Consider the following 126,168-nt stretch of genomic DNA (forward strand, 5'->3'; position numbering starts at 1 on the left):
CACACTGGACTGGACAGTGGACAGTGTTAAGGTAGGACCCGAGACAAAACTAGTGAAAATAGCTGATCTACAAGCTCTCAACACGTTGTGCTGCGAGAGCTTGTAGATCAGCTATTTTCGGAGTTGCGCAACCCAGCACTCTTTAGCTAGTGGAGATGTGGTGTAATGTAATGATTCCTAATTACATTTGTTCAACACAAAATGCTGTGTTCAAGTTCAGGAGACTTCGGAAAAAAGCAATTTACCTGAATGCTGAGTTCTGTTTCCACTAATTGGTGTTAATAAAATGTTGCCTTGGCTCCAAGTGTGGCTATGCGCCTTATTGTCTCTTTAGGATCCTTCTGCCGTGGGCCGGCAGAAGACTTAGGTGTGCGTAGCATTCCTGTGCACATCCTCATCATCCATCTACTACTACAATTCTTTCTTATCCCATGTTAAAGCCCTACAATAATATCCTGTTCAGAAATATTAAGGCCATGTTATCCTGGGTAATTGTTTAATCAATCAGTAAAGTTCAGTACTCACTAATAGGTAGGTTAAAACACAGTTTGCTTTGACACATGAAGATATGATCATACGGTGTGACACTAAATCATTTGGTGTGACATTCCAAATAGTGAAAAATCATACCTTTATTAATGATTAAACCAAAAAAATGTTTATGGATTACATAGAGAATATTATCAGGAAGAGTCACAAATATTTGTGTAATTTTAGAGAAAGTTTTGACAGAATACATTTAAAATATGTTGTAAGATCATGAACATGGGCCTCACACAGAGTGTCGATTATGAAAAAAATATACAGATATAATTAATTTTCAAAAAACTATAGTGGATCACTGGTTAGTTATGATAAAGGACTTTGATAAAGTGAGTAACTTAAGAAAGATGTACTCCATTTTCATTTTATGAACAATTATTTTCATGTCACACCATATGACGATTTTAGGCACAAGTACAACAAACTGCTGAATAAAGTCTGATTCCAATAAAATATCTAAAAATCAAACCTCGGTTCGAAGTGGAGCGGTGAATCTGAGTAGCTATACCCTGTGTGTGTGTGTGTGTGTGTGTGTGTGTGTGTGTGTGTGTGTGTGTGTGTGTGAGAGTGAGTGGTGAGTGTGCCTGGCCTGCACAAAACAGCGCCCCTCCTTTAACTAGTGTGTTGTGTGTGGCCACTCAAGGTATTGCCAGACTACGGACGGACGGACACGGCCAGCCAGCCAGCCACCCACATACCCACGGACATACCTGTCTATTGGGAGTGCTTTCACCGCTCCAAAAACAAAATGTATTTCCATAAGGTTGAGAGTGAGTAGAACAAAAGTAAATAACTTTTATGCCTGCAATTTAAAGTTTTTTTAAAAACACATTTTTTGGGGCGTCACGTCACTGACCCATAAATGCCCAGTGTTTTCAACCAACCTCTCCACGTAACGCTCAGAGTAAAAACAACAACAACGTGTTACAATGGACCCGGTATCCCAGCCAATCACAGAGAGGGATACGTCAAATAGTAGTCATTGATTGGCTGAGAGACGTTCCGGGTGGAAATGGTGTCAGCAGACCTACAAATTCACAATGCGTCGCGGTTAGACACGTTGTGAGCTTGTATATCTGCTATTTTCGATGCGCACCACCGTCTTACGACTGAACATAGCATAACATGCTGCTGTTCCCTGAAGCGATGCTGTGACAATGTGTACTGGTATTTCTACTTGAGTATTTTATTGTTTGGTGTTTTTATAACGTATTTTGTAAAATTCATGAGGGGAGGGGGAGAATGGAATCCACCATGTAACCCCCGTCATTCACCTCCGTTACTGTAATCCAGATTACACATTTTAAAATGTAACCTAGGACTTTACAAGTTACACGTTTTTTGTAATCTGATTACGTAACGGCGTTACATGTAATCCGTTACTTAACAACCCATACCCCGCTTCATCCTGATTAGCCAAATTGTCAAAGTTAAGAATCTATACTATTACATTTTTCTACTTTTACTCAAGTAAAAATAAAAATAAATCTGAGTACTTCTTCCACCAAGACAAAATGTCCAGCCTCAATGTACAGAACTGGGCCCATTATTGGCCTCATCACCACACATCCTGCACATACCCTCAATTCAAGATTTAACCTTAACCACATGAACCCTATAGTGTCCCAATTCTGGGATTATGTCATAACAGGCAACACTTTTTATAATTTGGAAGAAAATTTAAATAAAATGTAATTAAATATTTAAAAAGTAGTTGAAAAACACACGCCAGCGACGCCAGCCTCACATATTAAAAGGACAACAATATCAGTCACCGGATCCAAGGACAATTGTGTTTTCAGTGAATGAAACATGATAGTGGAACATGATATTGGTTCGACCTCATCTAACCTGATTAAAATGGAGTTACAATGGTTTTGTATAGGACAAGGGTAACCTCGCCCACCAGTCTTTCTGAGAGAAAGACAGGGGCCTGTCTGATAAAATTCATATATCTAAATACTGAATCAAGCAACTTAACATTTGTCCGGGGATGCTCACAAAATCCCGAGTAGACGTTGAAATGTTTAAAATGTTTAGACTCGTTTTGCTGGGGACCCCCTGGAACCCCCTCAAGGACCCCCTGTCTGTCTCCAGACCCCACTTTGAGAACAACTATTCCAGGTAACCGTACATACAGTAGGCCTGACAGCCGCAAATTGCAACACTAGATTTTATTTTAATCGGATGAATCTAGGGTTGCAATACCTCCGATTGCAACCCTAGATTCATCCGATTAAAATAAAATCTAGTGTTGCAATTTGCGGCTAGGTCTGACATACCTGTGCTCGGATGGTCTGATTCTCACAGTAGGCTACCTCTGAGGGAGGTGTAGTCCTGGGCAGAGTGCCATGCATATTCCTGTTTTTCTTCATCTGCTTTACTTTACTTTCTCTTTCTCTCCGTATCTGCAGAGAGGTTGAGGATTTTATTCTGTAGGGTTGGTCATCTTGACAGAGGGCCATCTCTAGGCTACTATTTCTGATACAGTCATCAGTTGAGTGAGCTCAACTGGTCCGTCTTTGACATGGGGCCTGGGAAGGCGTTACTGATTATGGGTAAGTCTATCCACGGTGGAACTTTCAGTAACTATACGTACATTTACTCAAGTAATGTACTTCAGAGCTATTTCAAAGTACTTTTGCTTTACTTGAGTATTTATGTGTTTTAATACATTATGCTTTTAATCCATTACATCTCAGAAGCAAATAATCAGTGGTGTAAAATAACTAAGTACATAGAGTATACTTTTGAGGTATTTTTATTTTACTGGATTATTTACAATTTTCAGTACTTTTACTTCTACTGCACTAGATCTCAGAGGCAAATATTGTATTTTTACTCCACTACAATTATTTGAAAACTTTAGTTACTTTGTAGATTATTACAAACACATATTAACCACATTACACCTTATATTTTTTGGCTATTTGAAAATAGCAGATCTAAATCTCATAATGCAACGCTTGTAGATTGTCTATTTTCAAAATGTTTAGACATTTTATACGTTTGAAAAATTGAAATATGACATTCTGCATAACGAATTTTGGTACTTTTTGTTACCATTACGTTTGTATCTTTAATCAAGTCAATTTTGAATTCCAGACTTGTAACAGAGTATTTCTACCGTGCAGTATTGACACAGTATTGTCTTGTGACATCATCGATTGCCAATCCAGTTTATAGAAACTGCAGGCTTTCTAATCCTGAAAAGTTGCAATTTTAAAGTGGAAGCCATTGTTCTCGCGATAATAAAAATCGAAATATTTTTTTCAAAAATATTGATTAAATTTTGGAAAATGAGGATGTCACAAGACGATGGATTCTGAACTTCCCACAGCTCTCCTAGGAGACTTGGACTGAGTAGAATTTTTTTTTGATATTTTATCATGAACATTAGTGAGGACCTATTATATGAAGACAGGTTGAAAAGTGGTGAACTACTCCTTTAAGTAAAAAATATGTTGCACTTTTCCCACCACCGCAAATAATATTGTTGCCTACTTTTTACCCCACTACAATTATTTGAAAACAAAACCCGATCATTATTAAGCCTATTGAGGGATAAAAGGCGGGGTGATAACTATAAAGCTACCAAAGCAAAGACGAGTTGTGACTTGCAACCAGCAACTGCATTATAAAACAGTCCCACATCCAGGCGCAGAGCCATGACTGACTGCCATCTCCATAGTAACGGCATTGCCAGATAACCAGCGGTATTGTCAGATAAACAGCGTGCGTGCCTGCATGTGTGTGTGTCATGACTCATGAGAATCTGCCAACATGACATGTTTTCGCCCCCCGTCTTTCTTTCACACACAGCATTTCATATTTTTGAGCGGTGCTCCTGGAACAGGAGCTATAGCTCCTACATCTGGCTTTGTCCGGTCAAGAACCGAAGGGAAAAACATGTTCAAAAATGGCAGAGGCTTACAAAAATGTCCAGGGCTTAAGTAACCTGAAGCGTGACCTCTACATCTGGCCTAGATATGGCCTACAACTTGGCACAAACAGCTAAATGTTTGTTGTACGCCCTTGGTGCCATTGGCCAAGCTTCGCAGGACGCGCTGTGTTTGCCTAGCAGGACGCTCAGCAGGCGTGTGCGTAAAAAAAACTATTTTTTAATTAATTTTATAATCGGTTTAATTCTGTTTTTTATTAATATAAATAGGCTTAATTGCAGAATCGTCATGCAATGTAGCATATCAAATAGCCTAACATAACATAGGATTGGACAAATACCCCCAAATAAGCATACGCAGATGTTGGCATATTAGCTATGCCAAGGCGATGATTTGAAACATATTATACACATATACAACAGTGGCACACTGGCAAAGCAGCGGCGGGCAGCGGTGGCAAGTCAGAACACAAGAATGCAGCAGAAATAATATTAAGTCCTAAACATAAAACCACAGCTAGGGGATACTCTGCAGCACCTATTCTTCCCACGGCTATGAGGACGCTTGATGAAATTAACTCATAAATAACACAGCTCACTTCACACTATTGCGATTTGTGCGGTGCTCCTCGAACAGGAGCTAAGCTCCAACATCTGGCTTTGTCCGGTTCCCAAAAAATGTCCGGTCCCAAAAGCTGTCCGGGCTCTGAAGCGTGGCCTACATCCAAATGGCTGTACATGTGGCCTTGATGGTTTGTACATCCAGTATGTCCCACATGTGGCTTCGCCTGTTTGTATGTATGCCCTGCCTCATCCTAGATCAGCCACATTGAAAGTGTATACTGTACAATGCCAGTAAGACGCCTCACAGCGAAATGTGACCTCGCCCAGGATGGAATATGCACAGGACGGAATTCATTTGCAAGTGTGATTCGAGCTGTAGTTGGTTGTTTAAGTTGGACAAAATGTGGACAAAATATTTTCAGCTATAGACATATAAGGGGATCAGGGATCTCCATATACAGTATGGGCACACAATGGGCATTGGGCATGCAAGGGACAAAGACATGAGTCTTTACTCACTCGCGGTTGGACGGACAAACGGACGGACGGACGTACGGACAAGATGTGACGGTTTTCATAGTTAACTGCGACCTATGGTCGCAATAATATACAGCATACAATACCAGTAAGACGCCCTAAGGGCGAGAAGCAACCTCGCCTAGGGCGAGGTTGTGCACGCACAGATGGGCGCGTGCACGCATCCGCCTGGGTGACAGCACTTGTGGACTGTCACTGTCTATGCTGTATATATCAGTGGTTCTCAAAGTGGGATCCGGGGACCCCCCAGGGGTCCTTGGAGGGGTTCCACAGGATCCCTAGCTAAATGTGTTACCGTGGCCATTTAAAAACAACAGACAAAAGCTTACACAAAAGCTCACAGCGTGTTACTTTGTGCAGCGCCTCAAGCTTGCACATTTCCTATTTTGGAGAAAAATTCTCTGTTACATCAAAACACAGAGCATAACGAACTCGTTATACATTTTTGAAAACAGCAACACATTAAAATAGAATGAAAAGAAGTAGAAATAAACCAAAAAGAGTAACATTGTGGTGTAGAGGAAAGATAGGGTGGGTTGTAAAATATCTCTTCAGATATTATAAGCCTTGCCGAGCAAGGAGGCCATAGGTCAGGAGCCTATCTCCTGTTTCTGTAGCGTGAGGCAGCTTGATGCACAAGTACACCCCTGGACACGACGCAAGTATGTCGCAGGGACTTATCCTGCTCGGTACTCAGCATCAAGCGTTGGCTTGGGGGGTGTCACGTCCCTGTGACATACAGTAGGTGTACTTGTACATCAAGCTGCCTCACACTAAGGAAACAGGAGGTAGGCTCCTGCCCTATGGGCCTCAGCTTACTTCTTAGCATCACTTTGTGATTATAATGTCTGTGGATTATACTGCACTGACTGCTTGTCATCTGGTGTGGAAAAACATCACAGATTAATAGAGCCTGTCTTATTTCACAGGGTTACTGTGTGTACTGAAAAGAAGTGACTGTACAGGTATGTTTTATCTATTGGGCCTTCCATGCCTTTAATACACATGCAGCTTGTCTTTAGAAACGTGACTGTGGTAATCATTTGTAAATGACTTTACATGATGATGATAACTAGAGAGATGCAATTGGAAATTGCAAGTGTGGTTGCCTATTTATTGCCTAGATAGCCGGGGACGTCATGTGAAGCTCGACCAATACTCAGCCAATTGATTCCCTATTGATTCCCACTCCCTTTGATTCCCTATTGATTCCTGCTCCCATTGGTTCCCTATTGATTCTCTATCCCATTGATTCCCTATTGATTCCATCAATTTCCAATGGCACGGAAAGATTATCTTGTGGAATGTTTAGAAGTAGTTACAAACTTTAGAAGGCAATGGTAGACAATCAGGATGGAATATGGGAAATTGGACAGATCCATGTTGATGACATGACTTTAGAGATACTGTGTACAGCTTTGCGTGATTTCTTCTACTTCTTCTTATCATTATTATTACAGATATCATGTTGTAATATATGTCAACTTTATATTTCTGTCCTCAGGTTCTCCACAGGTAAAACTTGTGAATGGTCCTGATGGATGCTCTGGTAGAGTGGAGGTTTATCATGAAGGCCAGTGGGGGACAATATGTCATGATCTCTGGGATCTCAATGATGCTCAGGTAGTGTGTAGACAGGTGGGCTGTGGAACAGCTCTGGAAGCCAAAAGAGGGCCATTCTTTGGTCAAGGCCTTGGTCGAATCTGGTTGGATCGTGTGATGTGTTTGGGCCATGAGAGGTTCCTTGATGCCTGCTCTCACTTGGGATATGGAGTTTTTTCCTCCAACCATGCTAACGATGCTGGTGTGATCTGTTCAAGTAAGCTCCATGTTTTATTGTCTGCCATGGATTATTTATGTTGTTCACTGTTTATGTTTCATGTAATTCCCTTGGATAACAGTCTGTGTAGAATACACAATTATCTTTGAAAGAAATCAGATCTCATTGGAAGAATTAAACCTTCGTCGAGACTTACAAAGTATTCCCTTTCCAGACCTACTGTATTAACACTTTTAGATACCATTGGCCATGGTGTGGTTTTACAACAATTTAAACAGGATAACATGATATTATTATCATTATAGGCTATATGAACAGGAATCAATTCATGATATTATCCTACTCACAGCAACCAGATTGATGTTCAAGTCTCAGCAATATTCATGTGCACAAGACAAGTGCACTTCAACAGGCAATTAATGATGTGCTGGTAAATTGCACTGCTCAATTCACAATGAAGGACCACACCACTTTAGATTGAAACAAGGTTTATTAACTAAATGAAAAGACAAACGGTTAACAAAATGCATGAGAAAACGATTAACGAAAAGAGATGATCCACGACGGATCACGTGCCATCCAGGCTGGACTTAAGCCGAAGGTGGGGAACTTCAGGACTACCGCTGTCGCTCCCGGGCACGACAAAACCCCCATCAGGAACCTATAAAAGAAGATAGAGGAAGAGAAGAGAAGTAGGGTGACGAAAACGAGAACAGAGGGAGAAGAATGGGTTAGGAGGCATTTATAACAGGCGGAGGTGTCCTGATTGGAGGAGGCTTGATAGGACGAGTAGATAACAGATTGATAGAAGGTGGAGCTAACGGAATTGGAGGTGTGGCCCTGCTCCTGAACTTATTCATGTTTTCTCTTCAGTTTATGTTTCATGTAATTCACCTGATGAATTAACATGCATTATTCCCTTGGATTACAGTTTATATGAGATAAATAGTCAAAGTAATTTTTTCAAAGACATCAGATCTGATTGGATGACTAAGTATTAAACCATCATAGGCTTTTGAAGTACTATACCTTGCAGACATATTCACAACTTTTCGAGACTCGATTGGTAAATTTGAACAGGAATTAATTAATGATCATCAGGAAGTGATGTGCTGTTAAATGATACCGCTATTTGTTTTTCCCGAGCTACTACTGGACCCTGAAAAGTCAAGTAAAACTTTCCATGAACATTTGAATTTCTGACACTTTTAAATGTGTCTCTTCCCTGATTCCCAGACAAAACCAAGCTGGTCAATGGCACCGACCGTTGCTCTGGTGGAGTGGAAGTTTTCCACAACAAGAAGTGGGTGAAACTGTGTAGTAATGACTGGAGCTCGAGCAAGGCTGTGTTGACATGTAGCGAGCTAGAATGTGGAAATCCAGTCAGTCCCCAAGTAAAACCTTACTTTGGTGAAAGCAAAGGGCTGAGAGGGTTTACAAGTAGGTGTTTGGGTCATGAGACCTCTATCGCAGACTGCTCACTTCAGGCCCATCCTGCAGCATGTGACAATGTTGCTCTGACGTGTACAGGTATGTTTTGATATTCACTCTATCGTTTGGCCTTCCATTGCTTTTATGCATGCAGCTTTTCTTTAAAAAGAAATGTAGATCCATAGACACGTTACGTGTCTATGGATCTACATATCTACAGACAAGATGTGACAGTCTTCATAAACTGCGACGTACGGTTGCAATAATATGTTTATTATTATTATTATTATTATTATTATTAAGCCTCAGGGCGACAAGCGACCTCGCCCTAAAGGGCAAGGTCGTGCCATGTATTGGCCGTCTGGATGTATATCGGACCAGTTACCCATATATATGGAGACCCCTGCTACCCATATATGGAGATCCATGTACTGTATATGGAGATACTGTATGCTGTGAGACCCCAAACATGCTTACTCTGTTATTCGTTATGTGAAAATCCTATGACGTCTATCACATCTGACATCATACATACAATCCCTTTTATGCCCATACATGGAGATCCCTGTCTGAACCAGCCACACAGATATGGGTCTAAGTCCTGTTAGATATGGGCTTAATATTGATGACATCAGGGATCTCCATATATGGGCATAAAAGGGATTCTGTTAGAGTGGTTCCCATGACATCACAGTGATGTCAAAGCGTGATGTCAGAGCGGCAAACCCATAAACCACACCTGACACTGTGGTTCCCCTGACACCTGTGATGTCACAGTGATGTGTCAGAGGAACCACAGTGTCAGGCGTTATAGACAGACAGAGATACGGTCAAGCTGTGACCGTTCACATACTAAACTTCGACCTACGGTCGCAATTAGTAGTAGTACTTACTAAATTATATGTTGTAATATATGTTAACTTTCTGTCCTCAGGTTCTCCGCAGATAAAACTTGTGAATGGTCCTGATGGATGCTCTGGTAGAGTGGAGGTTTATCATGAAGGCCAGTGGGGAACCATATGTCATGATGGCTGGGGTCTCATTGATGCTCAAGTAGTGTGTAGACAGGTGGGCTGTGGAACAGCTCTGGAAGCCAAAAGAGGGCCGTTCTTTGGTGAAGGCCTTGGTAAAATCTGGTTGACTCAAGTGATGTGTTTGGGCCATGAGAGGTTCCTTGATGACTGCTCTCACTTGGGATATGGAGTTCATAACTGCTACCATGCTAAAGATGCTGGTGTGATCTGTTCAAGTAAGCTCCATGTTTTATTGTCTGCCATGGATTATTTATGTTGTTCACTGTTTATGTTTCATGTAATTCCCTTGGATAACAGTCTGTGTAGAATACACAATTATTTTTCAAAACATCAGATCTCATTGGAAGAATTAAACCTTGGTCGAGACTTACAAAGTATTCCCTTTCCAGACCTACTGTATTAACACTTTTAGATACCATTGGCCATGGCGTGGTTTTACAACAATTAAACAGGATAACATGATGTTATTATCATTATAGGCTATATGAACAGGAATCATTTCATGATATTATCCTACTCACAGCAACCAGATTGATGTTCAAGTCTCAGCAATATTCATGTGCACAAGACAAGTGCACTTCAACAGGCAATTAATGATGTGCTGGTAAATTGTACTGCTCAATTCACTATCAAGGACCACTCCACTTTAGATTCAAACAAGGTTTATTAACTAAATGAAAAGACAAACGGTTAACGAAATGCATGAGAAAACGATTAATGAAAAGAGATGATCCACGATGGATCACGTGCCATCCAGGCTGGACTTAAGCCGAGGTGGGGAACTTCAGGGGTACCGCCGTAGCTCCCGGGCACGACGAAAGTTCGAAACCCTCATCAGGAACCTATAAAAGAAGATAGAGGAATAGAAGAGAAGTAGGGTGACGAAAACGAGAACAGAGGGAGAAGAATGGGTTAGGAGGCATTTATAACAGGCGGAGGTGTCCTGATTGGAGGAGGCTTGATAGGACGAGTAGATAACAGATTGATAGAAGGTGGAGCTAACGGAATTGGAGGTGTGGCCCTGCTCCTGAACTTGTTTATGTTGTTCTCTTCTGTTTACGTTTAATGTAATTCACCTGATGAATTAACGTGCATTATTCCCTTGGATTACAGTTTATATGAGATAAATAGTCAAAGTAATTTTTCAAAGACATCAGATCTGATTGGATGACTAAGTATTAAACCATCATATACTGTAGGCTTTTGAAGTACTATACCTTGCAGACATATTCATAATTTTTCGAGACTCGATTGGTAAATTTGAACAGGAATTAATTAATGATCATCAGGAAGTGATGCACAGTTAAATTATACCACTTTTTGTTTTTCCCTAGCTACTACTGGACCCTGAAGAGTCAAGTAAAACTTTCCATGAACATTTGAATTTCTGAAACTTTTAAATGTGTCTCTTCCCTGATTCCCAGACAAAACCAAGCTGGTCAATGGCACCGACCGTTGCTCTGGTGGAGTGGAAGTTTTCCACAACAAGAAGTGGGTGAAACTGTGTAGTAATGACTGGAGCTCGAGCAAGGCTGTGTTGACATGTAGCGAGCTAGAATGTGGAAATCCAGTCAGTCCCCAAGTAAAACCTTACTTTGGTGAAAGCAAAGGGCTGAGAGGGTTTACAAGTAGGTGTTTGGGTCATGAGACCTCTATCGCAGACTGCTCACTTCAGGCCCATCCTGCAGCATGTGACAATGTTGCTCTGACGTGTACAGGTATGTTTTGATATTCACTCTACCTTTTGGCCTTCCATTGCTTTTATGCATGCAGCTTTTCTTTAAAAATAAATGTAGATCCATAGACACGTTACGTGTCTATGGATCTACATATGTGATATGTGATACAGATGTGACAGTCTTCATAAACTGCGACCTACGGTTGCAATAATATGTTTATTATTATTATTATTATTATTAAGCCTCAGGGCGACAAGCGACCTCGCCCTAAAGGGCAAGGTCGTGCCATGTATTGGCCGTCTGGATGTATATCGGACCAGTTACCCATATATATGGAGACCCCTGCTACACATATATGGAGATCCATGTACTGTATATGGAGATACTGTATGCTGTGAGACCCCAAACATGCTTACTCTGTTATTCGTTATGTGAAAATCCTATGACGTCTATCACATCTGACATCATACATACAATCTCTTTAATGCCCATACATGGAGATCCCTGTCTGAACCAGCCACACAGATATGGGCTGTCTTCCTCCATATATGGGCATTCCCATATGAAGTCCTGTTAGATATGGGCTTAATATTGATGACATCAGGGATCTCCATATATGGGCATAAAAGGGATTCTGTTAGAGTGGTTCCCATGACATCACAGTGATGTCAAGCGTGATGTCAGAGCTGGCAAACCCATAGACCACACCTGACACTGTGGTTCCCCTGACACCTGTGATGTCACAGTGATGTGTCAAGGGAACCACAGTGTCAGGAGTTATAGACGGACAGAGATACGGTCAAGCTGTGACCGTTCACATACTAAACTGCACTGCGACCTATGGTCGCAATTAGTAGTAGTAGTACTACTTATATATGTTGTAATATGTTAACTTTCTGTCCTCAGGTTCTCCGCAGATAAAACTTGTGAATGGTCATGATGGATGCTCTGGTAGAGTGGAGGTTTATCATGACAGCCAGTGGGGAACAATATGTCATGATCTCTGGGATCTCAATGACGCTCAGGTAGTGTGTAGACAGGTGGGCTGTGGAACAGCTCTGGAAGCCAAAAGAGGGCCGTTCTTTGGTCCAGGCCTTGGTAAAATCTGGTTGACTTTTGTGAAGTGTTTGGGCCATGAGAGGTTCCTTGATGCCTGCTCTCACTGGGGATATGGAGCTCATGGCTGCAACCATGCTAACGATGCTGGTGTGATCTGTTCAAGTAAGCTCCATGTTTTATTGTCTGCCATGGATTATTTATGGTGTTCACTGTTTCTGCTTCATGTAATTATCTTGGATAACAGTCTGTGTAGAATACACAATTATTTTTCAAAACATCAGATCTCATTGGAAGAATTAAACCTTCGTTGAGACTTACAAAGTATTCCCTTTCCAGACCTACTGTATTAACACTTTTAGATACCATTGGCCATGGCATTAGACAGTGGTTTTACAACAATTTAAACAGGAATAACATTATATTAATGTCATTATATATGAACAGGAATCAATTTGTGATATTATCCTAATCACAGCAACAATATTGATGTTCAAGTCTCAGCAATATCCATGTGCACAAGACAAGTGCACCTCAATAGGCAATTAATGATGTGCTGGTAAATTGTACTGCTCAATTCACTATCAAGGACCACACCACTTTAGATCGAAACAAGGTTTATTAACTAAATGAAAAGGCAAACGGTTAACGAAATGCATGAGAAAACTATTAACGAAAAGAGATGATCCACGACGGATCATGTGCCATCCAGACTGGAATTAAGCCGAGGTGGGGAACTTCAGGACTACCACTGTCGCTCCCGGGCACAACAAAACCCCCATCAGGAACCTATAAAAGAATATAGAGGAAGAGAAGAGAAGTAGGGGGGGGGGGGGGGGGGGGGGGGGCGAAAACAAGAACAGAGGGAGAAGAATGGGTTAGAAGGCATTTATATACAGGCGGAGGTGTCCTGATTGGAGGAGGCTTGATAGGACGAGTAGATAACAGATTGGAGGTGGCTTGATAGAAGGTGGAGATAACGGAATTGGAGGTGTGGCCCTGCTCCTGAACTTTAGTTGTTCCAACTCCATTAATAACTAGGGCCCGACTCTGAGCACTGCACAGTAGTGCGAAACCATATTGTAATCGTAAAGATTTTTAAGGCGCTAAAGGTACTCCAAAAGTTTTGCAACTTTGCACACACTTCACAAGTGGCGAAAATGTACATCTTTTTATATTCGCAAAAAGGGATGTGGTCTAATGGCTCGATAGCGCCCCACATCAAGACCAGCCAACTGCCAACATAATGTCAAAGAGACAACTGTTACTTGTACAGTTTTTTTGTAAAAATGTACAGAATGTCTATGAAGAAATAACTGTTCCCATACAGTGCTAGAACACAAATCTCTCTCTCTCTCTCTCTCTCTCTCTCTCTCTTTCTCTCTCTCTCTCTCTCTCTCTCTCAGACTCAGACATTAATGAGTGTTTAAGGGACAAGGACATCTGTGGTCCTAATGCCTACTGTACTGACCTGCCTCATAACTACACCTGCACCTGTGAGTCAGGATACAGCAACCTACTCCCTAATTCCACCCATAATGGTTGCAGAGGTAAGTTACAAACAAACAAACAAACTTTCCCATTTAACAGCTGTGCCGGGGGGACGATACCAAATGCACCTTGCACTCTCTGCTAAGGGTCATTGAATAAGAAGAATATGAGTTACATTATTTCTCCTGCACGCTGACTCTCTCCATCTCCCCACCAACATTTTGATCCTGTCCCATGATACCACAACTTCCTATCCTCCCCTGTAGGGTATAGTTTTGTTAATCTCTCACATAAATCAAATCCCTCATAAATGCAGGAAATTCTTCAAAAGGTTGGGGTGTCTAATTTGTGGTTTGCTATGATAGAACATAACTGCGTTGTTTTTGAATATGGCACCCAAGAGTCATTATCAAGTAATGTTCTCTGTCTCCAACCCCCACCACCCATTACCTCCACCCCCTCCTGCACCTTCCAGATATAGATGAATGTCAGGAAGATGGAGACATTTGTGGCGGGAATGGGACTTATGAAAACCGTGAAGGAAGCGACTGGTGCAATTGTTCAGCTGGGTACAGTAACTACGGCAACGAAAGGACCCCTACAATCAATTTTAGTTTGTTTCACTGGGGGATGTAAACAGACCCGCACTGCATGGCATAACTTCCCAAAAAAGCAGCACTTCCGCCACTTCCGTTAGAACAACTCACAGCGCAGTTCACGCCCAGGGTGCTTAAAACCCAATTGACTGGAGTTCCCCAGGGATCTATACTAGGTGCCCCCCTTCGTGGCCGAGACTATGTTGTGCACCCTGTCTGTCTGTGTGTCCGTCTGTAAACAGATATTCACCGGCACCATTGGCCCGATCGGCATGAAACTTTGCATACGTGTACACTTGTGACCACAACCGCATTTTATAGCACCACTGAGTGACAGCTTATCCACGCTGAATTGAAATTGATTTTGCTATATTTATTAATAATATGGGCATTCCCAGAGGTCGCATGTCGCCCTGAGGTGTCTTACTAGTGATTATGTTTTATTTTTCTGGACACTTTTAGACTAATGGAACTGACCATTGCTCAGGCAGCCTGGAAGACTACTACAGCAGCCATTGGTTATTCTGGTATAAATGTTAACTGGGGATAATAGAAGCTGGAGTTGTGTGCAGAGAGACAGATTGTGGCAGGTGGTGTAAAGTAACAAAGTAACGGTACATTTACTTACTGTACTTAAAGGAATAGTTCACCCCCCAAATTTCGTTTTTTCTATCAATTACTCACCCCGCATGGAGACTTGAATTCATGGATATTTTTTGTTTTTGTCGCATACCTAATATAAGCCAATAATTTGATTATAATAAATGTATCCCATTGATTCTTGATAGAGACACAAATGCATTGTGTCTCCATGCGGAATCAATGGGATTAACTAACTCAAGTCTCAATAGGGTGAGTAATCGATAGAAAAAAAGGGATTTTGGGGGTGAACTATTCCTTTAAGTACAGTTTGTATTATTATTATGTGTAATCTCACATGAATCAAATCCCACATAAATGCAGGAAATGCTTCAAAAGGGGTCTAATTTTGGGCTTTGCCATGATAGAACATTCTGCGTTGTTGTTGAATATGGCACTTACTGTAAGCCATGTCAAATAATGTTCTCTTTCTCCAACCCCCACCACCCATTACCTCCACCTCCTTTTGCACCATCCAGATATAGATGAATGTCAGGAAGATGGAGACATTTGTGGCGTAAAGGGGACTTGTGAAAACCGCAGAGGAAGCTACTGGTGCAATTGTTCAGCTGGGTACACTAACTACGGCAACGAAAGGACCCCATGCTCAGGTGAGATCCATGACATGATTATGATTTTAAACACTTAAACTTAAGCTCACATAGCCAGGCTTTGCACACAGGACAGTTGCGTTTTTTTCGTTTGCTGCGTGAATAAAACGCATTGGATTTGGTGTGCAATGCTGTGCGGAATCGGCGCTGCGGATCCCAAAAGGAGTCTAAAAGGAGTGATGAGTTTTTACCGCATGCGACAAGACGCACAAATCGAACTGGGTTCGATCGAGAAAAAAACGCACGGCCGCAGCCACTCGTCGCACGGCAAATTCGGATCCGGTGAGCATGAGGTTGTAGAGAATCATTGTTTTCTTTTAAAAAAATGAAATTGTCCGTTTTATCTGTGCGAATAAACGCGCCTGTGTGCAAAGGGCTTAAGCTGGTTGCACACTGAGTGAATTTCGGAGAGCGTGAATAAAAAAATCAACCTCACGTTATGTCAGTCACGTTTGCACACTGACGCCCGTTTCGCGCACCACTCGGTCCCTTGCTCTCTCTATCTTTCTCTCTCTCCTTGCCCTGAAAAACGCATTTTGCAACGAAAAACGCAGCAGTGTGCAACCACCTTTAAGCCCTTTGCACACAGGACAGTTGCGTTTTTTTCGTTTGCGGCATGAATAAAACACATTGGATTTGGTGTGCAAGGCTGAGCGGAATCGGCGCTGCGGATCCAAAAAGGAGTCATAAAAGGAGTGATGAGTTTTTTACCGCATGCGACAAGACGCACGAATCGAACTGGGTTCGATCGAGAAAAAAACGCACGGCGGCAGCCACTCGTCGCACGGCTAATTCGGAGCCGGTGTGCATGAGGTCATAGAGAATCATTGTTTTCTTTTCAAAAAATTACATTGTCCGTTTTATCCGTGCGGTTAAACGCGCCTGTGTGCAAAGGGCTTTACTCATCTGCGAAGAGAAAAGCCTGGGCATGATATGAGGCAGAGAGTGTTCTAGGAGGTGGAGCTTCGGCCATGTGACTTTTTCCGGATGTTGTCTTAATTTCACGGTTTCAACATAATAATAATGCAATAATACAATTGATGATCTCTCTTTTTCTTTCTCTCTCTCAGACATTAATGAGTGTTTAAGGGACAAGGACATATGTGGTCCTAATGCCTACTGTACTAACCTACTTGGTAGCTACACCTGCACCTGTGAGTCAGGATACACCAACCAGGACCTCAATTCCACCCATAATGGCTGCAGAGGTGAGTTACAAACAAAAACAGTTTCTGCTTATCTTCCCACACAGTAAAGTGCTTAGGGACCTATCTTCTGCTTAGCACCGAGCACTAAGTGAAATTTAACAGCTGGGACGATACCAAATGCACCTTGCACTCTGTGCTAAGGGGCATTGCGCGGCATTACGCCGGGCAGAAGAATAGGATCCCAGAGTTACATTAAAACTCCTGTACCCTGAATCTCCCCACCAACATTTGACCCTGTCCCATGATACCAAAACTTCCTATCCTTCCCAGGGTATAGTGTTATATATAGGTCATCTCACATAAATTGAATATGACACCTAAGAGTCACGTCAAGTAATGTTCTCTGTCTCCAACCCCCACCAACCATTACCTCCACCTCCTTCTGCACCTTCCAGATATAGATGAATGTCAGGAAGATGGAGACATTTGTGGCGTGAAGGGGACTTGTGAAAACCGTGAAGGAAGCTACTGGTGCAATTGTTCAGCTGGGTACACTAACTACGGAAACGAAAGGACCCCATGCTTAGGTGAGATCTATGACACCATTATTATTTTAAACACGTAACCATGCGTAGCCAGGCTTACTCATCTGCGAAGAGAAAAGCCTGGGCATGATATGAGGCAGAGAGTGTTCTATGAGGTGACACTTACACCTATTAAGAGTGAGTTAAGAGTTACAATCAATTTTTGTTTGTTTCGCTGGGGGATGTAAACAGACCTGCACCGCATGACATAACTTCCCTAAAAAGCAGCATTTTGCCACTTCCGTTAGAACAACATACAGCGCCGTTCGCGCCCAGGGTGCTTAAAACCCAATTGACTGGAGTTCCCCAGGGATCTATACTAGGTGTCCCCCTTCGTGGCCGAGACTATGTTGTGCACCCTGTCTGTCTGTGTGTCCGTCCGTCCGTCTGTCAACAGATATTCACTGGCACCATTGGCCCGATCGGCATGAAACTTTGCATGCACACTTCCTAGTGACCACAACAGCCTCTTATAGCACCACTCAGTGACAGCTTATCCACACTGAATTGAAAATGATTTTGCATTGATAAAGCATTCTAAATAACATACGCGCGCTTTGCGCCCTGGTAAGTCAGCCTCAGAGCTGGTGTATTTCCTGACGTATTTCCGTATTTACGAAATGCCGGTACGATCAAAATATGGGTGTAATATGGCTTGATGAATCAGGCCCAGTGTGTGAAAGAAGACAAGTGTAGCTACATAATGTAAAAAAAACAAGTATCTAAATTGAATATTTTGGCCGTGAGGACAATTTGTTTGGAAGATATCAGGGCTGTCAAAACGATCTCTCTCTCTAGCCATGCAGTACAGTTATGACAGGGGCCAATACTGATACATTCACAAATTGGTACCACCCAAGGTGACCGTACGTTTTTTACATTTTTGTCTTCCTGCATGTCTCTAGTTTAAGTTTTGGTATGATAACCCTTTCTGAGAAGTAGCTTAATTGATGTTATCACCTGCTAGACTTGGTGTCCCATTAACTTTACTATACAGGGAAAAAAAGGTAAAAAATGCGTCATAGCTGGGAGACTCCTTCCCCCAGGGGGAAAACATAATATGCTCCCATTAGACTCTCATTATAAAGAGTAAAAATAATTAAAAATTAATAACAAGCAATAATAACTGTGTAAAATGTATAAATATAAATATAAAAAGTGGACAAATACCGGTAGTGCATGTGTGCTCGCTCACTGGAGCGAGCCCACAAATATAATATAAACAGTGGACAACTAGTGTGTGCTCGCTCATATAGCTCTTATCAGTTTGTTCCCCTTCTCTTCCATGTAGAGTTGCAGTGTGACCAGTTCAAAGCCGACAATACACAGGTGAGTTGTAGCTACAGTATATTTAATGTACAGTATGTTGTGGTGTCAATTTACTATTAGCCGACACTCTTATCCAGAATTACTTGCAACTTGCAAAGTCAGAATAAATGGCATGAACCCTATGAAAAACATCTAAATAACATTTTTAACATTTCTGGACAAATAACCAATATACATCTGTTTCATAGTATAAGTAGCATAGTAGTCTATTATCTAGTGTCCTTACACTATGTCAAAACATGTTTGCTCTGTCTGTCTGTCTGTCTGTCTGTCTGTCTGTCTGTCTGTCTGTCTGTCTGTCTGTCTGTCTACAGTCTTCATCAGGTCTGTCTAATGTCTTGTCCCTGATGTGGAACAGCTGCACTGACCTCTCTGAAGGAAAGCCAAGTCATGGAGATGTACTACAGGAGGTAGCAATCATGGATGAAACACACACACGCACGCACGCACGCACGCACGCACGCGTCCAAGAGTGCCCACTTGGAAGTTCAATCCCAGGTTCCCCCAGAGTTAGTGTTGAAGTGTCCTTGAGCAAGATGCTGAACCCCTAATTGCTCTCGATGGAGCAGGTTGGTGCATTGCATTGCTTCCTCCGCCATCGGTGTATGAATGTGTGAGTGAATGGGTGAATGTAATACACAATCTATGTAAAGTGCCTTGGATAAAGGCGCTATATAAATGCACCATTTACCATTTACAATCTTCTCTTATCTACTGTTTTCTCCTCTGCTGTGTAGATGTTTACAGCAGTGGAAGACCTGCTGGAGTCCTCCGGTCACCTCAACAACAGTGACAACAGTGACAACCGTGACAACAGTGACATGGTGACTGAGTTGCTTCAGGCAGTGGAGGATGCTGTGAGGCTAATCGGACCCCAGCTCCAAGTCAACTACACCCACATAGAGACAAGGCAGACAGGTACACACACACACACACACACACACACACACACACACACACACACACACACACACACACACACACACACACACACACATTATAAGTAAATGTATAATGCATTATAGACATGGATTTCATAAGAAGTGTGACTGAAATGGGTTTTGTTGAATAGAGGCGGAGCTTGCTGTGAGGAAGGGAAAGACTCCACCCACTGGACCAATTCATCTGAGCAGTCACAGTGCTGCTATGGACACTGACTGGGAGACACTAACTGGGAATGGAACATACCCTGGTAAACTCTTCTCTTCTCTTCTTTATGGTACAAGTTAGTGGAACATAACAACACAATATAGCAAGATAATAATAAATGTAATAATAGAAAAATGTAGTACCCCCATTTTGTTTTAATGGGCAAATATTGGATGGCCAGCATCTGCTTATGTCTGCTCTTAACCTTTATTTATACAGGTAAATCTCATTGAGATCTCTTCATGTCAAACATGATGGGCGAGTAGTAAAGTGAATTGACCTGATATTTTGCGAATCTGGTGATTCAGTGAAAGCCTGGTAGCTTTAACAGGCAGAATCTATGAAATGAGAGTGAAACAATTAAACTTTGCCAGTAGCCTCACGATAGATGATTTCTATTGACATGAAACATTATTGATAGGAAAGAGAATGTCACCTGAAGCTGAATGAGAACTCCCGGCGGAGGTTTCCCATGTGATAGTGAACAGTGACTTGACATGGATGTATGAGCATCCATGCAGGAAACAATGTAATTGTGCTGCACCCGGCCACCTGACAAAACTACCAGTAGTAGAGGCTCCAATTCTTAAAGAATGGCTCAAATATCGATCGGGGGGAAGGCCGCATTTAAGAATGAGAGTTTGAAAGTGAAAAGAAAACATGCTTTGAAATAGAGGAAGTCTGTTAGGAAGGACAAACAGGGGAGAGTTACTAGGGGTGCATTACCTAACTGAAAGGAACCGCAGCATTGAGGGGTGAGGGCAAAAGTTACCCAAAACTCTAGCAATTGAAATAATACAACCTTAAATGAAGCCTTTGCCTGCGATTTTAATGAGCCTAGTAGCGTTAGGTAGATGTATTTATGACATTTGAGAAAGACTTTGTGTTGCCAAAATCATTTTTGGCTGGTGACAACATTTTTGCCAATGACACACAGAGAACTTTCTGTTTCTTTCTTGCTATCAATAGATCTTTCTTATGAAGCAAAGTTTATGTAGTGCCCATTGGGTGGGAACGAAACCGAACGATGACAGCCTTGCAATTTAGCCTACTTGGACTATGTGTGTTTTTAAGTGAGGTGAGACACTAGCAAAAGGAGAAATTAATTGTTTACCCGGGAGAGAGACAGGTTGGGCGGAAGATAGGTCAAACCCAGTGCTAGGAAGATCAGGAGACACTGTGTTGTTAGCTGTAGTGTTGTTGTTAGCTGTAGCTTGAAAAGGAGAGGTGGCCGTGAGACTGGGAGAAGAGATAGGCATGGGCCCCTGTTGGTTCAGCTGGGATCCCAGCACCCCCACTGCGTTCATTAGGGTGGTCATAGCTGTCATCAGTAGGACAGAGGTACTGGTTTGCGGTGGAGATCCGCCAGGAATGGGATCTGTGTGAACCAGCGAAGAGGGGACCGAAGTGCCCAAAGTATTACGGATGCGCCCGGCTGAGCGCGGCGGGGTGGGGTGGAGACATTCTTCTTTTTGGCCTTAGCTTTGCCTTTGGTTTGAACCGGTGAGCTAGCAGAGGCTTGATCGCTCTGGGTCTGAGCCGCCTCTAGTGTAGACAGGAGGAGATCCACAAGTTGTGGATGGGTCAGACCTGGTTCGGTGGTGACGGCGACGCTGTGTTGAGACAGAGTCGCAATGATTCGGTCGTCGGGCCATAATGCAAATTCTGCTGCAGCAAGCCGATTGCTGCCGCGAGGGGTAGAGGAGACGCGCAACTCGGCGTCTGACATGACAGCTGCGGTGCTACCTGATCTGCATAGATAGTGAGGCAAGGAAGGAGGAGGCGTCCTTTAAAGCACCCTGGCCACAATATGACTTCCGGTTGGTTCTAGCGGAAGTGACGGAAGTGCTGTGTTTAACGGAAGTTACGTCATCCAGTGAAATTCTCATGGCGGAAGTTGAACAGTCTCTGCCTGATATTGTCACCAGGCTTTTTTCTTCGCAGATGAGTAAGACTGGCTATGCGAGGCTGCCTTTAAAGCGACGCTGTCATGAGATAGGCTAAACTGATTGGATCAGATATGAATGAGTTGATTGGGGAGGTACGATAGAGGTGACAGCTTGTTCAGTCTCTCAGTTGAACCCACGTATAAACGTTTAGTTCTTTTATGAGAGAGCCCTGTTCAGGTTGCCAGAAATACAAAAGTTACAGTTAACAATTTCTGCTGATAACCGTAGGCTACAACATTTTGTGATCTTAATTGAAAGCAATTCATCATTGGCCCAAACTCTCCCTGGATTTCTCACTCGGTGTGTGTGTGTGTGGTGTGTGTGTGTGTGTGTGTGTGTGTGTGTGTGTGTGTGTGTGTGTGTGTGTGTGTGTGTGTGCACGCACGCGCGTGTGTGTGTGCGTGTGTGCGTGCATGCATGCATGCATGCGTGTGTGAATGCATTGCGTGCATGACTGTGTGTTGGTGTGTGTGTGTGTGTGTGTGTGTGTGTGTGTGTGTGCGTGTGTGTGTGTGTGTGTGTGTGTGTGTGTGTGTGTGTGTGTGTGTGTGTGTGTGTGTGTATTGTTGTGTGTCCGGGACTTTCTAATTTCTCACAGGTTTTGCAATTGCTGTATTGGTGAGCTACAAGAATCTGGAGAAGTCTATAAACCACTCCTTTCAGCATCTCAGTGGACACCAGGAGGATGGAGTGGATCCTAACTACCAGGTCTACTCTAAAGTGGTGTCAGTTGTAGTGTCCAACCCTTCCACACAACTCCTGGACACACCTGTCACCATCACAATGAGACACCTGCAGGTGGGCCATTAGCAGTTTAGATTTAGATTGTGTTTGTTACCTTGTCATCATCCTGTCAGCAGTTTACCCCACAAGTTTAAATGCAGTTTAAATTCAGAATCAACTGAATTTCAATGGTAGTGGATGGAGAGAAAGGAGTGTTGTCCCACCAAGACACATGAATCAATGGGTGCGAAGAAGGGCGGGACTTGACAAAGGGTGAATTGACTCCAAAGCAAAGCTAGTACACTGCATGGAGAGCAAAAAAAAAAAAAAAAGAATCTGCCTCCGGTTGCCAGATTCTGAGTGAAACAAGCGACCAGGTCTATGAAAACAAGCCCAAAAGAAGCGATCGGTTTCATTGCTTGAGCTTTATTACATTAGCTATTTTCTAAAAGAATGTTGAAAGCAAGGCCAAATAAGCAAGTCGAGTCGATCGTCGCTCCACATGGATTATTTTCCAATTCCATGCACATGGAGCAAATCGGAGTGACGTTCCCAGATACAGATTTTTTTCGGAATCTGATAGGATTGGAGCGGATGGAGAGAGTAACTTCCAGATTAAATCATTTCCGGTTCTAAGCATCGCATAGCAACAGGGGACGCTTCATATAGTGGCGGATACACGTCATTGGCGGTGAACCGTTGGATAGGAAATGGCATAGGCATATAAATATATATGTGAGTGTGTGTGTTTATTGTGTATTAGGAGGGGAAGAATACTTCTACAGTGAAATTCATCGGTGCATACTGGAAGTCTGGACCACATGGACATGATGGTGGGGGAGGGGCCTGGGCCACAGATGGAATCACTCTACAATCTACCAACTCCACACACACTGTGTGTCGTTCTAAACACCTCAAAAGCTTTGCTGTGCTTATGGCCCTCTACCAATTGGAGGTAAGGCATATGTGTCACACACACACACACACACACACACACACACACACACACACACACACACATGAGCATGGAAATAAAGAAATCAACCTCACGTTATATCAATCACGTTTGCACACTGCTGCACATTTCGTATTTATTTTCGGACCACTGTGTCCCTTGCTCTCTCTATCTCTCTCTCTCCTTGACCTGAAAAACACATTTCACAACTAAAAAAATGCAGCAGTGTGCAACCAGCTTTACAGCTTCTACAGCATGAAACTTGTTGGCGTATCTGTAATGTGTTGTTTTACAGGGTGGGGTTGATCTATCTTTCTTTCTCTTTTATCTATCTTTCTCTCTAATATCTTATCCGTTTATCTATCCATCTACCTAGTCGTAGCATAACATTTCAAATAGTTTCATATTTTTGAAACGTTCGATTTTTGCATGCCTTCATGTTTGGTGGGCAGACAGGGCATTTTGGGGGGCATTGCCTATGCCTAGATCCGGCCCTGCATGCAAACCTGCTGTCTCTTTCCCTGTACAGGAGCTCTTTGAGTTGGGGTTGCTGACCATGCTGGGTCTTGTCACCTCTCTGCTGTGTCTGGCAGTGTGCATCATCACCTTCAAGTTCTGCCCAGCCTTCTACTCAACCCGTCCCGCTCTGGGAGCACCCCGCACCTTCAGTTTCCGTCGCGCCATAAAGGAGCGACAGACCACCCGCACCACCATCCACATCCACCTCTGCATCTGCCTCTTCATTGCTGACTTGATCTTCATCTCTGGAATTTCACAGACTGAACCTGAGGTCTGTAGGGAATGAGGATTCTATCTAGTCAATCTGTATAACGCAGGGCGAATACATTTTGTCAGTGTGTGTGTGTCCAACTCGGATAGTGGTAGTCTAGACAAAAGTTTATTCATAATCATTCAGATTTTTGACAACTTCTCTAAACACTATTTTAATGCACACACCAAAATGACATAGGCACTAGAAATGTACCAGAAATGAATTTATTATATACCGGTACTTATAGGCCTATGTGAATAAATACCGTTTCCAATCCTGTTGAATCATGACCATAAAACCTTTGATTCTGTGAAAAAAGAATACATTTAAAACCGCTAAACACTTCACCCACATTGGTACACCTTCATTCTGTGGTCATGTGATCAAGATGGTTCTGTCATATCTTTCCGATTCCATTCTGATTGAGAGAGTGTTTTTTGCATGTCTTTCAGTCCGAGTCAAATAAGCAAAAAAGCACCTTGGTTAAGGTGTATACGAACTCCCGTTGGTCCAACCAGGTTAGCATTCACCAGCGTCGGCAGGTTAACATTTCACCAGGTTAGCATTCACCAGTGTTAGTTTTATTGAGTGTGAGATTGCAGTAGGCACAAACAGGGGTAAAACAGTCTTCCTCCCAACTTAAGAATACCACACAATGACAGAGGTGATGAGCTTCCCAATCCTTCACTTTCATTAGGCGACAGTTCCCTATCCGCTTTATCTGTTACCATCAATAAAGGTCAGGGCCAAGAGAATGAACAAGTTGGCATCTACTTGCCTCAACCTGTGTTCGCTCATGGCCAACTCTACACAGCCTTCTCCAGGGGAGAGAAACAGCGCCGTAAAGGTTTTCATTGTGGATAATGGCGAGGGCATTAGGCATTACTGACAACATTGTGTATAGTGATCCAAAGACGATCATTCAAACAGCCTTTTTTTGAAGCGGTGAAAGCCGCTTCCAGGGAGTGGCTTTGTGTGTCCCCCATGTCCATATATGGTCATTTCAGTCCAGAATGAACAGGTTTTATCTGTCCGTAAATGTGTGTCCCCCATGTTCATATATGGTCATTTCAGTCCAGATTGAACAGGTCTTATCTGTCCGTAAATGTGTGTCCCATGTGTGTCCCCCATGTCCATATAAGGGCTGTCCTCGACGCAGGATTTATCAAGTCGACTTGAGTCGCGGGGGTTAATCCGACGCGTCGACGAATCGTTTATGTAAAAAAAAAGAAAAAAAAAAAAAAAGTGGTGCTTTAAGCTTTTAAACCACGTCAACGTAATACAATAAAACAGCAATATGTTTTAAGCCTTTAAAGTGAATTAGATCCATGAACTACTGTGCATATTGAGACATGATAGCGGTGGACACTGGACATTAATGACGATAAGATTGCGTCCAGCCGTGCGTAATTGTGAATTGTCGAGCAGAGTAGAACAATGGAGGAGAGAATAATGCATCTCTTTGACAGCATGTTGTGTATTATTTCCACAAGTATTTTCTCAGAGCACAGCGCTGCTGTATCAAAAGAGCTATGTTGCCGATCTGGTGCGAGATAATAAAAAGAAAACAGTTCGCCCGTCGCTATTCCTCAGCCTGAGTCCAACCACCATACACCCACGGCAGTGAAAGTGAAAGCGTGTCGCACTGGCTCTGCTGCTTCTTTGGCCAGCTCTCAAGTAGAATAACAACACGTCAACCCATTTTCTCTCTAAGCGGTTAACTTCAAAATAAGAGCTCCCTGTCATATGATCAAGGCAACTTTCAAGTCACGTGAACTGATTTTATTTTTAAGTCTAGTTTACAAGTAGTAGGAAGTATGGACTCAATAAGAATTACATGACAATCCGGCCCTCCAGATAAAATCATTCAGAATTCAGAATTCTGTAGCTCTAGACAATTTTATACTCAGATTCACCGCTTCACTTCGAACCGAGGTTTGATTTTTTACATAAAAAATGATTAGGGTTAGGGTTAAGGTTAGGTTTAGGTGTATCTCCGTCCCCCCGACTTTCGGCACCTCCGCGCAGCCAATCACAAGCTTCCGCTGCCTTAAGCGAGTTGCCTTTTTGATACACTCGGACTGAAAGACCTGGAAAAAACACTCTTCCATTCCGATTGGCTTGATTGCCTTTCACATTTTGTGGTAGGGCCCCTTTTGGACAAAATGCTGCAAATCATAAACACAGTCAGATTGCTGTGAAATAGTGATGTGCAGATGGTGATCCGCGGATAATTGGCGGATAATTAATCCTATCCGCGCATCACTAGTGTAAAACCTTGCACTCACACTCCCAATAGAACGAGAATTGGGCTCATGGTGGTGCTACAACAGGTCACAACACAGCCCTGGATAGACAACCCAGCCGGGCGGGGATCTCCGCTCAAAAGAGTGCAAGAAATTATCGATTTTTTTGAAACAGAGTAATTAGATATTTATTGTAAAAAATCTGTATTCAGGGTCTCAAAGTAAGTATTCAAATGTTATTTTTATTGTTATTTTTCCTTTTTTTCTTTCAGGTTGGTTGTAGGCTTGTGGCATTCTTGCTCCATTATTTCTTTTTGGCTACATTTTGCTGGATGCTGTTAGTAGGGGTGCAGCTCTACCGTTTGGTGAAGGTCATAATGATCGGTCATGACGACTCAATCCCTTGGTACATGTATGCTGCTGGATATGGAACACCCCTGGTCATAGTGGTGATATCTGCCAGCAGCAGGCCTATGGGATATGGCACTGAACAACAGTAAGCATGTGGAAAGCAGAAGGGGTGTGTGTGTGTGTGTGTGTGTGTGTGTGTGCATTTGTGCGTGTATCTGCTATTTATGAGCAGTGCTACATCTGTCTTTGTCCGTTTGTCCTGAAAAAAGGGTCGCCCAAGATCATATTTGTCAAACTTAGTGGGACGCTTAATGAAATTAACTCATTAACTCATTGATTGAGTTTGACGAGAAATGGAGGTTTGTCAGCACTGCCATTTGTTTTATTTCATTTAATTGAAAGTCGCGATGGTGCGGACCCACTCTAGACTGACCCGAAAGCAGTAAAAATACCCTTGGGAGAGGGGGGGGGGGGGGGGGGGACGACGACGACTCACATGCTACTTACACAAAATGTGTATTTTTTCCCCAAAATTTTGCATAGGCCAACGTTCACATGGCATTTACGAACACGTCCTAAACAGACACACCTGGCAAACATTTGGTCCCAGCGTTGATTTAAATAACACACCCTTAATTATTCTCAAAACGCCCCGATTTTACGACTAGAACAACCCTAATACGACCTAACAACGAAAGGAAAGAGGGTTAGGGTTAGGGTTAGGAGGGTTTACTCCACACGCTTCAAGTTCACTCATGTCCGCGTCCCACACAGACCACGCACACATGCACGCATGCACACACCACCAAGCCCAGCAGCATTTTGGTTCACCATTATTACAATTTATTTTGTATAGTAAGCTTGCAGCCTACATTAGTGACACCACACCAGTCATTGTCACGAATGGAATATTAATTTAACCCAATATCGGTGACGGCGTAGTGCGCGTTTGAGTGGTTACAAAAAAAGAAAGCTAAATCATGTATTGACCGAATTCACGTTACGCAACTTCCTGGTGCTGACATCACGGTTGAAGGGGAAAACTACTAATATCCCATAGAGTTAACACAGAAATCGCAAATTTAATGCAATTTCCGAATAGTAATGTATAAAATATGGCTAGCATGATCAAGAACACAAGATAGTAAAAGGCACAAAGCGTTATAATTTACTTTACCGTTCGAAATAATGATTTGTTGGCTTTAAGTCCAGCAATTTCTATGTTATTTTACCCTCCAAAGCTGACGTCAGCACCAGGAAGTTGCTGAGAAATTCGCTGAGTGAGCCGTGAATAGGGTCTATTCCCCAAACCACGGGATGCCATGCATGCGATGTTACTGAGAGATACTGACAAGGAGGCAGTCATAATCTGAAGGTTTGAAGCATCGGGTGGGTTTTATCCTTAATACTCCACACTTGTATAATAGTTGGATACCTCACGGTCCACGAAAAGAAGCAGAGCCGCGCCGCTCCGCTTCCGACTACTTGATCAAAATGCTCGAGTCTCGCATAAGTGGTTGTACCCTGACCTAAAGCTTCTGAGCCAGATCGGCAATTCTATCTGAATGACTGTTAAAGCACTTGTGTTAGATTGCTTCCATATCGCTAGATTTTATTTCTTGTCATTGTAACTTGGAAATAAAATCGGCGTGCATAGCCTATATATGCTTTTATAAAATGTTATATTTTCACAGGGATTATTAATTAGTGTGTTGTAAAATAGCTACTCAGAAGGAACTGGTTTCTAGGGTTAGGACCCGCCGCAGTGGTGTCCGGTAAGAACTTAACCGAGATGCCTTGAATCGTATGAGAGGCTCTGAAGTCTTGCTGGGAGAACTAGCTGAGTATCTTGAGATGGTTGGAGGTGATGATAAGCTATAAGCTTAGGTGATCCTGGCGATAAGGTCTGAGTCGAAGAATGCTTCTCTCTTCTCCGGTGTCAAAGGCTCCTATTTATAGGGCTTGTTTGTTTATGAAGGTGACATCAGCATGATGTCATCCTGATGAGGTCACTAACTAGACATTTCCATATATGGGCCGCTCCTTTGTGTATGATGTGATATCACCCTGATAAAGTCAGCAGCTAGATATCTCCATATATGGAGATATCGAATGTGAGGTGAGGTGAGATACGTCAGTCATTTCCATATATGGTGATTCAACTTCAAGGCGCAATCATGTCAACTGTTAACTGCCGGTATGACGTGAGAGCAATTGAGAGCCTTCGCAACAGCCGCCCCAGATTTCCCGTGGAAATCGATAAAATATTAAGAAGGCTCGAACTGGTCCTCTTGGTGCTCCTTTACTAGTCCCGTCTCTGCTGTATATGTTGTGGTGGTCTGCCGCGGCCTGTCTGATCTTCGATCGATAGGAATGATGGGTGATGGCCCCAGATAGATCTGACTCATGCTCCAGTGCATGTTAGGATGGTGTTGGTGCTCCTTCGCCTGGTGGTTGTCTTCTTGATGATAAGTGGTCCTCTGCCTATCATGCTCTGATCTTGCTGGGGATCGGGACCGCCCCCTGGATCTCGATGACTGATCATCTCTGGGACAGTCGGTAGGATAGTGATGCCCTGATGGGTTTGGATGAGCTGAGGTCACAGTCTCATGACGCCAGCCCGTTGATAGGTAGTAGTCCTGATGGCCCTGTATGTTCTGACATCCAGGGCCCTTGGGCTCCGGGAATAAGTGCCTTGTGGAAACTTTGGGGGAAAATGTGTAATAATAATGTTGACAATTTATAGCAACACGTACATTTCTTGGACGAAATTCTTCTACTTACCTGGGTGTCTGGATTGTGGATGCCCCTGACCTCCAGAGCCCTCGGGCTCCGGAGGCAAACGATGAACCTTAAGTCCCACATCTTCGGGACCTGGGTGTCTGGGTTGCAGACACCCCTGACCTCCAGAGCCCTCGGGCTCCGGAGGCAAACGACGAACCTTAAGTCCCACATCTTCGGGACCTGGGTGTCTGTGGAGCAGACACCCCTGACCTCCAGAGCCCTCGGGCTCCGGAGGCAAACGATGAACCTTAGGTCCCACATCTTCGGGACCTGGGTGTCTGTGGAGCAGACACCCCTGACCTCCAGAGCCCTCGGGCTCCGGAGGCAAACGACGAACCTTAAGTCCCACATCTTCGGGACCTGGGTGTCTGTGGAGCAGACACCCCTGACCTCCAGAGCCCTCGGGCTCCGGAGGCAAACGATGAACCTTAAGTCCCACATCTTCGGGACCTGGGTGTCTGTGGAGCAGACACCCCTGACCTCCAGAGCCCTCGGGCTCCGGAGGCAAACGACGAACCTTAAGTCCCACATCTTCGGGACCTGGGTGTCTGTGGAGCAGACACCCCTGACCTCCAGAGCCCTCGGGCTCCGGAGGCAAACGATGAACCTTAAGTCCCACATCTTCGGGACCTGGGTGTCTGGGTTGCAGACACCCCTGACCTCCAGAGCCCTCGGGCTCCGGAGGCAAACGATGAACCTTAAGTCCCACATCTTCGGGACCTGGGTGTCTGGGTTGCAGACACCCCTGACCTCCAGAGCCCTCGGGCTCCGGAGGCAAAATACGAACCTGAGAATGGAGATTCATCTGACGAATCGTCTCCACATACTCACCTACCTGATGTTGTAGATCACTGATGATCCGGTCTTTGTCTTGCTTCTGACCATCCTTATCTGGGCAGATTTGTTGCTCGGCCCCTTTTAGGCCCTTTTACCAAGCCAAGGGAAGTATCGCACGAACATCCTCCTACCAAAGCCGGTCCCTGCATGACTCACGCCATCTCTCCGATTTTGGCATCTTGTTACTGCGGTAGGCCCCATTCCCGGGTTTCGGCACCATGTAAAATAGCTACTCAGAAGGAACTGGTTTCTAGGGTTAGGACCCGCCGCAGTGGTGTCCGGTAAGAACTTAACCGAGATGCCTTGAATCGTATGAGAGGCTCTGAAGTCTTGCTGGGAGAACTAGCTGAGTATCTTGAGATGGTTGGAGGTGATGATAAGCTATAAGCTTAGGTGATCCTGGCGATAAGGTCTGAGTCGAAGAATGCTTCTCTCTTCTCCGGTGTCAAAGGCTCCTATTTATAGGGCTTGTTTGTTTATGAAGGTGACATCAGCATGATGTCATCCTGATGAGGTCACTAACTAGACATTTCCATATATGGGCCGCTCCTTTGTGTATGATGTGATATCACCCTGATAAAGTCAGCAGCTAGATATCTCCATATATGGAGATATCGAATGTGAGGTGAGGTGAGATACGTCAGTCATTTCCATATATGGTGATTCAACTTCAAGGCGCAATCATGTCAACTGTTAACTGCCGGTATGACGTGAGAGCAATTGAGAGCCTTCGCAACATGTGTTAAATATACATTTTGGAGTGGATACATGAGTCAGATAGTTAGACATTGCTGCTCCGCATGTCTACAATGGAATAAGAGGTGTAAGATGAATCCTACACCACCTCAGAACCTGAAGTGAGATCGGATCCTACCCTACGCCAACGTCAAAGTCACGTTGAAATGATAAATGTAGAGAATTTCGGTGTACGCCCAAATTTTGATCTGCACCACATTGATAAATGAGGGCCTTGTGTGGCTCATGTGTGCCTCTAGACCAGATCCCGCTATTCTCCCGCAAATGGCTGGCATTTACGGGAGTGGTTGGCATTTTTGGGAGCTTTACTACCACACGTAGGTGTCCTGGAGCAGACGCTAATTTCCAGAAGACTCACGAGTATACAGTATGATAATACACAATCCTCTGTCATTTTAAGTCATTGTATTATTATTATTTTTGTCTTAAATGTGGGCCTGTGTAAACCACTTTGAGACTGTACAAATTGACTTGACTTTGTTCTTTCTTAGCGGTCCTAACATGAACCCTGTGTCATCCCTTTTAGCTGCTGGCTGTCACTGGAACATGGCTTCATCTGGAGTTTCATTGGTCCTGTGATTGGCATCATCATCCTTAACGTGTACTTCTTCATCAAAACCTTCCTGAAGCCGATTCGGAAGCTGTGTGGATGTCCTGCTTCTGACGCAGAGTCCAAACCAACAGCCATGGACAGAATTACACTGAGGTGCCCAGATGTCCATTGTGTCCACCTATCCTGTGATAGGGACTTGTTGGGGCAGCCTGAAAAAGAAATGCCTTATACCGACTTTTTATGCATTATTTTGAGCCAGATGTTTTACAATGTTAATATGGTTGTTTCATCTCCTCTCCCTTGCTTCCCCTCTAGAAAGTTCACATGGTTCGCTATAGCTCAGGTGTGTGTGATGGGTCTGACCTGGCTGTTCCTTACTGAAGACAGCACAGTGGCAATGGTCTACATCTTCACTATCCTCAATAGTCTACAGGGGGCGCTGATATTTGTCTTTCACTGCCTAGGAAATGAGAAGGTAATGGGTTTTGTTTTGTATTAACAAGCACACACGCACACACATGAACACAATAATCACTTGTATGTGTGTATGCATAAACCAGAGTGTACTAAACCAGAGATAGATGTAGGGGACATTCTGCCAGAAACACACATTTCAAAACCTTTATCATAATGGATGACATGTTGAACTATGAGAAATGCATATTATGCAATCTCAGCATGTTTTTAGAATTGAATTAAAGAAATATATACACATTTTACACCTTAAATGTCAGGCCCTTACAAATGTAAGACAAAACAAATGTGTTTTTCTAATCCATCACATGACCGATTGTATCTGTATTGTAATCTGTATTATGGTATTACAGAATAATTCCTAGAAATATAATCAACATGTCAATTGTAGTGGAACCACCAGGCATCATCAGTTATTTACCTTTTTTTATTTTTTTTACAAAAACATAAAACATAATGTATATAAACCACCTTTATCTACACGGTTCAACATAGTTTCTAAAAAAAAAGAAGAAGAAAAGAAATGTCAATATTCTGTGTGACAGTTTTGTGACACTTTTTTAAAAGTTATATTAGATTAATATGCTACAGCCATGGAGCTATGACGACACCCACATTCGTAAAGCATTCCTGATTCCTGGGGGTCAGCTATAGCTGAATGGTTATCCGGTCTGGGGAGCCAGAGGTCCTGGTTGTCCCAGGTACGATGCAGCAATGTGTGGAAGTGTCCCTGAGCAGGACCCCTTGTCTTGCGTAGTCAGGGGATATCTTCCGAAATAGTGTCAAATCCTTACCAAAACATTTCAATGTGTTTAAAGATGTCTAGTAACACATCTCACAAAGACTGAAATTCAGTTTCCCTATAGGAGAATCCGTGACAGCTGCTGAAAGTTGGGGTCCCATTAACTTAACTATACAGGAAAAAAACAAACCAAAATAAATATCCTTTAAGTAGCATGTGAGGGGTCAAACTAGGGTTTTTTCACAATTCTGAATCCATAGCAAGCATTTGTTTTGCACGAAAAAACTATTGTTTAGTGATGAGTCATCACTTTTCAATGTTTTATGGTATCACATGTCACTTCCTCAAACTCACACCTCAACAGTACACTTTTCATGTAGTCTTTTATGTAGGCCTAGATGTGGCCTAGATTTTTTTTAATCAACTTATGTCAATGATAACAACTTAAACATATCCCATTATGGAGTGAAGGTGAGATTGCTCTTCATCAATGATTTTATGCTGCCCTCTACAGGTAAGAAAGTGGTACCTCGAGATACTCTCTATCTGCAGGCCTAGCAGAGAGCAGGAGTACCATCAAGTAAGCAGTATAATACAGTAATACAACTGTTTTTGTATAAATATTCAAAAAACATATGCACCCACATCATTTATTATCTATCTCTGAGTGTGTGTGTGTGTGTGTGTGTGTGTGTGTGTGTGTGTGTGTGTGTGTGTGTGTGTGTGTGTGTGTTTGCATGTTGTGTGCATTTTTAGGGAAGTCGCAGTCCTCAGACAAGGGAGTCAGTCTTGATGGAACCCCTTTCTGCTGACCCAGTGCCAATTGCCTAAACTGTAATCCTGGACAATGCTCTCCCTCTGCCAACCTGGGGAAGGCCCTGAACTGAGCTCATGCTTCCTTCAGTGCATGAGGAGTGATCACACGTTGAACGAAGCACATAGAAGGAACATGTTATCCAACCAGTTCCTTTCCCCTCCATTAGGTGCCCCGACTGGCCAGGGGGAGGCAGTATAAAGACCAGGATTACTGCATGTTTTTGTGAAGGTATCTACCGTACCTTAGTGAGACACGGGGAGAACACATGCAAACTGAACACAGAAAGGCCTGATCAGACACACTCTGATCTGATCTATAGGGTTCAGTTCAGTTCATTTTTATTTTCTGATTTTTTGACATTTTTGGACATAACATGAAATTATAATACATTTGTCCAATGTGAATCACATGTTACTGCAGCATTGTGCAGCAATGTCCAAGTGTCATAGGTCATAGACATAGGCTATGACTAAACTACTTTATTATTAGGGCCCGAGCACTGCACAGTAGTGCGAAGCCCTATTGTAATCACAATGTTTATTATGATTCACATTTTTGAGGCGCTAAATATACTCCAAAAGTTGCGCAACTTTGCACACACATCACAAGTGGTGAAAATTACATAATTTAAAACAGGAAGTCAGCCATTTTTAATTATTTGTGGCATTTTCAGGGGTCGTACACTACATAAGTGTAATAGTGTAAAAGAACAAAATAGTATTGTAACAGTGTGGTGTAATAGTGTAACAAGTGTAATAGTGTAATGTAGTGTAATAGAGTAAAAGTGTAATAGAGTAATAGTTTAATAGAGTAATAGTGTTACACTAAATACACTCTAATTATGTTAACTTCATAGTGGCTGCTGGCCCTTTGAATGTGGGTAGAGTTGCGAGGGCCCGGTCATCGCTGCTTGCAGCTTTAATTGTTATTGTTATTAGATATAATTATTATGGATACAACATAGTGTAGAATAATATGACATACAACAACTGGTGTATATAAATGTATATTGGCCTATATATACGTAGCCTAAACACAGATAGATTGCCCAAATCTGATCACAAACATGACATCCAGATTTGATTGGCCAAGTTTCCTGTGACATAGTGTTGGGATCAATGCTACTGAACAGATATGTTATGACACCTGCATTGTAGATTGTAATTGGGTTTTTGGTTGTTGAACTCAGTAAGTGACATTTCACTAATGGCTCTTACGTTATGTTATATTGATAAGGATTGTTTGGAATATTTTGTGAGGTTTTCTTTCTATTTTACTATACAGTGGGACACTTGTTCAGATGTTCTGTCAGATATATATTTTTGTAGCCACTGTCATATCACTGAATTAAGGACCCCGCCGTTATTCAGGGTGCTGGATAATGGTGGATCAGTAGACGAAGTTGTGAAGCTATAACATTTATGTAGACCTATAATCATTGTTTTCTCACTGGCTCTTCGATGGTTTGTACTGTAGCCTAATGTTTATTCTTTAGTCATTTTCTTTGTTCAACTATCTCTGCCTTAATACCCATTTTAATGTATATGATCTTATTTTTCTGTTGTATTTTATGTTGGTATACTGTAATTTTTTAATTTCATAAAATGTTAAAGCAAATATGAAACAAATATTAAGCCTAGTTAATAAAAATGATAATTGATGAAAAACGCTAATAGGGCAATAGAATGTCTGTATCATGGGTGTGGGTGCAATAAACTGGGCACATTTTGCAAAGTATGGCCTGTGCAGATCGTGTGCATCTTTGTCTTAATTAAATGTGATTATTTTAAACGTTTATACAACTACAGATCTATGACTAAAGGTGATTGTGTGGTTGAAGTATGAATTGAGTAGTGTGGGGTGCTCAATTGAATTTGAATAACTGGCCCTGCCTGGTCCTCCACCTCCATCCATTCACAGGCATTTCATTCTGGGATGTGTGAAAGAACCATCCAACCTGCAGTTGGTGAGGTAATAATTAGGCTACCTATGGACACATACACACCTTTTATTACTTATACACTAAAGGAAAGGCAGAGGCGGTTGCTCTTTATGAGTTTCAAACTAATTGTGGGCTCGCCTTAGCTTCCTCTGAATGTCGTCCTGGTGGCGCTAAAGATGATGAGGGTGGAGGACATTGACATCGATGAGGTGCAGAGCATACTGGCTAAACCTCATCTATATGGGTCACATCAAGGGTTACATCTCCCATCAGCACCACCAGAAGCTGGTCGTCAGCAAACAGAACCCCTTCCCCCCTCTGTCATCCATCTCCTAGAGACCAGTGATTCTCTCAACCTTATTGTGGCTCCATGTGTACTGACTGTACTCTCAGAGTTACAGACCTGGATCCATTTGGACCACTGTTGGTAGCCAGACCTGATGTTGAGAAGTGTCCTAGACTACAATATCCACAAATCTCTGTCAACCTGTCCGCCTCCCCCCTCCCCATTCCCAACCTGAAAGGCATTACATTTTGTATAACACTGTTCTATTGTATAAATAGCAGATCTACAAGCTCACAACGACAATTTGTCATTTTAGAGGTACTAGAAACCAAAAAGTACAGTAGGCCTATATATCAAGTAATTTAAAAATGAACGGCCCGCCATGCATTAGAAGGCTATTAATGTACAGAAAGTGTTTTCAATGAGATTAACATGGTTAACATTGTCTTTGCACTTCTTACAGTATACTGTAGGAGGGGGCGATTCGGATCAAATGTAAATAATTAAATATCTATAGGTTAGCTTTAATTTTAAACCACCACTTTTTGTTTTGTGATATATCTTTAAAATACATTTTAAAAATAATACATCTACAATTCAATTCACAGGGGATTGAGTACACAGTACGTTTAATTTTATAATGAAGTCAATGGGTCACTGTGATTGTGCTGAAACCTTGCCCAATTCTGTAGTCACATGTCGGGATCAGTCTGTGACAGAAACCACACGTATTCATTCTGGCTGCTGGCCACATGGGTGTCTGAACAGCAGACACATTCTAGATGGCAAACTTCATTAGTGGATCTGATTTATTGCCACAAAACAGACACATTTTGTAGGAGTCATCTCAGTGCGGATTACTGTGATGAACGAGCATTAGATTGTGCTGGCAAATTATATCCACTTGGGTGTGGGTCTAATTTTAGCCCCATTAGTGACAGGATGGTCAGTTTTCTGTCCATTGACCACTTGACGTCTACCATCTTGGCGTCTACTGGCTTATAAAATATAAACTTTGTACAATACAATATAATGGAAACAATACATGATGAACCCACCTAATTTGGTGACCACAACACCTTTGTTTTCCTAATTTCCAAATTTTTTGTTTACAATGTGTTAATCCTTAATGTGCAAACTCCTCCTGCAGCGAGTGTGCAGGACTTGGCAACCAGTCAGTTAAAACTGCCCTTTCTGACAGAACATTAACAAAATAGACATTGTTTTTAATTAGATTATAAATTGTAAATGTTGTATTGGGTTTTTATAGTATGGTTCTTTTTTTTCTTAAGATATAGAATCTAGAATCATGTTTTTTTTTTGGTAGCCTACATAGTTGTTTTGGTGGCATATTGTAGCATTGTCATCTTTTTTGATTCACAGCATTTCATTCAGTTTTCCTTTATTTCAGCTAAAGGAGCTCTTGTCAAAGCCAATAGAAGAAAGACCACAAGATGGCGCACTTCATCTAGAAGCTTTATTGGTAATTGTTTATAGTTCACAATGCATTCCACAAACACTACTCCCAGCAGGGAGTTTATATCATCACAATTGAAGTATGAAGTTTCATTCACAATTACTTGCATAACAAACAAATGCTTTAAAGTTTCCCAAGTTACATCTTTTGCAGCTTTTTAGATAGATTGGGTCCACAGACAGTATGGTTACTTTTTTTTTTCTTTCTATCGCTCCTAGCCCCATTTTAGTTTTTTTGTTTTTTATGTTTAGGTTTTTTATATATTTCATTATGTCATATGTTTGTAAACATGGTCATTCCTCTTCAGAATATTTCCAACTAGGCAGCTGCAATGGATGAATGAAATGACAACAGGTGTAATAATAAATGTACTCGTATTGTAATTGTACTGGCAAACGCTGTTTACTAGCTAGATACTCAAAAGCGATGAACTGCTTATGGTAGTCCCCCCCCCCCCCCACCCCATTCCCCTAACGCTTAATTTATTGTCCATCGCATACGGCGTTGTGTGCCGTAAAATAGCTGATCTAGCAGCTCACAACCCGTCCGCGCCGGGAGCTTCTGGATCGGCTATTTCACGGCACGCGACAGCCATGCGCGACGAGGTATAAGTCAGGCTTTAAGAGTCAAAGACGGCTCCCCACAATGGAGTCGTAGAATCGTCAAGGTTGAGGACTGCTGCTGCACACTCTCAAAGAGCCACGTAAGAGAAAAAAAAAACGGCTAGAAAGCTTTTGTGACACTACACAGTCAATCAGTAAAATCACAAATACCACTAACTTAAGAATTATACCGGAGGAAAAAGGGGGGAGAAAAAAAGAACAATCCCCACAAAAGTCCTAATCCCCCACTGACCCCGCTCACAAAAATCAGGTGAAACCAACAAAGGAAAAAAATAATCTCTCTCTCTCAATTGGCTAAACAATGTGTTTGTTGGGGGAGGAAATACCCTTAAAGCCCCGCCACCAACTTCACTTCCCAGAGTGCATCTGGGGCACGGGGAATCAAGCTTTTAAAAAATACTTTGAGACTACTTTGTGAAAGCTCGATATGGGCGAGGTGGGGTGGTGGCAGCGTGTGTGGTGGTGGTGGGGGGTCTTCAAAGATACGTAAAATCTCTGCTGCGTCAAAGTGAAGGACACAATATCAGCTGTGAGCCGGGGTTTTAAAAATAAAAACTTAAGTACTAGAAACTCAAAAAACCCAGGGGTTGTTGTTTTTTTTTAAACTCCAGAGAACACAATCAGGAATTCTGAACTGGAAAAGTGTTTCTTTTTATTTATTGACAAAACGTGATACCATTGAGGGTCTCTCGCACAACGCCAGAGCCCCCTTCTCTTCGCGTCTGTCCTTCCTTCAAAAATGTTGCCGTGATGGCAGCATCGTCTTCATCCCTCTCTCCCTCCCTCCGCTCACCGCTCATCTTCTTCCCAGGACTTCCAGAAAACCTACTCGTAGACGTCGTTTCACTCGGCTTTGCGTTTCAGTCCAGGTACCTTGTCCTGAACCCTTCAGGAGACAACAAACCCAAGGTTACAATTACAATCTAACCTAACCAAAGCTTGGCAGGACATCAACGCTGCAATGCAGAACATATCTTAATAAATACAATGTTATTTGAACCAATAACTCATATTTTCAATTCAATGTTTGGGAATTTGACATAATGTTACACAGTAAGACGTATTGAAACAGAATTATAGTACACACATGAAATATGTAGATCTACTTACTTCCCAACAATATCTTTAATCTGATTGTTGACCATACCCAGGTAGTGGTCGATTTGTACCTGCATGCACACACACAGAGTTATTGGTGAGGTTAAAACAGTCATAATAAAGAACAGTGACATCATAACCGGAACGTATTTTTTTTAAATTTGTTTTATATTAATTTTTATTATGATTTTTTTTGAAAGACAGGACATCACAGACATCAACAAGACATAACAAGACAAACACACCAGACAATCATACACAAGTCAAAACACGGGTAAATCACCTATCATATAAAAAATACAAAAGTACAAAACACGAGTAATTCACCAATCATATAAATAGTACAAAAGTATAAATAGTACAAAAGTTAGCAACCTCTTGGAAAACATGGACATCTACTACTGTAGCCATTATGGACTAAACGTCCAGATGCGCCATAATAGGACCCCAGATGAACTCGAATGCAGTATGACTGTCCTGCTTAAAGCATCGAAGCCTCTCCAAATGAATAATTGACACAAATTCTGTAAGCCACCGGAACGTAAGTTAAATGTAGTATTGACATGTCGCTTGCCGACAAGGTCGGCTCTTTTAGGCAAGCAACATTGCCGTGCGCGGCCCAATATGCTTTACACATTCACCCAGACATACAGCGGTATGTGATACCGCTGATGCATTGTGGGAGTTGCAGTCATACCTGGTGTTTTTCATAGACGACCGGAAGGCTGAACGCTCCAACCAGAACTGTGGAAAACGAGAGATTTGAACAGTTCATTTTCCATTAACATGACTTTCTTTATTAGTTTTTGACGACACACTGATCAATCTGTTATTCAAAACAGTGGAGTGTATATCAACAAATGGATATGAGTCATCTCTTTTAATTCTTCTATAAACCATTTATAATCAAAGCATTAAGACTAATGACTCAATCAAATTAAAAGTATGTGAGCAAACTCAAGTCTCAAGTTCCAACAGATAGTATTTTCATATAGAGAAACAAATCACCAGTCTAAGAAATGTCCTTTAAGTTAGATGGCATTATGCTGCACGTGTCCAACTAACAAAATAAAAAATTATCCAAAGGACATTTCTGTACAGGTGGCTTTTCTGTTAACTAGTCAATCAAGCTTCTTCCTTACCCAGAATAATAAGGGTGAGTCCGTTGAACAAGGCACCAATGTAGGTGAGAATCCACATTAGCACAGCAAACTGTTGAGAGAGAGAGGGAGGGAGGGAGGGAGAGAAAAATGATGGGATTAGCAAAGGAACACACAGCAAACTGGACTACTTATAACAGGGCTATGGCACGCACGCACACGCACACGCACACACACACACACACACACACACACACACACACACACACACACACACACACACACACACACACACACACACACACACAATAACAGGGCTATGGTATCAATCGTTTTGAAAACTACGATATTGACTGGGGGACACCTAGCTTTGAAACAGGACAATTCTGAAGGTGTGGGGCAAACACTTTTCTTTTCCTCGAATCCCAAAGGAAGGCACGTGAAATAACAACCACTGCTACCATGGGAGCCTTTGTCCTGTGGTCACGCTAGCACTCAGCAGCGTGGAACCCTCAGCGCAAAATATTGATTTGCGCTAAACATCAGCCGTAAGCTGTAAAAAGCCCATGCTCTCTCTGCAATGTGGCAGCTTTGCTTAAAGGAGCAACCCCAAGCTGATTTTTTAATTTGTATTCCACTTCAGGTTAATAAATAAAAACATGGCAGGCTGATCGTTTGGTACCGCAATGATGTACGCGACACGAGCGGCAGCCAGTCAAGTCAATAGGTGTGTTAATTTAATGTGTGTCAAAGTGCAAGCATTGACAATACTCTAACTAAAACCTACACTTGCGCAGTGGCACACGTAAATCACACATTATTGATTGTATTAGCTGCCACTGCGTAGCTTTACTGCCATGTTTTTAATCTGCTCAACTGAAATCAGCCTAGTGATGCCTATTAAATATTTATGCAAGTTACAGTAAATAAAGCAACATTCAAATAGCAAGAGAATAGCCAGAGAATGAGGAAGCATACAGGACATGACAGGAGTCGGATTTGAACTCGGTCACAAGGAGCCATGTGGTCACAAGGAGCTTTTTAAATACTCAATTATGATTGGTCAATTACTGCATTGTGCGGTCTGCTGTTCAGAAATAACATAACGTCGGCCTTCAGGCTACAGTGTTTTATCTTGTTATGGAAACCGTTTGCTATGGATACACTTCTAATCTCAGAATTGAATGGTACCGTTTATTTTAACGAAGCATGTAAGCCAATAATAAAACATCACTTTAAAGATCAGTATCATGTGTCAAATTATTGATTCAAAATGTGAGTACCTTTTTTTTAAGCTTTTTTAATAGTACAGTAGAGACAGGAAACGGGGAGAGATAAGGAGAGACATGCCGCAAAGACCGTCTGCGTCGGGAACAGAATTCGAACCCGCAGTGCACTGTCAGGCTACAAATGAGCCTAGTTGCACAGACCACTAGGCCAGTGGACCGGGACACTAAGTATATTTTGATTCCAATACTTTTACTGAGACTAGTTGCACAGACCACTACCGGGACAATAAGTATATTTTGATTCCAATACTTTTACTTTAGTGCATTTTTAATCCAGGACCTTTATTAGTAACATCATTTTTTACTACTTTCTTCCACCACTGAACTATCCTCAAGTGAACTTCTATAAAAACCCCACTATAATCCATACACAGACATGTGCTCCATCTATCTATATATACTGTACATTCTATGAGGAGACTTGATGAGAGCCACCGGTCACACAATCTCTCTCTCCAATACAAACATACACATTAATAGCAGAACAGCTAGGTCACAGTAGCTGTGGGTTATTAATAATGCACTATTTCCTACAGTATGTAACTAAGGATATTAGTCCGTTTGAACCCAGGCCCTCAATGACCCTATAGTGCTGTCCATAAACGTATTGGTTTAGTACAATCAACAGAGCCTTTTACGCTAGCATATTTATCCATCAGGGACATTCAAAAGAAAGCTTTTGACCCCAGTTAGTGCCGTTTTAATCTCCAAGGTTGATCATGTCCAAAATTAGAACCTGCCTGCTGAGACACATGAAATGATGAATAAACAGGCTTGTCTGTCAACAAAGTACACTGCTGGCAGTGTCCAGTATCATAACAAGAATGGTGACCTATCGAAAAAGGCAACCGACAGTCTTTCCCTCTCTGTACCCCGGCTTTCCCGTCACTGTCCTATCCATGAACACATATCAGTAGCTGCGTTTACTTGGACACTTTTAATTGGGTTAAAACAAGATTTAAAATAAATCTGATTAAAATTCTCCATGTATATGTCACGGTTAGATAGAGAAACAGTCAGATCGAGAAACGGAGCACTCGTCGTGCGGCGCGGGGCGGAACAAGCGGTCGATTTGAGCCACAACAACGTAGCGTCGGCAGAAATGATAGCGCCTCACCCCACGGAGGTTAGGGTTAGGGTTAGGCATAGTTTTACTGAGGTTAAGGTTAGGGTTAGGGTTAGAGTAAGGCATAGTAAGCTAATGGCTAAACACTGCCGAGCTAGGCTAGTAAATAAAGAAAGAGAGTCGCAAACGAGTGACGTCAGCGCCTACACTAGTGAATGGCTGTTGTCGCCATCTGGTGGTGATTGGTGTGTGGTGAACGACAAAACAAGCGCTCTTACCACGATCTGACTGAGTTACCCAAACTGACATGTAACATATACACCAAATAAATCAGATCAAAACCAACCAGATCTAAATTCTAATCAGATGCAGATGGGTGGTCTAGACCTTTTTACAACCTGATCAAAAAACGGATCAGATTGATCTCACCACATGTAAACACTTAATCCAAAACCTTCAAATCAGGTTTATTTTAACCAGATTGGAAGAAAGGTGTCCATGTAGACGTGGCTACTGTGGGGCAGAAAACATGCCATGTTTACGTTTTTATTTGATATAAAATAATGCCATATACAATAGGCCTATAGCTTGAGAATCCGTTCAATGGAGTTCAATGGACATGTGACGCTATCTTGGGAGTATCTTGTCACGTTTCCTTTCTATATTGCAGTGGTTATGTCACGGACCCCTGTAACTCTGAAGAGTACAAATGGAGCGAAATGGAACCTTTTGGCTCCATTTGTACAGTCTCCGAGTTACCCTTAACAAGTTACACACTTATTAAGAGACCATCTGGGTCCTCCCCATCTGGAACCCAGTCACTGACTCCACTTTGAGAACCACTGCCCTATCGTATATTTTGTCATATGACAGTGTCACGCAGAAGGAGTATTCTTGAAACATTCTGAAAAAGTAAAAAGAACATGGCGTGGCGAAAACAGGAATGGCAAGATGTTAATTGCAGGGGTTGACACTAAGGTCTCAGAGGCACTTGCCCATCGGGCAAGTACAAGTCATGTTCTACTTGCCCGAAGGTAATGCCCACTTGCCCGAAAAGTAAATCGTCCATTATAAAATGATAGGTACGATTTTAATTACCGCTCAATTTAACACGTAGTTCTTTACTTTCTGGGGCTGTGCGATAAAATGTCATACCTCAATACCTCCAAATCCAAATACCAAATACTTTAGCTATGATTGAATACGTCTATGGTTTCACACTTGTTATTTTATATTTTTAAATGTAGCAACAGTAAAAACAGCACATTATAGGTAAATAGAGCTCTTATTTTACATTCCACAGACCTCACCTTTACTTGTAATTGTGTTGTGACAATAAAGTTGATTGATTGATTGATTGATTGAGAAGACACTGCGCACTGGCCACGTTCAGGTGTTTAGACAGATATCTCGTGTTGTGTTTATAGACATTTGTGTCCCCTCTCAAATGAGCACTTGCCCTGTCGGGCAACCTGAAAGCCAACTTCACCTGCCCTGACGTTTTATTTACCTGCCGAGGGCAGGTGGGCAAGCCTTAGTGTCAATGCCTGAATTGGTGTGAATGAACAGTCTCATGCACGAGCGAGGAATGCATCTGGGCGTGTACGTGGGGTTCAAGCACACATGCACTCGACCAGGCGAGCGCATCGTTCAAGCATGAGCCCGTTTCATCCAGTGTTCTAAAAAAAAAAAGCCACGTTTTTAACCAATAAAAAGTATTAAGAGCTTGTGACTAAATAATAACTACACTGGAACACAGGTTATGTTTTCATTTTTGGAGCTGTGTGGAACACAGGCTCCCTATACGTGGCTGTGTGGGTCTGTCTGTGTGTGTGTGTGTCTGTATGTAGCCTGAACTTCCTAAACTTCGGCACGCTACTAGTCCCACAGTTTTGCCACCACACACTCGCGCCATATGTCAAATCGACCGGCTTACTCGGGAATCGTGGGCTAGTAACTTGCTAAGAGAAAGGTTCAATAGTTTAATTGATATTAATTTATTAGTGAATTAATTTTCCCCATTGACTTATAATGGGAATCGCAAAAACTCACATTCAATTATTTGTCTCTCGCAAACCATAGGGGCTAGAGTTTCAAGACTTGGAGAGGAGGTTCATAATGATTTCAAGGATTAAATAAAAAATAATTGTGTCATTTGGCCGCATGGTGGCGCCATAACACCCCACTTTACGTTTTGGCCTGTAACTCTTGAACCGTAGGTCGGAAAATTAAAAATATTTTTTCCCTGGATTCCTTGGGTCATGACGCATCTCCCCATATAGGCCACGCCCATTTGCGCCATGATAGATTTTCCGCCATCTTGAATTTTCTCCAAAACACCCTTTTTCCTCCTTTTCCTACATATTTTCTTCAAATGTCACAAAAATCGGTACACATGATCCACACACACACACACACACACACACACACACACACACACACACACACACACACACACACACACACACACACACACACACACACACACACACACACACACACACACACACACACACACACACACACACACACACACACACACACACACACACACACAGCTCCACTTCACACGGGTGTGATTTTTTCTTTGACACACAACATTTCCACCTGACGGCAGCGATATACAAGTATATCTCCCTTACTGCTACACAATGTGACTTGAATTCCTGTCTTTTGCCAAGCGATGCACAGCCCAGGATGTTGGGCGGTAGCAGAGTTTGGTGCAGCCAGGGTGTTGACAGGCGCGCAGCGACCTCAACAGCTGCACGCCTCTAAAAGGTTCTTCCTCCGTCACACACACAACCTCAGACCCCACCCACCACCCCCTAACCCCACCTCTACTGGCCTCCTCCCCTCCCATCCCGGCTTCACGAGGGCTGAACAGCATGTCTCCAAAAGTACAGGTCCTTTTCAGAGCACCTTGCATCCTTTTTTGGACTTAGTTAACGTACACCTGTTATTTAATGCAATCCGTCTAAACTTTCTTCAATCCGTCTAAACTTTCCAGCCACGGACAAATCATTTCAAAACATCTGGCTGGCCCTTTGAAATATGAGATCTCATGGACACCTTGTTATGTGTGTGCAAGTCTGCGGGACATTTGAGGGCATTTCCTTGTGGACATCAATGTTTAGTATTATCGTTCTGTTTTCATGTTGCATTTGTCCACGTTCAGTCCTTAGAAACTAAACTACCTGGACCTATTATAATAAGTCTTTTATATTTTTATGTCAGCCCCCCCCCACCCCCATTTGGTTCCTAACGACCCCCTGGAAACTCAAGGACCTAGTATGGTTTAAGAACCACTGAAATAAGTTACAATAAAGACCCCCTCTCAGCCCCTCCTGTTACGTCATAGTGCATGCTTTAGCAGCGCTATGGCAACCACTGGCAGCTCAATTCCCACAGTTCTACTACTGCAACTCCCTGTATTCCTGACTCTCCAATAAGTAGATTCAACGGTTCCAAATAGTTCAGAACACTGCAGCCCAGGTCCATAAGGTATGACCATATTTCAATTCTGTGCATTGGCTACCAATCTCATTTAGAATTGTTATTAATTACATTTAAGGCCATTTCTGGTCTGGCCCCATCCTATATCTCCGTCCTACTCAAGCCATATGTGCCAAAAGGTCCTCAGACAAAGCTCTCCGAGTAATCCCAAATTCCAGACTAAAAACAAATGGAGATTGGGATTTTGCATTCAGAGCTGCGACTCTCTGGAATTGCCTCCCTGTGGAGATCAGGCTTGTGGAGCCAGAGAGCCTGTGCTCCGGTTCAAATGCCTCCTGAAAGCTCATGTTTTATGAAGCTGCCTTTATTCCGCACATGTTTTAATCTGATGTACCCTACTGGGTTTGCCGTGTCATGTTCTTGGCTCCATTCTTTGTTGTGTGATGTGTTTTTATTCTGTGAAGCACACTGTTAACTACTGTATGTTTTGAAAGGTGCTATATAAATAAAGCTTTATTATCATCATCATCATTGTTATTATTAAATCAAAGTGGTTGTGTCAGCAGGGATAATGCAGTGCTGGACACAGTACTCAACGCCAGTACTTGAGTCAAGGTATAGATACTCCTGGTCAAATATTCCTCTGTAAGTGAAAGTCTAGAGCAGGGGTTCCCAAACTTTTTTGTCTCAGGGCACCCCATAAAAATAAAAATAAATATCCGAGGCACCCCTACATTATAATTGTCACACCCAGCACCTTATATTTATAGCATATATCATCGTTGTCGGGTGGGAACCTTGCATGTCCAAAACCGTTCGTTTTGTATTTATCATCTATAAAATGTACTAAATTAGTGAAAACAGCCGATCTACAAGCACACAACGCCTCGCGATGCAGTCTTGTATGATGAAGCAGGGCTTTGCTTTACCAAAAGACGCACACATTTGAAACTTGTAGATACGAGGTTTCTGCCCGACAGTGATGATATTTTAGTGATTATGTTGCGAGGAAAACGTTGAGATAATAGCCATTTTGGTTAGAACTGACTGAAAACAAACTTTGTACTTCAAGTTTAAAAGGATATAAATATTTGTCCAAGTGTCCAAATAAATTCAAAATATTATCAAATGATCTCGCGGCACCCCTGCCTGGACTGCCGTCGCGTCACCCCAGGAGTTCAGCAAGTCTCACCTTAATGGAGTCCACCAGGTCTTCTACCAGGAAGAGACGTCTCAGCTCCAATACCAGCTTGTTGAATTTATCCAGGCCTGCATCTCCGTACTTATGAACCAGATCATCTGAAAGAGCTACGTCCAAGTCCAGGTACTGCCTGCAAGACACAAACATTATACCGCACAATTAGCCATGCATCGACTGGAAAATACCAAACCCTAGCGTTCCTATTTAGACATGAGGAGGCGATCAAAGACCCATGTCAAGCATGTACGAAAACCACGTTCAAACCCACTAGGAATCCACGGCTCCATCGCTGCGCAGTATTATATCGATATCGTGATCAGACTAGAGATCATCTGGGATTTCAGATGGCGTAATAGTGTAATCTTTTCCTCGTTTTAATCACTTAGGCCTTATTTTATACGTTCGACTTAAAGCTCACATTTGTTTTCAATGCACCACATTGTGAGCTTGTAGTTCTGATTTCTTTTTAATAAACGTAAAACCACATCTTAATTATCACCTATAATATGATCACCATGTTGATGAGGTATTTTGAAAAGAATAGTCTCATTTTTATTTTGTCCACATTGCCCAGCTCTCCAGCCCTCGCTTATCCATCCATCCATGTGGTTTATCCGTTTACAGTGCCGACTGCATCAGAGAAACATTTCTCTGACGCATCACTTTTTTAAAGTTCAAACTAGACAGAGACATTAACGTTAGCTTTACAGTCTACAGGTGGCATTTAACACAAACTGTCTCAAGTGCCAACATGTGGCTCGGGAACACATGAAGGGTACGTGAACTCTGCACTTGGCAGAGATGCAAGGCACACACCTTCCAGGATGCCAATAAAGCACATGAAATGTAAAACCTGATGCAGTGAGTGTGTGTACAGAATATGACAGGAGTAACCGCGATGAGTAACGTAGGACAGATGTCATGTGCCTCTGGTACAGGATAGCGACATCGTATACGTTAACATGAGGAAGTGTTTAGGATGGAGGAAATGAGACGGCGCAATTTGACACCGGGGGCGGGGCCTGTACGACCGGAGAACTATGTGCACCCACGATACCGTACCGCTAATTCACTACATATCTACTATGATACGCTATATTCCAAAAAATAACTGCAAGCTCATAATGTGGTTGCTGGTGTTTTTTCATAGCCGTTGAATGTTGCACTTGCACTTTTCACAATTCACTGAATTCTGTCACAGTGAAACATGTCGTTTTAATGCAATTAAAATTGTATTAAAAAAACAACAACAAAGATTTAAAGTGGTCCACATCAACTGCAGAGGTCAGGGCTATCAATGTCAATGAATGCAAATTATGAAATCCCTCAAGTCCTTTTAAGGACTTTAACACTAGAGTGCAAACCCAAATCAGCTTAGAGAGCTATGACTTTCTGATCTCACTTTCCCTGGCTAATCTTAAAATATGACTGAACCTGAACGTGTTGCACATTTCCCTGGCTGAGCGCTAAAACCTCTTAAGGCTCAGTGCCAGCAACAAAAGCCTTTTTTTTTAAACGGAGAGAAGTAAACTGTACACCCCAGCAGCAAGCCCTGCAGCCATACACATGGAAGAAAGCAAAATAAAATCTCATGGCTGAAAATGTTTAGTTATTATCATTATAAACCTTGTGTTACTGCTGTTCTACATATCGGTTGAAGAGATTACAGTTTGTAGCTTTAAGACATACAGACCATTCGTGTTTATGGAAGATGCTTCCAAACTTGGATTCTATTGCTCGTTTGACCACTTTAGACTCTTTAATACAACTAATGACCCAGAATCTTCAAGCTCACAACACGTGCTTCTATGCTACATAGCTGACCAGTGAAACCCACAGTATTCTGCTGTTTAGCTGACCAGTAGAACCACAGTGTATACAACTGTTATAGTACAGTGTTTCTCACTTTCCACTTGTAAGGGGATTGAAACAAGCAACCTTCCAGTCACAAGTTCATGCCTCCAGACACCCGTGATCAGATGCTTTTCTTTTTTTCTCTTCTTTTCTGAAAACCATCCGGATGTTCAGCGGAATATCCAGCATAATTGTGCAACAAAGGCATGAGAAGTACTGTGTGCTTGCCTTCAGTTTTGCACTTCAGGAAACTCAGCACTAAAAAGACAGTGAAAAATGTAATACAATATTTAAGCATAAAACTGCCTTCCGTACATAACGTGTTTTCTGCACATACTGTAGGACAAGTCTACGTTAGGTATGTAGTGTTAGTTCGTTGTTGTGTACAACATGACGTGTGTGTATGTGAGAGAGAGAGAGAGAGAGAGAGAGAGAGAGAGAGAGAGAGAGAGAGAGAGAGGAGAGACAAGACAAGACAGTGAGTGAGATTACATAATTGTGAAAAGGAAAGGCAAAATGTAATATTCTTGTTTGGTTTTCTTTTCATAACATCTCTCATGTTTATTAATCTCACATCGTATGATGGCTTGGTTTTCTTTCAATAACATCCGTCAAGTTATTAATCATGCAGCAAAAGTATGGAATTGAACTACTGAACTATAATGACATGACCAAATTAAGGACACCAGGTTAAAAGTATAAGGATCTAGACTTTAGCATTGAAAAGGAAACTTAAAACAGGATTTGTGACCGTGTTGAAAGGAGCCCTCACATAAGCACTGTTTCCTAAACACAATGATGATGTTTTAGTCATAGTGTTCCTGCTGTTCTACAAACTGCCAACCTTTTTAACCTTTGCTTTTATGAAATTTGAGTTTTATGGAAAATGCTTCTAAACCTATAGCTAGTTTGACAACTTCAAATGCTCTGATCTTTATTTTTTTATATTTTCACTTCCATAGAAGACATGCTACAATAGAATCCAAATGACTGAAATCAGTCGTCGCAACTAAGAACTTTAATACATGATGAGAGATGAGAGTTTGCTGCAGTTTCAGTGGCCATGGGCGCCAGCCAGGTGAACTATTCTCCAAAAGTCCGATTTGAAACAAAGCGATGACATTTTCATTTGTTCATTTAAAGATCTGCCCGCTGCCAATGATCAGGTCGTATCCAGCCACGACTTCTTTTCCAGTGCTTAAGCCCAATTGATACCCCGCAGTATGACGGCACCGCTTGCCAAAAAGAACAGATCTACAAGCCTAGCATCCCTTGGGCGATGGAGCATAAAGTTAAAGCTTTATCCAACCACCAACCGGCAGGACCACGTGCTGCTCAATTCTAGCTGTGATGTGACAAGTGTGGCCTAATTCACCAGCAAACGTTGGCAAATAACCAACAATCTATCGGAGGTAAGAATGACTCACTTTTGGCTGGCAACACGGTGATTGTGGCTGCTAAATGATGAGTCCGCCATGTGTACAGTAGTACACACACACAAAAGGAAAAAAACACTTCATTTCCTCGCTTGTTTAACACAATGTGAAAACACCATATCACATAACAGCGCTTACAATAAACCAACAGTAGAACTGGCTGCGGTTCAAGCCCAGCGAGGACAGTACACAATGTATTGATGTTTGCTCCTGGCAGTCTGTCCTCCACTGCGGCAGATATGGCCAATACAAACCGCAGTAATCACTTTGTCTTGACTTAAAAAGGGCATAATAAGTCATGGCCGCGGTTGGCATTTTTACTATGAACAAACACCCAGATATACAATTCAACAATATAACCGAATAAAATATCTACTTCTTGTACCAACATTACAGGCAAAAATGTTTAGCAAATGTATTTTAAATAGCAGATCTACAAGCTCACAACACCAGCTGCACGTTGTGGGCTTGTGGTTCTGTTTCTTTCTTTTTTATAATACCAGGATATAATGAGATGATGATATATATATTTTTTTTCCTCAGTTCACTCAGTTTTTCCTCCTTGCCTTTGAAGGGCAATACAGAGGTAGAGGGGTGTGTGTGTGTGTGTGTGGTGTCATCGGTCAGTGAAGCCACGGTCACAGATTGCCTGCCGTCATCACTATGTGTTCGACCTTGTTCCACTTATAACTGCTCACGTTCAATGTGGGTGACATAGGAATTTTTAAGCACACCTTTATATTCTGTTATTGGACTTGATGACTACAGCAGCTCTTGTATCATGTGGCCAGACAATCAGAGATCCATTCCCACCACCAATAAGTCTAGTGACTTCCAAATTCAATGAACGGGATAAAACTGTACGGAAACATTTCAGAGATTTAAAAATAAAACTGCATCGTAGAACCAATGCAAAAAAAAACGTTAGAACATATTGAGATGGTATAAGGACAGGACTGGTTTCCAAAGCAGTAGGTTAAGGTTTGTTAGCGCTGGTTTTCTCTGCTGTTCTAGACCCTACATTGAATGGGGCTTTTAAGCCGTGATATCATTTTGTATTCAGACCTCCAAGCAGATTTATTGTCAATATCTGTCCCTCGCTATTTCAACAGATCCGAGACAAAAATAACGACTAAAGTATAATTCTACCACTTTCCTTTCAACAAAAAAAGAGAAGAAAATTTAGTAAATAGTAAAAATAGTAAAAAGATTCGCTTTTTTGGGGGGCAAAAGTTCTCCTCTGCCTACAAAATGATGTCAGACTTAGCCCCATAGAGATTTCCCTAGATGTATTGGTAGTCAGAGACCTCCGTCTCCTACATGAAGACTAAAGCAGCTAAAAGCAGTTCAAACAGAAATGTAAACTAACTGTACATGCTTAGTACACTCTATGGGTTCACACACTGAAGGAGAAAACAAGTTAAGGCTAGAAATGTGAATAAACATAAAAACAAGGTTGCTGCTCTCACAGTTAGTTATCTATGAGGTAAACCCCTGTAATGGAAGAGGAGTGCTTTGTAATCTTTAAAGCCGATGGGTCAAAGTCCCCCCCCCACTCTGGCACTCTGGCAGTGTCATATGAGGACTCACTTGAAGGGGTGGCCGTCGTCGGACTTCTGGATGGCCTGCAGGACGCCCTTGTATATTCTGAAGGTGACGGTGACGGACAGGAGGGCCAGGCCGATGTAAGAGGACACGCTGACGATGCTGCATGCTGTCAGGGATAGCAACAGAAGGAGGGCTGCCCCGAATACCACGCCGGTGGTCTTAAGATCGCGCCAGTACAACAGATCCACCACTGGAGGGAGGGAGGGAGAGGGAGACAGAGGGGGAAGTGATTAATACAAATTAATTGCACTGGTAGGTCTGTGTATCAACCGTTTAAGTGCAATTACTACAACGGGAATGATCTGCAGAAAAGGACTTTATTCTGGAATATGCGTTCTTCTGTTCTGTATATCTTTTAACTTAAACCCCCCTCTAGTAGCCTATTTTTCTATTTTCTATTGCCATTTTTTGATTTTATTTTGATAATTTAGTTAAAAATGTTAAGCTCCTCTTGAAACCTTATTAAGCTAAGTGATGATGAGCAGCCTGATCCCAATTACTACAATCAGAAGGATGATCATGCTGCGATTCTGCGACAACAACTTGTTTGTCAAATCTAGGAATAATCGTTTTGGGTTAGATTTGATCAAGAAATGTGATGACAAATTTGAATCATAGATCTGAAATGATCATGTGTGCCTTGTTAGGGGAGGGGATACTCAAGACAAAATAAAATCATTTAAAACATTGCAATCACAAAACATCAGCATTGAGACAAAACACACACACACACTCTAAAAACTAGTTTTCTTCACCAAATAATCAAAATGAATAATCTCAACAAGCATGTATGCTATATGTACAAAACTATTAGAATTATCAAGTGTAGATATAACTGTGAAGCCCTCATTCTGGTATGTAAGCCTCGCTCTCAGCCAAAGGTTATTTCTGACCTTTTCTCAGCTGTCACTTGTATCCAGAGAGCCAAGGCTCAGCAGGAACGCTACAGTGATTCAGCAGGTAACCAGCCATAAGGGTACACTATGTACACATATCATTCTAAACACTCCTTTATTAAAAGGTTAACAGGTCAGAGTGTGAACTTCGCCCTGCATACTGACAGTGTCAGCTACAACGCCTAAAAATGCCAGGGCAAAGAGTCACCTTTCAGTCTCTCAGAGAACTATGCCTCTTTGACATTATGGAATGACAACGCACAACTCAAAAGGTGAATGAATTGAAAACATAAGATGAAATACCGGTAACCCTCAGTCAGTCTCTCAACATCCCTAATATATAACATTCTCCTGGGCCACCAAGTTAAAGCAATCCAGTAGTGAACAGATCCTCAGTACCTAAGGTAACATGCCATCCTGAAAGACGACAAGTCCGTAAGCTGCAAAAAATGATCATCTAGCTAGCTTAATTAATGTCTGGGGGGTGTTCCTTCTCTCTCTTAGCGGGATAGACAGGGACTGGTGACTGGAGAGGGAGTGACTGAGGTTAGGAGGGGGTTGGGTGGGTCGGTAGTCTCCTGCTAGACAGCTGATCTCGGGTCTAAGGGTGCAGCACCTGACTGTGCTTATGTTTCACCAAGAATTCCTGGCAGGTCACTGGACAATATTAGACCCGAACAAGTCCTAGTATGTTTCCTTACTGGTTTCTGACGCAGCGTGAACCAAACCAAAGACTTGCTGCACCTCTTAACGTGACTTTTATCAGACAAATCTAGACTCGAGGCTGCCATGTTGCACTCTGCCACCGGCTAGCCAGCTGAATAACCCAACCCGACTGCGACACATCTTGGCAGCCTACCAAAAGCTCCCCTGAAATGGCTCACCGCCGGGCAATGAATGAGAGCTTACAGGCCGGGATATCACAAACTCACATTTCCAACAAAGAGTGATTGCTTTTTGAGGGCCATGGTCTGGTCCAACATCAAACAACGGATCAATCATAACAGATACACATTAGATTAAACGGATACATGTCGAAATATAAGGCAAAGCATCCAATACAGTGGTTCTCAATGTGGGGTTTGGTGACCCCCCCAGGGGTCCCCAAAATAAATAACCGATGGTTAAATCGTCACCACTTTGTTACATAATAGCCTACATGTAAATACAACCCGAGGACATAGTGATTCTCTGATCAAAAAAGCTGTTTTATTAGCTATATATCTAGGACCAAATAATGACATACCTAATCAAATCAAAGTCAACTAATGATGTGTAATAAAAATGTTCTAATATTGATTGGGCTTAGATAAAACATCTGAACGAGGTCCTTATGTTATTATTATTATTAATGTATTCATGTTTTAAGTTTGAGAAATGTATTATTTATACAATCAATCACTGGTCTAAAATAAATGAAATACACCCGATCAGCAGTAGCACCACCACACTCTGGAAGGTTCTGTGCTATGGAGGAAGGGGTGGGTAGTGGGTCAAATAAAGAGGGCGTTGACAGCGGCCAACCCAGGCCGACCTCAACGGGGCCCACACCGGCTACCACGCTGCTTCATCTCCCGCCCCGGCGGCGGCCCTGACGATCCCCCGCGAACTAGGCGTCGCTTACCGCGGCCGCGACATTTTCGGGGAGCGACAACGACACCACCACCACAGACACCATCGTCTGGGGAACCGACACACGGCAGCGCTTGTAGGAGGATGAGGAGGGGGCGCAGAGTAGGAGCTGCCTGTGCTGTGTCTACTCTGTCTACATATGGTAGCAAAAGCATGAGCTAGCATCGCTATAAATAGCACCTGCACTTTATTTTCCACTGTAGTCAACCAACCAGCCCCGCAGCGGTGGTGTCCGTGTTGTGATCACCTCTACGGGGGGGCGGGATAATGATGGACGGACGGTGCAGCCTCCATCACCATCACGCCGCAGCTTCAGTGAAATGATGGAGAGTTGGTAACCAAATGGACCCTTAGATCTGTAACTCTTGACAGCATAAAATTAAACCAAATGAACCCGTAAGGGTCCATTTGGTTTCACTTTACGCCCTCGAGAGTATTGTGAAACATCTGCATTACTTAATTTACAAGAAGTCTACACAATTAGTGTGTAAAGAAATTAGTTATTTTGCCCCGTTTATCTCTCCTAACACATCAATACAGCATGGCATTGTCAAATTCCAAGATAAAATCTTATCCAACGACAACAATATATTCCTAATCTTGGATCTCTTAAAGGCCACATCTCATCAAATGGTGGTCCGTGACCGTGGCGCAAATGCCGATTAAATAATGGGCCATGATATGGAAAAGGTTGAAAACCACTGACCTACACAGTACACAGTACACACACAGCGCCCAAAGGCTGTGTTTCAATCCCCACAACAAGCCGCCTCTCCTCTCCTCCTCCCTCCGTCCCTCGACTAGAACAACCCCCCTCCTCCTCAGCACCGCTCGCTCGACACGCGACGACCGTATTTTATTTTAAACGTTTCAATAAAAACGGCGACATGATAGATTAACGCCCGTATATATATTAACAAAAAGATTTGTTTGGAACTAACCCTGTTTGGAATCCATCTTGAGAGGCTCCCGATGTTAAGGCTAGGCTAGCTCCGCCCGGCTAACGTTAGCAGCACGGTTAGCTCCGAGAAACGAACAAGAGAGAGGCAGAGAGAGAGAGAGACAGAGGCACAGAGGAGAGAGAGAGAGAGAGAGAGAGAGAGAGAGAGAGAGAGAGAGGAGCCAGGAGCCTGCAGGCAACGCAGCACTACTGGGCACGATAATACTTCCTGTAGTAGACTTCACAATTAAATGCAGACCTTTTTCCCCCCTCTAACAGTAGTTCTGCTATAAAGATATATAAGGGTCCATTTGCTTCAGCTCTCGTTAACTCTCCATCATTTAGCTGGGGACCACCTGGAACTCCCTCAAGGACCGGTTGAGAACCACTGCTATAATAATAATGTATTGAATTTATATAGTGCCTTTCATGAATCCAAGGACACTTTACATCAAAACAATGAACAAACAACCAAACAAAAAGAACAAACAACTATTTGCCATAAGCCTGAGCCACAAAAAAAAAGTCAAAAGTAGCAGATCTGCAACTGCAAGCTCAACATGTGCACGAAGCGACACGTTTTGAGCTTGTAGATCTGCTACTGTTAGTGTTGATGCTTTTGAATTTGAATCCTGAAATGTTTTCTAATACAAGATTATAGAATAATATTGGATAGATAGAATGTACAGACCTAATAGTATAAAACTGTGTGTGAGTGTGTGTGTGTGTGTGTGTGTGTGTGTGTGTGTGTGTGTGTGTGTGTGTGTGTGTGTGTGTGTCTACATTAAGGTAAAAGAGAACATATTATCACAGAATTACATTTAGATCTACGATACTTAAATTCAGAGCAAAGCAAGGTCAGAGTATACACATCTACACAATGTTAATTTTTAAACTGAGGTGGAAAATCAACATGCAAATGTCTGTAAAATGCTGCATGTTATCAGCCAAGTAAGGACAGTAACTGGGTGTGGGTTGGCGTTACATAACTGGGTTGTAAAAGCATTCCTCGTTCCACAAAGTGTTGCAGTGTGCAGATATGTAGTCCGTTTTTGAATGTATTGATTCCTATATAATGTAAACAGAGGTTTGTTTTAAAGTCACAAAACTGACCAGCGGAGAGCAAAAACCAAATGCCGTGAAGAGCTTAGAAGACCTGGCTGTCGTCCCTATTATGGGCATTTTAGAAGCCCTTATAAAATGGCCATAATGGTCAAAAATAGCACACTAAAAATGCATCTACAGGCTACGCATTGTGAGCTTGTTCAGCTATTTTTGCCACTTGTCATACGTGAAATCTTATAGGGCTTAAGTGAGTTTGAACTAGCAGTAATAGTAAGAACAGTCCCATGTGGACTTACTGGTGGAGGCAGTGTACAGTAACAGACATGTTTGCTGAGATTGCTGAACAGACACACACTCTGCTAGGTAATTTTTGTAGCGTTGGCCGTATTTCAAAAAGACACCCTCCTCAATGCGGAGTTGAGAACAGTTGCACAGTGTACTATAGACATTGACATTACACAATATTGTACAATAAGTTTTAATTATTACTCAATCCATCAAATGCAGCAGTGTGTGGGTAAAAGAGCAAGGGGTGTGTGAGTCACCCCAGTCATGTACTGTATGTGTGTGAGAGGTCACACAATCCTCCATCGTGAAGCTAGACAGCTGTTGAGTACTGCTGAGTAAGCTATACATTTAAAGTCCAGATGAAATGGCATTTCTGAGGATATAACTTCCGTATTGCGATGTATTCCTGAGTTTAAAGTGATGGGCAGACATTCAGACGTATCAGATTTGAGTGTTGGGCCTGCCCACCATAATAAACATGGATAATTTACAAACATCAAGTTGAAGACTGAAGTGGATGTCAAGATATTATTGAATGAAATTGGTTGGTTCAAGCATACTCTCTCAAGGGGAACACAAACCGACTGCGGACATTTTTCACGGCAACGCCTGGAAAATAGAACAGTGGCGTATCGGAGCCGCGGGCAAGGCGTGAACGTGCGTCTGCCGCCGCCGCCGCCGGTGAGGTTAATTGAAAATAATAGGGGCGGCTGTTTTGACGCGCGCCGTTCCGCAGCCGGTGTGTGCCCCCCTTCACACACATCCAAAATCTGCATAGTCACAGTACATGACTCAGCATCGTAGCAACACACACCCCTGACCACAACACAAGCACCTCTCTTTCATTGTGGTGTAGAATAACAAACGCACCCTGCCATAGAAGTCATTAGGCTGAACAAATGGCTGGTCATATAGATCCAGTCAAATAGATTTGACACTGGGTCATAAAGCCTGGCATTGAGAGAGGGAGAGAGAGGGTGTGATACAATAAGCTCTCTGTGTTGCAATGTGTTCAACAGTCTCAACTGATGCAACCTCTAGGCTCTACCAGACACATGACAACCAGCTCACACTGTAGGTACCAACCTGGGCTGGGAAATATAATTTCATCAATATGGCAAAGTCAACACTTCACTTTCAGTTTGTCAATATAAAAAGAAAACTAATTCACTAGATTAATCTCTGTTGCTTCCTCGTTTAACTTCCTATTCACAACGAGTCTGTTGCATTTTGCGGTCTGTCGTAGTATGTCAATAAGGAAGCCTAGAGTCAAATAGTTTTGTTTTGTTAAATGATGTGTGTTTTGTGTTTAGGATTTGTTTCAGGATCAAAAAAATACTTATTTGTACTTGGATGTTGAGGTGTGAGATAACACAGATCTTTGACATGATTATTTCTCAGCTTCTTGATTTGAGGTTTGACAACTTTCAAATGTCTGTGACACATCACATCACACACAAAAAAATAAAGAAATAACCGTGCCCTACTTGCACTTTCCACCAGACCCTTTCACATATGAAGAAACCTGATGAGATATTGAATAGCAAAGTTGCAATACGTAACTTTCCTCTTTCTGATGGGAGGAATTTAATTTGGACCAGAACCTAAATTGTGTCAAAGGTTGTGTCAAACCAGACACTAGGATCTAAAATGTATCAATAGAAGACGAGCAGGGAGACCAAATACAACCACCTCGATTGTTGTGTTGTATTAGCATACTCTACCATACAGATTGGACAAAATAGATTTGCATTCACAAAAAAAGAAGTTACATAATACAGCTTTAATACCACTTTAAAGTCATGTTACTCAGATGTAACCTTGTCCTAGACATAACCAGACAGATGTAAAACACCACATGTTAGCCAAATGACATACTGTGCTTTACAGTACAGTGGCTCCCAGCCGCTGGTGCCCATGGCACTATGGATGCACTATAGTATGGATACATATCGGTATTCGCCGCCAATTCATTACTCTGCAGTAAAACACATTTAGTCTAACGGTCTATTTGTAAAAGGATATGTATTAGCTTAGCTTGCTGTCTGTCTCTGTACCTACAGTGATATGTATATATGGTCTATATGTAGAGCGATATGGACATTTACTGATTACAGTCTAGGTTGTAAGTGATATGTACTATAATAAAATAAGCCACATATTTTTGTGGTTACGTCTGGATTGAGAACAGGTGCGCTTCCACAGGTTTCCTACATGGCTCTGCGTGTTCTGCTACAGTAAGTATCAAACTAATCGATTGATTGATTATGAGAAAAATTACGATTCTTAACTTCTTATCAAGTAATCGATTTAAAGTTAATTGTTGAAATATAAAAACACCAAAAATATGAAAAAATGTGCTTCAAAATTATTCAATTAATTGAAAAAGTAATCGATAGAATAATGTTCAAGAAAATAATTTAATAGCTTCATCCCTAGTCAAGTGTGACTGGTGTATGTAGTACACACCTTGTCTCTTTGCACCTATTGCATAAACAGTCACATGCTCCGGTGAACCAACGCGCTGGGTTTCCCTCACGGTTGCTCGTCTAGCGCTTGAACCCATCCAGCAACATTTGCTGGGTTCACGGGGTCACGCACGGATATAGGTTACAACAGTGGCTCCTCAACCTTTTCAGCTGCACGCCTCAAAAATAGAAGCCATGTCACAGGCACATGCACGCAGAAGAACAGCCAACTTTGACACCAAATGATGACTCCTGCAGTCCTTCAGGCAGCAGGCTTTACTTGATCCAACCCCATGAACCCTTAGTGTCCCATGAACCCTAGTGTCCCTAATCTGGGGGTGAACATCTGCAAAAATAGCCCATCTACAGGCTCACACAATGCCTCACGACTCGAGCTTGTAGATGTAGAATGGCTATTTTTGTAGGTGTGATTTGGTGTACTGTAGAGGCAAAAAATAAGGGGTCTGGTCTGGTATAGACCTCACGGGAAGGCTGGTTAAAGTATATAGGGTTCTTAATAATGGAGAGAAACCATTCTTTCATGGATGGAATGTTTTTTTGTTTGTTTTTAAATAGCAGGAGGGTGAACTCTGTTCAACACTATTAAAAAAGTCATAAACGTTTACAGTGCACATTTCAATAACTAGAAGCTGGGCCGCCCTTCGGGCGGCCCAGCGTCTAGTCGGCGACCTGGCCAACTCGGAACAACCTAAATAGGGAATGAATGCCCCGCCCTTTAATGCAAACCCCATTATACCTGTTGTCATAGGACCCGTTTTGACCATCTGTTTGCCTGTGTCCATTTATGCCCATATATGGAGATATCTGTTATCTGTCTGTCTGTCAGCGTCCATTTTATGTCCATATATGGAGATCACTGCAGATATAGTTCTGGGTCCATTTTATGCCCATATATGCCCATATATGGAGATATCTGTCTATTTGCGTCCATTTCACGCCCATATATGGAGATCTCTGAATCTGTCTGTCTGTGTCCCTTTATGCCCGTATATGGAGATCTTTGTGATTCTGCGTAAATTTTATGCCCATATATGCCATTTGCGTCCATTTTATGCCCATTTATGGAGATCTCTGTATCCGTCTGTCTGTGTGTCTGTCTGTGTCCCTTTATGCCGTATGAGATCTCTGAATCTGTCTGTCTGTGTCCCTTTATCCATTTTATGCCCATATATGGGGGCATTCATTTTATGCCCATATATGGAGAACGCGCGTGCCCGTGGGACGAACGGTTCTCATATGGGGGCATTCATTTTATGCCCATATATGGAGAACGCGCGTGCCCGTGGGACGAACGGTTCTCGAGATACGCGGATTACCTACATACATACACACTCAGAGATTTTTTGTTGACTCATGTGGCGTACGTCTGCCCATATATGCCCATATATGGAGATATCTGTCTATTTGCGTCCATTTCACGCCCATATATGGAGATCTCTGAATCTGTCTGTCTGTGTCCCTTTATCCATTTTATGCCCATATATGGGGGCATTCATTTTATGCCCATATATGGAGAACGCGCGTGCCCGTGGGACGGAACGCGCGTGCCCGTGGGACGAACGGTTCTCGGAGATCTCTGAATCTGTCTGTCTGTGTCCCTTTATCCATTTTATGCCCATATATGGGGGCATTCATTTTATGCCCATATATGGAGAACGCGCGTGCCCGTGGGACGGAACGTGCGTGCCCGTGGGACGAACGGTTCTCATATGGGGGCATTCATTTTATGCCCATATGGAGAACGCGCGTGCCCGTGGGACGAACGGTTCTCGAGATACGTGGATTACCTACATACATACACACTCACAGAGATTTTTTGTTGACTCATGTGGCGTACGTGATGTCAGAGCCTTTTATGAAGTGATGTCACAATGAGTCAGAGCTTTCGCCGATTTCCTCAGAAACAGCCTGATGTCAACAATCAACCCCGCATAAGGAGATTCCGAACGTTTCGCGCCGGTTTGGGAAAACCGCGCGTCGGGTCGGGTCGAGACCCGGCACTGCACTCCGTGCCGTGGCCATATATGGGGGCATTCATTTTATGCTCATATATGGAGAACGCGCGTGCCCGTGGGACGGAACGCGCGTGCCCGTGGGACGAACGGTTCTCGGAGATCTCTGAATCTGTCTGTCTGTGTCCCTTTATCCATTTTATGCCCATATATGGGGGCATTCATTTTATGCCCATATATGGAGAACGCGCGTGCCCGTGGGACGGAACGCGCGTGCCCGTGGGACGAACGGTTCTCATATGGGGGCATTCATTTTATGCCCATATGGAGAACGCGCGTGCCCGTGGGACGAACGGTTCTCGAGATACGTGGATTACCTACATACATACACACTCACAGAGATTTTTTGTTGACTCATGTGGCGTACGTGATGTCAGAGCCTTTTATGAAGTGATGTCACAATGAGTCAGAGCTTTCGCCGATTTCCTCAGAAACAGCCTGATGTCAACAATCAACCCCGCATAAGGAGATTCCGAACGTTTCGCGCCGGTTTGGGAAAACCGCGCGTCGGGTCGGGTCGAGACCCGGCACTGCACTCCGTGCCGCGGTGGGGAACGCGCGTGCCGAATCTGAAGCCGGTGGGACGAACGGTTCTCGAGATACGCGGATTACAAACACACACACACACACGCAGAGACTTCTCGCATTTATAGATAGATGTGGCTCAAACAGTTTTACAATATTGAAAATCTACACCTATAATAGAACAATGACAAGATGATAAGAGCTAAGTGTGTAAAAACTTGGCCACACTATACTTTAGAGTAGGGATGCGGTATCGGTACTCGTGGTATCGGTACTCGACCCGATACAACCCTATTTTGCTGTACTCGTACTCGCCAGATACTTCTCACGGCAGCGCCCGATACTCTGCTGGGGTGTCACAAGGGGGAGAAAAGTGGGACTGAGTTACTAGGGCTCAAGGTGAAAGCCAGGGCCTTAATTATTTTATACTTTTGCTATTGAAAAATAGCAGATATGCAAGCTCACAGTGCCGCACTGCGAACGAGGCACCAGTGCTCCAACGATACAGCTGCGACCACTTAAAGGCATCAGCATCACGGCATGCCTTGTTGCGCTAAACTTACCTCTAAAGTTGAATCTCTTTCATATATCCTTCACCACCTCACGCAAATTGCAAAGTATAGGCTACTGTAGGTAAGTTAAACTTCCCACTAGAAAGCTGTGTGTGTGTGTGTGTGTGTGTTTGTTTGTTTGTCTCTGTCGCTCTTGTCTTGCAAGCTCGCTCTCTCGGTGAAGTGTGTGTCTGTCTGCAGGGACGTGCAGAGAAATTTTAGAGAGGCAGGGGCTGATATTTCTAGAAGGCCTTTTGGTGGACAATTCTCTTGAATGCAGCCTTCAGTTATGGTATGGAAAGGGCCCGGGGACATTTGCATTTTTTACCATAGTAAAAAAAATGCATTCATGGACACTTTTTACAGACTGATCTGGCAGGGGCTCAAGCCCCCGTTGATGTCAAATTGTCAATGTGTGTACGTGCCTGCCTGCCAGTGTAGCACAGCTGAAAAAAGACGATTGATTGAAGAGAATAGAGATTCTGTGGGCTTCGCCACCTAGTGGTGGAAGAAATTACCTCTGGGAACTCAGATTGCTGTGGGCTAAATCAATGAATGCATTTCTGAGAATACCAGAAAAAAATAATAATTTGACATTATGTTATAGTTGCGGAAATTGGATAATATATTTTTTTAGAGGAAAAAAAAAAGCGTAATTTAAATACATTTTGTATTATTAATTGTACTCGTATCGGTACTCGGTATCGGCGAGTACTCAACATGAAGTACTTGTACTCGTACTCGGTCAGCAAAAAAGTGGTATCGGGACATCCCTACTTTAGAGGTAGGGGATACTAGGGGATATGTTGAGTGACAGAAATAGATTGAAACAGCAGTAACTCAAGCTCTTAATGTTAAAAATCACCAGAACTCACTGTACGTACAAACCTGGTGCTACATGACTCGTTGCTCCAACGGAAAGTCGAGTCAATCTAAAATATTATATTACAAATGATCCAATGTGGACACTGGTCTTCCAATGCCACACCTTGTTGCCACACCCCTTCACTGAATCTGCTAGCTAGAACATGGACATTTTAAAAAGTAGAACATGCTGGTTTGGGTAAGTGATTGAAGACTTAAGACTTTGTATGCCTCCAATTTACCAACATCAAGAAGCACGCGATGACAAAAGTACAGTCACATTTCTCACCTGCTCATTATCTCACACACACACACGCACACACACACACACACACACACACACACACACACACACACACACACACACACACACACACACACACACACACACACACACACACACACACACACACACACACACACACACACACACACACACACACACACACACACACACACACACACACACACACACACACACACACACACACACACACACAATTTATGATTTACATTTACATTAAAATGATATCGGAGAATGAAACATAATGACCACTACAAAATCTATGAACATAACACACAGCCTGTGAGCCATAATGTGTGAGCCAATGATTAAATATAAAATGTCACCATGGTCAGACTACACACGTGCATGTGTGACTGTGCGCGCGTACACAAACACAGAGCCACCTTTGCTCATATCAGTAATCGTCCAAAGGTTTCTGCAGGGCTACTAGAGCTGGCAGCTACCTCGGTTCCCTTAGCAACAAGCTCCATGGACATTCCAGAATATTCCAGAACGTCGACAACGCTTTTGATACTCATAGGAATTCTAAAATGCAAAAGTTCTGCAGTCACATTTCAAAATAAGAGCCACTGTCAAAGCCATGGCACCATGAAGGTATGAGTCACAGAGGAGGGTGTTGCGCATGAACAGCCAGACAAGTGACCTACCAACGACCCACCAGCACTGACATTTCCCATACAATTAACAATTAACCAAACCAGCACAGAGTCTGTCACTGCTGCAGCCCAAAGTCAACAGCCAGCTTTTACCGTTACCTAAATCGATCCGACAAAACAGCCGCGTTATCAGCAAGACAGAGCCTGTCTACCAGCAGCGCTATCTGAAAAATAAATAGAGAAGCTGTATAGTCAAGCGTGTCAAAAGTGTTAAAAAGACAAGAGCTGTGTGCGCAGCAGCAGTACCGTGATCCCTCCAGGTTTTGGGCAAATGCGCGACATGGCTCTTCTTGTCCACTCCGTTAGTGACGCCGTTACCGTTGGTCTCCATTCTTGTCAGGAGTTGGCAAATACAAGATTCCACAGGAGAGAGAGAGAGAGAGAGCTGTAGAGTGCTGTCCTGTTGGTGTAGTGTGCTAGTGGTGGTGAGCTGTGGCGTGCTGCGCTGTGCTGTGCTGTGGTGCCCAGTGATATTGGAGGGAGGGCGAGGGGGGGGGGGTGAAAGTGGAGGAGGAGGGAGGGGGACTGACACCACTGACACCAAACCAAACCTTCCCCTGGAGAGACGACTGCAGTAATCGAATCTCACTGTCCTGTCCGAGACACACATATGCATGCACAAACAGCTGTCTTTTGCCTTCTCTCCCACTGAAATCCGGTGCATCTACTCATTCTACTGTATATCTATCCCCCCTTTTCATACAGAGATCCCACAATATTGGTTCAACGGAAATGCAACTTTGCTCCTACAGAATCAAACAAAGCTAGCATAATACCGCCCCCATGTGGGGGCACTTTTACCATAGCATGCCAGCAGTTCCAGAATCAAGAGGTGTGACGCCAACCATTTAAGCCCTATGTACTTCACCGTACGATGATCAATGGAAATAGCCATTCTGCAAGCTCACAACAATGTGTCGCATCGTAACGTATTGTTATTACTGCACTTTTTGGCAATCAGGGTTAAAGTGGTTAAATCAGTGCCTGTTGAGTTGCTTTTGCTACCTGAGCACATTTAAATACCACACTTAGTTAAAAGTCAAAGTTGCCGTGCGTCGCGTTACGACGGCGCATTGGTGTGAGCGACGTGTTGTGCGCGATCAGAAATACGTTGGGAGGAGAAATGGAAGGGGTGCCGTGCCGAATGGACCGTAGACGCTGTAGACCGATATGTTTGGATCTGATTAATGCTGGGAAGAATGTGTAGGAGAGGGAGAGAGCACATTAAGGGCCTGCTGTCTCTTTTACACACAATGTCGATTCGACTGGGTCGGGACCCATTTGTGGGTCGCGGACCGATTTTAATGGGTCACAAGTTAAAGTAATTTTTTTGTTTCCTACTTTGTTTTTTATCATAATTTGAAAAGAAATTACTTAAAAAAGGAATTCCATAAATTAGAAGGAAAAAAACTACTATTAATAAGTATTGAAAATCTACAAGCTCACATCGCTTGTAGTACCAGGGAGACAAATTTCACCTTTGGTTCTCGAGCTAAGAACCAGTGTTCTATACCCAAAACCAAGCGGAATAATAACAACCTTCACACCTTGAACAGGCTGTGTGTGTATAGGACCTTTCTTGCAGGAGACAAACCTCTAACCTACTCAATCTATCGTCTCGGTCATCATTATCTTCTTCCACTTCCTCCAACAGAATGACTAGGGCTGCATTAGGGCAGCAAGGAGTGTAATCGGCCGAGGTTGTTACCAAAGTTCATACCCCCAGTCACTGCACAATGCAGAAGGGACTAAAGGGAGGCGAAGGGAGACCTCTTGTGTCTGTCAAGCGCATCTCTGCACTGCAGACAGCACAGTAGTAGTGTGGGACCGTACCTATGTTCCCCAGGTTACATGGTCCCCACTTACCACCTAAACCTAACCTTAACCTCAGTAAAACTAAAGCTGCCTAACCTGTGGGGAACATAGAACCTGGGGAACATAGGGTGGACCCCTAGTAGTGTAAATACAAAATGAAACACTTCTTTGGCATTTTATGAAAATGTCGCTACAATAAAAACTATTTTCTCTACACTCAATAAAAAACTGAAACTGGTAAAGGATAACAAAGCCTATCCTTACCAAATACCATTTATTTTGCATTGTGTTTTACAAGTTAAAAAGGACCCCAATTGAAACAAAACAAGCACAAAAGCTTTTTTGAGGTATCCTTTTAGTTGACCTTGTACCAGAGAAGTATACGGTCATGAAACTGTACCTTTAGCCATGCAAACAAAAGCTCCCAAGAGGGGCTTGAATTTTGCTAACAACCTCAGCCAATTCCACCCCTTGCATTTAGGGCAGGGATTCTCAACCATAGTTGGGCCTTGAGCTCCCTCTAATGGTCTGTGGACTTTATACTACTTATTGGGCCACTGAAGCGTTTATTACAGAGTAATAATGTCATTAATACATCAATTTGAGAGGTTATGCACCTTATTACATCAATTTGAGAGGTTATGCCCCAAAGGGCGAGGTTGCGCCAATTCTTGGCTATCTGGCCAGTGATGTATATCGGACCAGTTACCCAATCTTAACAGTGCCTGACTGTTGAGATTGGCAGAACATGCTAATATATGGGCATTACCAAATATGGGCATTCCCAGATATGCCCTTAATATTGATGACATCGGGACAGGGATCTCCATATATGGGCATAGAACGGACAAGGACGTAATTAATTTGCAAGTGTGATCTGGAAATGCTCATATATGGGCATGTCAGAACATGCCCATATATGGGCATTCCCAGATATGCCCTTAATATTGATGACACTGGGACAGGGGTCTCCATATACGGGCATAAAACGGACAAGGATGTAATTAATTTGCAAGTGTGATCTGGGAATGCCCATATATGGGCATGTTCTGACATCACATTGTCGACTATGGGCATAAAAGGGACATGAAGCCAGAGCATGATGTCAGAGCAGCAAACCCATTCTGTTAAGAGTGGTTCCCCTACATCACAGTGACATCAGAGCATGATGTCAGAGTGATGTCACAGTAACTAACAAGGGAACCAATAGACTGTAAAAATGTGTACTGACTGACTGAAGGAAGGACTGACACAGACAGACACAGACAGACAGACAGAGACAAGCTGCGACATTTCTCATGGTATAGAGACACACAGGCGCCTACAAATTCACGCCCACAATTGAGACAGCGGCACCACTTCAGGTAAGGGAGAACGTGTACTGCAAGCCAGCCGATAGAAAGTCATTGCAATTCAACTGTGGTTAGCCTAATATTAAAATAATCCTACACGAACTGGGTATCTGGGTATTGAAAACCTCAAGGGATGCGTCCATGACGTGTGTACCATGCGACCACTTAAACTTAGATTTTCCAATGCTAGCACTTTTGAGTGTATCAAGATGACAGATATGCCACTTTAAAAAGGCCAAATTAAACTCACGGGACACTTTATTATAACACAAAACAAATCGCTACGGCCTCAGTAGTCAACCACTGAAATTATTTTTATTTCACGATGCCCCTCATTGGGATTGCATTGGCAGCTGCAGTACACCGTTCATCCTTAATAGGGGGCGTGAATTTGTAGGAGCCTGTGTGTCTCTATACTAAATATCAGTGATGTCAGCATGCTGACTGTTTCACTCCTTTATGCCCATATATGGTGTTCCGTGATGTCAGTCAGTGATGTCGGGCATTGTTTCAGAATGCAGCTGTTACCATGGCAGTTACACTGTTTAGTATCCGACAGTGATGTCAGCATGTGGACAGACGGCAGACAGACATTCCGTACATGAATAGTTTGATAATTGTGTCAGGCCTTAGCCCCCCCCCCCCCCACTTGACACTTGTCCTACAGACATACTGTACAGCACATGGGAGGTCAGGGTTCAAACTGAACTTCAACGTAAGCACATGAACCCAGGCAGTAATAGGTTCCACTACCTCTGCCTTTTACTGCAGACAGGCTCCAATTACCTAAATGGAACTGGAATGTGGCCAAGTCTGACATGGATGCTGAATCATCAGCTCTAAATGGACACCACAGATGGATTATGAATGGGAATACTACTCGAACACGCTGGTCGCTGGGTAAACGTGAATTAAACTGACGCGGACCGTTTAAAAACTTAACTCATAATGATTGTCCATAAATGAAGCGGTAGGTTCAAACATTACCTCTACCGGCAGCAATGTCTCTCCTTTGATTAATGAATACTTAAACGGTTTGCAAATAGTGCAGTGGTACAATTATACACTGATGCTATAAGGATAACACAAAAGGCCCTAAGGGCTTGTTTCCATTCTGGTCCTGAGAGGGACATGTGTCTCTCTGCTTTCCTAAAGGCGACAGGCCTGTCCATACTTTGACTGTCCTTTTCTACCATAAAATTAAATCCCTCGGGACTTCTGAAAAGCATTGGACCGAACGAGAGTTCGGAAATTTGCACGTAGGAAAACAACTCACCAAACATTTCGGTCGAAGTATGGAGAGGCCTTAATTCCTACTGTCTGTCCTACTCTTATTCCTACTCTTGTCTCCCTCTCCCTCTCCCCATTTCTCCTATACACTATCTCTATGAAGATAATATTAATATTAAAAAGGTAAGAGCGTTTGAATAATGTTTAGATAAAGCTTGTAGCAAAACACACTTAAATACCCATGGGGAATTGTGCTATTAAGAATCATGCATTAAATAACACTTGATAAGAACTGGATGTACTACTGTACTGTATGTCGCATGTTGAATCAAGGGCTGTAATCGCAGTGTGTGGCCACTAGAGGGCAGCTGTCTCATTTCATAAAGATTTCATCTTCCCATCTCTGTTCACACACATTTGCAGGTGATTCTTTCCTATGGTCACTTTTTAAACCAGTGGTTCTCAAACATTTTCATGTCAAGGACAACCAAATTAATATGCATTTGGCTGCGGACCTCCATCTCAAAATATTTTGTGTCAGGGACCTCCAGAAACAAAGGTTTGAGTAAAGATATTTTTGCAGAACCACTGCTTTAAACAGCATGACATTAACAGGACACAATCATTCACACCTCATTCACAAGACAGAAACTATTATTTATCTATATCTGTATCCAATTTAATACTACCGTATATGATATAATTATGACTAAGAACTTTGCATTCAATGGGGCCAATCCTAAGCTGCACAGAGACAGACAGACAGACAGACAGAGAGAGGGAGCGTGACTCATCACATTGGTGTCTTGCCCATAAAGTTTAACACTGTGCAATTAACTATCCTTCTGTAAAGAAAGCGACAGAGCCTTGTCATTCCTGCTTTAAATTATGACAACCCAAACATCAAAAGGATTTCATGGCCTCGAGTTGTAATTGGATGATGAAACAGTGAGTTGCTACAGGCAGACACGTGTACACACACACAGTTTTGCAATCTCATAGTGGCTCAACTAATGAATATGCACATATTTGATATGATTAACTTTAAGGTCAAATCAATGGCTCCCAGGAGTCCACCCACTCCCCAACTAACTGGTAGTTCAGATGGACCCCCACAGGTCTGTACCTCACAGAGTGTACACATGGAACCAATGTACCCACAGTTGTACCCTCTCAGTTAAATTAACACTTCACTGTGTGAATTGGGGTCCCTTTCTTTCCCCTCTACACTAAAGGGCCCCATCTTGCCATACTCCTTATGCCTAAACATTTGAGGCTTTTTTTCTTCTTTTTACTATTTTGAAAAACATTTTAAAATGGTTCAAAAAGCCGATCTACAAGCTCACAACGTGTCGACGATGTAGATCAGCTATTTTCACAATTTTAAAATGTTTTACAAAATAGTAAAAAGAAAAAAAAGAAATCAAGATATGAACCCCAAATCTCTTTGCCGAAACAAGACAATCTACAAGCTCACAACGAGTCGCAGACTCATTGTAGATTGGCAGTTTTTTCTCCTTAAAAAAAAGTACAGTAGTTGCTGACTGGGTGATGGGTGCAAGGAGGGTTACTGTTTGATGGGACGCCAGTGTCGCAATGCAGCGACGACACAGTCGGGTGTTTTTTTAGATTTTCTTTTTTAAATATGAGATTCCTCAAACACACACAACTTGGCAGTCAATGCCAAAGAGCAGGGTCCCACTGCTCTACTTATGGCGACTGCCTACAACCCCGCAGATGCTGTCCTTTCGTGTGTGCGTGTGTGTGCGCGCGCGTGCGTACGTGCGTGTGTGTGTGTGTGTGTGTGTGTGTGTGTGTGTGTGTGTGTGTGTGTGTGTGTGTGCTGTGTGTGTGTGTGTGAGTGAGAGAGAGATAATGGGTCAATATTGGTTTGAATAAAACATAGTCATCCACTAAAGTAAAGACTCAGCTGAAATGTCATGAGAGAGGGAGAGATAGAGAGAGGGGGGAGAGAGTAAGAGAGCCACGTCAGCAATCTAATCACTTCCTGAAAGGCCAGCCTGAAGCAGGCAGGTCTGGCTTTGATGTAAATCATAAACACACACACACACACACACACATACATCTAGGTGAGGATCATCAGTGTACAGTGACTACACCTATATACATGTTAATCAATCAACTCTTAAGCTGTGAACATGTAGACATCATGGCTGGGTAAAATCAAATATATTTTTGAACCAAATACCTCAATATTGATATGTTTTTTTATGTCTATGGGAGCTGCAATACAAAGAAATAACTGACATACGGGGTCGGGGGATAGTGCCCTTTAGTCTAGCGACAGTGATGTCAGACTTCGGTGCTCTATTCTACCATGAACGGGGTGGAGATAACTGCTCCTGAGAGCATGTCCAGTGGGGGTTAGGGTGTGGTCTATAAGGTAGTGTCAGGTTTCAAGCCAGACACCTCTGGTTATTTCCAGTGCAGCTGAGCAGAGCTAAAATCAGTATACAAGGTAATCTAATAGTATATATAAAATAGGGGTTATCGGGGAGAGAGAGACAGAGAGACAGAGACAGAGACAGAGACAGAGAGAGACAGAAAGAGCCCGAGACAGAGAGAGTCTGCACCCCATAGTGGGGATAGCAGGATGCTAAACCTTGACTTTAAAAAAAAGTACCTACTCTATTATTCTTTCTATGAATCGTTTTAAAGCTGATAGCAAGAGGGGGGCTTTGTTTTTAATGAACAGTCACATTCTACTCATCACATCACAAGAGAGAGCAATAAAACATATTTTAGTGATGAGACACTATACTGAATGAGAATGCACACCACACAAATGGAAATCTCAAGCCACAATGAAGCAAGGACAACACAATAAAAGCAAAATGCAATGGTTAAAATGTAAAAAAAATAAAGGAAAATGTCAAACTAAATGCAAACTAAATGCAATGGTTAAAATTTCTAAAGGAAATCTGAAAAGGAATGGTGCAGAGGAGAAAGGTCTTGCAAATGAGAAACTCACGATTTAAAAAGAAAGGGGAGGTGGTTGGTTGACTGGGAGAAGATATTTTGTTGACGCAGAGATGATGTTTGGTTGACTAGAAGATGGCTGGTTGATTTGTAGAGGATAAACAATGAGAATGTAAGGCTTGATTTATGCTTGGTTGTGCGCAAGTGGCGCGCATCAAAAATAGCAGATCTACAAGCACACGTGTCGCAGCAAGCTTCTAGATTGCCATTTTTGAAGAGCGACGCGATACGCAAAACAAGTTTAAAACAGCCATAAGGGTGCCGAGGGAGTTGATGGCAACGAAAACTGAAGCATTAAGCATGAAGCATGTTTTTCATGCCAACATCGATTTTTTTTTACCTTTGTATGCACTGAGGTTTGGCATCTGAAACATTGTGCACCCCGCTGTGCTCTCGTTAGCGATAGTCTCCTCTGGTTTGCTGACAGGTGTATGGATAAGCGGCGCTTGGGATGGGGCAGGGGCCTGTGGGACTTCAGGCTTCTCCAGCTCTGCCTTGCCCTTCTGCGGGGAGGACTTGGGGGAGGCCTGAGTCAGGAGGAGGTAGGAACTCTGGCTTGGAGACTCTTCCTCAAGTTCTGCTGGAGCAGAAGGTTCCGTCTTTCCGAATATAAGGTCATCATCGTCCAACAACTCCGGAGCCTTGGACGAGGAGGGGAATTTGGAGTTGTCCAGAGCCTCCAGGAACTCGTCAATGATGCCCCTAGGTGGCCTCTCAATAAACTCAAATTCCTCAGAGGAGATTTCGGGCTCGGACACCTCCTCAGCAAAATCCTCCTCTACCTCCATCTTCAGTTCTGCCTTCTGCTCGTCTGTTTCCACCTGGAAGATGGCAGGGTTCTTGATCATGGCCTCCAGAACCGGAGAGAGAGAGTCCGCTGTCGGGACATCGGAATCAGAATCATCTCCGGTGGCGGGGGGCTTTTGGGTCTGGAAATCTAGAGGCTTAAATGTGTCAGCCATCTTGGGGGAGTCGTGGCACGAGAACCAGTCCTTCTGCTCAATCTTGACATGCTCTTCCTCCTTCGCCTTTGTTGGGGTGGTTTCCTCCGCTTCCTTCACCAGGTCGAATGCACCAAAGGTTTTCTCGGAAATTCTGGCCTCCGTCTCTTCGGCCATCTCTTTCAGCAGAGAGACTTTGGAGTCGAAGGCAAACGGATTATTGGCCGACAGGTTGATTGGCGGATTGGGCGACTCCATCATCCTGCGCTCAAGCACGGGACTCTGTTCCTCAGGAGTCCCCTCGGTGGAGGAACCAGAGTCCATTTTCTCAGGGTTGAGAGGAGAAGACTTCAGGATATCAGGAAGAGACGGTGGCAAGGCTGAATCCTCATCGTCATCATCTTCATCTTCTTTAAGGCCGGAGAACTGACTCATAAGGGAGTCTGTGGTGGTCATCTTAGCAGACTCAAACGCAGCTTTGCCCTCATCAAGGAACGATGGTAGAGTGTCCTGGGAATCTCCAGTCTGCCCGTACTGGACCAAATCTGGGGTTGGACTCTCTGACATTTTGCTGGCCTTACTGTCATCCCCGAAATGGGAGTACCCTGCGTCTGCCACAGGGGAGAATCCCTGGAACGGGTGGCTGCTCTTCTTCACCTCATGCATCAAGTCATCATCATCTTCATCCGATTGCTTACCATGCATGTCTGGCTCATACCTGGAGGAGCCAATGGGAGTGGTGTCCTTGGAGAAGGTATCCATGGAGACACGGGAGTTATCTTGAGATGCAAGGCGTGTCGAATCCCAGGGCTCTGTTGGGTTAGAGGAGGCAGGGTGAGACTCTGGGAATGCCAGAACCTGGGGGCTCAGGGGAGAGGGGCCGCCAGTCGACTGACTGCCTGAACTAAGAGCTTTGTCTTCAGGGGAAAAGGACACTCCGCTGTCCTCGCACAGATTCTTGTGCACTGGGTCTTTTCCTAAACTCAGATAAGGGCCCGCTAAGGGATCTACATCGTCTTCCTGATTCTTACTATGCCCCGTTCCGGAGTGACCCTCTTCACGATCCCAAGGCATGTCCTTGGACCTAGTTTGGGGTGGTTTGGTAGAGGAAGAAGAGGAGCAGTATAGTGCAGCGGATGCCGAAGTAGGGGGTTGGTTGGGACTCTCAGTCAGAGACAGCTCTTCCAGAGAGTCGGGAGAGTGGAGAGGGGAAAGAGGAGAGATGGGAGCAGGGGAATCACCCTTCTGCCCAAGTGCTTGAGTAGAGAGGGAGAGAGGGGGAAGGAGAATGCAATACAGCACATATCAAAGACACACTCCATTCCTTCAAAGTGCTCACCACACCTGGGTAAAATATGAACCGCATTTTGAACAACGGTGGAGCCACCCATTTAATGCTACATTCTACCACTTTAGCAGGTAACAACCAGGGTCTTTTTTCGTTCCAAGTCAAATATTCTGGTTAAAAATAGAAAACAATTCCCCACCCTGACCTTAAGTAGGCTACTTAAACCCAAATCAAATGTGTTCTATTTTCTTGCCCAGGTCTGGTGGCGACAGCACGTCAAGGGTCATGCCCAATGGATCCTCATTCAACCTAAACACACACAAGCTGTCTATTAAGGGAGATAATGATTCCTCTCACAGGTGATGCATATTCAATTTCAAAACGGTTTAAATGATACATGTATGTGTTGTCTTGGTTATGTTCAAATGTCACTGTGAAGTAATAATATTCCACAGTGAGTGTGGAATCTGTGTTGTTCCATATAGCTTCTGTTTTTGGCCCAGAACCTGCACCGTCCTGTTTTACCACTTAATACTTCCATAGACCTGACGTCACTCCCACTACCCTTGAGTCACAGTTATTTTTTGTATTGGAATTCCCATAGGCAAATCTTAGATTGCGTCATAAGAATTTGTTCCAAAAATTAGAAAACCACCCAGGTCCAGGAGATTATCAGGAATTGTTTATGATATTGAGTTAGGCTACATTTAATTAATTTCATGTGTTTGGATAAATAAAATTAAATCTTACCCTTTGGATAAATTAGTACTTTGTCAGTCAGTGGTCACGCTTCATATCCATATGAATAAAATCGCCAGGGTGATTTGTTTATTTTTGGAACACCATTCTTATAGTATATACCAATAGAATAACTCTGACCCAGGGAGATGGCGCCCTCTAGCGGCAGTGATGGCAGACTTCAGTGCTCTATTGTATGATGAACAGCAAAAATAGCCACCACTCTATTCATTATTCACTATTTTGTGTAAATTTGTAAAACATTTGAACTAGATGCCAGGATTAACGTTGTGCTTAATGTCTCGTGTCTGAAAAGTATTGTGGCTAACAAGAAAGATACCAACAATGTGACATGAAGAATCATTATTCCAATAGACAATAGACATTGCTTGTGTGTTCCAACTCGGTTAATTCTAGTCTAGTCTACTAAAACTACAAGGTCACAAGGCAGGGCAAATACAACCAATGTAAAATAGAAAATGCAAAGTCATTTACAAAATGCAGAAACTACTCACAAAACACTACAACTTCTCCCATGCATGTTTTTTTTCCTTCTTTTTTTGTAATCAAAACTGATTTGAAAGACATAATGAGGAATGAACTTAAGATGTTGCAGGAGGGAGGAATGGAGTAGACACAGCGACACACAGATAACTTGCCTGTGGGGAATTGCATCAGAGGGTGAGTCTGAGAATTAGATGGAGAATGTTCATCTGTGGAAGAGAAGACCAGAGTAGCAGAGACAGACCAGGGTAGCAGAGACAGACAAGAGTAGCAGAGACAGACAGACAGACAGACAGACAGACCAGAGAAACAGAGACAAAGAGAGCCAAAATCAGTCAGTTAGGTACAGATGGAAAAGGGAAAAGCCCCTATTGCCAAATGAAATCCTTCGTCATTCAGGGATGTGAATGATTGGGGGGACAAAGAAAAGCAAGAAATAGAAGTAGTCTCCCAGAAAGAAAAAATATATACACAGGATCTGTAAAGTCTCACATAGGCAGACATAGATCTCTGCCTATCGATATGTCTGGTGACATCTAAATTCAATGTAGGGACTAGAAGAGCAGAGAAAACAAGACAATTGTTTTTTTACCACCCAGTTCAAACCTCTACGTTGAATTTAGATGTTACCTGACGTATTGTTAAGCAGAGATTTTTGATATGTCTGGCTAGTGGCTACGCCTGGGATCAGCTGAAATTGTATTACAAAAATAAAATGTACTTTGTCCCTTTTTCGTTGAGGGTTGAGGCTAAACCTTGAGCGCCACCAAGCTAAAAACTTGTGAGGGCCCAACAGTCACAAGTTAATTTAGATATAGGCAGCTCAAGGTCTCATTTGGCAACAGGTTTGGGGTAGTACAAGTCAGATAAGAAAAGACAACGCATCAGCACTAAGTGGCATAATTGTTAACAGATGGTTGTCTGTGTCAGAAAAAAAAACAGGCAGGAATTAAAGCATTAATTACAAATAGATACATATCAGACATGCCACACAAGAATGGAAATAAAGCACTCATCTTTATTATTAGGAAGAGAATGACACAAAGAGGATTAGGTTTAGCCATTGTATAGCCTTGTATTGCGTAACTAAGAGGGCAGAGCTGATGTTATAATGCAGTGGTTCTCAAACTGTGGGTCAGGAACCCCAGGGGGGGTCCCCAAGTTATTTTGGGGAATCCAGGTTGAAAAGCATAGAGTACGTGCTCAGATTTCCCTGCTAATAATCAAATAAATAAATAATACCTCAAGAATATAATAATCATTCATCAAAATCCCATTATAAGCTTGTTCTATAATTTAAGTGCCTTTCTTTATTTTATTTATCTTTATTCCGCTGTAAAAAGGGGGAATCAGCAAGCCTCAATATGAATTATGTTTGTTGTCCCACATTAAAGGCAGAATGAAGCAGAGCTCAGGCTTCGATTACAATACACAAAGCAACGCTCTCATTCATACTAAATGAGAGCAGCTGTGAAATGAATACCAAAAGCAAACAGGACACTTTACAAGATATCATAATCTGAGGTTTTGTTAAATCTGCTAATGTGATAATGATTTAGATTAGATTACACTCAATGATTATTCTGATGAGATTATGGCTGTGAAGCGTAGCTCTCATTTCTATAGTATGTACGTACGTACGTACGTCCGTCCATGTGCAGATGGCCACAGCAGGCTAAGTATTTTAATTTACATTTCTATCTATTTTTTACTCAGCATTGTCTAACTTTGTTATTCTTGAATAAAATGCCACTCCACAGCACACAGCAAGTCCTTGCAACAAACCCGCTTTGGAGACCATTGCAGTGGTCAGAACTGCAGACTGGTGCCATTTGGGGATAATGGTTGCAAGTAGTTGCAAGGACTTGCATCGGTGTGTACTGGCCTTGAGTTATAGCCCTTTACTCTTAAGCCTGTTTTGTACTTGCATGCTGCATGCTGGTGTTGCACGCCATCACACACATTGTCAGAATTTGGTCAGAATTTATAGAAAAGATAGCCCCTTGAGATGCAGCATCTCATTTAAGAGGGGTCCTATACACATAAAACATTACATTGATACAATACAAATACACACTAGACAATGCACACACTTACAGATAGTTAGCTTGCCCACCCTCTCCCACCCACACCCCCAACCCTCAACTCATTTTAAACAAATAAATAAGAGAATACAGTGCTATGACTTGTATCAAAGTCAGAAATAAACGTAAATACAAGCAGCCAAGAGAGGTAAGAAAATTGAGCTTTGTAGTGGAATGACCTTGTGAGCTTGTAGATCTGCTATTTACTGAGCACGACAGTGTAACTGTATCTGTCCGGTTGGTTCATGACTACTGCAGTGCTGCCATGACACCTGGATTTTGCCTCGGGATCAAATAAAGCTCTGTCTAATGTGGTTATTTTCCCAGCCCTAATTAAGGTGTTTTTGTTGTTCAGTTATTGTACCTCTCCTGTCTGGGTGCCAGCACAGAGTAAACCTGCTACAATTAAACCGAAAGTAACACAGAAAGACATTTGACATTAGGATATAACGGGCTAGGGCCATGACTTGAAATCTACCAACTCACAGCGCATCATGTCATCATGTGCTTGTAGATCGTCCACTTTCATTCTTTTTGCACACATGGCATAACACAGGGATTTAAGTGTTTACTCAGGCTAATCGATTTAGAGAAAAAAAAAAGATTGTTGATTTATAATATATTTATTTTCAAAACTTGATTCCAGATTAACCTACGCAAGTACGCAATCACATTTAGCTTTCAATATTATTTTCATTGAATTGCTCAGCCCTATATAGGTCTATTTTCACAGCATGGCTGCAGAAGGCTAGCAGTCTTTGGTTACACCCATATTCATTTACTAAACAATTTGACTAAACTTCGATTAATTCACTCCGACTATGTGTAGATGAAGATTACATGATTATTAAGCTCTATTGAAGCCTAGCTCAACAACATGATCACATGACAGATCAGTGAGAGGCAGAGCAGTGCTGTGAAATGAAAAGTGATTTTATACAATGTTGCATTGTGCCACAATGTGAGCCTGTAGATCTGCTAGTTTACATCACACAAGAAATCGCACCAAGTAGGTTAAAAAGTCTACATATCAAACTGTGGAAATGAAGTAAATAAATAGGCCTACAGTTCAAATCAAAAATAAAAGCTTCAGGTTGGGGGTCGAACGAACGTTTTGAACTTTGTTTCTGGAGGTCACGCACTGGCACATGATATTTTCAGATGTGGGTCCGCAGCCAAATACATGTCATTTTGGAGGGGGGGGGTCCTTGACATGAAAACGTTTCAGACCCACTGGCCTAAATAAGACAGATTCCAGTTATTTGACCTGGGAGACAGTGGAGGAGGTGGGGTTAAAGAGTGTGACCCCTGTGTCCAGCAGTGCAGGCTGTAACCTGACTGAGGCTGGGTTTGCATCGGCTATTAGCCATCTACAAGCAACACGTTGTGAGCTTGTGTGAAAACAACATAAATCTTGTATAGGGAGTCCCTAACACCAAATATTGTCAGATGGGCATCTGTGGGCATTTGGGGGTTCCTTGACATGAAGATGTTTGAGTGAAAAATAAGGTAAAATAAGCTACTACACTATAGAAACAAGCCCAAAAAAACACATGCAAGTAACTTTAACAGAAAAACATATACTAAGCAGACAGGCAACACTGAATGGCAGCCCACTGAGCCCAGATCTTATTTGGATGGAATCAGATTTGAACCACATTCCCAGATGGTTTGAAATGACATTAAAATAAATCCTAGTTCTAAAGATGTGTCTCAGGCTGCATCGGCACTTGGACACTGAAGCCTGATTTATACTTTGTCGACACATTATGAACTTGTAGATCAGCTATTTTCGGGGAGCAACCAGTCATATGACAGAGTATAACTCAAGCATTACTCACACCTATGGCATTACAGAGTCACTACAGCAACCCATGTTATTTTTCCAATGTGTTCCCCTACCATTGCCATGGGTATGGTACCAAATCACAACAGATAAAACAAGAGCTGCACTCTTGTCGAGGTGCCAACTTGTTTCTTGTGCACAAGTAGGCCATGTATGGCCTATTTGTGCGCCAGCTGAGTGTGCCAAGTCTGTGTCCGTCCGTCATGCTAATACACAACATTTCGTTATCTATCGATTTCAGTTCCTCCCTCCCATTCCATCCATGAAGGCAGGTCACAAAAAGTTGTAAGTAACACATTTGGCGTAACACTCACTAACATGGGTCTTAGGTGCGTCGCTGATTGGCTGTGGCTTTCACAGGCTTTAACACACTGTTTAGCCCAACGCTGCTCAGCTCTGTTGTTTCACCGTGACCTGATGGTCGCTTCTCAGCCTTAGGGCATCTTACTTGTGTTGCTAATATTGATTGGAAAAGGGAAGTTTGGAGCTCTCAGCAGGAGCTGCTGCCTCCGCGACCCGACTCCGGATAAGCGGTTGAAGATGGATGGAAAGAGACACGTGAGTGTCACCCACAGCCACAACACTAGAGGGAGCGACGATGATCTGGTACTATCCAAATTTAGAACAAACATGGGAAAGTGTTCTTTCTACTGCTCTGCCACCAAAATATTGAACGCCCTGACACCATCGATTAAAGGATGTGTATCACTGGTTTCTTTCTAAATTGGCCTGAAAAAAAATGTTGATGAATTTAATACATAAGACCACAATGGAAACAAGTCCCCAGTACCTTTTTTTTGTGTAATCCTTTTAGCCTTACTGTCTGACTGTGCCACGTGCTGTTTTACATTTCTGACTAATTAAGTATTCATTCAATTAATCAAATGTGGTATTGTGTCATACTGACACAGACAGGGTTTCGTTTTGGTACCCAAACCTACTGAAAATGGTTTGGGCAGAAACTGTTGCATGGAGACAGACAAGTATAAGTAGTAGTTTCCTATTTTCCATTAAGAATAAAAGCCTCTAATGTTGGAGGTTGTGATTTATCCTGCTTTCCAGACTGCGGAAATTACTAGCCAGTGTCTTATTCAACATGTCAATTTTCAATTAATCTAAGAGGGAACTTTAATTTGTGATTCACCCATTTCTAGAACATAGAATAGACCACTTTAGCAGCCAAATAGATTAACAAGGTTTTAAGGTAAAAACCTGCCTACTTGTCAAAGTGACAAGTAGAGTAGACTGATTTCCAGCCCAACCAAAGATTTAAACAGTATTTAACTGGTGGTCACTGGGGTGGAAACCCCTCAAGGAACCCCTGGGGGTCTCAATAACAAACAAAAAAATGTTTCTCTCATTTTCATTTAAAAGCTGAATTAAGCAGAAGTTGAATTAACTTGTGACTACAAAGCAGGGATTGGGAGTATCGCGTGTTGCTTAGAACTGGGATATATGCAGGCTCGGCTGCAGGATGAAATGACTGAGGGGTCAGTTGAAAATGGTGAAGGGGGGGCACATCTCATTTTTATATATTAAAACAATATATATTTTGTTGTTGTCGAGTGGAAACCTTCTATGTCCAATACCGTTGGTTTTGTCTGTCATTTTAAAAATGATTTAAACTAGTGAAAATAGCCGATCTACAAGCACACAACGCCTCGCGATGCGAGGCGTTGTGTGCTTGTAGATCTGCTATTTTCACTAGTTTTGTGCTATAGTCTTGGAAGATAAAGCAGGTCTTTACGTTACGATAAAACGCCGAAATTTGAAACTCAGAGATACAAGGTTTCTGCCCGACAGACGATATAAAACCTAAACGGAGGGGGCAGGATTTGCAACTGAGGGTGAAAGGCCCCCTCTGGCACCCCCATGGCGCCGAGCCTGGATATAATGTGCCTTCACAACGCCCTTATCCTCCTGAGCAACAATGAGAGTCTACTAGTAGAAGGAAGGAGGTGCATCGATTCTTTCATCTCCACTATTACATGATCTAAATTTCGGAGCCGTGTAAAGAAAGAAAGAATGCCTCCTTGCCGCTCTTTGAAACTCTATAGGGGCTCAAATGGGTGTGCGGCTGAAAAACGTGAGCTAATGTTTCACCTGCTGCTATCTGCCCATCAGGAGAAAAGAACTCAATGTATGTTTGCTGTCAAAAGGCGTCTCCGCTGCCTGCCGGCCATACCAAACTATGACATAACATGTGCTGAGAGTACAGCTAGACAGCCTCACACAGAAATGCACGTTTGTATCGCTGTACTTTTGTGAAGACATCAACATTAGGACAGCAATTTTATGAGTGCCAAAGATATAATTACTTTCAACCAGTACCATTTGAAAATAACTTATCAAGCCAGATCAGCCATTACATTGTTTGAAGTATGACACCATGATGCCACAAGGTCTAAAATAGGTCTTGAGTCAATGTAGAAAGAGGAGTTGAGAGCAAAAGATAATTAAATAATGTACAAGATCAAAAGATAGAATGAGAAGGGAAAGAAAAGGCAGAGGTAAAGGGAAAATTAAATTAATAGTGTGTAAGAGTGAACTCAAGATAAATTAATTACCTTCACAACTGAACCCAGGGAGGGGACCCGAGCAAGGTTATTATAGTTTTGCATTTTTAATTAAAATCAGTTTTGTTTTAATTATCTCTTAAAGCAGGCTTGCAACGGCTTAAGTTTTATTTTCGAGTTTTTTAATAAGTTACTAGTTTTTAGGCTTTGTAAAGCCTATTTTTTAAAGTTTATTACAGAAACCTGTTTTGTTTTCACATCAAATGTGTGTTATTTCGCAGGTTTTACATAACTACTATGACCTTGGGCCAGAGTCCACACAATGACATTTGAGTTCCATGACTTGACATGGCACAGGAGAGATGGCATGGGGATATAAATAGAACATACAGTATACATAGAACTTAGAAGTTAACTGACCCCACCCCTTTCCCAGGCTGGCCCCTGACAACAATTCAAGTCTTCCCTTTGGACTTTCTTCAGTCACCCTATGAGGATATCCTGTGCTTTCTGGACAAAACCTCAACGACCAAATCACCCATGTCAACCCTTCTTGGTATCGTTCATACCCAGACCATTTCTATCTACTCACTGTGTGTCAGAGGGCTGTCTGAACCCTGCCTACCAGAGAGATATCCCCAATACAAAATCCGTAATATACACACATACCACTGTGTCTGAAATAAAGTAAAACTTGAGTAAGACAACTACGATCATGACTGAAATGAAAAGTAGAACTGAAAAATGTTACAACCCCTGTATTAAATGTTTTGTATGTTAACTCTGAATATTATTATTGTTTATGTATTTTTAGCCCATAATAATTATTTTTTACGGTGTGGCTCTGTAAGAAGCTAGCCTAGAAGAGGGACTCTGTCCATCCGTGTGTGTGTGATGTTACATCACCAAACTGGGCATGAATTCTAAGCTGTGTTGCTTCACTCACACAATGCAATACAGGTTTCACCAAAATCAATGCAACACAAACACAACCAATGAAATCAACTCTAAACAAATGCAATTTCACTTTTTCTACAGTGCTTTGGCATTTTCTCTCAGTTAGTTGTTGCATACTCCACTGTTTCTCAACGACCAGGTGTGCAAACCAACCACCAGGGTTCCAAATGGAACGTTAAGGGTCTGTACATTTTACAGTGCAGTTTAGGGTCCCAGAAATAACCCATTGCACACTCAGAGACCCGTAAGCGTTCATTTGGACCCTTGGTGTTCTCCGGACCACCAGACGTTGAGAAACAGTGGTCTACCCACAATGTGTCCTGCAAGCCAGCGTTGCCATGTCTGCGTATTATAAGCGACTTTGGGCTTGTTTTTCTGTAGAGTTGCTTGCAAGTATTGGTAGTTTCTGGTTGCGATTCTTTGGGCTTGTTTCTAATGTGTAGCTTATGTTGAGCTTCCCTTGAAAATGTCGGAATGTTGATTAAACCAGTGGTTCTCACACATTTTCATGTGAAGGACCCAAAACCTAATAAGCATTTGTCTGTAAACCACCCCATCTGAAATTACAAAGAACTTAATATACTTGAATTAAACATTCTCGTAGTTCATTGTGAATCTACAGTACAATTACAGCCAGGGACCCATACAAGATGGGTTGTAAAAAATAAAAAATAAAAATCTAGATTTTATTGAGAAAAAAAAAGAAGCTCAACATGTATAGGTTTAAATTGCTCAAGTAGAATAGTCGCTTCTTTTGGGCTTCTTTCTCTGGCAAAACCTGGCAACCCGGCTGCCCACCCCCACTTCTGGGGAGGGCGGGGGCTCCTCCTCTGACACACATGGAGTCAACAGCTGCTGCTTTTCACCTGACAGTGAGTGCTTTTCACACCATCTCTCTTATCTCTTCTCTCCTCCCTGCAGAACAGGTGCCCTGATTCAGAGTAGACTCCCACCATCCTAATGCTACCCTGTAAGATTGCGATGCCTGATGCTATTGGAGGGGGTGGTGGGACAAAGAGTGGCACTACGTTACATGTCAGTCCGCAGACTCAGGAATCCCCCCCCCCCCCCCCCTTATACAGCTCAGAAGAGAACATGATGCTGTTTTTTTTGGGGCGGTGCGTCCAGTCAGACAATTTTAGTTTCTAACCGACCCCTAGGAATCAAATCTATAATAATAAATCGTTGTAACGAACAGCAGCCTGTTGCAACAGCCGTGTGCAGGTTTTCTCAAACTATCACTGCATCATCAAACATGTTTGGAGTCATGTTATTGTCTACTCTGGCTTTCATGAGCAGGTTTTTAAGTTGCTTGATTCAGTATTTAGATATTTGATATTATTATTATCAGACTTGCCCCCTTCTAACACAAAACACCCGTCTTTAGTTCTGGTCACTGATATTGGCCTTCTAATGCGTGCAATCACTCGTATCATTCATTCTTTTAATGTTATGTTTTTCTCTCCCATTTTCCCCAAACAATATACAAAATAAATGAAAAGTAATCAAAGGTAAGTTACAATGGGTTTGTATAGGAAGGGGCGTGTCTGATCAAATTCATATCAAATAACCAAATACTGAAAAGAACTTAAAAACTGTCTGGGGTGTTCACGAAAGCCATAGTCGATGGTAAAATGAACCCAAACATGTTTGAATATGAAATATCCCTTTAGAATGGATGCAAATTCCACACTTAACGATACTGTACATTGAAACTAGCATGATACTAAAACAGAATCTTTTGTTTGGATGCACCACGGAAATGTAAGATTCATCTTAGTTACACTGGTGTCAAGTTCTCCGAAAATGACGTTTTCACTTTCTGTGGTGCAGTCAGTGAAAAGCACTGTTCTCGATGCAGTGTTTAGTGCTGTGTTGTCAAATAACAGGGCGGATCAATCTGGGATAAGGTTGTTGCATACAGTAGTAACAGCAAAGTATCGCTTTCATATTTCATTAAAGGGATAAAGCTATTCGGGACATAGACTGCTACCATGATGTTATATTCCTCCACAAAAATAAAGTACTGTGTTCTAATTAAATGTTATGTTATTTTGTAGGCTACAACCGGAGTCATGCTCACAAGAGCTTTCTTGTCCAGGGATGCATCTCGTAGAGAAAAACGCCTCATGTGCAACTATGTTTGAACCCAGATATGAATGTTTCTGAATCTGCCTACGTTTGGACTATTTCAGCTGGTGCAACCCTTATTAAATTAGAAATTAAGTTTTAAGAACTAGGCCATGTTTTAACTCATGCACGTATGATGAAACCTGGTGCCGGTAGCTATCACTGGTGTTGCCAAAAAATACTAAACACTGACCTGACCTCGTGATCTCAACCGAAACCTTAAGCCGGATTTATACTTTGTCGTTCAAGGGTGTTGCATGCCAAAAATAGCAGATATGAGCTTGTAGATCTGCCATCTGCCATTTTCATTGTGAAACACCATTACAGAATACACATTAAGCAATAACCTAAACCTAGGTGGGGTGATAGAATCAGCTAGGGGAAAAAAAAAAACATTGGTCATCCATGCAATAGCATATGCCAGTGTTTCTCAATCTCAATCTTTTTCGGCTCGAGTACCCCCTTTCCCTTATTTTTGAATCAAAGTACCCCCTTTACCCGACAACAACATTTTCCTTATACAACTGCAATTAAAACCATAACTATTGGTATATGATGCTAAGTTAAACCTGTAATTTGGGTTATTAGCATCTATCAGTCTCCAAGTGTCATCATTAAACATAACACAGTATATGTGTTTTTCTTCTTCTAATTCAATTGAAGTAAATTATTTAACTATGAATAATATTATGATTTATACCTCTATTTTTCTTTTGGGGGGGCATTTTCTGAGTACTCCCAGCAGTACCCCTAGGGGTACACGTAGCCCATTTGAGAAACACACTGGCATATGCCATAGCATACCAGCAAAACCATTGCTCTGACCAGCCAGTCAAGATCCCCACACATAAATGCTGTTGACCCCCGGGTGGCCTTGAGGGGGTTCCAGGGGTTCCCCAGCAAAATGAGGACCAGTTTAAATACTTGCCCCATTTTATTTTTAGGCTATTCGAAAATGGCCAATCTACAAAGCTGTAGATTCGTTGTGAGCTTGTAAATCAGCCCTTTTTGAAAAATGACATATCTTTTCTGAAGGGGGTCCCTGGCACAAAATCTTTTATGGGTGTTCACAGTCAAATAAGTATACATGTGGGGGCCCTTGACATAAAAATGTGAAAAGAAGCACTGCTCTACGCCACCTGTCCTGCTGTAGAATATTTAATTAAAATGTATACATGCTTGGATCCTCAAAGCAACCAACGCTTGCGATTGGGAGTGATTCTCCCTCTGGGGTATAAACCACAGAAGACAGAACCCAGACTAATTGGTCATCAAGATGTATGACCTTTGTGTCATACATCTCATTGGGTGCGTTTATATGCACAGATGTATTCCACTTATATTCTGAATGACTGCTCATTCAGAATAGAAATGCTCATATAAACGTTTATGAATGGCCATTCCGGTCTGACCCGAAGGAATTTTCATTCTGGTCTGAAGAGGTGGTTTATGCCGTTTCAATCGGGATACATTTGTCATATAAACGCTCCATTCGGAATGAACTGCTGTCTGAACTGCCCCCCCCCCCCCTCTTCTCCGACCTGAAGTAGGCCTACTTTGCGCATGCCCAAAGTTCTATTCCGAATGAATCCTTTGGTCATGTAAACGACAGTGGAATGAGGGATACTTGTATTCAGGTCCCATGTAAACGTTTGGGGATGAAGCTCTATTCAGAATAAGTTCATTCTGAATGGCATTCTGAATGTGCATATAAACGCACCCAGTGTGTTATATCTGCATGGAATCAATAATCGTTTTGCACAGAAAAGACTTTAAATTCTTGTAGATATATTCCAAAATCAAGCACATCTTAAACCAGGGTGAGAGAAAGGACGAACGAAAGAACAATTTAAATAATTTCAATAATTAGGAAAATGTTCCTCCAAGCTCCAACAGTCCAACCCTTTTTTTACCCTTTCCAATTTTCTGGCACTATAATTCTCCATTTCTCCCACATGATTTTGCACGGTTTCAGGAGGAATATCATCTGGACATTATGACTAGGGCCTTTTTACTCCTCACTAAATCAATCTGTAAACGAAAGCCTGCTGAAAGTCTTTGATGTAAATAAAATCAATACAGACTACAGTCAAATCAATACAGTATAAACAGGTTATCGTTTACTGGGACTGGGTATTTGTGAGCAAACTTTCATAAGCAGTGATATCTAAAACTGCTTAATCACTTTCAACCTGGTCAGTGGTGTCTCTATTTTGGGCATGTTTTCTACAATCTTCGAAAATGTTCCGCCAATATTAAAAAATAATGAAAATAACGCATTGTGAGCTTGTAGATTTGTTATTCTCGCCATTTCTTTCAAATAGTTTTTTAAATGAGTAGTTCACCCCCAAAATGACATTTCTTTCTATTGATTAGGTCACGCCAAGGAGACTTTAGTTCAATAATATTCTGTTATATTCATCGCTTTCCTAAGACAAAAAAAATGATTATAGTAAATTTACCCCTATTGATGCTGGATGGGGACCCATATTAGGCCCTGGATGGGGACACAAATATATTTGGGTCAGAATCAATGAGGGTAAATTTAGGGTCAAGGGTCAAGTAAATTTACCCCCATTGATTCTCACCCAAATGCATTTGGGTCCCCATCCAGGGCCTTGTATTTGGGTCCCCATCCAGGCCCATGCATTTGGGTCCCCATTCAGAAACAATGGGGGTACATTTACTATAATCATTGTTTTGTCTTAGGAATGCGACAAATACAAAAACATATTATTGAACTCAAGTCTCCATGGCATGACTTATCAATAGAAAAAGGTCATTTTGGGGGTGCACTACTCCTTTAAAGGCCACTAAGAGACTGTTGAGTGTGTAAGAGACAGATGAGAAAAGACAGAAGTGCGTTTGTTCTTGCTTAGGGGAGGCCAGGGCAATCTGCGATTACACTGCTTCACTAGGATACCCGACCAAAACAACAACATTAGACGGAACGGCTACACAATGGCTTACACACACACACACAAGCAAAACATACTGACCGACACAAGGATATATACACGCACGCACAATCACAATGGCTTGTGCACAGAGAGAGACAAGCCTCCACACACACCCACACAGGCTCAGGCAGTGTAAGCCGACTGTCTTTCCACGGCTGACACCGGCCCGCTCCCCTCTAATCCACCTGACCACAATGCCAGCGGGAAACAAAGGCCTGACGGACGTAAGGGACCCAAAATAAGATGTAGGCCAGTAGTGGACAATTAAAACGGGCAGTCACTCAGTCATTACGGCTTAGCACTGACCGCCTGTGGCCCTCTCTGCTAAACACAACAGACAGCCCCACCCTGCCCCTCCCCTCCCCTCCTCTCCTCTCCCCTCCTCTCCTCTCCTAGCTTCCAAGCTATCTTGCATGTCAGGGAAAGCAATTATAGGCCTATACCGTGCATCTACCATCAAGACTAAGCATTACAAAGCTTTTAAAACTATGATACTCAAGAATTAAAACAGCATCTTACTGTGTTAAGTGTTTCATATTGTTAAAAATATATACTATAATAATAATGACCTGATTCCACCGTCAACACAGGCCAAGAAAAGGCCTGGGGGAGGTGGAGGGGCGTCTTAAATTATTTGGGGAGTGGGCCAGCATAGCAGCCATCCTAGCATCCGGTCAACCCGATGATGACGGATCAGAAAGCTATTGTATTAAAGTCCTATCATAGAGTCTGGCACATCCAGGGAGTGGACCAGGGAGCTCATTAGAGGCAGATTCCTTTGTGTGTGAGTAATCAGGGGTGCATCTGTGGTACACTGCGTGCTCACTGCTAGCAACACAGCAGCAGCGGCGGCACAAAAGCAGATGGCCACTGCCATAATGCCACCTTCCTTCTTCACCACCTCGAAGCATTATTACAAGTCAAATCAGACACGCGAAACCTATAGAGATGCGTTATTGATGACGCAGTTTGATCGGAGTGATCAAGTCCAATGCATCTGTTCTTGAGCTACTACCCCCCCCCCTCCTCCCAGGTTTGTTTATTTGTCAAAAACAGGTGGGCCTGTATTAGCTCAACCTGCTAGCTCATCCTTCTTGGTTCCTCATCCCCATCATCTAAAGATAAACATCCATCCATGCGTTGTGTATTGTTATATGAACTGAATTAGGCTTGAATTAAATTCAAGAGGAAAGGCTTTTTTCTTTTTCGCTATTTAAATTTAATTTGCCCTCATTCACTGGCAGTGGCTATACAGCTAACACCTATAGCTTCTGAGGTTAAGGGTATATCGGAGGTTTAGATGGCAGGGAACATATTCTAAACAAATTAACATTTCTAACGTTTCATATTGTGCAGATGATCAAACCGGTATGTAATAAATAATAATAGCACGTTCAAAGTTTATATATCTGACACATTTTCTCTGGACAGTGGACACCCACAAGATGCTGGCTGTGGGATAGACATCATGTCCCTCTCATCATATTCATACTCATAAAATAAAATAAAAATGCGTCGCTCGCAGACTAAAGCGCAGATCTGACAGCTCATCGCGCAGATCTGCGCTTGTGTCGGCTAGCGAGCGACAGTCACCAGCCAGAGGCTGACTAACGGAGCATGATGAATTAACGGTACATTTTAATGACAAGACATCAATTACAACCCCTTCCCCATCGATCGATCGCTGATCAATTGATCGCTGATCGATCACGCTGATCGGTGCTGTTGTTGTACTTACGCGCTGCCGGAGCCGGTACTGGTTCGGATGCTGCTCGTGTCACCACCGGAGCCGGTTCTTCTTGTGGGAGCGGTTCTGCTGCTGCTGGAGGAGCAGAAGGAGGGGGAGGAGGAGCCTCCTCCTCCACCACCACCACCTCCTCCTCCTCCTCTCTTGGGGGTTCCACCACCACCGGCGCGGAGACCACGTCAACGTGCTGCTGGATTGGCTCTGGCTCCGGTTCTGGCTCTGGCTCCGGTGTGTAACTCTCCGGCTCGGCTTTGGGGGCGAGCAGGAGAGCCGGCGGCTCGGGTTCGGGCTCGGCGGCGGTGGTGGAGTCTGGAACCGCCTCCTCCTCCTCCACCGGGGGCACGACCACCACCGGCTCCTCGGGTTCGAACTCCTCCTCCACCGGCGCCGCTTCGCTCGCGAGCGTCGTCAGCGGCTCGGGCGACGGCGTCAGCGCCTCCTCGAGCTCCGTGACGCGGATGGGTTCGGTGACGGGTCCGGTGGGCACCGGGGGCGGCGTCGGGGGGGACTCGACCTGCCAGCCGCCGTCCTCGGCGATGTGTCTCTCGATGGCGTCCTGCGCGCCTCCCACCAGGTCCACGATGTCGTCCAGGAGAACGTCTTTGGCCGCCATGGCCTCGCTGAAGGCTCCCGTTCCGAGGAGGTTCGAGCCCTCGTCGTAGTAGTGAGGCGAACTGGAAGATACTCGCTGTTCCTCTGAGTCTGCCATGTTGTTCTTCTTATCTCTTTCTTTCTCTGTCCTCTAACACCCCTAAAAAAAGTTGTTTCCACACTTCAAAAGTCCCTCTTAAAAAAAAGACGCTTCTCCGGTTGTTTTCTCGAAGTTTTTAATCGAGTCTGACGCGAAGTTTTGGATGGAAGAAGTGCGCCACGAGCACCAACAGAGAGACACACCAACAGAGACACGCAGTCACGCACACACACACATTAGTCCACAATGTTGAAAAGAAAACGGCCAGGGGAAACTCCAGGGAGAGACCAATCACTGGCCGATGAGTCCCTGATCGATGCCACCTGTGGCCAATGAGTGCGCGTCAAAGTCAAGTGTAGCCCGCCCCCTCGAAAAGGGGAAACGCCGAAGTTTAAGTTGACACCCCCCTTCCTGTGGCCAACTACACACACACACACACACACACACACACACACACACACACACACACACACACACACACACACACACACACACACACACACACACACACACACACACACAGACTTGTTAACAGGAGGAGCTGGGTTGTCAGTTTGCTGTAACATATTAAGTTCAGGGCAAGGGCTAGCCTGTGTGTGTGTGTGTGTGTGTGTGTGTGTGTGTGTGTGTGTGTGTGTGGTGCTTGAGTGGGTGTGTGAGTTTATGCCTGTGTGTTTGTGGTAGAGGCATCATTTGGGTATAGTTAGGTATTGGCTACAGGGGAAAACAATAAAATGTACTTATTAAAATAAATTCATCATGCCTGTCGCTAAGGTATGGCAACATGACTGCTGTCTTGCTTGCGCACCTTAATTCACGTGCGTGCAAGACACCAGTCATGTTACCATACCTTAGTTTTGCTGAACTGACGCCACTGGTTTGTGGGTGTGTGTGCATTACATAACTTTGAACCTACTGTTCTGTCTTTCAGAGTGGTACCTCCCCCCTACAGTTAAGTAACAGGCCTCTAGCCCATATAACTTTTAGTCCCACTGTGCAGTATATAAACACAAGTTATGTGTACTCAAATCCCAAGGGGGGAAAGACTCAAGATGTTCGGGTGGATAAGCGTAGGCTTTTTTAATTACTTTTTAGCCCTTCGCATTCATAAGTTGACTTCACACATGGACTGCACAGTAGAACATGCAGTCCTATAGTCTACTTCACTGCAGCACTTTGGGGTTAAAGGGTTACTTATTTAACTTTCAAAAATGTTTGGGTCATTTTAACATCTATTGTGGCTTGTGTGAGCACTGAGCACCCCTGACAGCTTTTAAGTAGCTTGATTCAAGTTGCTTGATTCAGTATTTGAATATCTATTTTATCAGACACTGCCACTTCCTATACAAACCCTATTCAAACTCCATTTTAACCACGAGAGATTCATTGAAAACACCCGTCCTTTTGGTTCTGCTGACTGATATTGTCCTTTTAATATGTGAAGGGCATATGTATGTATGTATGTATGTATGTACATGTATGTATGTATGTATAGTGTATGTATGTATGTAAATGGAAAAGAAACGCATTAGAAGGCCAATATCAGTCATCAGAACATGAATCATTTTCATGCTTACTCAGACAGTTTAGCTTTATTCAGATAGGCCTACTCAGGCATTGACACTAAGGCTTGCCCATAAACACAACACCAGATATCTGTCTAAACACCTGAACGTGGCAAGAGCGCTCTGTCATCTGGTTTGTGGAATATCAAATAAGAACACTGTGTGTGCTGTTTTCACTGTTGCTACACTTAAAAATATAAAATAGGTGTGAACCCATAGTCATATTCAATCATAGCTATCTATAGGTAGGTCTATTTGGATTTTTCTTTTCTTTTTTAGGTATGGCATTTTTCATTGCACAGCCCCAGAAAGTAAAATTAAATAAGTCTTAAATTGAACGGTAATTAAAATTTTACCGATCAATTCATAATGGATGATTTGATTTACTTTTTGGGCAAGTGGACATGACCTTTGGGCAAGTAGAACAAGACCTATACTTGCCCGACGGGCAAGTGCCTCTGAGACCTTAGTGTCAACCCCTGCCTACTTGATATTCATGTGATCATCAGACATCAGACATGTCAGACTCACTCATTGTAAACACAACATCCTACTAATAATCATTATGAACGCCTTCATTTTTCAGTGAGTTATTTCATTCTAGATGTCAAACATATAACTATACATCTGTCCTTTTTGCAAACTGTTAATAAAGTATTCAATCAATCAATCAATCAAAATGAAATAACTAATGGGAAATTTAAGGTTGACACATTTATTAGGAGGACATTAGTCATGGGGACGGTTGTTTACAATGAGTCTATCTCAGAGTTTGATGTTAAAAGGGATCGAGGGGGTTTGATCAAATTGATCTAAATAATATCAAAATATTCAATCAACTGTCTGGGTTGCACAAAACAGCCAGAGTAGACATGAACTGACATTGACCCCGGAAGTGTTTTAAAGAGAATACCCCTTTAAGTATGTTGCTCAAGGCCACATTTGCAGTTGTTATGTTATCAGTAATTGTTGAGGGACGGGAGGAGGCCAAGCCATTACTCATTTATGTCCAGTTCTACCTGCCAGGTGAGGGACGTGATTGCACACATCTTTAACCCCATAGCCTGCAGTCATGCGGGTTCCAGTTACTGACAAGCACAGGAACAGGTTCAGACAATGATCTGAACGCTGATGTTGCATGAAATGTGTTGCAGTCATTAACTTAAATCAGTGGTTCTCAAACTTTTTTTTTTTTTTTTTGTGTCAAGGACCCTTGTGCTTGGCCCATCTGAAAATGCTTTTGTGGCAGGGAGCCCCAGAAGAGAAGATTTATGTTTACAAGAATTCAAATGATTATAATTACATCTAACGATGCTTCTCCTCCATTCACGTTTGGTGAATGTAGCCTTGGCCAGGAAAATTTGATGTCTTCAGGTGGTTACCATCGATCATAAGGTGTTTCGACCCACAAACCACAACACCCTCCTGATGGCCGGGTCAGCAGTGGTGGCCAAATCACTGCCCATCTCCTCCTCCTGACCAAGGCTAAACTCCCCTCTCCTGCTCTATTAGTTTTTGCCAGACCCAGGGGGTCGGCCTACATAAGGCTTTGTCGGTCTGTCGGTCTGTCGGTCGGTCGGTCGGTCCCTCTTTTCCTCAGTGTGCCTGTGTTTGCCTCTGACTGCTCATCTGCCCCTCCCTTCCCTTGCTCGGCTGATTGCCTTGAGTGCCGTCACCTGTACGGGACCAGCTGAGTTGAGTTGGCTGACGAGCTGCTGAGACTATAAATTCCTGTGTGTTCATGTGTTAGTTCAGTGCTGCAAAACATTTGCCCCACAGCCATACTAGTGAAAACAGCCCATCTACAAGCTCACAAACATTTCCAGCTGCTCAGCCTATAAAATCCTGTGTGTTCATGTGTTAGTTCAGTGCCATACTAGTCAAAACAGCCGATCTACAAGCTCACTACGCTTTGTTGCTGAGACTATAAAATCCTGTGTGTTCATGTGTTAGTTCAGTGCCATACTAGTGAAAACAGCCGATCTACAAGCTCACTACGCTTTGTTGCTGAGACTATAAAATCCTGTGTGTTCATGTGTTAGTTCAGTGCCATACTAGTTTTCATTGCGGGTCTGGCACAACCAGGTGACCTGGTCTAGTTTCCCAACAAGAGGCTTCTCTGGGGAGGTATTGGGTGGGTCCCTCCTGAGGTCTTGAGGTGACACAGGTGTGTAGAGTTCTCCAGTACTGTGGGATTATTCCTGCCTGGAGTTCTCCTTCGTCTCACCAACTCACCAACCAAGTTGTGCGCTGCACCTGTGACCCCTCTTCTCCACACTTGGTCCTGGCTTGATGTATTCTTACCTTTTGTGTTCCTGCAGATGTTCTCGCAGTGACACTTTACTTCCAATTTCTCCCCAGCTGATGTTTAGGTGAGCCATCTCGTTAGCTGTGATTAGTTAAGGGCTGTTACCGTTGTGTTTGTATTGTTGAGTCTCACATACTCCCCCCCTCTCGGGAGACTCTGAGGGTATCTGAATAAACGTCTGTAGCTTGAGTTGGTGCCCTCTCGCGAGTGCTGTGCATGAGGTTGCTAACCTCATACACCCACGCCAGGCTCTTCCTGGTGGTCATCTGTCTCTCCAGCATCACCGACCTTCCTCGGTTTCCATCCAGACTTTCCTGGAAGTCACTGGTTGCCCAGAGTTCTATGATTATAATTACATCTAACGATGCTTCTCCTCCATTCACGTTTGGTGAATGTAGCCTTGGCCAGGAAAATTTGATGTCTTCAGGTGGTTACCATCGATCATAAGGTGTTTCGACCCACAAACCACAACACCCTCCTGATGGCCGGGTCGGCAGTGGTGGCCAAATCACTGCCCATCTCCTCCTCCTGACCAAGGCTAAACTCCCCTCTCCTGCTCTATTAGTTTTTTCCCAACAAGAGGCTTCTCTGAGGAGGTATAGGGTGGATCCCTCCTGAGGTCTTGAGGTGACACAGGTGCGTAGAGTTCTCCAGAGGCCAAAGATTACTATCAAAAATAGCAGATCTCAGCACAGCACACATTTAAGCACTGTGAGCTTGTAGAACATACAGTACAGTAAATGGATAAAGTTGAAATGATTGTGATGCTATGTTAACTACTTTTGCCGGGGGACCACCTGGAACACGAGTGTGTTTTGGGGCGAGCGTTCCGGTTACCCTGCAGAGACATGCAGCTGCTGAGTCTGACGGACCGAGGCCATCTGAGTAAGGACTAAATTAAGTCTGGTTTGATCCGATCCGGTCGTGAAACTGTACCTCTTTCCCTCTTTTATCACAGCTTCTCTTCCACTTTAATATTTCTCCTACCCAAATCTGGTTTTATATTACTAGGCCGATGCCAGCTGGGAACGATGCCCGTTATGGAAAGCATGCCTCTGGTTATGCAATAGCCCGGTTGTACCTGTGTACTCGTGGTCAGAGTAGCTGTTGTGTACCAGACTGTTGTAACCGTCAGAGTAGTGCAGTAACCATACAGGGGTCTTCAACAGGGGGTCTGGGACCCCTAGGGGTCCTCAGAGATACTGTGAGGCCACCAAATCTTTGTGTGATAGGGACTTTTTTTTATTTGTATATTATTAACCACTTGAACCTTCGCATCCCTATTCTCGCATAGATCGGCTATTTTCGGTGAAGAGGTTTTGTCTACAGGGAAAAAAGGGTAGACCAAGTACAGCCAAAGGTCAAGTTTACAAAGTATTGAGGGTTCAAGTCATTAAATGTCTGCAAACACATTTAACACAAATCCAATATGTAGTAGTGGGTCCCTGCTTCATCTGTCTTTCAGCTAAGGGGTCCTTGAAAAACATTGAAGACCCCCGTCATAGTACTTGGTATCCAGTCTATGACGTCAGTAATATGATGTCATTAATATGACATCATAGTCATCAGGGATCTCCCTTGTGGGCATAAAAGGGACACAGACAGACACACAGATACAGAGATATATATCCATAATAAGGGGCACAGAGACAGACTGATTTATTATAGATAATATATAAGTTATCTGCCAGTCAGACCGGCTTCCCACGTCACTCCCTCGGATCTTCAGTAATACACAAGTTTGAAAGGGGTATTGAGACACATGCACACAGAGATTTTGTGCATTTATAGATATTTTCTGCATGCGACACTGTCGGACAGAGCACAAATTATGTTGACACTTTTATCTGAAGTATAGCTGAAGTATTGCTATTTTGAAGAGCACACGTTACAGTAAATTATTCCTTTATAACTGCCTGTTGACAAGGTTAATTTTAAGTCCATACATAGTTTCTACAGTGTCAGTGAGTCCAACTGGTAGAATGCTATGAGTGCAAGCCAAGTGCGATTGGCTTGTTTCACTTTTATTTGGAACTATTCTGTGTTCATGTTAACGGTAGTTCAGATAAGATGAAGGCTGTCTTAAGACCTGGACAACACAGCAACACCATTATTTCCATAATCCTTGTTGAAACCTTACCGAAAGAGCAAATTAAGCCTGACATTCAAAAGAATAGTCACTTAACTTGCAGGTAGACAGGCAATGATGATAATAATAAGCAAACAACCTGCATTTTTTGGCTTGTCTGCTGGTGAAGGTGATTTAATGCGCAGGTAGCTACTGCAGGTAGGCTGTCTGGTACAGTAATTCACCTCAGTAAATCTCTAAATGTCTTTATACTGTAAGTTGCATGTGAACATGCATCTGATATTAATCTTTTGACATTCAGCGTTATCCCTGACAAGGGTTAGACACTCTTGAACCTTTATTTAAAGGCAGGGCATTCATTTGGAACACTGACAATTCAAATACCTATCTTGTAATTTGGCATACTCATAAACCATAAATATGCAAAACATTTAGGAAATCTGTGTTTCAACAACTAAACCCGCCACGCCCCAGTGTTTTGCGAAGTGGAAGACATCCATCCTGCAAAAGTCACCAAAGCTCCATATAAACGGCATATTTTCAATGGTTCTCAACCTGTGGGTCGGGACCCCGACCATCTGTGGAACAGAGAAAACTAAAAGTAATGCCTAATAAACTCCTACAATTTAGTCATTGTCAGGGTGGGGTGCCACTGGAGACCCCCAGTGCAAATATGATTATTTTGGTGGGGTCACAGCCTGAAAAGGTTTAGAACCCCTGCTTTATACTACCAACATGATTTTATTTTACAGGGGTATGCAGTCTAAGCATTGCAAGTACCGTATACCTGGCTTTTAATGTAAGACAATTACAATGTAGAAACGAGGCATGGATAATAAGTGAGTCCTGGATGGCTCTGTATAGTGGAGAAGCAAGCCTCAGTTTGTGTGCTATAGAGTTTCACAGGGTGCACCAGCAATGGCTATGGATAGACCTGACTCTAAAAATAACATGTAAGTATATACCATGTCCTTCCCCACGTAGGCTGCTGTATTTACATCCCCAAAAGATCCTGAGTCTGTTGAAAAGGAGAACGTAACAACCTGATAGCGGGTGTGTGCGTGTGTGTGTGTATGTGTGTGCGTGCGTGCCTGTGTGTGTGTGTGTGTGTGTGTGTGTGTGTGTGTGCGTGCGTGTGCATGTGCGTGTGCATGTGTGTCTCTGATCATCCATAAAAAGAAGCAGGTATTTTGGGCGTGAAGACATTCTCTCACACCCCCCACCCGCCAACACACACACACACGCACGCACGCACGCACGCACGCACGCACGCACGCACGCACGCACACACACACACACACACACACACACACACACACACACACACACACACACACACACACACACACACACACACACACACACACACACACATACACACACACACACACACACACACACACTCAAACAAAATACCAAAAGATTCACAATTCTTTATTTGTTACATCTCATACTGTATACAAGCAGGCCTACACAGGCATAAAACACATTGTTCTGTAACATGCAACAATAACACAATGAAGAATTAAGAATAACGACAAGAGGAAGATTATAATTATTCTATCTGCATCAGCAGTCCAACAGCAGAGCAGCATATATACGTAGTAGGCCAGAGGTGAAGTGGATATGGATCTGGGGTAAATATAAAACCATTCCAAACCTGGAAACAATCACACCCTGTTTCCAACAGCCTGTACTGTACTGTACTGTACTGTACTGTACTGTACTGTACTGTACTACTGCAGTTTCTCTAAATAGGGTCCGGTAACCCTTGGGGGTCCTTGAGGGGGTTCCCGCAGCAAAATTAGTTAATATCATGCAAATCTGTTTAACCACTTTAAACCTATTTTATACTTAGCTACAAAAAAAAAAGCAAAAACAAAAATGCAGATTGTCATTTCTTTTCTTTTCTTTTTTGAAAAAATCGTGGAACAATTTGGAATGATTTGGAACATTTGTAACAACACAAATCTTCTATGGGGGGTTCCTGGCACAAACTCTTCAGATGGGGGTCCACAGTCAAGGACATATCAATTCGGTAGTCTTAGAAATGAAGATGTTTGAGTGCTGTGCTGTAATGTACTGCAATGTTCTCACAGCAGCACACAGAGTGCAATGAATAAGGAACACTTTAACTTGGACCTTTGCCAGGGTGTGACTCAAGAGGCCTAGGCTCTTTAGACTCAGGTTTACTTAACCTCTTAAGCGCTATACTGTGTATACTTTGCTGCACGATGATAGCCATAATAACCAATCTTCAGCTGATTTGAACTATGTTTGAAATTTTTATAGTTATAATTTATTTTTTATTGTTGTATCTTTCTTAAAAACAAGTCTGAGATATGCAGGAAAAAAATACTTTAAAGCCTGTCACTTATTTTTTTATGAATACATTTTAAGTTACTCCAATCTGTATGTTGATTGGGGTGGTTGTATTTTGTCTCCCTTCTCTTCTATTGAGACATTTGGATTGTGTAAAAGGATGTCTCACCTAGTCGCTGGTTCATGGCTGGTAACTGTGGGGGCTACATATAGACACAGGAACTGACACGATTCAATTCATCCCCTGAGCAGCAGGCAGCTCAATGGTGAAAAATGTCAGCACTTGAGCAGGAAACTGGGTTAAAATCTGGCATATAAGTTACATAGTGCTGCTTTAAATCAAATCTTTTTGCTGTTAAAAAGTTTATATGTACATATATATATATATATATATATATATATATATATATATATATATATATATATATATATATATATATAATATATATATATATATATATATATATATATATATAGAGAGTATACATATACATATGATATGACATGAGTGAATTATGGACGCCATCAGGTTTAAAGTAACTTGGACTTCAGCCAGAGAGTGACTCATGACAAGGCAGAGAGGAGAGGCTCTTTACACTGTGACATGAATGACTTGTCTTTTAGACACACTTCCTCTGATGAAAACAGCCGTTATGAGAAGCGTGGGGCGTCCCGAATCGATCTAAATGATTCACCACACTCTCTTCTGCTCTGCTGCCGCTCGCTGCTGCTGCTGGGTAAATGTTTTCAGAAGCAAGCTAGAGGAGACGCTGCATTAAAGTCACACTGCTGACATTGTGCGTGTGTGTGCGTAGGGGGACAGTTTGCCTGCAGTGCTGCCGTGTTGTTCCTTCTACTGCGACTCTTGAGTTACAGGAACAACATACTGGAGATACTGTTACCAACAGACACCTACCTCACTCATGACTGACGGACAGACAGGTAGACAGACAGACAGACTGTGAGAGAGTGATAATGAGAGACAGAGCGTGAGGGAGAGTGAAAAGAGAGAATGAGACACAGAGAGAGTGAGAGATAGAATGAGAGATAGAGAGAGAGAGTGAGGGACAGAGAGAGAGACAGGGACAGAGAGAGAGAGAGACACACAGAGTTAAATCGCTGTTGTCTCGCCACCATGACAACGGTGCCCCACACGAGGTGAGCAGCGCGTGGTCCACCTGGCAGAGATGTGAACTCAGCGGAACCTGAAGCTGGCCTGTTGATGTGAATGTTTCTGCCCAGGGACAGATTAACCCCTGCATGCTACCCACACTGGGCACTCAAGTGGGCACAGCATGCAAACACACCCAAGCCCAGGTTTTAAGGCATGCATAGTCTCGCAAAGCCAGACAACTATTCCACAATCTCTGAATGCTATATATAGTCTGGAACGACAGCTCCCGAATAGCAAGTTTTGGAAGTAGTAACTGCTGCACGGAACTGTAGTCCCATTGGAAACATAATAGAAACACACTAGCACAGAAAGAGTCATTTGAGCGGCATATTCGTGTTGTGCGTGTATAGTTTAAGAAAACATTTGAAAACATCATGGAAGTAACACCAACAACACCAGAGAAAGACAAAATAATGCCCCCAAAAATATTGAAAGAAGATAACACTTCCAGTAGAACTTGTTATCGCTACTGCACCAAGGGAACGGGTGCGTCACATCCGCTTTATCCCATACCCATCATCAGACGTCCGTTGCCCCAGACTGTAGGACGGGAGCATTTGCAAATTGCTTCAAGTCAACAGTCTGGCCACGTGAGACTAAGGCGTGTGTGGTTCAAGAAAGCACCTGTAGATCATCCAGGATTTATGATAGAGTCAAAGGCCCCACTGCTGGCCCGACTCCACTGGCCAAATGACTAAATCTGTCCTTGGTGCTGCCTGTATGTAGTCCATGATCATCTCTTCTATTCTGCTGTTCTGCTGGCATTGATGAGATGAAGTTTTTTTTTTTGAGCGGAGGTCACAACGCTCCTATACGTGGCCGTGTGTGTGGGTCTGTCTGTCTCCGTGTCTCCGTGTCTGTCTGTCTGTAGCCTGCAGTAACCTTTTCTGACCACACATGTTAAGGGAGGGGCGCTGTTGCACACACACACACACACACACACACACACACACACACACACACACACACACACCACCGCTCAGTTCACACGAGTGTGATTTTTGAGCGGTGGTCACAACGCTCCTATACGTGGCCGTGTGTGTGGGTCTGTCTGTCTGTTTGTCTGTTTGTCTGTCTGTCTGTCTGTCTGTCTGTCTGTCTGTCTGTCTCCGGGTATGTAGCCTGCAGTAACCTTTTCTGACCACACATGTTAAGGGAGGGGCGCTGTTGTTCAGGATAGGCCAGGCATAGGCCAGGCACACTCACACACAAACACACACAGGGGGCACACACACACACACACACACAGGGGGCACACACACACACACACACACACACACACACACACACACACACACACACACACACACACACACCACCGCTCAGTTCACACGAGTGTGATTTTTATCCTATATTTAGATTTATATTATATTTACTATCCTACGAGCCAATACTTTCACCTCAGTACACATCACAACAACGGGAAAGGACTAGTAGTGATACAAATTAAGGCTCTATTCCATTCTGGTCAAACAGAGTCAGCATGCTGATATTGTACATAATTGGCTCACTGGAAACAATCTGCTACTGAGTCTGTACACGATTTGGTGGGGTCCCTCATGGTGCCGTGAGGGGGGCTCCAAATGGCCCCTTGCGGGAGTGTAATGGTGAGTTATGGGGGCCCTTGAAATTGAAATGTTTGAGAACCACTGTGCTATACTAAACGGAACAGAGCATTAGTATGATTGGTAACACCTGTGAAGGAAATAAGGAAGAGGCCCAATTTCTTCCCAATATGGCTGCTGTCTGCATATTCAGCAAACAAAGTTAGCCCCTTGGTTTACACCCATTAAACCGTATTAAATATTTTAAGATGGCTCCGTGTGCTCCAGGCTTTCCCCTTCTGATGCTGCTGTGGGTCCTGCAGTAAAGAGGCACCGGCTCTCATCGGTAGCCGGAAAACACTCGCCTCAAAACACACTTGACCCCATTTTTACTTAAAGGTGATACACCATGAAATTTCACAAATAAACTTTAGGTAAAAATTACCTCATAATGCCGGTCATGAGGTAATTTTTACCTAAAGTTTATTTGGTGAGGCATTGCAGAATGTCTTGAGGAAAATACGATTATTTTGTGTTTATATTGTAGCCTACATTGTTTACAAATAATAATACATGTCAAAGTTATTTTGTAAGTAATTCCATGAATAAATAATAAATAAAATCAAAGAAATGTACTGAGGAAAATAAAAATAAATAAGGTAATAGAATTACCTTATGACCACAGGAAGTCCGTTATTATGCTTTGTTGTGAATCCTTCTCAGTCATATTACTAGATTCTAGCGATCAACAGACTAACTAGATTATATTCTTCTGCTTTCTTATTTTTGAGCGGTGGTCACAACGCTCCTATACGTGGCCGTGTGTGTGGGTCTGTCTGTCTGTCTGTCTGTCTCCGTGTCTGTCTGTCTGTCTGTCTGTAGCCTGCAGTAACCTTTTCTGACCACACATGTTAAGGGAGGGGCGCTGTTGCACACACACACACACACACACACACACACACACACACACACACACACACACACACACACACACACACACACACACACACACACCACCGCTCAGTTCACACGAGTGTGATTTTTTATATATATACCACGATGCCTTGTTGTGTACATACTGGCTGTAATAACTCCAGGAGAAAGCTTTCATTTGCGCTAAAGAAAAAGCTAAAAGGGACGCGGTAATCACACGAGACGCGAGACTTCATTCTTCTTCTCTGAGTGCTAGTATTGGGATCATGTAAACAACGGCCATTTCCCTAAAGCCGCGATAAAACAGTGGATTACTGGCTCTCTTGGAACTATAAATAGAAGATTTATGAAGAAAAAGGTAACTTTGCAGCGGTGAAAATTAGCGCTTTTGGAGGACCTCAATTGACCGCCGTTTTGGCTGTGGGAGAGAGATCTGAGGAGTCCAGGAGAAGTAAAAACTGGAAGGACTATAATAAAAATCCATCATACCAGGTATGTACATACGTGATAAAAGGCTGATTAAGTGGTATTATGTTTTATTCTGGAATTTTCCTTTAATGGCTTGCATATTGCTTATTAGTAAGCAAGTAATACAGTATAGTTAAAATAAACAGGGTAGCGACTTTGAAAGTGTGAAATGGCCTACATACTGTTTACCGCATAACTTACACCACACCGTTTCAGCATGAATAGCAGTGAATGACGTTTAAACATGTTATGTTGGCAGATCGATTGGCATAAACTTGTTTACGCATCATGCTTATCGCAACAAGTCCAAATTAGATTATGGTCCTTTGAGCATTACAAGCTGCCACCTGTTCACACAATCTATCAACTCCACACAGTCTGTCTGTCTGTCAGTGGTGTAAAGTAACTAAGTACATTTACTTAAGTATGATACTTAAGTAAAACTTTGAGGTATTTTTACTTGAGTATTTCCAATTTTCAATACTTCACTTCTACTCCACTACCTCTCGGATCCAAATATTGTACTTTTACTCCACTGCAATCATTTGAAAACTTTATTTACTAGTCACTTTGCAGATATGAAATGATAATATTATAAAACATACATAAACCACTTTAGCCCTATTTTATACCAAGGCTATTTGAAAATAAACGATCAAGCGGTGTGAGCTGCTGCTATTTAAATCATTTTGTACTTTTACTTTCGGTACTTTAGTAAAAGTTGTCTGGTGTATTTTGATGCCAATACTTTTGTACTTTCACTCAAGTACATTTAGAATTCCGGACATTTAGTTGTAAGGGTGCCCTCACACCAAAATACCTATGAGAGTGGAATCCGCGTTCCGCCAATGCATTTCAATGATAAGGGAGCGTTTTTTGCAGAAATCCTCTGCTGGCATGAAACCGCTTCACTCTCATTGAAATGCATTGGCGGAACGCAGATTCCACTCTCATAGGTATTTTGGTGTGAGGGCACCCTAAGGATGCCCTCACACCAAAATACCTATGAGAGTGGAATCTGCGTTAACTTCCGCCAATGCATTTCAATGATAAGGGAGCGTTTTTTGCAGAAATCCTCTGCTGGCATGAAACCGCTTCACTCTCATTGAAATGCATTGACGGAACGCGGATTCCACTCTCATAGGTACTTTGGTGTGAGGGCACCCTAAAAGAGTATTTGTACATTGTAGTATTGACACTTTTACTTAAGTAAAAGTACTGTTTCCACCACTGCTGTCTGTCTGTTCCTCTCCCTCCTTCCCTCCTTCTGACCTTCTCCCTCAAGACAAATTTATACAGGCATTCCAGACACTGCTGGCTGCAGGCGGTGGTATGAGAAACTGGGGCATAGGGAGAATAAAGCTCCAACACTGACATAGTTCCAATCATGTTCAAAACCATCCACCGTATGCTGTTATTAGCTCTCTTCTCTGCTTTGGTATGCTTTGTTTATATGCTATATGTTTTACAGACAGTGCACTACAGTAATTCACAAGTAAAGTGTGTATTATGTGAGTTCCAGGTGTAATATTGTCGGAGAGCGGAACAGCATGCTCTGGTACTGACATGTTTTCACTGCGGTCTATGGGTCGGGTTGGGAACACTGGGCTGTTTGAGGGCTGTTGGTGACAGCATTTAAGCACACACGCACCACCACCCACCCACCCACCCACGCACGCACGCACGCACGCACGCACACACACACACACACACACACAAACACCTGAAGGCTCACAGGGTACAAACACATGTATTTAATTGATTTACAAAAAATACCAAAAGTAGGCGGTATATTTCCCACAGTATACTGGACCAATATAGAGGACCTATTAAGTATAGCTTGAGTGGTTAAATCAGACTAATCGTTTTAGTCGATTATGTTTAAAAGAAAAACGCTAAGAAAATGATCTTTAGGTGCAGCCCTACTTCATAGACAGTTTGCCTCTGGTAATCTCTCTACCTCACTCACTCTGTCGCTCTCCCTTTGTGGGTGCATGTCTGATTGAACCAGAATGACACATGCAGTCTGTACTATGTATTACACATTAACCTGTACAATACAATAGCAAACATGCACTATCCTACATTAGGAAGAGGTGCATGGTGATGTGTTCGCCCCCCAGTCTTCAGTGACACCACTGCTTAATAGTTTCATCATGTCGTGTCAGATATCTTCTGCTTACCTCTCTGTCACTCTCTATCATGTGAGCAGAGACATGTCTAACCTATCATCAAGTGACGTTAGGTGTAACACACACTACAGCAGGGAGTGAACACAGTTAAAGCAGCCATGTTTGGCGTTCTAGTTCATTAACACCTTCAGCTCTGTTTTGTACCTTGTCGTATGTGAAACGGCACATGTATGCTGACTCTGTCTGTCTGTCTGGACGTGTACACTTTTTTGTCTTATGGGTTTGTCGCTTGGAACCTCTCTAACAGAATGGGTTTGCTGCTCTGACATCACAGTGATGAAATACACTAACAGAATCACTTGTATAACCATATATGGAGTTCCCTGATGTAATCAATATTAAGCCCATATGTAACAGGACTTCATATGGGAATGCCCATATATGGAGGCCACATCGGCCACATACCACACTAACAGAATACATATATGGCCAAGACAGATGGCCAAGACAGTCCATATCTGTGTGGCTGGTTCTACAGACAGGGATCTCCATGTATGGGCATAAAAGGGATTGTATGTATGATGTAAGATTTCATAGACGTCATAGGACTTTCACATAACGAATAACTGAGTAAGCATGTTTGGGCTCTCACAGCATACAGTATCTCCATATACAGTACATGGATCTCCATATATGGGTACCAGGGGTCTCCCCCTATATGGGTAACTGGTCCGATATACATCACTGGCCAGATGGCAAAGACATGGCGCGACCTCGCCCTTGGTAGGCTAGTCTAGCATGGCGAAAATAGCATGTAAGGTCATCTATACCTACATTTTAAAACTGCAGCCAGCGGTTTTTGTCAGTTTGTGGATCACTCAGACACGACCAAATGCAGCACTCCAATTGGCTAGGAAGATCACGTGGCAAACGTGCCGACGTCCTCACGCACACGTCCTCACGTCACACCAGCGCCACACAAAAGTCAACACAGAGAGAGAGAGAGAGAGAGAGAGAGAGAGAGAGAGAGAGAGAGAGAGAGAGAGAGAGAGAGAGAGAGAGAGAAGAGAGAGGCTTTACAGTCCGTGGGTCTAAACAGAAAGTGAAACTTTACAACGCGAGAGAGAGAGAGAGAGAGAGAGAGAGAGAGAGAGAGAGAGAGAGAGAGAGAGGAGAGAGAGAGAGAGAGAGAGAGAGAGAGAGAGAGAGAGAGCGAGAGAGAGAGAGAGAGAGGCTTACGGTCCCCGTGGCTCTAAACCGAAAGTGAAACTTTACAACGGCATGGAGAAAGGCAGCACAGCAGTCCTCAATTATTCATTACTAGAGGTTCACGGCCCTTCGGGCCGCTCACATCTAGAGTCCACGCCCGCTTCTTTACTAAAAAACTGTTTTTTTTCAACAAAAAAAAAGGGTTTTGAAAAAAAAAAAAAGTTACAAAAAAAAAAAATATTTTTTTTAAAAAAAAGAAAAAAAAAAAAAAAAAGTTTAAAAAAAAAGTAATAAAAAAATAATAATAAATTTTAAAAAAAATTGGGGGGGGGGGGGAACTATTGTGGCGGAACTATTTTTTTTAAACTTTTTTTTAGTAAAGAAGCGGGCGTGGACTCTAGATGTGAGCGGGCCGTAGGCCCGCGAACCTCTAGTGAATGTACAAGCGGACGTACAAGCTTGTACTGTGCATCTGCAATTGTTGTGAAACTGTTGTCATGTCTGACATGTCATTTACATTTCCTTTTTCTTTTTTCTTTTTTAATTCAGAATGTTTTTTGACAAGGTTCAAAAACAGGAAAGCAGTGTAAACAGACAAAAAAGTAGCAGGATAAGCAGAAGGTCAAGGCACACAGGTCAGGCAGGCAGGTCTCTGACACATGACCTCAGGCTTTAGGAACAGAACATACAGGTACAATGCAATTATTAATATGATTGCATTTACACCAATGTCATTGTAATGTCAAATTTGAAGCTGTTTTGTACAAAAAAAAAAAAAAAAATGTACTCACCATCTGAGTCTGCTGTAACTTTGAAAGCTTGTTGAAAGATGAACCAATTTTACTTTCACTTCTGTTTTTCTGTGAACAACAAATCTCCTGCACCGTTTGACTGATTGCTGTGAAGCTTTGCTCGCACACTTCCAGACCAGTAGGCATGTAATACATTCCACCCTCTCCTGGATTCAAATGGATCATGATGCAACCCCCCTTTCCCATAATTGTCTGACATTTATATCATTTTGGGCAAAACAAACCTTTTGTGATTACACACCCCGATTAGTACATGTGCAAATGTACTGGGACAAAAATCCCCAGTACATTTCTCCATTGGACGTCAGTATCGCTCCCTAAAAATGTGCCACAGTGTAACACTACATCAAGCTTGTAGATCAGCTGTTTTCGGAGAGTGACACTGTCGTACCCCTTGGTAGTCAGTCTCTGTTTGATGAATATGCACACAGTGGAATATACCTTTTTCTCGTTCTGGTCGTGTGGTTTTTATTTGGAGGAATCCTACTAATCAGTTTATTTGATGGTCGATGAGAATGCATGCAGCCACAGTACACAAGCTGAATAATCCGGTTAAGACTGTCAATTACCTTGTCAAGAAGTACCAAATGGTCAGGGAAGAAAGAGGGGTGTGGTTGCAGTATCGTTTGTTAGTTTGGCTTTTGTCTGCTATTTTGACAGTTTATTATGCATTTGTCTCAATTATGTAAATAGCAATTTGCATTGTGCGTCTGTAAATATTAATGCTGTTATTTCTGTGTGTTTATATCATCACAGTGCCCTTCTTTGTAGATGTTGGTTGAGTCCTTTGCTATAAATACCAGGTACAAAAATGGTGCAGGGTGTCAGGGAAATGGGGCCCTGTTGGAGGTCACTGCTGCTGTTGAAAGCTGCAGTTATCTTTAAGATTGTTTTCTTTGTCAGCTAGCCTGAGACCTACTTTGTTGCACGGTGAAAAACGTTCCTGCAACTATTTCTGGGACACACACTACTATAAAATCAGAGCTCTGGAAAGAATCTCTGCCAGGTTCTTCATTCACTAACCATGCTTTAGGCTACACTAGCTCAATCCTGATGCATCCAGTTTGCACAAGTTCACCACCTCAAAACCTCACAGATGGAAAAACATACCGGTTGCCACTTCAACTGCATTTGGTAAACTGTAACTAATACTTATCTGACGGGGACTTGGTCTGCCCTTTTTTCTCTCAGTGTGGGACTGAGTTACTAGGGCCCAAGGTGGAGGGGCCTTAATTATTTTATACGTTAGCTATTGAAAAATAGCAGATATACAAGCTCACAGCGCTATCTGCTATTTTTGAAAAGTCGTGAAAATGTGTGCAAATCTTTGAATATATGTATTTTTTTAAGCGAACATTTGCTTCCGGGGACTCCCTGGAACTAAATATTTTGAGATGGGGGTCCGTGGCCAAATCATATCATTTTGGGGGTCCTTCACATGAAAAGGTTTGAGCACCACTGACATAGAAACATAGGTTTTTCAAAAAATCTTAGAAGGATTTGAAATATTCAAAGACTTGCACACGTTTTCATGATTTTTCAATTCGCCGTCTTAGAACACGGAGGGTTCCCAGTTCGATCCCGGCCTCCTCCAGAGTTAGAGTCGAAGAGTCCTTGAGCAAGACTCTGAACCCCTAGTTGCTCCCGATGAGCAGGTTGGTGCCTTGCATGGTTTCCTCCGCCATTAGTGTATGAAGGTGTGTGAATGGGTGAATGTAATGCACAATCTATGTAAAGTGCCCTGGATAAAAGCCCTATATAAATGCACCATTTATCATTTGCCGTGTCTGTGCATGAATATAACGTGTTTGAGAAGGTTCTCGGTTCGATCCACGGCTTTGTCAGAATAATACATAATGGAAAGATAGATGGTATGGATGGATGGATGGTGGCTGGATAGATACAATCTCTTTACCCATCCTAACTGTTAGAGGAGCAGTTACGGTTAAGTGTCTTGCTCAGTGACACTTTGACTGGGCGGGGCGAGCGGTGAACCAGGGACCTTCTGATTACCAGGCGACCTCTCTACCAGTGTTAATTTTGTAAAAAACTATACATCTAAACGTCATGGACTAAAACTATGACAAAAAATGTTTGTTGAATATCCTTCACTGGCGAAAACTAAATAAGAACTAAGCTATGGTGACTAAAACTAGTACTAAATATATTTCAGGAGACGATCACTTGGGTTTAGGTATACTTTATTGACAAGAATGGAGGCAGTAAGCAAGCATCACACAGCATGGCATATTGAGCACCCTACTATAGAGACAGCATAATATCTAAGCCTATATACGAGCATCAGATTGGCAGCCTACCTTAAGCGCTACTATAAGACAGCATAGAATCTATAGCCTAAGTGAGAGCATTGTTTGGCATGGATTCTGCCTCGGGCCAGAGCTCGCTGACCCACGATCCCCATGTTGCCATGGGTATCGAGGGCATAATCTTATTACAGCGAGCTCTGGCCCGAGACCCCCCACGGGGGATCTGAAGCAGAACCTAACGGTGGCGCTGGGGTGGAGGCGGGGCGGCAGCTAAGCAACATGAAGAGACCCACTGACTACCCTACCTATGAACCCTGGGTAAGGGGGGGGGGGGCGGGACCCAGTGTCCCGTCCCCCTCCGCGCGCGCGCCCCCTTGTGACAGCCTACTGAACTAGCTTTGATCCTACGTATCGACACATTATTTCAGGAGACGATCACTTGGGTTTAGGTATACTTTATTGACAAGAATGGAGGCAGTAAGCAAGCATCACACAGCATGGCATATTGAGCACCCTACTATAGAGACAGCATAATATCTAAGCCTATATACGAGCATCAGATTGGCAGCCTACCTTAAGCGCTACTATAAGACAGCATAGAATCTATAGCCTAAGTGAGAGCATTGTTTGGCATGGATTCTGCCTCGGGCCAGAGCTCGCTGACCCACGATCCCCATGTTGCCATGGGTATCGAGGGCATAATCTTATTACAGCGAGCTCTGGCCCGAGACCCCCCAAAACTACAAAACCCCCAAAACACGCCAAAAGCTCAGAATCCCATGCCAGCGCTAGCCAACGGCGAGGAAGGCAGCTCTGCTGTGACTCTAGCGATTAAGAATTATCATTACTGCGGGGGCAAACTAGAACTGCCTGTCCTATTGCTAGATCGCTATTAATACTGCTAAGCAAAATAAGTAAGAATAATAACAGCTTGCATGGATCGCTATAAATACCATTAAGCAAAATAACGAGTAAGAATAATAACAGTTGCGAGATCGCTTTAGCGCTACTAACGGAAATTAATAATAAGTAATAATAAGTAAGAAATATAGCTGCAAGCAGCGATAAAGTGGCCAAGGCATAAAAAGCAGGAAAGCAAAAAGGCATCAAGGGAAAGCAAAGAAGACATCAAAGAAAAACTAGAAGCAGTGTTCTTCCGAACAGGACTCCGGCAGGTCAGGTAGTTTTTTTTGGCCTAGTGGTGATTCTATAATAGGCCAAAGTGAAAAGGCTGCCATGCGTTCTTGGGCCTTTCATGGCAATCGTACGCTGCATGCGGGATTTGAGGCATTTTGTTCCAAAAATGTGTTTTGCTAAAGTTGACCCGCTGGTGGCGCTATAACAGGCCAATGTGAGAAGGGTGGCATCTGTTCCTTGGCCTAGTGGGAATGTGTGTGCAAAATCTCACACGCATAGCAGGCTACGTTCATGATTTGAGACATTTTGTTCAAAAAGGAGCAATCCTGCAAACCTTGGAATTCAATGTTAGCCAATTAGATAGAATATGATATCGGACAAATCCGTCATGATTACATCACTGTAGAGATACTGTGTGTACTGATTTGTGTGATTTTCTGATCAAATCTGAAGGAGTAATATCGAAGAATGTGTTTTCGGCCTTCTGGTGGCAGATGTGAAAAATGCAGGGCACAGGTTTTTCCTTGGCCTCTGGGAAGTGTGCATACAAAGTTTTACACTAATCGGGGGAGTTATAGGTAAAAGCACAAATTGACCTTTACACAACATGTATGCAAAATACTATATGCAACAGACATAAAATACTGTAATACTATTCACCCAGTTTGATACTGTACATAGTAAGCCTTGCCAAGCCATGAAGACCATATGACTCGGCCGAGCCATGAGTCTCTGAGATCACAATTTAGTATTTACCCTTTTCATAAAATGTGTGTGTAAATTAAGCTACCTTGACTTTTGTTATTCATAAAACACCTAAAAAAAACAAGCAGGCAACAATGAACTCGCTCCTCCACTTGTTCTCTCTCTCTCACTCACTCACTGTACTCAGTCAGTACTCAGTGGAGTAGCAAGGAGATGTTGAATTGGGGGGAGGGGGTCTCCCCCCCAAATGAACGGCTCTCTACTGCGCGAACCGGATCCCATCGTTCACTTCAAAGAGCAGTTCAAAAGATTTGATTCGTTCGCGAACGTCCCAGCTCTATTCTGCATCTAGCCTAAGGCCCAGATCATGGGAAACCCCTACTCACGTCAGGGTGGGGGGTCCCCAGTTCAAATATGATTCTTTTTGGTTTCAGTGATATTTGGACTAACCCTCTACAGTAGTTCATCATGAAAATTTACTTTGCATGTATGTTTTAGAGGCAGAAGAATAATTTGCATAATACTTGCAATATTCATTGAATTATTAAAAAAGCATGTTTAAATTTTTAAAAAATCCGATCTGACAGATCTTTAGATATTGGTCCAAAGTTCATGTAAAAAAAGTTCTGTGCACGTGACGTGAAAGTTCCGGAATAAAAGCGTGTTTAAGTGTTTTACGAACTGCTCAAAATGGCGGAAAATCTAAGGACGGAGCTTACTTAACAAAGACACGGATGGCTTCCGCTTGAGTCAAGGCACGCGTGTAACCAAGTTGCATGTCTTTAAACGAAACAAGGCATGACTTATGCCCCTTTAAAGTTTGAGTTTTCAAACGCTTCGTATAGCGCCCCCCTTTGGCCAATTAGAGTAAGATTGCTTTCAGTGATATTTGGACTAACCCTCTACATATTTGCCAAATGCCATGAACATGTCACTTTGCAAGTATGATTTAGAGGCAGAAGAATAATTTGCATAAAACTGCAATATAGAGTGAATTATTAAAAAATAATGTTTCGCTTTAAAAGAAATCCGGCCGCTGTGCGATGACCGCATTGGTCCAAAGTTCATGTAAAAAAAGTTTTGCGCACGTTACGCGAAAATCCCAGGAGGAGATAGATTTTGACTGTTTTTCATATAATTCAAAATGGTGGGAGAAGTAAAGGTCAGAGGTCAAAAGTCAGAGCGTAAAAGTTGTTCGGCATGAGGAGACGCATAAGTGTATATAGGTTTCATTGCTGTACCTCAAACACAGAATGAGCTATATCTGTTCAAAGTTTGCACTTTCGAAGGCTTCCTACAGCGCCACCCTTTGGCCGATTGTTGCGAGCTTCGCGTTTTAGCCGTTTGGCATAGTCCTCTGCCATACTGCCGAGTTTCGTAAAAAGCGACTGCACGGTCTAGCCGCTAGAGAAAAAGTGGCGGAAGAAAAACATGATGAAGTCCAATATCAATGAGTGGCCATTTGCCACTTCGTGGCCTTGGCCACTAATAATAGCAATGCAGACCGAAGCCAATGGCGAAGAAGGCTGTTCTGCTGTACTTAAACGATACCTTGCAATCTAACTAGTAGCAATAATAAACATCCTTTTGAAAGCGGGAGCAGCAACACTGAAAATATATAACTGACAGCAGAACCAAAGCAGCGATGAGACCTTTTATTCATATTAGTTTAAGCACCAGACAGCTTGTAACATCCTACCTAACTAACACCCCAGACACCACCTAGCTTTGCGAGAAAGAAATATGGAGCGCGCAGCGATGCATTTAACATAAAACGAGCACACCTATCAGCGACACAGTGGCCTAATGTAAAACATGCCTACACCCTAGTGATGACGCCGCGACCGCGCAGCTGATCGGAGAGAGTCCGCCCGATTGCCGTCTTGATCACTCCAGCTGGGCCCCGTGATTGCTCATCAGTCTCTGAGCGTGCAGGATCTCTGGTTTGCAGAACCTGATGTAGCGCACGTAGGCCGCCGATGACCATCTGCCCAGCGATTTAAGGGTTGACGAGGGCACCAGCAGCGCTGCCGTAGTAGCCGCTCCAATCCTTAGGGAATGCGGTGTGTAGAGTGATGGCGAGAGGCCGCAGCCTCGGCAGAGCTCTCTCAGTTTGGTGCCGAACCAGGCGCGCGTCATTGGGCGTCCGCCGTCCGTGCGAAACAGGGGCTCATTCGGCGAGGACATCGGACGGACCGCCAGGTATTTGAGCATGGAGGTGAAAGGACAAAACAGAGAGTTAGTTCTTGCTACCACCACGGGGGTGCCTTCACTAAATTTATCAGTTTTTGATTGTTTAAGCAGAATGGTATAATGCGTGGACTGCATGGACAAATCAGAAAAACAGAGATCCTTATTAGGATCGAAAGCCAGCGAGTTTGCTGTGTATTCCCCGCACCTAAGGAAAGCGTAGAAAGCCATAAGGAGCACTGCCTCTAACAAGAGATTTTCATAATGAGAATACATGCCTCCCCTTAACTTCCCCACCAACTCGTGCAACACCGTGATAGTAATGGGTAATCGGCGGTCATTGCCTTGAGCTTGATCTTTTTTGAGACCGTTGAGCAGAAGCTGGATAGCCGGGTTACTTAGAATGCTTGGGACAGTAGGTTCGAGGCATCGAAGGTGGAATTGCACGCCCGAAATGAGCGCTTTGATTGAAGGGGGCTGTAATTTCCTAGACTCATACGAGTGTACTATGAACGCGCAGAGCAGGGGAATATTAAGTGGAAGTGGAGGACATGCGAAACGGGCACAGAAGGAACGAAAAAACCACCATGCAGAATCATATGATTTAATTGTACTGGGCGTCAACCCTTTCCTCATATATTTCGCGGCAGCATCCATGAGGTAGGCCAGAGGCCTTTCCTGGCCTAATCCAGCACCAGCTCCGAGAAAGCTGGAACTTGCCGGCCGAGCTCCGCCGCTCCTGGAAACAGCGTGCGGAACTCCTGGAATTTAAAGCGGGACAGCGCATCAGCGTTGCTGTTTTCCTTTCCCGGAATAAAGACTGCCTGCATAATGAAATTACCTTGGAGGCATAGCCAGGTAAGGCGTCTTACGAATTTATTAATCATTGCAATCGAAGAGCGGCCCTTGTTAATGACCTGCACCGTTGCTTCATTGTCACACAGGACGCATATTCTTTTGCGGGCCCACTTGCCTCCCCAAAGAGATGCTGCCGCTACAATCGGATAAATCTCATACAAAGCAGTAGATTTGCATACGGGAGGTAAGTCATTCATTTCATTTGGCCACGCGCTGGCAAACCATTCCCCATTGCAATAACCCCCAAACCCCACGGACAAAGCTGCGTCCGTGAAGAATTGCATGGACTCTGCTGATTCTGGCTCTGTATTGTAGAAAAACGAAATACCGTTCCACTGCTCTAGGAAAAGCGCCCAGAATTTAAGATCAGAGCGGCTCCCCTCGTCTAAGTCTATCATTGCTCTAATCTCCTTTTTTGATTTTGACAGGTCGATAAGCCGGGAAACGAAGGAGCGGCCCTGGGGAATGATGCGCATAGCAAAATTCAAATGGCCTAAAAGAGACAACAATTCTCGTTTTGATACCGCTGTGATGTCTAGAAAAGACTTTACCAATCCCCTAATGCGCACCAACTTTTCTGTTGGCAAAGCCGCCTGCATGCGCACGCTGTCGAGCATAATGCCCAAAAATTCGATGCGAGTCGACGGCCCCACTGTTTTTTCTTCGGACAGTGGCACACCTAGAGAATTGAAAACATTACGCACAATGGAAATGCACCTTGCCGGAGGTGCAGACGCGTAATCAATGGTGAGAAAATCGTCTAACAGGTGTAATACGAAGGGGAGTTTGTACGCGTTGTACAAGATCCAGCACAGCGCTTCTGACAGCGTGTCAAAGATCCTCGGGCTGCTGCGACACCCGAAGGTCAGTTTAACCGCAAAATAGAATTTGGAGCGCCATCGAATGCCGAACAGGTGCCACTGCGAGGGGTGGAGTGGCATCACTTTAAATGCATCCACTATGTCCGCTTTTGCCAGCCATGCCCCCGGCCCCGCACACTTGATCATCTGAATAGCGTTATCTATCGATGCGTAAAAAAGAGAAAACGGCGCTAGCGGAATCAGGCTATTTATGCTAGGAGTAGGGCTGTCGTGGGGCGCGGACAGGTCAAAAATGAGGCGCTTTTTCCCTGAGTATTTCCTAGTTGCTACCCCTATCGGGCTAACTCTGAACAGGCTAAAGGGAGAACTAGAGAACGGACCAATTAGGTGACCTTTCTTAACTTCCTTCCCTAGGAGCTCGTCTACTACTTCGGGCTCCGATAGCGCAGACTTAAGGTTAGGACACACATGGGATGTTTTTGGTAGCCAGCATAGCCCTGCTAAGAAACCCTGCAAGAGTCCCGAAATCAAATATTTAACCCAGCATTTATTTGGGTGTTCAGCAAGAGCAGCAGTAAGAGCCGGGACATCCACAGGCGTTGATGGGTGATTCTCTTTTATTATTTCCCACTCTTGGGCGTTGGGCGTGTCCTCCTGGGACAGACGGACCGGGGATGGTTGTCCACGCACCAACTGCAAATATGCATATATTTACAATTTGGAAAGGTACAAACATTTTCATTGAACTGAATGCATATGGGAACTTTGCGATTGGGATCGTACGGCACCTGTCTCGTAACGGCTGGAGCCCGAGGCCCGAATCCCCTCGGCTGCTGCTGGCCGGGTGGGGTGGACTTGATCGGCGCCTCGTGGGCTAGAGCTTTGGGGCACAGTTCGGTTCTGTGGCTGAAAGAGCCGCACACCGAGCAGGACAAAGGGGGATGGGCCGAGAAGTGACGACTTATCAAGCTAAGATCCTGGACAGACCAGTCGATCCGCTGATTGAAACGTTGGATATGCATTGCAGATTTGGACGAGAAACTTTTATGGTACTCGTAGAACAGCCCTCCCCCGTATGTGTACGCCATGTCGGCAATTATGGACAGATAGGCATCGAGCTCAGCTCTGCGCTCTGGATACATTTCGCACATGGTGTCTCTGTAGACGCCATACGCTACAATAAACTCTGCTAGGGTCAAGGTATTGGAAAGCCTGGGGTCGCTATCTTTAAGAATCACAGAAAAGTCCCCACAATCCACAAAGCGCTCCGCTGAAGATTCTGCCGCGCAGAGGAGAATCTTCACAAGATTCACGTCTTGACCTGTTAAGGCAAGCAGTGCAGATTTAGACACGGCTACCCCTACTAACCAGCAAGCAAAAGAGAAGCAGCACTTTACCTGATAGGATCTGGCTGCGCAGTGCGTCGGGGATGGCGGCGGCTGGGGACAGGAAGGCGGCTCCTGTGGCTGGGGCGGGAACGGCCGTTCCCAGGTTCTTTCGCGGCAGGTTGTTCATGTCGGAAGGCAAATGCAGCGCGGCTCCCGCGAACCCGGTCGATGGGCCCGCCTCGGCTCCTGCCTCGAGTGTGGCGAGGCGCTGGTTCATCCCGGTCAGAGCGTTCTTGATATCCGTCAGTGCCAGAAGGACCGTGGGGTCCGCGGTGCCAGCGGGGATGCCGCCGGGTTGAGCGGGGGCTCTTCCGGGGTGGGAGGGAGGTGCTCCGAGGTTGGAAGGACCTCCTCCGGGGTTGGCGGGAGCTTCCCCGGAGTAGTCGGGCGCCCCTCCGATGAACGTGTTGCCCTCTGCGGGCTTTAGCTTTTTCGCTGGGCCGGGGTTGTTGACTTTTGCCGACCTTTTCCCTTGGGCTTTGGCCTTGGGTGTTCCGGATACCTGAGGCTCGCCCTGAGCTGCTCGATCGGCCTCTACCAGGAACTGGAACAAGGCTTCGTGGTCGAGCCCGGCCGGGGCAGACAGCCCATTAGCATACCCGAAGGTCAGTTTAACCGCAAAATAGAATTTGGAGCGCCATCGAATGCCGAACTGGTGCCACTGCGAGGGGTGGAGTGGCATCACTTTAAATGCATCCACTATGTCCGCTTTTGCCAGCCATGCCCCCGGCCCCGCACACTTGATAATCTGAATAGCGTTATCTATCGATGCGTAAAAAAGAGAAAACGGCGCTAGCGGAATCAGGCTATTTATGCTAGGAGTAGGGCTGTCGTGGGGCGCGGACAGGTCAAAAATTAGGCGCTTTTTCCCTGAGTATTTCCTAGTTGCTACCCCTATCGGGCTAACTCTGAACAGGCTAAAGGGAGAACTAGAGAACGGACCAATTAGGTGACCTTTCTTAACTTCCTTCCCTAGGAGCTCGTCTACTACTTCGGGCTCCGATAGCGCAGACTTAAGGTTAGGACACACATGGGATGTTTTTGGTAGCCAGCATAGCCCTGCTAAGAAACCCTGCAAGAGTCCCGAAATCAAATATTTAACCCAGCATCTATTTGGGTGTTCAGCAAGAGCAGCAGTAAGAGCCGGGACATCCACAGGCGTTGATGGGTGATTCTCTTTTATTATTTCCCACTCTTGGGCGTTGGGCGTGTCCTCCTGGGACAGACGGACCGGGGATGGTTGTCCGCGCACCAACTGCAAATATGCATATATTTACAATTTGGAAAGGTACAAACATTTTCATTGAACTGAATGCATATGGGAACTTTGCGATTGGGATCGTACGGCACCTGTCTCGTAACGGCTGGAGCCCGAGGCCCGAATCCCCTCGGCTGCTGCTGGCCGGGTGGGGTGGACTTGATCGGCGCCTCGTGGGCTAGAGCTTTGGGGCACAGTTCGGTTCTGTGGCTGAAAGAGCCGCACACCGAGCAGGACAAAGGGGGATGGGCCGAGAAGTGGCGACTTATCAAGCTAAGATCCTGGACAGACCAGTCGATCCGCTGATTGAAACGCTGGATATGCATTGCAGATTTGGACGAGAAACTTTTATGGTACTGGTAGAACAGCCCTCCCCCGTATGTGTACGCCATGTCGGCAATTATGGACAGATAGGCATCGAGCTCAGCTCTGCGTTCTGGATACATTTCGCACATGGTGTCTCTGTAGACGCCATACGCTACAATAAACTCTGCTAGGGTCAAGGTATTGGAAAGCCTGGGGTCGCTATCTTTAAGAATCACAGAAAAGTCCCCACAATCCACAAAGCGCTCCGCTGAAGATTCTGCCGCGCAGAGGAGAATCTTCACAAGATTCACGTCTTGACCTGTTAAGGCAAGCAGTGCAGATTTAGACACGGCTACCCCTACTAACCAGCAAGCAAAAGAGAAGCAGCACTTTACCTGATAGGATCTGGCTGCGCAGTGCGTCGGGGATGGCGGCGGCTGGGGACAGGAAGGCGGCTCCTGTGGCTGGGGCGGGAACGGCCGTTCCCAGGTTCTTTCGCGGCAGGTTGTTCATGTCGGAAGGCAAATGCAGCGCGGCTCCCGCGAACCCGGTCGATGGGCCCGCCTCGGCTCCTGCCTCGAGTGTGGCGAGGCGCTGGTTCATCCCGGTCAGAGCGTTCTTGATATCCGTCAGTGCCAGAAGGACCGTGGGGTCCGCGGTGCCAGCGGGGATGCCGCCGGGTTGAGCGGGGGCTCTTCCGGGGTGGGAGGGAGGTGCTCCGAGGTTGGAAGGACCTCCTCCGGGGTTGGCGGGAGCTTCCCCGGAGTAGTCGGGCGCCCCTCCGATGAACGTGTTGCCCTCTGCGGGCTTTAGCTTTTTCGCTGGGCCGGGGTTGTTGACTTTTGCCGACCTTTTCCCTCGGGCTTTGGCCTTGGGTGTTCCGGATACCTGAGGCTCGCCCTGAGCTGCTCGATCGGCCTCTACCAGGAACTGGAACAAGGCTTCGTGGTCGAGCCCGGCCGGGGCAGACAGCCCATTAGCATACAGCACCTCCAGGATCTTGTTCGCTGGCCAGTCGGCTATTTTCATCTGCGGGTTCAGCCTGGCACTCCTGCGGGGGGTGGGGGGCACCTCCGCCCCCGTCTGAGCCGCTGGAACCCCGGTGTCCGGGATCGTCTCTTCCCCCCCTACCTCATCGAAGACTTCTCCCTCCTCGTCCGATGCCGTGGCGGACATGCTGAACATGGTGAGTAACAAGAACGATGAAACTAATACTTTAACCAACCTCATCGGCAGCTAGCAAGGTAGTGGAAGGAGCAGAGAACAGCGTCGTAGTAGCGTCGTAGATGCAGCAGCGAGGTAGCAAGCGGCAGCTAAGCAACATGAAGAGACCCACTGACTACCCTACCTATGAACCCTGGGTAAGGGGGGGGGGCGGGACCCAGTGTCCCGTCCCCCTCCGCGCGCGCGCCCCCTTGTGACCGCCTACTGAACTAGCTTTGATCCTACATATCGAAGCATTATTGTCAATTTCGTCACAAAAAAAAACAGACTAAAATGTCAGGGAAGGACTAGTGAAGATATCCAGTAGAACTAAAAGATGTACAAGTCGTTTTATCTTTGGTTGCACTCGGGGGTTGCGCTCAGAAAATAGTGGATCTACAAGCTCATTGTAAGCTTGTAGATTGGCTAATTTCAGCATGAAACCAAGTGTAAAATCAGCAATTACGACGCCATCAAGGCCCGCCAAAATACATTTTTATCGACAAAATCAACTGTACATTTAGTCGACTAAAATCGTATATTCATCCATTAAAACTAGACTGATACTAAAACCTTTCAGATTACTAAAATACGACTAAAACGAAGAGAAATGTTTTTTCAAAGACTATGACTAAAAACAAAATCAAAATGTGCTGTCAAAATGAACGCTGCCTTCTATCCACTCAGCTATGGCCTAATCTGAGTTCCCAGAAGTAAAGAAATGGCCCCCTAACTTTGATGAACAGGCTAGTGGTTGCCTACAGCGGCGATGTGAATGAGTGTGAATGGCTGATTATAATGGACATTGTAAAGCATTTACGTGAAAGGCGCTTTAGAAATGCACCATTTGTCACTGCATTTGAGTGAGTAAAAGTTTATCTCCTTGTCTGTCTGAGCATCCATCCTTGTGTGTGGTTGGTTGTTGTGGGTGCCAACTAGGCTGGTTGGCATAGTGACACATGCCCGATGGCATGTGTCACCTACCACTGAACCATCCATCCATCCATCCATCCATCCAAACACACACACACACACACACACACACACACACACACACACACACACACACACCAGACATTGCAATTTGGAACAGTATTTCCATTGGATTATCTCAGTGTCGCACAACAACTCATCACCATTTATACAAATGACAGCATGGCCAAGGCAGACTGCTGAGTCACACACACACACACACACACACACACACACACACACACACACACACACACACACACACACACACACACACACACACACACACACACACACACACACACACACACACACACACACACACGCGCGCGTGCGTACCATAACCATAACTACAGTAAGAACTATTACAAACATGCACTCAGTTAACCTTTGGTCTCATGTTATCTTTATGAAATGCCAGATTGTTATCAGATGCGTGTTCATGTGCATGTGTTCGTAATTTTTAATGCATTATTATCCGTCCTCACGGGGAGATTAATAAGGCAGTTTCAATTCTGATGGTGCAGAAATGATTGTTCATATTGCATGGATTTCTAATTCTGAACGTTTGGACGTCAGTGAGAAATGGGGATCTGTAATAAACAATAAACAATGTATGAATAAAAAAATCCATTTAACTCTGAGAGAGTACAAATGTGAGGTTACATTTTGTTATCAATCCGCCTGGGCAAAAACACTTGCCCTTGGCGAATATGGGTATGGCCCCGCTCAATTGTGAATCCATTTCCTCTCTCCCATAATTTGGGGGACCAATCAGGGATCAGCATTGGTCTGGTCTAACCAATCGTGTCCAGAAACATTTTTTTAACCCACCTCTTGGAAATGAAAATTCTGCTCGCGAGTCCAGACTAATATCTGACACGCAGTGAGGAATTAGTATGAGCAACGCCAGGCTAACATTTTGTATACTCTCCGAGTTACAAATGAGTACATTAACATTGGAAGTTTACTGTATATACAATACATACTGTACTTACACAAATAGAATAAAGAGATCACGGTTAATGTAGGCTACATCATTGTTTTATCTCAAATTCCAATTAATTCATTTACTGATCACTAATATACTGTGTAAATTACAAATGTCAGGCACTGTTGCTGTACCTTTCCCCTTGACCAAGCAAGCAGACATGAATAGTTTTGTCAACTATTTAATTCCACTGACTTGAATACCAATGATATCAGACCCAACAGGTTTAGCTACACACTGATATAAACACCAGAGACGGTGAGACTGCGTGTGTGTGTGTGTGTGTGTGTGTGTGTGTGTGTGTGTGTGTGTGTGTGTGTGTGTGTGTGTGTGTGTGTGTGTGTGTGTGTGTCCGCGCGCACGTGTGTGTGTGTGTGTGTGTGTGTGTGTGTGTGTGTGTGTGTGTGTGTGTGTGTGTGTGTGTGTGTGTGTGTGTGTGTGTGTGTGTGTGTTGGAAGTGCTGATTGATCAGTTGTTTTATAAGCTGTGGCAGATAATGGAATTAACAATGCTACTGTTCGAGGCACAAGCATGCACGCAAGCACGCACAGGTAAGTATATCTCCTCTCCTCTCCTCTCCTCTCCTCTCCTCTCCTCTCCTCTCCTGCTAGCAGACACAAACACAACCTAACTCTTCTTCCTAGCCTTCTCTCCTGTCTCCTCTCCTCCCCTCATACCCCTCCTCTCTCTCTCTGTGTGCCTGCGTCTCTCTGTGCCTCCCTAGATTAGAGAGTCCCTGACAGCTGCAGGACAGACACACTGGTGACACTGGGAACCAGTGGAATACTTTCCATTTCCTACCACTGAAAGAAGGCTTGCTTTTTACACACACACACACATGCACGCACGCACGCACGCACGCACGCACGCACGCACAGACAGACACACACACACACACACACACACTCCTCTATGGGTGACTATGCAGACAGTAGACAGTGTAACAGACATCAATGGAGCCGGCTAGAAATGCCGCAGTGATCTACAATGCCCATTTGTCTGTCTGTCTGTCTGTCTGTCTGTCTGTCTGTCTGTCTGTCTGTCTGTCTGTCTGTCTGTCTGTCTGCCTGTCTGCTATGATCTCAATCATCTGGTCTCTGTGTGACCCTGTGGCGATGGGGAGAGAGAGAGACGGAAAGCGGGGCAGAGAGACACAGAGACAAATAGAGAGCGAGAGCGAGAGCGCGAGAGAGAGAGAGAGAGAGAGAGAGAGAGAGAGAGAGAGAGAGAGAGAGAGAGAGAGATGTGCTTTGTCATGACTCAAAAATAGAAGGGTGTCATGTCTTTCTATATTAGTGTGTTGTCCCCTGACCTCAGCAGGCTGCTTCCTGCTGTGTCATGTAGCCATGTAGAGACCTACAGTAGGACTGTGTCATGTAGCCATGTAGAGACCTACAGTAGGACTGTGTCATGTAGCCATGTAGAGACCTACAGTAGGACTGTGTCATTATAGAGACCTACAGTAGGACTGTGTCATGAAGCCACATAGAGACCTACAGTAGGACAGTGTCTCATATTAGAGACATTAAAATGACCCCAAACATGATTGAAAGTAACATTTCCCTTTTGTGTAGGCCTACAGGCCTGCAGAGTAACACAAACTCCTTCCCATTTCCGTTCATTGTTTTGTCACGGTTGTTCCTCATAGCTGTTGGTGGTGATGGACATCACTGACAGTGACTAAATATAGCGTCTAAATATAATGCTTGCTGTGATCTATACAGCCAGGGTCTGAACCGGTTTAATGAAGTATTTGGCCTGGGGCTTGAAAGTGACATTATCTGTGTGTGTATGTAGGGAGATATAGAGCTATTCTTCAGTGGTGGAAAAGTACACCCATTTCAGATGGTATCATGCAAAGTACTCACATTTTTTTACTTAAGTTAAAGTTTCAATACCGAAACGTAGAAATGTTGTTGTGTTACAATTAAAAGCCTGGTAATCAAAATGTACCTGAGTAAAAGTACAAAAATATTGTCATCAGAATATACTTGTACCAAATACAAATACAAGTACCAAAAGTTAAATTACTCATTACACAGAATGTCCGGACATAACTGAAAATAGCAGATTTGCATCAGCTATTTTCTGCTAAATGCCTAAATTGAAAATTGTGAGACCTTTGCACGTCAATGTTAGACTCACTGAAATCACACGTCTCTGCTTCTGATGAATGACATTGTCCTTCTAATCATTAGAATCTAATGAATGCGATGACCTTCAGTTTTCCATTTGTTATTTCATTATGTTAATATTTCCTGTAATCAAATGTTGCATCAATGAGTCCGGAAAATCCACGCACAAATTAACTTGTGGAAAAGTCTAATCTCCTCATTCGTTAGAAAGGACAACGACAACCAGAACCAGAACATGGTTGAATGACTTATATAGGATGGGGCGTGTCTGATCAAATGAATATCAAATATCTAAATATTGAATCGAGCAACATAAAAATGAGTTGATGCCAAGGTTGATGTGAAGTGAAGAGTTTTTGGGGGTCTGGGGCCTCCAGGAGGCCTTAGTTGGTATGCCTGAAAATGAAGGCCCTAACTGGGCTGCCCAGAGGCTCGGCCCCCTGGGATCCAGGGGCTCCCTTCCAAAATTATTGATATAGGAACCAAATGGACCCTTACACATCTGTAACACTGAGAGTGTACAAATGGAACCAAATGGACCCCCATACTGGTCCATTTGGTTCCATCTGTATACTCAAAGTGTTGTCTCACACTGAGTTAACGGAGCCTGTGGTCCTTGATATTGAAACAAATTCAGAACCACTGGTGTAGTGGATCACTGTCACAGATCCATTTGGTCACAGCATAAGAACCAGCGGGGGTCTTCCAGATTTTTCATAGATGGATTCATAGACTTGATTATTTTTTTATAGAAGCTATGGTTCAAGTGGTTGATACATTATCATTATTTTAGTTCTTTCCTATATGACACAAAACTTTGGTGGCCCCCCTATAGTAACTCTGAGGACCCCCCTAGGGGTCCATTTGGTCGCAGTCTAAAACGTGAGCTAAATGAACACCGAGGATGTGACTGTTTATGAGAGAGGAGGTAGAACAGGTTATCATAGATGCGTAGGTCATCTGATGGAGGGGGGGGAGGGGGGGAAGGAAGAGGTAAAGGACGGGAGCTATGGAGGAGAGAGAGAGGGAAGCTGTGTCATCCTGGGACAACGCATGCATATATCGTTGTTGTCGGGTGGAATCCTTGTATGTCCAAAACCGTTCGTTTTGCATTTAGGCCTATCATTTAAAACATTATTTAAGATAGTGAAAACAGCAGATCTACAAGCACACAACGCCTCGCGGTGCGAGGCGTTGTGTGCTTGTAGATCTGCTATTTTCACTATTTTTGTGCGACACAGTCTTGTACTTTACGAAACAACGTACACATTTGAAACCTGGAGATGAGAGGTTTCTGCCTGACAGTGACGAAATACAGTACACACACGTATAAGCTGGCACGCACACATGTACGCACACACACACGCACACGCACACGCACGCGCACGCACACGAACACACACACGCACACGCACACACACACACACACACACACACACACACACACACACACACACACACACACACACACACACACACAGTCACTTTGCTGCAGAGATCAATACATTGATGGAGCCAAGCACCTCTGACTCAGCACACGCACGGACACTCAGTTACACACACACACAACACACACACACACACACACACACACACACACACACACACACACACACACACACACACACACACACACACACACAGTCACTTTGCTGCAGAGATCAATACATTGATGGAGCCAAGCACCTCTGACTCAGCACACGCACGGACACTCAGTTACACACACACACACAACACACACACACACACACACACACACGCACACACACACACACACACACACACACACACACACACACACACACACACACACACACACACACACACACACACACACGTGTGCGCGCATACAGTGAGTACACACAGATCCGTTCTTGCTGTCTCTTCTCTCTCTTCTTCCAGACCATCATTAGCTTGATGACGAACCGTTTGTTGTGTCTCACATTGCATTGTGATGCATTGTGAGCTTGTAGATCGACTATTTTTGAAATGGATGAAATGTACAGGGCTGAAGTGCTTACAGTAATTTATATGTACCAATCAAAATCTACAAAGTAACAAGTAACTAAAGTTTTCAAATGATTGTAGTAGAGTAAAAGTTCAATAGCCTATTTGCCTGGAGTAGAAGTAAAAGTAGGCTACTGAAAATTGGAAATACTCCAGTAGAAAGTACAGTACTTGTGTAAATGTGAGATAGGCCTACCCCTGGTCCTTCCCATGTAATGGAGTCAAAAGTACAATATTTGTCTTTGAAATGTGGTGGAATGAAAGCCATAAGTATCCAAAAATACAAATACATAAAACATTTGCTTAAGTACAGTACAGTACTCGGGTGTGGCTATACTGTACTTCGTTGTGAGAGTTCTTAGTCTTAGCAGTTCAATCTCTTCTCCAAATTATCTCATTCATCAGGTAAATAATTTTAGTTCAGTTCCTCAATGTTCATATTGTTTATAGAGAATGAGGAAGTGCTCTTTGTGTTCTGGTCAGCTGGTGGTTAATCTATTTATTGTTTCCTGTAATAATGTACTGTAGCACTTTACCTGGGAAAAATGTGCAACGTTTCATTGCTTGTTGCAAGAAATTATGTTTGCATGGGAATTATGGGAAATGTTTGGTATACACAAAGCATTAGTAATTGTATTCCTTCACATGGCTTCAGTTAAACAGTCTTCTATCAAACGGTTGAACTTCTAAAGGGCCATATCAACCACGTTTAGAGTACGTATAAGTGCACTGTACAGTATGAGTGGTGTGTGCGTGTGTACACGTGCAGGTGCACGTGCGTGTTAGGGTATTAACGAAAAAGTCGACAAGTCGACTCAGTCGACTTCATTACACAAGTCGACTCCCACCAGAGAAAGTCGAAAGTCAAAGTTGAAAAAAAGTAATA

General features: G+C 43.3%; 2 protein-coding genes across 3 annotated transcripts; one reads left to right on the top strand and one right to left on the bottom strand.

The window, feature by feature from the left end:
* Positions 1-8,051: 8,051 nt before the first annotated feature.
* Positions 8,052-36,309, top strand: LOC308297358 (adhesion G protein-coupled receptor E3-like; the record flags this gene model as incomplete). The annotated part of the gene is made up of 14 exons (XM_080740770.1): positions 8,052-8,055; positions 8,562-8,681; positions 11,215-11,334; positions 16,933-17,070; positions 18,886-18,923; positions 19,661-19,841; positions 19,996-20,115; positions 22,620-22,819; positions 23,508-23,699; positions 24,229-24,489; positions 26,990-27,213; positions 31,972-32,151; positions 32,314-32,473; positions 36,229-36,309. 14 exons carry the CDS (start codon positions 8,052-8,054, stop codon positions 36,307-36,309), a joined length of 2,019 nt encoding a protein of 672 aa, XP_080596896.1.
* Positions 36,310-37,722: 1,413 nt separating this feature from the next.
* Positions 37,723-90,738, bottom strand: LOC308297049 (uncharacterized protein). Of its 2 annotated transcripts, none has more exons than XM_080740429.1 (9): positions 89,789-90,738; positions 75,713-75,766; positions 72,427-73,839; positions 52,447-52,654; positions 47,558-47,696; positions 40,600-40,669; positions 40,155-40,201; positions 39,470-39,528; positions 37,723-39,245 (listed from the first exon to the last, which is right to left on the bottom strand). In XM_080740429.1, the coding sequence occupies exons 1-9, from the start codon at positions 90,504-90,506 to the stop codon at positions 39,203-39,205; spliced, it is 2,751 nt and encodes a 916-aa protein (XP_080596555.1). In that variant the 5' UTR covers positions 90,507-90,738; the 3' UTR covers positions 37,723-39,202. The 2 variants fall into 2 exon arrangements, with proteins under 2 accessions (XP_080596555.1, XP_080596554.1); XM_080740428.1 differs by having other exon boundaries at positions 72,427-74,283.
* Positions 90,739-126,168: the final 35,430 nt, after the last annotated feature.

This window comes from Nannobrachium achirus, assembly GCF_963921795.1.
Source record: "Nannobrachium achirus genome assembly, chromosome: 13".
NCBI classification, from domain to species: Eukaryota; Metazoa; Chordata; class Actinopteri; order Myctophiformes; family Myctophidae; genus Nannobrachium; species Nannobrachium achirus.

Coding starts and splice junctions, on each gene's coding strand:
- LOC308297049 (XM_080740428.1), bottom strand. CDS start 90,506: ATGGCAGACTCAGAGGAACAGCGAGTATCTTCCAGTTCGCCTCACTAC. Junction 52,655..72,426: donor AAACCTCAGTGCATACAAAG/GTAAAAAAAAAT, acceptor CCCTCCCTCCAG/TGGTGGATCTGTTGTACTGG. Junction 39,246..39,469: donor ATTAAAGATATTGTTGGGAA/GTAAGTAGATCT, acceptor TGTCTCCTGAAG/GGTTCAGGACAAGGTACCTG.